The sequence below is a fragment of the Cololabis saira genome, chromosome 3 (genome assembly GCF_033807715.1).
Source record: "Cololabis saira isolate AMF1-May2022 chromosome 3, fColSai1.1, whole genome shotgun sequence".
Taxonomy (NCBI): domain Eukaryota; kingdom Metazoa; phylum Chordata; class Actinopteri; order Beloniformes; family Belonidae; genus Cololabis; species Cololabis saira.
This window is the reverse complement of record NC_084589.1, coordinates 22,167,110-22,311,288: the sequence shown is the minus strand read 5'-3', so window position 1 is coordinate 22,311,288 and position 144,179 is coordinate 22,167,110. Positions and strand designations below refer to the sequence as shown.

The window sequence follows — 144,179 nt, the reverse complement described above, 5'->3', positions numbered from 1 at the left end:
TGGTGGTCCCGGACGCACCTCCCCATGTTCCAGTGGTGGTCCCGGACGCACCTCCCCATGTTCCAGTGGTGGTCCCGGACGCATCAGCCCCTGCTCCGCAGCCAGCGCCCAGGCCCCCCCCGCCCGCCCGCCCTGGATGTGGACTGTGGGGACATCTGGGATCTGTCCCTTGAGGGGGGGCCAGCGCCTCGGACCCGGGTACTCCCGGAGCCCTGGACCCGGGTACCCCCGCAGCCGGCGCCCCGGATCCGGGTACCCCCGCAGCCGGCGCCTCGGACCCGGGTACCCCCGCAGCCATGTCAAGTTCCAGAGCCATGTCAAGTTCCAGAGCAACGTCAAGTTCCAGAGCAACGTCAAGTTCCAGAGCAACGTCAAGTTCCAGAGCAACGTCAAGTTCCAGAGCAGCGGCAAGTCCCCGAGCAGCGGCAAGTCCCCGAGCAGCGGCAAGTCCCCGAGCCGCGGCAAGTCCCCGAGCCGCGGCAAGTCCCCGAGCCGCGGCAAGTCCCCGAGCCGCGGCAAGTCCCCGAGCCGCGGCAAGTCCCCGAGCCGCGCCAAGCCCCCGAGCCACGCCAAGAGTCCCTGTCACGTCCCCCGCCAAGACCCACGCCAAGACCCAGGCCTAGGCCTCGGGGACCCCCCCCCGAGCTGTCTCGCCGGTCTGCCCAGTCCCCAGGACGGCCCCCAGAACATTGGCCATGTGTTGGCCTGGCTTTGTTTTTGCCTTTTTGTAAATAAACCCTTTTTTGTTGCAACTCATGGCTCCTGTTCTCCTGCACTTGGGTCCTCAGCAAACCGAACCATGACAGGAGGCTGCCAGAAAATCTGAAGACGTTACTAAAAAAGAAAGAGGCTATAGTTTGGCATTATAATACTGTCATATTACCTTATCTATACATTAAAGTGTTGTACGTTATGTGACTCACTTCAGGAGAGTCATGTCTGTTTTGGAGATCCTTGTATATGAATCAAGTGAGTCATACACACGGATCTCCTTTTCTTTGAAGTCAAACACCTACAAGGAAAAACATCTGTCATCACCGTATTACCAGAAGACAAAGCTTTGGCTAAGTATACTTTAAATGGGATTTGGATAATTCAGTTTCATTTCATGTAGGCTGTTCAACAAAACCACTTATATAAAAGATATTATACAGACCTAAAATGTCTCTATTCAATTCTATAGAAGTAAAAATATAACCATTACAAGCTTAAAATCTGTTGTGACTCACCCAAAGAATGAAATGGTTCCCTGTCTCTGGAGAAGAATGACCCACAATTCTGGGGAGAAATAGCTTCTCCACAACCTACAGCAAAGTCCATGTTAACATCTTTTTTCATTTGTTTTGGACAGTGTCCTACATTATACAAAAATAGTCAAAAAAGGACTTACAGGGATGCGTTTCACTACTTTCTCACTTACTCCTCCACAATTTTTCCATTCGCGATGCCACAAAATGAAATCAAAAGGTGCATAAAGATCCACCCTGTAACAGAAAATAGTATAATAGTATTCATGTTCTTTGTTCATGTTAAAGAAACATTCCTGAATTGTAAAGGATGACATTTAAATGTACAGTGGGGAGAACAAGTATTTGATACACTGCTGATTTTGCAGGTTTTCCCACTTGAAAAGCATGTAGCAGTCTGTAATTTTTATCATAGGTTCTCTTCAACTGTGAGTGATGGAATCTAAAAAAAATCTCGAGATAATCACATTGTCTGATTTTTAAGTAATTAATTTGCATTTTATTGCATGACATAAGTATTTGATCACCTGTCAACCAGTAAGACTTCCGGCTCTCACAGACCTGTTAGTTCTTCTTTAAGAAGCCCTCCTGTTCTCCACTCATTACCTGTATTAACTGCACCTGTTTGAACTCGTTAGAATGTAGCAGTCTTTGCCATTCATTTAACTGTGTAAATGATAAGTTTTGTTAAACTTACATCATCAGTCAGCCATGGCATGACCATAGAAGATTGATTCAGCAACTCGACTGGGCAAAGACTGACAATGTCCGTCACTGTGATGGGAAATCTTCTCGATAATACTCTCAATACTTCATTCTCATCACGCGACCCAGACACCAAGTCTTTCAGTTTTGCCTTGAGAAATATTTTTTCAACAACAATGTAATTATTTACACATTAATATTTTATTCAATTTAGATTACAGTCAAATGGTAATTTGTTAATTACCTTATCATTATAGAAAGAATAGAAATAGAATAGAAAGAATAGAAAGCCTTTATTATCATTATACTGGTACAATGAGATTAGGCAGCAGCTCCGTAAAAGTGCACACAGACTATGTAAACAAGTACTGTAAACAACAAAATGAAAAACAGGAAACATGAATACCAAAAAAAATAAAAACCAAATTAAACCAGGAAACCAGGAAATATATATATACACTATAAAAAAAGAGTGGATGGGAGGATAAAAATGTACATGAATGAGTGGAAGAATATTGCACTTGAATGGATTATCAGCAATAGCATATGATTTTGCTATGAATGAAGACTTGTTGTACGGTTCGATGTTTGCAGTCTCCTCTTACCGTTGCTTGCCATCTAATGAACAACAAAGAACAAAGTTATACTTTTCAGGAGAAAAAGAACATGTTTAGCTTTTTACAACAAATCTTTCAACTGCTTCTGCTTAATCATAACAATTACATTCAGTTCTATGTAATGGCATATTATTATATATGTGGCGTTATGAGGGGCTACTATTATTTTTATGAAGGGCAGAATCTACAAAATTGGAGGACCAACAACGCCACCCTGGGAGTTTCACCCAGGGAATTCTAAATAACTAAATTTAATAAGGACACACAGGTAAATTATACAAAGGAAATACTAGAGACGTGGTTCACCATTCAACAGGCCATAGACCATTTATTTGTATATAAAAACAGGTTAAAATTGTAACAAAAGGGCCAACAGAAATAACACCAGGTTGTATTAATAGCTGAGGCTTACCGATGGTGAGGGGGGAACAGGGGTGAGGAATCCAAAATTAAAAAGGAACACCCCACTCACACACACGCACAGCAAAAGGTGAGGTGCACAAAAAAACCAAACTCAGGACCACAGCACACGAAGGGAAACCACCACCGGGGATGCCACCACCACCACCGGCTCTCAGCAGCTGCACAACAAAAGAAAAACAGTTAGACACAATAATACACAACTCCTTCAAAAGAAAATATGAAATACTGTTAACACAATGAACAAAAGCCGTTGTAGGTACCAAAGAACTAAAGCAAAAGTAATGAGCAATTTATCCAAATGGTGTAAATGAAATAAAGAAAAGGGGTCTCTGGCCAGAGTTACCAACTCAACAAAATAAACCTGAAACAAATATCCAGCTTAATCTCAAAACAAACAAAACAGCCCTATACTAAACTCACTCACTCACTCTCATCCACACTGTTGCAGCAACTGCTACAAACTTCTGTCACAAACACCCACACACGCAGCCCAGACAGGGAGGCTACAGCCCGGGTCTGCGGCTCGGGGAAAGAAGCCCGGGACCAGGACTAGAACACCCAGCTCCCGCAAGCAATATGCTCACAGCGGCGTCGGACTTGAGCCGGGAGCGACAGGCAAAGCAAAAAAAAGGAAACGGAGCACAGCAAATAAAGTCCACAGCAAACAAATCACACAAATAAAAAGGGCATGCGAAGCAGCAGTGTCCCCTGTCCTTATCTTGAGTTCAGTCAGTGGCCACGGGTCTTTTTTAGTAGTTGTCCTCGGATTATGAGAACCAAGGAGGCTTTACACAGCTCCGTGTTATGGTGCGCTGGCGATGCGTTCAGGAACCACTATGAAAAACGGACAGGTGAGTTGTTTAACACCGGAGCAAGTAAACCACTCTAGGAGTGGCACAATAAATTTAAGTGTCCGTACCTTGTCTTTTCAAAGCTTGTGACACGCATAGAGAGGATCGCCACCATCCACTAGACCACAATGGACCACTAAAAACACAAAGCGGGCTATTACACCCAAAAGCTAAAAGATGCTGAAGCAACCTGCAGGCAGTACAGCCGTTTTACCTACCTGCACTGAACGCTGCGAAGGAAACGCCGGGAAACCGGAAGAGCTTGGAACCAGGAAGTGAGAGGGCGAGGGGAGGGAACACAACCGCCTTTTATTCCCTCACCCTCCGTGCTAATAGGCTGAGGCCTGAAATTGAGTGCAATTCTACCTGTGGTAGAATTGAGCACAGCAGGACATCATACTGCCACATATAATATTGGATAGGGACCAAAATTACCAGCTGACTGAATTCCCAGCATCCCACGTACACCAATGGACAATTGGGTGTTACATAGGGCCTCCATTTCAGCCTTGAAACTGCTGTTTATTTTTTCGTTGTGGAGGTCAATCATGATACGTACAGTCTGTTTGAAATGTGGCTCACTCATTTGACAGAGTGAGTACTTAACACCTGCACGTTCACGATTGAACTCGGTCCGTGGGATGGGATAGATGTTGAGGCTCCTTAATTTCTCCTCTGGACGTTTTTGGTTGGTTTGGTGAAATCTGTAATAGAGTGAAAATTGATGATTGGTGCCAGTAATTGGATGCTTGGCTGAAATCCGGTCACTCTCAGGTCCTTCCTGCAGTGGTATTGCTGACCTCAGGCACTTCACCCACTGTAGGTCAACCACAAGATCTTTATTAACTGCATGCTGTACATTTTCTGATGTTGGAACACAGAGTCTCCCCTCGTTTTCTTTAAAAAACATTTCTTTGGTCCAGTTGTTAGTGTGCCTCGCAACCTGTCCTACTACATCAGATATGTAACATGTTGGCAGCTATTTAAAGCTCAGCAGTCCATCCGTATGGTCTCTTGCAGACTCAGTCCAAAAGAGAAAGTTCAGATAGTATACAACACCGTGCACACAAGAGAAATGGAGGACACCACCTAAAAAATAGCACAAAAGATGTTATGGCCCAATCATGTTATTGGACATGAATAAATACTGCAAAAATCATATACTGAGCTAGGCCTCACCACCAGAAGGGTATTCAAGGAAGCGGGTTTAGTGAAAAGTCTGAGTTTGTTAAAAGGAACCCTGGCTATTAAGACATGTAGGTCTTAAAAGATAAATGTTGGTATCAATTATAACAATGTGATATAAAAAACCTTGTTGATGTCTTTGTTTTTATAAAATTTGAAAATATAATTTAACTCGTAGGTCGCCATTGTTGTTTACATTCTGGGTAGTGACGTCAGACGGTGGCTCCTGCTAGCCCCCGTACACTGTTTTGACACCCAGAAACAGATGAAAACACAGCTAAACAGGTGACGGCGCACCAGAAACACAGATCAAAACACAGCTAAACATTAAGGAGACGGTGCACCTACAAAAAAAAAAAAAAAAAGTACCGCACCATACAGCATGAACTATAAAAACACCATAAAACTCAGACAGACTAACAGACCACACGTTTCAACTAGCAGACAGCCGATGCTACAATAAAAACCCCAGCCAGATCTGGCGTCATTAAATTAAATAAAGATGTTCTTGCCTATTTCACGCGAAGTCTGCCCATAAAAAAACACATAAAAATAAGGACCCCCCGCCCCCCCCCGAATTTATCCGAATAGGCTGTGGCAAGTGAGTGGCAAGTCGGTAAATGCCATGGTAAGTGAGTGGCAAGTCGGTAAATGCAGTGGCAAGTGCCTCAGCTGCCGTGGCAAGCTGAGATGCCACCGGAAGTTGCCACAGTAAACTGAGGCAGATGCCGCGGCATCTCAGCTTGCCACCGGAAGTGCCACAACTAGATGCCGCTGCCACCATTTGCGCTTGCTCCTGCTGTGAATTGTTCATCACAGTTCTCAGACATAATCCATGGTGGCATGTAGGTGATGAAGCGTTTTGGCCGTTTGGCCCCCCTGCAGGGACATGGCTGCGCCTTGCGGAGCATTCCAGCAGCGGATGGCCCCTGCAGGGACACAGCGGCGCCTTGCGGATTGCTTTTGGCCTGTGCCCCCTTAAGACATAGACATGCGGGTTCCAGTTCCTGGGGACCCCTGCCGGGACATTGTCACGCAGGGTCCGGCGTCTTGCATCCCTGCCGAGACTTCCGGCCCCCCACAGGGACAGAGACCATGTACGGACTTCCTGATCCCTCAGGGGTGGTCCCAAAGCTAAAGATTCACGCCTCTGACTGTCACACTGACTTGTTTAATTCTGTTGTTTGTTCTTGTATAAAAAGCTTGTTGCAGGGCCACTCGATGTCAGCCCACCGACCGAGACACTACGTCTGTGTTGGTCCGCTGAACGCCGGCTGAATAAAATCTCTATACCACGAGCGGACTTCTGAACTGGTTTTTGATAAATTCCTCAACATAGGTTTATAAGAATCTTTTTGCCCAGAAGAAAAAGAACGACAACTACCCATAACTGTTCTTCTCTCAAAAAAACGCACCTGCACTGCGGCTTTAGAAGAAAAAGACACTACAGAGCGAGTCAGGATGCAGCAGCATCAGAAGAGCAGTGACATACGTACAAGTCACAATTTGTCCTACTGTACTTATTGTATTGTATTTTTTCATAATCATTTTTCATTTTCTCCCGTTCAAATCATGAACATACGGCCGAAGGTCAGATGAAACGACAACAAAGTCGATCATTGACCTCCGGCCTAGGGTGTCCTGGTGCCACGTGCACTGATGGACACCCTTATGCCTGAACATGGTGTTCAGTATGGACAAACTGTGACTAGCACAGAAGTCCAACAACAAAACACTGCTCGGGTTCAGATCGGGGAGGCCGTTCCTCCCAATCACGCCTCTCCAGGTATCACTGTCATTGCCCACGTGAGCGTTGAAGTCCCCCAGTAGAACAATCTACCCCAGTTGGAGTCCCCAGTTGGAGCACTATCCAGTACTCCTCCTAGGGACCCAAGAAGGCCGGGTACTCCACACTGCTGTTCGGCCCGTAGGCACAAACAACAGTGAGAGACGTTTTCCCGACCCGAAGGCGCAGGGAAGCAACCCTCTCGTTCACCGGGGTGAACTCCAACACATGGCGACTGAGCTGAGGGGCTATAACCAAGCCCACACCAGCCCGCCGCCTCTCACCCTGGGCAACTCCAGAGTAGTGGAGGGTCCAGCCCCTTTCAAGGAGCTGGGTTCCAGAGCCCAAGCTGCAGTGGGGAGAACAAGTATTTGATACACTGCCGATTTTGCAGGTTTTCCCACTTGCAAAGCATGTAGAAGTCTGTAATTTTTATCATAGGTTCTCTTCAACTGTGAGTGACAGAATCCGTCAGGATTTTAATCCATGACGGCGTAGTGTGTTACTAATGGTTTTCTTTGAGACTGTGGTCCCAGCTCTCTTCAGGTCATTGACCAGGTCCTGCCGTGTAGTTCTGGGTTGATCCCTTACCTTCCTCATGATCATTGATGCCCCACGAGGTGAGATTTTGCATGGAGCCCCAGACCGAGGGAGATTGACTGTCATCTTGAACTTCTTCCATTTTCTAATAATTGCGCCAACAGTTGTTGCCTTCAAACCAAGCTGCTTGCCTATTGTCCTGTAGCCCATCCCAGCCTTGTGCAGGTCTACAATTTTATCCCTGATGTCCTTACACAGCTCTCTGGTCTTGGCCATTGTGGAGAGGTTGGAGTTTGTTTGAGTGTGTGGACAGGTGTCTTTTATACAGGTAACGAGTTCAAACAGGTGCAGTTAATACAGGTAATGAGTGGAGAACAGGAGGGCTTCTTAAAGAAGAACTATCAGGTCTGTGAGAGCCGGAAGTCTGTTGTGTGGAGCTGCTGCAGCCACAACGCAGCAACGGGTTACCAGCTTCTCCTGATCTCTCGCTCCACGCCCCGCCCATTTTCGTCTCGACTGCGAATCGGGAAGGAGGGGGAAGTGACGTATGCCGTAAAGATTTATAGTTTTTTAGTGTGGCAGGGTTCCTACCATGCTCCTCAAAGTTACATAGTGCCAGTGAAGGCGATACAGACCCCCTCAGACCATGACAGAGGTGTCATTAAACCTGTTGGAAGTTGATGTACCATCACAATGACTCTGGAAATATGATATTAAGGTGGAAAAGTTACGTAGTGTCGCTTTAAATGAACTATGATTTAAATGAATAATGGTTATTGTTATTATTATTAGTACTTTACTTTATTCTTGATTTCAGACCCAGGGGGATCCATATCACAATAGAAACAACACAATTAAGTACAGCAGAGTGGAAATAAAATAAGTTATCATTAGTAGTAGTAGGTATTATTGTAAACGTACCTCTTGTCCACCTTGTAAGGCAACAGCCAGAATGTTAATATCAGGCAGTCGCAGGGGTGGAGCAGTGATTTTAAAAGTGGGGGTGTTCTAGGGGTGGCACATGAGCACCGCATCCTGGCTGCCAAAATATACATTATAGCACCATGCCCTTTATTCCAAGATATGTAGCTACTAATGTTTAACATAAATAATACAATGCTCCCAGACTGTATTTTATTTTTTATTTTATTTTTTTAACCTTTATTTAACCAGGCAAGCAATTTAAGAACACATTTCTTATTTACAATTGCAGCCTAGGGGGGTAAGGGGAGGGAGCTAAGATGAAAAAAAACAAAGTTATAAATACACAAAAAATACATTAAAACACAATACAAAAGATAAAACCATTAATCAAGTAAATGTAGATGAGCAGAAACCAGTGATGGAGCCGTCTGGTGTGAAGGGAGGTCCAATCTACCAGGTTATAGAGGTCGCAATGGTGAGTGGTGAAAGGAGCCCCAGTTGCAAAACGGATGGCGGAATGATGGAGTGGGTCCAGTTTACTGAGAGTAGAGTGAGGTGCGATTCTATAAATGGTGTCACCGTAGTCAAAAATGCAGAATGGTCATTTTGACGAGTGTGTGTTTGGCTGCACGGTTGAAGGAGGCCTTGTTCCGGTAGAGAACGCTCAGACGAGCTTTGACTTTTGACTGTAGGTGTTTGATGTGGGTGGAGAAAGAAAGGGACGAGTCCAACCAGAGGCCAAGGTATTTGTAACAGGATACGAACTCTAGTTCAGAGCTGTCGGCGCAGAACAATTTAGGAACAGTGGTGGGAGTGTGTTTCCGGTCAAAGACAATGCATTTAGTTTTTTTGGTGTTGAGGAGGAGCTGGAGACTGTGGAAGTGCTGTTCAACGGAAGTGAGGCTGTGTTGTAGTGTGGCTGCAGCGGACTGGACGGGCCCTCAGAGTAAAGGATGGTGTCATCGGCGTAAAGATGGATTTTTGAGTTGCCGGCTAACCTGGTTGTGTCGTTGATGTAGATGGAGAATAGTGTTGGGCCTAGAATAGAACCCTGAGGCACCCCTTTGGTGATGGTGAGAGGGGCTGACATGAGGTTTTCGGATTTGACTTGCTGGACTCTGTGGTGAAGATAGCTGGAGAACCAGTTGCAGGAGTGGGGTGAAAGACCAATGTTGGAGAGCCTCTGTAGGAGTATGGGATGGGTGACGGAGTCAAAGGCCTTGGAAAGATCAATGAAGGCAGCGATGCAGGTCTGCTTGGAGTCCAGAGAGGAGACAATGTCATCCAGGACCTTCAGCGTAGCAGTGGTACATCCATGACCTGGCCTGAATCCAGACTGTAAGGAGGACAAGATGTTGTTGGAGGTAAGGAAGTCGCTGAGTTGTTTATGGACCAGTTTCTCAAAGACCTTGGCCAGGCACGGCAGAATGGAGATAGGCCTATAGCAGTTGGGGTCAGAGCTGGAGCCCCCTTTGAAGAGGGGGAAAACGAGAGCAGATTTCCAATCTATGGGAAAGGTGGACTGATCCAGAGACATGTTGAAGAGCCGTGTGATGGGAACAGTAATGGCAGGAGCAGCTGCTTTTAAAAATCTGGGGTCGAGCCCATCAGAACCAGCTGACTTATTGGAGTCTAGTTTGGAGAGATTCTCTAAGACTTCAGAAGTCAAAATGGGTCTGAAGGAGAAAGTGCTAGAGCTGGTGGGTGAGGGTGGAGGAGGAGGAGAGTGAGCAGCAGTGGAGGGTTTAGTAGAGAAAACATGAGCTGAATTAACAAAGTGCTGATTGAAGAGGGAGGCCATAAGAGACTTGTCAGTAACAACAGTGTTATCAAAGGTCAAAACATTGGGAAGGTGGGGAGAAGTGAGCTTATTTTCCATGTATTTAACCGTTTTCCAAAACTTCTTGACGTCAGAGCCGCAGGATGCAAATTTATCTAGAAAATGAGTGACTTTGGCTTTTTTCTGACGGCCTGAGTGCATTTATTTCTGCATTGCCGAAAGGCGAGCCAATCAGCTGGAGACTGGGAAGAGCGGGCAATTCGCCACAAGGTGTTCTTCTGGCGGATTAAGGCAGCAAGATCACGGGAAAACCAGGGGCTGAAGCGATTCTTAATCCGTAATTTTATAAGAGGGGCGTGTTTATTAACAATCTGACTGAAGGTTGATTTGAAAAAGGACCAGGCCATCTCAACAGTAGGGAGAGAATTAATTTATCTCCCTCTGTATTCAGAGGCTCTTCCAACACAGAGTCAGTAATTATGAACTGAGAGGAACATGCGTTTTTATGAAAACAAAGACAAGGTGAAATTGGCAATAACACAACAGTTTTCACATTACAAAAAGCGTAGTGTCAGATATACAAAAGGTATCATTGCCCCTTAAAAAAACAATTATGGGGTGAAATCTGACAATGAACACAGAACTTTTTTTGTTAACGAGAAGCAAAAACTGCCTAAATTGCCTACCCAAAACATCCAAAAGTGGTCTTCCTACTTTCTTTACATAACACAAATTCTTTGGCAATTGCCTTCCTGTCCAACATGTCCAGCTTTTCCTCGTGAATATGACACACAGCCACACTGTTCAGACGTGTTTGTGTCATGGTACTCCTGAGCCATGTCTTGAGCCTCCGGAGCCCACTGAACCCTATCTCTGCCTCAGCTGATGACACTGGGACAACAATTAGCAGTCTCACTAGTGTCTCAACTTGATCAAAGAGGCCACGGACATCTGGCCACATCCTCTGCAAAATGCCAACAACATCACTGCTGGACTGGAAGTTATACTTGTTTCTGAACATTGCAAGCTGTATCTTCAGGCTTCCTGGATTTAGCTCTGGGTACTTTTGCACAGAATCATGTATCTCTCCAGTTAAGAGGACTTGCTCCAAATTTCTGATTGTTCTCATTCCTTCCTGCTCAAATCGTTCTCTAACCTGGACATCCACCACATCGAGGACTTTGTAGTACTCTGTTCTGTAGTACTCAGAGGGGGATGCATGCACATGTGCAGAAGCAGAGCCGGTAAAGAGGTGGCTTATGGTGACGTGGAGATGCAATTCGCGTTAGACCAAGCATTTCACACATCTGTGATGCTTTGCTGTGAACAGTTTGGAAACTGTCTGGGTTTCTTTTTTTTGCAAAGGTTTCTTTCACACAGGCAACAGCAGAAAGCATGCCATCTATAGTCTGTGTTCGGCGCTGGAGAGAAACATTGAGAGTATCCAACTCTTCTGTTGTCTCTAAGGCAAGCAAAAGACCAAGAACAACATTTCCCTGCTGAAATTTTTCATATAATCCCTGAGCCCTGCCTGCTGCATCTGAATGACCTGTTGCCATCTCACTCAAAGCATGCAATACATGCTCATATTGGTTCAACACAGCATATATGGCACTTGTGCGAACTTATAGCCTGCTGTGGCCCCTCTTCAGTTTTTGCGATTCCCTTGAAGATATCCTTAAGCTTGCCTGACTGGCCAAAAAAAACTCCCAACTCATGAACCCATTCCATGGAGTTACGAATAATATATAATAGCTGAGGTAGTTCAGGCTTGCTGGGTGATAAGGTTCACGCAATGTGCACCACAGTGCACATATGGAGCAAGCGGTTGCTCTCTCTGAATGATGGCCTGTGCCCCTGAATATTTACCAGCCATGTTTGCTGCTCCATCATAGGCTTGGCCACGTAAGCCTGTGATGGGAAAATTCAGGCGTAGCAACACATCCTTCGCAACCCTTGCCAGATTTTCTCCAGTGGTCAATGAAACCTCATACAGTCCAATAAATTCCTCATGCACAACCAAATCATGGTCAACATACCTTAAGCATAATGCCTGTTGCTCCTTTCCTGACTGATCTCTAGTGCCATCCATCATTATGGAGAACTGCAAGTGTGGAATTGATCGAATCTTGTCAGAAATCTCCCTGACAATGGAGGTGCTCATCAAGTTAAGGAACTCGTTTTGAATGGTTCCTGATGTGTAAACATCCTTTTTATTTGCCAACCACCTGAAAAGGCATGGATCTCCTTCCGCTTTAAACTTGAGTAGTTGATCAAGATTTCCCTCGCGTGAATCATGGCCCCTTAGAGCTAAACTCTGTCTTGCCAACAACTGAACAGCACCAATTATTTTTAGGAGGCATTCCCTTACTTCCTCTTGTTTTGATGCAGCCACACTAGCCAGCTGACACTGAACTGATCTGTCCTCATACAGATGGGTAGTTATTGCTGTCTTGTGACAATCAGACTGCTCATGTTTACTGAATCGCTCAATGGCCTTTCTCCAGTTTTTGAAGCCTGCTGAAATAAATGCAGGTTTTGCATTCTTTGCCAGTGGTGAGGTGTCTTTGTCAAATGCTTTTGAACAGTAAAAGCATAGCACACCCTCCAGACCAGGACTAAAATGGAGCCACGGGAATCTGGTGTACCACTGTGTTTGAAATGTAAGTACATGTTTTCCCACTGACTGTTTAATCATACATTTTGGATCTGGTTGATTTGGTTTGGATGCAGACATGTCCAACGCCATTCTTTCTTCATCTTCACCATTTCCCTCTTCTTCTCCTGTGTTCACACCCTCTCCCTCCTCTCCTTCTTCTCTTCTGTTCTCTCCCTCTTCTTCTCTCATGTTCTCTCCCTCTTCTTCTCTCATGTTCTCTCCCTCTTCTTCTCCATGCTCTCCTTTGTCCTTCTGACTCACTTCCTCATTAACATCCTACATAAAGAACTCAGTGTTAATATTCCTGAACATGGAAGTGTTGAAATCTTTTACGTAAACTTAGAAGCTGATTTCTTTTATCTGCTTTTTATGAATTATTTTACGTTATTGCTCTTACTGTTTTAACTAATCTCTTATCCTAGCTTTTATTTCACTCTATATTATTATTTTTATTTCTCTCTTATTATTGAAGATTTTAATATTTTTATTGCAAATAAAATATCCTTCACCCAGATTTTAAACAACCAACAACATAACATTTATCTTAATTGGATGGCCAAATTCTCAAATATATTTGAACCTAACAATAAGACTTCTTACTATAGCCAATATTTACAAAATATGACCGAGTTGACTGAACATATAATGTTATATTTTCCTTTTTCCCCTGTTGTTAATTATTAATTATCTCACACGTCGCTAAGACGAATTTTAATTAAACGTGTCAACTTGAAAATACATTCATTTGGTGGGCAATCTGTTAAAATATGCTTTCTCAACTTCTAGAATTTTGATTTGAGGGGGCAAAACATTTGTACATGGGCGTAGAGCTGGCTTCGTCTGCATTCACTTACATGACAACTTGACTTGAAAAAGTGGTCAATCCTCTGCTGCTGTCTCTTCCTTTTAGGCATCTCTGCCTCCTCTTTCTCTCTCTTGCTCTCTCAAAAAGAATATCTATACTGCTGTTCACTGTCAGCCAGCAGCGACTAACAGTAGCTCCGAGCAGCATGTTTACTTTCCCGGGCGGCAGCCGGGCTGGTTTTGGTTAAAGGGCTGTGATTGGCTGGATGGCCATTCAATCAATCTAATTTGACCAATCAGTTTTTCATGTAGCGTATGGGGAACTGAGGTACGCTCCATTTGGGTATGCTGATGCATCGCGAGGGTTTGGCACAAAACGGTTTTACCTTGGAAAAAAGTGGGGGGGATTAAATCATCTTTCTGTAAATGTGGGGGTGTCGCAACACCCCCATCCGCCACGGGTGCGACGCCCATGGGCAGTCGCTCCCCTCTGTGCCTTTTCCGTGATCGCAGCAACCTCCTTAGGATGATCTTTCCCAAACATGTAATACCGGTATGTAGGAACTATCAAATATGGACCAATCAGATGAAGGGGGGGCATGCTTTTTGGCATCCATCGTCGCCACGGTGACGCTTTTGAAAGAGAAAAGTAATGAGCGTCATCGCAGGTTGGAGACGAACATTTTGATGTATTACACACCTGGGTGAACGTTGCGGCTCGGGCCGTATTAACTGCCGAAGGAATGGCATAAATTGTGCCAAAATTTCACGATTAATTAAAAATGTTCAAAATGGCCAACTTCCTGTTTGGTTTCGGCCATGGCGCCAATAGACTTTTCTTTAAGTTGCGACATGATACAGGTGTGTACCGATTTTCGTGGATGTACGTTAAACCGTATTGTGGGGCTTGAGGCACAAAGTTTTTTAGGGGGCGCTATTGAGTCATTAGGCCACGCTCATTAATGCAAACCATTAAATATCAAATTTTTTGCTAGGCCTGGCTTGCATGCAAAATTTGGTGATTTTTGGGGCACGTTTAGGGGGCAAAAAGGCCCTAATTTCTTCAGAAAACTAAAAACGAGAAAACATTTTTTTTTAAATCCTACATATACAAATAGGGCTTTCGCACTTTAAGTGCTCGGGCCCTAATGATCAATCAACATTCATAATTGCTTATGTTTCTCAATGATTTCTCATTGATCAAAGCATTTTCTATTATTAATGTAATTCTCAAGAAGTAACGTTGCAATTTAAGTTTCTTTCTCTTAAAAAAAAATAAAAAATTGAATCCCCTATTTCTTCCCATTTTATCATCCAGTGCTCTACCTAAGTCAGTCCTGGGCATTGTGATCCTCTACCAACCCCGGGAGAGCCCTGCACTGAGCGCAGATCCTCCCCACCCCATCAGGCGCCCTGGCTGGCCAGAGGGAGCAGTGTATAGCCCCGGACTGCATAATTTGTTTCAACACACCCTACGTAGATCTGCTAGAATTAACTTTGTTTTTGCTTTTCTGCAAAGCCGAGAACTTGATAAGAACACTTTATAAATAACTGTTAAATGATCAGTGCAGATGTTTCCTTTGACACCTCCCATTGACATAAATAACACAGTTAAATGTAGTTCTCATTTCCAGGATGTACGGTTGTCAGCATCTGTGTGGGTGTGATGGATGATTGGGTGTTGAGTGTTGAGAGTTCTGCTTATCTGCTTCAACACTGAAGTGCTTAAAGCTACTGTAAGCTTTTAAATCTTTTATAATTAGCCTACTCCTAAATATATATTTTTTCATTAAAAGGACAGAATTTTGCTGTCTTTCTTTCTTTTCATATGCCTTTGTGCTTTTTGTAGCTTCTGATGCATATTTTTTTCTGTCTTTCATTTTATAAGTGCAATCCAAATATCTATAAAAATATCCCAATTGATCACATACTTTAATAGTTAGCTGAAATGTGCAATAGAATCTAGTCTGCTGTTTGAAAGAATGTTATACAAGCTGATTAAAGACGGTCAAATTTTCTGCATTATACGTATAAACCGGAACTGACTTGATTGTAACTTGAAACAACGAATGAGGTACCACATTATTGAATGTTTTTGTGTAAATATCAATTTAGGGTTAGCAGTTGTTTTCTATAGTTAGCTCTGGATAAATAATAAAATTGACGTACAGTGGCAAGAAAACATATGTGAACCCCTTGGGGTCGACTGATTTGTGATAGTACTATAAAATAAAATAAAATCAAATCAAGTCAAACTTTATTTATAAAAATGTGGTGTAATCTTTATTATATCAGACACAATTATTTACAAGCGCAATGTGTCCGAGTTGAAAACTCAAAAATACATTTTAACTTCTCAAGTCTTTATTGAATCATTGGATTGAATCGCTAGTTGTTGTTGTTTGGCATCAATCAAATATGTCTGGATCAAAGCTGCACATTTGAGAGGAATTTTTGATCATGCAACCGCTCACATGGTTGGCTAACTACGCCTGCAAAAACACCTTTGTTGTCATTTAAGCGTCTATACGTGTATTCGATAAATATTAGATAATCAGATATTACAGAATTGTGAGCAACTCTCCAGCACTCTCCAGCAGCTCTCTAAAAGTTGTAAGCCCTCTTCATTTCACTCTTTTGGCCTTATGGCCTTTGTCATCAGTCCTTTTAACGGCAATTTCTTAAGTATAGAAACGTTTTGCACACCGGTTCTGCAGAAAGGTGCGTCGGAGAACGAAAGCCGCAGCCAATTTTAAAAAAGAAAACTCCTGCACACGTTCTTCTCACCAAACTACAGTATTTTCGGTCATCGACCTTTCTCAAGGCATCAAACAGATCAGAACCACAGCTTGTCTATTATAGGCTGGTAGGCCTATGTGGTCCAATCAGGCGCCGCCACACCTATACCTGAGCACCTTCAAACAAGGTCACATACTGAAGTACAGTCAGTATGTACTGTATCTCCAAAACACAGGGAAAAAAAGAAAAGAAACACAACACCCACACTGTGCATGCACGAAATACAGCAGTCGAATCCAAAGGTATAATCATTAAAAAGGGAAGATGATTATACCTGTAAAGTGTCAATCAATTTAAAATATTTGCAATGAGGGAAGAGAGTCACACAGCAAAAATCCTATCTAAGTGTTCTGATCTCAGTATGACAAGTAGAAGAATGAATGTCCTGTAAAAACACAGAGTATATCAAAAATTATCATGAAGAGAACATCTTAGAATAAATAGGAGTCAGGCCCTGTCTCCTAATCGACCCAGTTCCTAGAGAAAGGAAGGGAAAGGAGAACTGGTCAAATTCAACTCACAAATTGTTTAAAGATTAAAAAAGGTGAAAGGTTTTTTTAAAACGGCAATTTCTTGAATTCATCCAATGCTGTTATTGGATGAAGAATACATCTCCAGAAATAAAAAATGTAGGGTTTATTGCTTGAACAAAGCATAAAGAGTAAATTTGAGTCGTTTAGTTTCCCCTTTTTTTACACCAGCTTCCTCTTTCATACACCACCTCCTCAGATAATACTGTTTCTAAAAATAAATCGACCATACTTGAACATTATGTCCCCTCTCTCTCTGCTATCTCTGTCTGTTGGCTTGTCTCTTGAACTCTAATAAACATTTGAAGCAGGCTTTGTTATTCTTTTCTTTACATGTTTCCCTGCTTTAACACACCCTGTGTCTAACAGATTGTGCAGACCTTAATGACAAGCTCACTATGATCCATTCATATGAATCAGGTGTATTGATTTAAGGAGACATCTTAAACATGCAGGACAGCGATCCTCATGGGGTCGGAGTTGCATTGTCATACCTTCAGTCAATATGAACCTTTCTGTTTTCCGCCATCACCACTAGGGGATGGTGTTCCGCAAAGTTTACTGTGCATGCATAAATATGTCTTTTCTCTCACAATTGGTTATATAGGAAACATTATCATGGACGTATCTCTCATGATTATTTTATTTGACATTTGACTATACAGGATAAATGATCATGAATTTTAGAATATGCAAGATAAATATAAGATTTTATGACAAGATGTAAGTACAGAGGGTCAGTGGACGGTTTTATGATGATATAAGCAGCAGGAAAAGTCGGCAAGAACAGGCTGAAGCAAAAGATTAGTTGAGGTAATGCCGTCTGGTAAAAGAAAAGAGCAGCGTCTCTAAAACCCAAATTCAAAACCACTCCCAGACCCACAGTTGAAAGCTACTTTTCATCCCTTGACTTCAAGTGATCAGTCAGGGAGATCTCCCAAAGAACATACAGTTATACTGTTGGTGTTTCTCTGTTCTCAGTTTTCTACATTGTCAAAGTAAAAGAACAAATTTGTACCCCGATGGCACTGATTTAATGGCCTAATGTAGCATCTCCAAAGTTGCTGGTGATATTTTATCTTCCAACCGCTTCTTTCATATACGTTTTTATTACATTTTTGATTCTGGGTCTGCATTTCTCTCACAAGCGGAGACTTGCAGAATCACATGTACTCATGAACGTTGAACGGATGTACGCCTTCGGTCAAACAAAAGAGAGCTACCTTCCCTTTAGTTATAGTGTTCCCAACAAAACTAAACTAATCTGACACATTTTTACAATATTTCTCTTTTTTTATATACATATTACCAGAAACATTAAGCTTCAAGCTTTTTCTGTGGTATGCGTTTGTTACTCTCTGAGTTTGATGAATGTCTGCATAAACCTGTCCACAGAAACCTTTACTTGACGGCTATTTGTGAAAATACTTAAGTGAAGGCTGACATGTGGTGACTTTCAGGGGTATCGGGACCATTCATAGCTAGAGTCTAGAGTCTCACATTGGATTTAAAGAAATTGAAAGCTGACCGTTTACCCTGTTGCACAAGGATGTCATATTTATTGATGAGGGTTTTTTTTTCTCTTGTATATTGGTGTGCGTTAGTGAGTGCATGCCTGCCTGCGCATGTGCTCCTACTTTGTTTTTGGGCAAATACCGTTTTCCAGAGTTATGGATCCAAACTTTACTCATACCACAGAGTATATATTTCAGGTTTAATTAATTCTTCTTGAGGGTGATTACACACAGCAGAAGATTCCCGGTCCATGCACGGCAGCTTACAACAGCAGCGACAACTACAGCCATACATAGCCATGATAAATGTCAGCATTTGAATGAGCACTCATGCAAAACGCATCTTTGACGTTATCTTTCATTCCAAGCTGAACTTCATGTCTGTGAAGTTTACTGACTGTACCCACTTGTGAGACTTTCGTTTTGAATAAAAATCTTTCCTACACATAGATTGTTCAAACACCTGCAAAGTACTCAAAATCACATTGTTCCAGATCGTTGTTCATGTGGTTTATCACACGCAAACATACCAGGCTAAAAACATAATTTGTAATTATTTTACAAATTATTTTTAATAATTATACAGAAAAAACAATTATATGGTGATTATTTTATTATCTGTAATAGGCAAGTTACTCTTGCAATAAATAAAAATTCAAGTACAAAATTATGCTTGCAGAGATTCAAAACTTTTTCTCAGACTTTCAAAACTTTTTCTTTCAGTTCCAGATTATGGCAGTATTATCACCTCATGCATTTGCTGACATTAAAGTAAACTCATAAGGGATTAAATATCCACATAGGATTTTCAATTCACATTAATTAAACTATGAATTAACAAATAAATAAATAAAATAAAAATTTGTACTCATGATCAAAGTTGAACATATAGCCTACCCTTTAAGCCTGATGTTATATAATACAGAATGTAGGCTATACGAAATTTGCCGAATCAGAATACCAAGATATGTTTAATTTAAGAAATATACTCATAAAGCTTAATAGTGACGGTTAATACAGATGCATGACTGTCTAATGTTGGATATCTATTTTAAGTGGACCATCTGTTCAAAAAAGAAGAACAGAAACTTTGCTGATGTTCCAAAACACTTAAGTGAAGGCATAGACTTTCATGTAAAAAGAAAAAAAAAAAGCCACAAAAATGCAAATTACAAAGAGGCCAAGTATTTGCTGGTCTTGCTGTGTCTTGCTGTTTATCAGAATGAGACCTTGAATGATACCTTGAAGTTTTATTGTTTAATTTGTGCAGCATCGTTTTAAAATTAGAAAAACAATTACATTTCTTTTAGATTTCTCATCTGTGAGACTTTGTTAATGTTGCATACTAAATATTAGAGAAAGTCCCATTACGATTATGACATTAAAAGAAATAACCTCGGTGCAGCACTGCCAACCAAGTCACTTTTACAATATTTTAGCTGCCATACTGTATTAGAAGCAGTGCATTTCATTATTAATTAATTAAAGAGTCCATATCATATAAACATTCAATATCTAAATTAATGAATGAATGAAGAGGGCACCGGGCATCTTATCAAACCAGCTAAGACTGCTGGTGAGAGCAAACCCGCATCCCTCGCAGTTTGCATGCAATCTGGCAATAGGGTGATCAACGCTGCCATCCATGAAGCAAGGCAAGTTTATTTATCACAATTTGACAACAACCTGATTCAAAGTGTGTTACAGAGACATTAACACATGACATAGAAGTAAAATGCATGAAGATCCGGCCTGCTCACTCCTCAGGTTAAGGAGGAGACCTGAGCTCAGTGCAGGGCCCTCCCGGGGTTGGTAGAGGATGGCAATGCCCAGGACTGTTAGTTAGGTAGGAGCACTGGGTGATAAAATGGGGGAAAAAAATGGGATACATTTTTTTTTTTTTAAATGCATGATTTAAAATCTAAAGGAAAAGAAAGATAGAAAAAAAACACAATAGATGACAACAGTAGTTATAATATCAGTTTTGAAACTCAAACAGTAAAGTAAAACTGTGGAACTTTACTCAAATGCATCTGAGAACAGGGGGGGTCTTCATCTTGGATTTAAATATACTGAGTGATTCAGTTAATCTGAGGCTTTCAAGGAGTTTATTCCAGACATGTGGAGCATAGAAGCTGAATGCAGCTTCTCCATGTCTGGTTCTGACTCTGGGAACTGATAAAAAACTTGATCCCCATAACCTGAGGGGTCTGGAAGGTTCATACTGGGTCAGGAGGTCACTGATGTATTTTGGTCCTCGACCATTCAGAGCTTTATAGACCAGCATCAAAATGTATCCTCTGGCAGATTTACAGCCAGTGTAAAGACCTTAGAGCTGGACTGCTGTCTCATTTATTTATTATAAGTATCTTATAACCATCATTGTTCTCCATCGTTCTTGTAGTTTGTTATGCTGGTCTGCCCCCTCCTTTTCTCTTCTGTGCATGTTTGCAGGCTAGAGCCTCAGGAGCTGCATACTGACCTGCAGTCCCACCCTTGCAGAAGCAAGATGGAGGCTGCTTGCTTCCACCTGTCTCTGTGGATGTCTAGTAGATGCCTGCTTACATTCTGGCCTGCAGCCAGCGGTGGTCCAAGAAAGACAACGCTACATAACTGTCAGACGACCAAAGATTGTACAGGAGTACAACGCAAAGATGGGTTGGTAGACCTATCAGACAGAATGATGAGCTACTACTGGATGAGTGTGCGAACAAAGAAATCCACAATACGCATGCTTATGCACTTTATAGATCTTGCTCTGGCCAACAGCTGGCTGCTGTATTGCAGAGATCCACAGGAACATGGTATCCCAAGAAAGGCTATCATGATGTTCCTCGCGTTCCGCATGGACGTGTCTCAGGTCTTCCTCAACAAGTGTGATGTCACACATGCAGCAGAAGAGAGCTGTCCACAACCTGGCCAAAGATCCCGCGTCACTCCAGTCCCCCACATCTCAGTGCGCACAACCTCTGCTCATCTCCCGGAAGTTGTCAATCTCAAGAACCCGATGCGTTGCAGACAACAAGGCTGCCCTGGGAAATGCTGTGTGCGCTACATGACATGCAATGTGTTCCTTTGCTTACAAAATGTGCGCAACTGCTATGAAGCATTTCACAGAGGCTAGTAGGACTATATGAACCACTCTTTGTTTGTTTGTTTGCTATGACACGTTCATAATGATGTTCATAAACTTTGCACTTTTCCATGCAAAGCCTTCCACAGAGGCCAGTAGCAGTATTTGAATGAACACTGAGTTCATTCTGACATGTTCATAATGACATTCACATTTCATTAATTTTTTCATACAAAAGCTGCACACTTTTATCTGCACTTTTGTGTTTTTGTTGACTGTATAAAATAAACTTTTGTACTTTGTTAATTAATGGTGTCTTCATTGTCTTATACAGAAAGTCGGGACAGAAAGAAACACAGGTGTAAATAATAACATTGATTGACTGGTCTTTATTGTCATACAGAAAGACAGACCCAATGTCCTCATATGAAGACATTGGTTTTTGAGATAACTAAACTCCTTCTGATCCCAAATAGCAAGGAAAAAATGTATATGCAAAGATTGTCCTCATGTGAGGACATTGGTTTTGACATAGTTCAACAGAACATAGAAAGCTAAAATTTAATTTAAACTAAAATTAGGTCCTACTGATCCCAAATAGTAAGGAGACATAAAAAATGCACATCAAACAAAAGCCCAGGTCTCAGGAGGTTAAAGATGTATTTGCCTGTTTTCCAGGTAGGTAATCATTCACAAACCACACAGAGATATCACTAGTTGTTTACGTCGCTTTTGGTAATGTTTGTGCATTGGTTTATGCTTTGATTTGTATTGACAGTACTGTATTACTGAAGGGAATGGTTAAAATCCATGATGCAGATCTGCACATGTAAATAGTGTTCATGGGTGATACAGCTACTGTTTTGTATTAAGTCCTAGTGCTAGTAACATCTTTAAAGTAAAAGTGCACATTAATATGTAATAATTAAATGACCAAAAATGGAATTTGGAAAAGGAGAAATGTTAAAGGGGAATTATAGAGATGACAGAAAGCATGTTATTATTGAAAAGTAATGATGACCAGTTGTTGTTTACTGTATTTTGCTTTCTATTGAATGTAATAGGATATGATATGAATATGGTTAAGTGATATTGAATATTGAATGTTCTATGGACATAAAAAGGTAAATGTCTGTAGAGACAAGACCAACCATAACTATATGGCAAGTAGTTTCAGATGAAGTTGATGAAAACATGTATAAAGTTTTTCTTTTTAGCTTACTTAAACTTGCACAAGCCCTTAATTTATTTTATTTTATTTTGTTGTGTTTTTGATTTGTCTTGTTTTGTTTAGAAAAACAAGCAGTCATGGGGCTTAAAGTTTTTTCACACTTGTCTTACAAACATGTAATATATATAATATTTTTCTCAACAGAGCTTCCAGCCGTAGTGGAGACATTGAAAGGCATTATTGAGAACCTTCCAATCCCAGGCAATGCATCCTGGTCATCCAGGTCCACCCAATCTATGGATTCACCAGTGTGTGCACCTGGCTCTCCACAGGTGGACTCTGATGACATGGTAAATACCTCACATAGAAAATGATTAGAATCCATGTGTGTAAATGCTGATTGTGAGAATTACAGCATTTGCCTTGTGTGGCAAAACTCTGACTATTTATCTATTTAAAGATTAATTAAATCCACAGTTAAAAAACAAAGCAAGAAAAAAAATCACCAGTTAATGAATAATCATGTTAAATAATCGCAATCTCAATATTGTCCAGAAATAATTGTGATTGTTTCATATTCGAGCAGTCCTATTTTCCAGCTTATCTGACTTATGTTACATGGTTCTGCTCTAAAGATTTAATTGCAAACACAACACATCAAACTAAAACAAATCCCTTAGACATTATCTTTTTAAAAGTGAACTTGGGATACAGAATAGGACACTTGACAAAAGAAGGTGATGATAAAAATCGATTATTAAAAGTGTTGGCGAAGAATTTCATTATCGATTCGTTGCTTATGCATCACTTGCCATGTCGCTAGGCCATTTACCTTCACCTGGAGAGTTAAAAAAATAAACAAAAAAACAACTTTCCTCTGCAGAGCTTTTTCAATGCTGCCTGACTGAAATAAGCCTGCATAGCGAGTTGAACGGAGCAAGGTGGAGGCGGTTTTTCAGTAAATTCTCAGACTGACTGACTGAGTGTGCGAGCACTTCATGCTTCACAAAACTGAAAGATGCATAACATGCAAGCTTTATAAAAGTGATCTGACATGGCGCGGGAGCACCACGGTGATGTAACAGCATCTGACAGAAACGGATGAAGGGAGCATATGAGTGAGTCCTACAAGATCCTGCGTTTGTTTTGGTTAAAAGTGAAGAAATGTAACGCTAGTGTCTTCGGTAGCTTGCCTGATCCTGCTTTAGATTGTTAGCTTGCTAATGGCAGTGATAAGAGTACGTGTGTTACTTTTTATTTCAGTTCAATTAGTTTGTTTGAATGTGGTTTATACATACATTTAACTTACACACAATAAAGATAATAATTTAATGATTAAGCTTGAAGAAAGGAGTGAGTGCATCAGTAAGTATGTACCTTTCTGGAAGGTCATGCTTACTCTACATTTATAGTAATACATTTTAGTAATACACAAGTGTTTTTATGTTGAAACAAATCTCCATTTCTTCGTCATTTATTTATTGTTCCCAGCCACAATACACAGTATACATGATTTTATTCAATATCATTTTACATATTGTATGAGATACCAGAGTAGATATAAAAACACTGTACAGGGGTCATGATTATGAGCGTTAATATGATCCATAATAGGTGAGCTGGCATTGTTTTCACCCACTGATTTGTTAGTGGAGCCACACTGAGCCATAGCAAAGTCATCTGATTACAAGGAATAATTGCGAGCGTGAATAATATAAATGTTTTTGCTTTTATAAAGTTTTCATACTGGAAAGATGTCCTTTTTTAGATGTTTCCATAGACATTGAGGTCTGCCGTGTTAATGTAGTCATCACCATCACCAAGGTCCTGAGAGAGATGAAACTCAGTGTCAAAGATAAGACCATAAGATCAGGATACTGAATGTGAATTCCATTTAAATCAGGAAATTAATCGTACCTGTTCATAATTGTAGGATTTTGGATGACTAAATCCCATTAACATCAACAGCAATAACAAAAAGAAAAACAACTTTATCAGACTTTGTTTCACAAATAATCAGCTAGACTGGTGCATTTTGAATTAAGTAAATACCTTTTAGGGGATGGGAAACGAGGCTTGGAGGTTTTGGAATTGACATTATTAAGACTGTGGATCAAAATGAATGAAAGTACAGTTTTGAAAACAACTGTGATCTATTTATTTAAAAAATATTTAAATATTTATCATATTTACCTATGACCATAATCCATGTTCCCTTTGGGTTGTCTGTCATAAAGAAAAATAAGGTATGACTGTGGGAAAGTTTGTGTACAATCATATAACTCCATACAACCAGTTTGTAGAAAACTTGAAAACAATTAAAAAAAGAAACAAATGAAACTTCTCATAAATGTTCCCGGTGCTACCAAAAAAGCCCTTTCTGTTTTATCTCGAAAACCTATTCTAAGTAGGTCTTAGGCACAAAAAAGAAAAACAGGAACCATGCAACTTGTTTAAGACACTCTAATGAAGAGAGTTTATCTGAAAAAAACATAATGGAAACAATGAGGCTGGGAAATTGCTAAAGGAAAGTAATGAATTAGTCACTAAAGTTAAATAGAATTTTGCGAATAAAAACTCTTAAAATGTCTCCTGCCTTTCCTCCGATCGAGATGGTCCCGGGCGATCGTGACGAAACCTGAAGATTTCACAGATAAAAAAGTAGGGTTTAGTGTTACCAAGAAAATCTGTGAAACTACCAAATTCAAAGAGTATGGAAGTAAAACAAAAAAAAAAAAGCCTTTTATTTTTACCTGCGAGACAATCTGGACATCCGGTTCCACATGCTAAATGTTGCAGAAAAAATTGATTATGAAAATGACATAAAAGAGAGAAATTATAGGCTGCTAACTTTATCTGCTCTAAAACATTTTTACCTGCCATCCTGTCTTTGAAGCTCAGAAATACGCGTCCTTGAGCAGAATACAAAACATTATTAAAAATAAAGATGTGGAAAATTTTTATTTTTGGTTGAAGTTGTCACTCATTTGATCTTCATTTATTTTTCATTTATTTTCTTCTTTTTTTTGGCTTTTCGTTAAAATCTACACCCTTTATTACTTACTTGTATTTTTTCACCATCAAGATGCAGAAGAGTCCAAAAACAATGGCGGTACCAACTACTGCTGCAACTGGAATGATGATGTGATTATAGTTTTCTGTGCCTGCAAATACAATAATATCTTTTTTTATCTTTTTTACGCTACACACATGCAGAAGCTCCAGGCCCATGTAATATGTCTTCAAAACAGAATGATTAAGCAAATAACACCCAAAAAATCTTACGTTTGACATATAGGGTGAGGCTTTTAGAAGATATCGCCCCTCCGTTGAACGTAGCTGTGCAGGTGAGTTCAGTGTAATCGTCCTTCTCAACAGGAATGAACGTGAGAATAGACTCTGTCTTCCATCGGCCAAGATTTTGAGATTCATGTTTCACAGCTATCTCATCTGCAGTTCCCAGCGTCCATGAGAGTGTAGGAGGATGTAAGGGACATGTATGGTGGACTGAGCAGGTGACCGTGTAAGGTTTTCCCTGAACGGCAGACTTCAACTGAGTAAGTTGAGGTTCTGGAGATGTATCTATTAATGAAAAACAAATATCAGTTACAAAGCAAATACATTTAATAGTAACGTGCCTTGGTGTTTGAAATCAAGAAAATTTTGTGACATACAGAGCATTTTAAATTCAACACATTGGTCAGCAAAGGAGAACTTCTCAGGAGTGGGTTCGTTCCTATCTGTCCGCACATATTCAAGCCGAAAGCAGAAAGGGCCGTTGTCATGATCTTTAATTGGAGTTATTTCCAACGTGCAGTTGTTTTCACCCAGATTTCCCTTCAGGTCTGTTCGATCCTTAAAGCTCTCCAAGATCTTGGTTTTATCTTCATGATAGATGATTTCATTTCGTTTGTCAGAAAGATGCCAGATGCCTCTGAGTCTGGAGTGTGGGAGGTGTCCTGCAGGATGGGTGAATGTACAGGGAATCACAATGCAGGAGGAAACCAGGGCGTCAAGGCTGCTGGGAATACTGGCCCCCCACTCACCATCACCGAACACAGTACTGCAAACAGCTGAAAGAGACATGATGGAGGTGAAAAGAAAGGATTTTTACCTAAGAAAAGCACGTCTAAAGAAATATCTAAATACTAACCTGCCAAAAGCAGAAAGAATATTGTGTTTTCTTTCACTTTATCCATCGTCCTCATGTGTTGTTGGTGTTGTAACCCTGAAATTATTTACATCAGGTTAAAAGACATAAATAAAATGTTAACCGCATCATTCGAATCATAACACATAACATGAGACCTCACTTTGTTCAACCAGCGGCATCTTCAAATGCAGAGATCATTAATTTACAGTAGAAAGTAAAGTTCAGCATTCATCTGGAGCTATAACTGGGGTGAAAGTCATCAGAAGCTACTTTAACTTTAAGTTGCTCCTGAGTCTTCCAACAATGACAATTAATTTTGTGCAAATCCATTGTTCAGGACTGCAAGAAATATCTGGGGATTCCACAGGAATACCCCATGGCATAGTAAAGTGGCCACAAGCCGCTGATATCAAAACAAGGAAACGTCTCATGGTGCATGGATGATTTAATCAAAAGTCCAACAGCATGAGACTCTACACGAAGAAGAAATTGGGAAGCCGCAGATTAGTGAGCGTCAAAGCTACCATCCAGGGTGAAACAAGAAAAGATTCAGGAATACCTCAAGAAGATGGTCCCTAAGGACAAGATGCTAAGTGAATTTCTCACACGCCAAAAATCCAGTTTTTGAAAAAAAAACAAAAAAAGTGGAGGAACATCATGGAAGGACAAGCCAATGCACAGTGTGCACCATCAGCAGAGTGAAGATGTGGCTGACATGGCGAAATCTTACTGGTGGCTGGAAAAGGCGTTGAGCACAAGACCGATAGAGGCCAGGGTCTACCATACCAGACAAGAACCCGGGTTCAGATTGTGTAAAGATGCCCTGGCCCTGCCCCTTCTCAACCTTTCCCCCGACCCTGCACCCCAACCTGGGAATTGCTGATTGGGCCGGAGCTTCGGGAGCTGCGTGCTGGCCTGCGGTCCCCACCCCTGGTCATCCCGTTGCTGCTACCACCTGCCTGCTGTGCTGTTGACGTCCCCGACCCCCAATCTGGCCCTCGGCAGGAGGGTCCCCCCTTATGAGCCTGGTCCTGCTCAAGGTTTCTTCCCGCCTAAAGGGGAGTTTTTCCTTGCCACTGTTTGGCTTAAGGTTTTTCTCCCACTAGGGGAGTTTTTACCTGCCATTGTTTATGTAATAACTGCTCGGGGGTCATGTTCTGGGTCTCTGGAAAGCATCTAGAGACAACTTTTGTTGTATTAGACGCTATATAAATAAAATTGAATTGAATTGAAAATTGATTTAAAGAAACAGTCCAGCACATAACAGCAAGATGCGAGATGCTGGCAGTAAAACATGCATGGAACCATGCAACCTGACAGCGGTTATAGTCTACAGAAACATCAGCGCTGACTATGGGTTGAAAGTCCGAACTGGTGATGGCTAACCAAACTCCAGAAGAGAGCGGTGGTGATTTACGTGGCAGGTCTGTTAATGACACAGCCCTGTCTATGAGGGGGTGTTGAAGCAGGGAAACATCTAAAATTTCGATCGATCTATCCATCTATCCATCTATCCATCCATCCATCCATATGTGAAATTTATGTAGACAACATTCTGCTCCCTTTCGTTACGTAACCAAAATGCAAACCACGCCCACAACTATAAAACTGTGTAACTGCACGCAAGCGTCTGACTATCGCCTCGAACTGCGTGACATCGGACGCTCTTTGTCCATCTCCCTCCAGCCAGCTGCCACTTTGAGGTTTTTGTAGTGAAATGAGGAGGTATCATAGAGATAACTTCTCATTTCAACTAACTGGATAAGTATTCGGATCCCTCATCCGTGACCGTTTCCTACAGCGCTTTCATCCGGCTTTCAACACGAGCGACAGGAAGAAAATAGAAGCAGGGCGTCCGACAAATGTTCAGCTCAAAACACCGGGCCGCGTCCCGCTGCCCAGCGCTGCGGCCAGTTAGGACAGTCCAATAGAAAATAAAGCAATGGAATTGATTTTGTCGCTGACGATCACTCGCATCGCATGCATAACACGGTGTAAAGGCTGATTTATGGTTCAGCGTTACACCAACGCAGAGCCTACGGCGTAGGGTCTGCGTCGATTTAACGCAGAACATAATTCAGGCTTAACTCCGCCGGCCGGAGCTTCCGCCATTTTTTCGTAGCAGTGTATCGCGTCATTGAGGAAGCCAATCAACACAGTGCCTCATTATCATAGCCTCCCCGCCCACTCAGAATCCCTCGTAGAGGAGGTTATAAACGGTAAAGATAACAGCTCAGAGGCTGAATTTCTAATTTATATAGAAAAAACAATCAAAATCTTGTTTTTAAGACATTCAAGGCCTGTTTAAAATAGACCATAATAGGTCCCCTTTTAATTTGAATAGATAAATTAGAACAGATGATTTAATCACACCAGCATCAAAATCCCTGTTACTTTATGACATATTACAGCCAAAGTATGAAAAAGTGATGATTAAATTATGAATTAAAAATACATAATAATATAATAATATAAATAAAAACAGCTGGCCACTCATTGCCCTCATCATTATAATGAGTATTTTTAACATTTTCTCCCTATTAGCTGCCCCTAACGTAAATTATCTCAATGCATTTTAACCCCTAAGGACACATAGTGATACAGGTGCCGCTCCATGTTGTTTGTGTTATGCACCCATATTTTTTCTTTAGGTAGAATGAAGATGTTTCACTAAAATCAAAATAAATAATGAATGACTGGAATGTCTTTACAAGGAGTATTGTAACAAACACCATGTGTGCCTATCAGATTCTTTCTTTCATAAGTCTAAAAGAAAAAATTGTAAGCATCAAATTCCAAAATGTTAACACTGATCACTGCTTCAACAAAACAGTCTGCCATGCCTCATGTTAAAATTATGAAAAGTGTTGTGCTCTGAGGAGTCATTGGTATTTGCAGATAATTCAATTGATTATCTTTGACTTGTACTGAGTGCTCATTGGTCAAACCACACCCATCTGATATTGGCATTGTTTTGGTTTTTAAAAGTAATTTCCATGAATCAAAGCATGTCCCCTTTTAAATGAAGCATTGTGTAAAAAGCTAATTGTTGTGCAATATCATATTTCAAAAGAACAATGCACACACTGATTTCTGCTGTAATTGGGTTTTAAGTCATGTTCTGTAACTAATCATTTCCCTCCTCTTTCTGTGCATTGTGTCTCAGTCATGTCATGGTCACGTCCATCATAGCTTGTAAAAAATGTGTTCACATTAGAACATTCTGAAAGGAGTAGTATTTGTATTTGGAGCATTCATTCTTGGCCAGTCATATCACACAAGCCTGAGAAAGAATTATGACAGAGGCCATCTCAGACAGGAAGGAGTGAATCAGTGACTTATACTTTCAAGTTCTGAAGAACAGTTACGTTCTTTAATATGATTTAAAACATTTCAACTGCAGCACAGCAGTGCCACACTCCAGTCTTCAGTTTTTGCTGCTTTGTTTACTGCAGGTTTGCATGTTCTCCCTGTGTTTGCGTGGGTTCCCTCCGGGTACTCCGGCTTCCTCCCATAGTCCAAAAGCATGCATGCTAGATTAATTGATGATTCCAAATTCCCTGTAGGTGTGAGTGTGAGTATGCCTGGTTGTCTGTCTCTATATGTGTCCCTGCAATAGACTGCTGAACTGTTCAGGGTGAACCCCTGCCTCTCGCCTGTAATGAGCTGGGATAGACTCTAGTCTAGCAGACCCCCGTGACCCTGCAAAGCATAAAACAGGTATGGAAAATGGATGAATGAATGTTTAACACAGCAGTAAGTGAAAGTGTAGTGTTTTTTCTTTAACTTTCTAATACTTAATTTATTTATCAATGTGCATAACACTTCAGATTGTAATGGATATGTTAAAACCCCAGGTCTGAAGGAAAAGTTTCCTTCTGTGAAAAAAGCTTCTGGGAATAAAAGTTAGTACATTTGGTCAAAATGTGGCTTTAGATACAAATTCAAAACCTCGAAACCCAGAAGACTATAGCGTTTTCGGCTTCTTTAAAACTACAATACAACATGTATTTTCAAGCCTCTGTTTTAAGTGTATATTTAATCTGCTGATCTTTATACAGCACATGAAATACTACATGATTTTTTTCATCGTAGCCTACTGTACGCACTGACATTTCTTAACTATTTATAAACCCTCTGCTCTTCATTTATATTTATTCTGAGATTTTAACTTTCACTTTAAAATTCAAGTGTAATTTTATTTAAAACACAAATTTCAAAGCTGAATATCCATAAATACTAAACCACCGTTGTCCTGTGCCCAAAAGCAAAATAGAAACTTTCAAAATAAAATATTTACAGAAACCATGGCTGCAGCATGTTTAAGTTGCATTTCGTTAGCCTCATATCATAATTGTTGTATTTGAATGCCTTAGAATTAGGCAATATGCTATGAGCCTAACGATTTCCAGAATCTTACCTCCTGAAACTGCTGATATGAGCTGCTGTATGTCTCGTCTTTATGAGAACCTCCTTGGAAATGGTTTCATTTGTGAAAGATCTTTGTTAATCAAAGTGAAAATGGGAAAGAGGAAGTAGTTAATGATGCATAAAACTGGGAGTGGTCTCCTCTGTAAACACTTTGCATGCAAATTTACTATTTTCAAATGCATGAGCTTTTTAGGAAATAAAAAATAATAATTGCGTGCAATTATAGCACCTCAGAAGTTGCTTAAATGCATTTTTTTAAACTGTTATATCAAAGTAATATTAAATTGGCGGGCCCATGTCGCCGTTTCAGGTTGAGCCCGGCCATTCAAAAGTTATTGCAGAAAATCGGAACTATCAGATGACCAATCAGAAGAACCACCAATGAAAGTGAAGGAGTCAAAACCGAGTCAGATGACACCACCAACGACTCTCTATGGCAGGGGGGTCGAACTCATTTTCACCGAGGGCCACATCAGCATAATGGTGTCCTCAAAGGGCCTGGTGTAACTTACAAATGTAACTAAATGTAATTGAATGTAATGTGAAATAAATGTAACTACTCCTTAATGTTAAATAACTCATTATTTATTATAACTTATTCAAGTGACAATTACAGTTGCATAGAAAACATATGTTTGCTTGTTGCTCTAACATAAATCTTTTTAGATTCTGTCAGCTTATGAAAACCCACATAACTCCATTAATAAAGTATCAAACTGTCCAAGTGAATAAAGAAAATAATAACAAAACTGAGCTGCAAAGAACATGTATGACATGTAACATTTTGCAAAAAATGGCTGAACACAGCCTCAACTAATGGTTTGATAACAATTTGGGTTTTTCGGTTAGTTTTTGATGAGGAGATGCTGCCTGTCCTTGAACACACCAAGTGGATTCTCTCTCTACTCTCGATTGATCATGTTCTGAAAATGATAAACACAAAACAAAATGCAAGCACAATCATTATATTGCACACAGTTTAACTGTTCTTCTTCTTGGTTGAATTACATTTTATTATATTTTAATTACTTTAAAAAAAAAATGCGTACCTGTGTGTTTTCGGACCGATGTCTGACACCATTTTCCCGTTACCAGTGTGTCAATGTCTGGTTTTAGGTCCTGTGCTGAGGCAATGCGTAGCACAGCATGGAGGTTTTCATCCGTGAGGCGTGATCTGTGCTTGTTTTTGTTCAGATTCATTATAGAAAAAAAAACTGTTAGCACAGATAGGTGCTCCCAAACATAGACAGACCACGGGCAGCATGAAGTCGCAGCTGTGGCATCAAACGGTAAAAGTCCTGGATTGCAGCATCCTGGAACTTTGCTCTCTGCCCACTGTCGCTTTGAAGCTCAATTAGCTCCATCTGAAGGTGTTGGTGTGCAGTGCAGACATCGGTTGTGAAAGGATTGGAAAAGATGGCAAAGCCAGACTGTTGTACAGAGAAGCGCCGATCAAACTCCGTCTTTAACCAGCTCAGTTTGGTAGCCAACTGAGCACATGAAAAAGTATTGGGAAATGAGGCTGACATGCTCTGACAAACAGGAAAGTGGACAAGATTGCCCTGTTTCACTTGCCACATCCATAAATCCAATTTACGCTGAAAAGCTGTGATCGTGTCGGACATCTGCGTGATTGTCACGGGTGTGGTTTGTTGAGGACCCAAACGCAGGAGAGCAGGAGTTCACAAAAACAGGGTTTATTTAACAAAACCAAAAACGCTGCAGAGCAGGATCACCAGGGCAGAATAAAAACAGGAATCCAAGAAACTACGGGAGAACATGGAGGGAGCAAACAGTACGGACCGACCTGGAGCAGGGAAAGACAAGACCAGATATATATATATATATATATATATATATATATATATATATATATATATATATATATATATATATATATATATATATATATATATATATATATATATATATATATATATATATATATATATTACATTACAGCTTCTTTAAAATCCATCACACAACAAATCCTGAAATCAGAGATAGATTGGTTAATAATATAAAAACTTATAATAATTAATGAGCATGGTGAATTAGGTGGACTTTTTTTTTTCTTTTGACCATTGTCTGATTAATCGGCCATTGATATCCCCTACAATTTGACTTTTGGCATTAAATGTTAAAGAAAAATCCACTACTGGTCAACCTCTGCCTGAAATGTCCACGAGAGCATTGTCCACAAGACCATGACAGCGAGTGGGAAGGAGCTGTGGTCGTGAACAAGGGCAGGAATGTCGGCGAAGGGAGATGGAAGCTCTTGGACTTCTTCACCAGAGGACATGTCTACGGCTGACAGGTCATTGACAGATGTGTCAATCTGGTAGGACTGGGCAGCAGAGGCTGATAGGGACTCCGTGGCATCTTGTGCCGTGACATTTCCTTTGCTGCTTGGTTTAACAACCCCAAACCGGGCCATCAGCCTTCCAAAGATGTACTTGAACTGGTTGGCGTTAGGGTTGTTATTCCAGCCCCCTAACACAAACATGTATGAGTATGTTAAACAGAAAAAAAGAAATTATAAATAGCCAGACCAAATTATCTTTCCACATAAATGAAGTTCTAGGACATTATCACAGTGGTGACAGTGGTGACAAATTAGGCAAACAGATAGAAAAGGACAGACAGATTTGTGACACTTCCACAGTGTTTCCCCTAGGTTTTTTTTCCAAGGGGTGGTGGTCGTCTATCTTGTCTGTCATTTGCCTGATGAAGACCTAGTTGAAACATTGCAAACCTATAATAAAAAGTATGTTTTTTGGAGCTAGTAAACAGTGTGTGGACCTTCCTCTTCTTTTTCTAAATATAATTTATGAACCATAGCAGATGATGGAGTTGAAGAGGAGCTCCAGGTGGTCCTGGCTGAACCTGTAGGCCACGACATATCGCTGTCCTTCATTACTATGATGATCCAGCTAAAACACAACACAAAAAATCAGAGATGCAAACACAACGCGCATTTGCAATAATAAACAATAAAGTTGCCATTTGTGAACATTCAGTGTTGTGATTTCTGTACAGTTAACTTGCATGCAAAATTTGGTGACTTTTGGGGCAAGAAAGAAAGAGTCCTACAGATACAATAGGGCCTTCGCACTGTAAGTGCTCGGGCCCTAATTACATCGAAGTGCACTGCCAACCACCTCCCTCTGGTGGAGAGGAGTTAAAACACCCTCTGGCTCCATCCCGTGGACAAAGGCTGTAACTGCAATTTATTGACAAATAAATTGACAAATGGTAAAAAAAAAAAAAAAAAAAAAAAAGGGGGCAGAAGCACACTTTAACTGGATACAATTAAGCTCTTCTTACAAACACACAAATGATTACGGTAATATCTGAAAAATAAGTAGGGGGGATGGTTGCAACACTTTTTGCATTTCTTTCAGTTTTCCAGAGACTGTTTATCTTTGAGACCCAAAATTCATAAATTTCAAAAAAATTCAAAAAGATAAATAAATCTCACACCTCCCAGCTTCTCATACACACTGCTTCAACAGTTGTAGATCTTACATTTTATGTATAATTTGTACTTAAACAGACAAAGTCAAATGTTGCAACTGACACCATAACAGGGGACGGTTGCATCATTGATTAAAACATTATAAAAAAATCAGTCTTTCACATTATTCTGCAGTATCTTTTTATTCTTTTTTATTATAAAGATAAATAATAATAAACGTATGAAAATAATGTTCAAGTAATACCCATGAAGAAGTAGCCTGAAGACTACAAACCCCCATTAACAATAAAACTTTTTTATTTTATTTTTTTCAAATCAAACAAGAAATTTCTTGTCTTGGTCTTGTCTCGGGTCTCGCCATGTCTTGAACTTGGCTAATTGAGATGCCATTGCACACACCAAGGTGACAGAATCAGTTTTTCCTCTTGTTAATGTACAGTTTTGTAAACTATTTGTATTTTGCATTTGATTTAATGAATGTTTTGGTGCATCTGCATGTGTGTCTGTATTTAATTACTGTATTGTGTTTATAATGGCCTTGTTTGAATAAATATATGGCATCATTGGTTTTTGAATAATATTTGGATATCATTGTGATTAAGCATTAGGTACTGATATAGAGTGTAATTTGGCTACTATAATGCTAAATAATGCCATTTCAAGTTGATAATTGTGTGTATCTTTAATATTAAAAATTGATTAAAACATTTATAAGGAGTTCACACATAAGACATCCACTGTCTGTTTTATTGCGCTGCAGTTGAATACAAGCTCATATGTAAAATAAGCAGCTGAACCCGGGATGGTGCTTATGTTCTACAACTCACACAAGATGACAAAATAACTGGGGTTTTTTTTGGTCTCGGTCTTGAGCTGAACTAGTCTTGGACTTTACAATTGTATCGTTTAAACTGCTTAGGCAGTATGACAAAAACTCTGATCATTAAAAAAAATGCTTTTTTACCTTGAAATCTGGTTTTCGATGAAAGAGAGGTGACACATGTCAGATTTGTCTCTGGACGAGGGAGGAGCTAACTGAGGGTGTGCAGTATTAACATCATAGCTGGATCTCATTCCTGATTGGAGGAATATGCAATGTTGCAACTGCCCCAAGTTGCAACCGTCCCCAGTCTCCCCTACATTTGTAGAATAAACGAACAAAGCAAAATATAATAACAAATAAATAAATAAACAAATAAATACATTTAAGCTTCAGCAATTAGTGATCCTTGGAACAGGAGGACAATAAACTCAGCAAGATGTGGCAGAAATGGCAGGATCAAGGATTGTGTGTCTTCTTTCTCATATCAACGAGCATGCAGATTTAAAATACCTAACATTTGCATGAAACGTCTACATCACCAGGAACTATAATGTTCCAGTTGAGAAGCTCTGTTCCAGTGGTCGTTCCAGTCTCACTTCTTGTGCTCCTCTTAATCATAGTTGCTACTGTGTCTGGAGTGTTCATCCACTGGAAAAGGTGGAGTAAATACATTTCTGTTAAAAATGTGTCAATAAATGCTGGAAAGTGTCAATATGGTGAAGGTGGAGATTTAAGGGTGCTTTCACACCTGTCTCGTTTGGAGCAGTTGTTCAGAAACAGGGAGCGTTTCCCCCTTAAGATCGGTTCGTTTGGTATGTCTGAAAACACAGCAATCGCACTCGGATGCGGGACAAAACAAGCGAGTCGAGATCGCCTAGGAGAGGTGGTCTTGGCCCGATTCCATTCCAGACCTGGAGCGGTTCGTTTGCAGTGAGAACATAATCGACACATCAACCGACAAAACTCACTCATAACTGTTATGTTGTCTTTGTTTTTCCCGGGGTACGGAAGACGAAACTCCTTCCGTGTTCATTTCTGACCAATGAGATGGCATTTGTTAACAGCTTTGAACCGCTACAGACGGTTGCCTTGTGAACACAAACGCCACAAACGAAAAACGAAACAACTGTATCGATTTAGCCCCTGAATCGGAACAAAACAAACGGGCCACAGGTCTGAAAGCACCCTAAAAGTGCCAGAACTGCATACCGGAGCATAATGGCCCACTTAAAGCACTGGTTGGAATGTACGGTAATCAAGAAAACAAAAACAAATTAAAGCTGCAAGCAGCGATGAACGGGCCCTCGCACTCACGGCCACCGCCCCCCATAAGCATATCAGAAATGACACTTACGACTTCCTATGTCAAACCATTCAAAAGTTATAGCAGTAAAAAGGGACAACCAATCAGAAGAAGGGGCGGGGCTAATTAAGGCCAAAGAAGCTCAAGGACTCATTACAGAGCCCCATGACACCACCCACGACTCTATGTCAAAACATTCAAAAGTTATAGCAGGAAATAGGGACAACCAATCAGAAGAAGGGGCGGGGCTAATTTTCACCAATTATGGTCAAGGACTCAATGCCGAGTCCCATGACACCACCCACAACTCTTTATGTCAAACCTTTCAAAAGTTATGGCAGAGAAAGGTTTTCTAGGGGGCGCTGTTGAGCCGTTAGGCCACGCCCATTAATGCAAACCATAAAAATCAAATTTATCGCCAGGCCTGGTGCAAAATTTGATGACTTTTTGGGCCGTTTAGGGGGGCAAAAAAGGACCTCCTTTCGTCAGAAGAAAAGAAAGAAAGAAAGAAAGAAAGAAAGAAAGAAAGAAAGACAGACAGACAGACAGACAGACAGACAGACAGACAGACAGACAGACAGACAGACAGACAGACAGACAGACAGACAGACAGACAGACAGACAGACAGACAGACAGACAGACAGACAGACAGAGAAAATCATGGCGGTACAGATGAGAGGATAGTAGTTAAAATCAGATCACTCAAATGAACGACGATCATACAGTACAGCTGTATCTCATGGTCCAGAATGTATGATATTATATTAATCTATTATACCATATTATATTACATGTTGTTATATCATATTAGCGTACCCAGTAATATAGCATATTGTATTATTATATTGTATGTTGCTTCATTTCATATATTTTTGACTGTATTATATTGTAAAATTATATATCATAGCGATTGCATTATTATATAATTTCATTTATAACACTAAAATACAATTCCTCACACACACACTCCTTCCAAATGTTTCTTTTTTTTGCTCCATTATGACAATTGTATGCTGTCATCCATTATGTTTTTTGTTTTTAAGTTTGTTATGTCTGTTATTCAAATATATTAATACATTCATTAATATGCTATACTGTATTTTGTTTTGTGTATATTGTGTGTGTGTTTGTGTATGTATATATATATATATATATATATATATATATATATATATATATATATATATATATGTGTGTGTGTGTGTGTGTGTGTGTGTGTGTGTGTGTGTGTGTGTGTGTGTGTGTGTATACCTGAATAGCATAACCAGTAGTGTGACTACCTGCAGAACGTAGTTTAGCATGAAAGCCTGCATATTTAACGTACATCAAGCATCCTGTATCGTAGCTACATGTCTGCCGTTTGTAACAAAGAAAACTGCGTGAAAATCGGTTGAAAATTAAGCAAGTTATAGTTATTTTACTTATGCAGACACCTCCTTCCACAATAGAAGTGAACGCACTGGAGTCAAAGCGATACCGATCCAAGGAATTTCTCGACTAACTTATGCTGCTATCTCACTACATTTAGATAATAAAATTAGTAAAACTGTTAACCAGATGCTTTTTAATTTCCTATGGAAAAATCGTATACATTACATTAGAAAAAGTATAGTCATGAATACTTATGAATCTGGAGGGCTTAATTTCCTGGATTTTAAAACTTTAAACAATACATTTAAAATTAATTGGGCGAAAAATTTTATGAAGAATCCCACCTCAATCTGGAATTTTATTCCCCACCATATTTTCTCTCGTTTTGGAGGCCTTCATTTCATACTGTCTTGTAATTATAATGTAGAAAAAATTCCAGTTAAGTTATCTGTATTTCATAAACAGGTCCTCCTTGCATGGACTCTTATCTATAAGCATAACTTTTCACCCCACCGTTATATTATTTGGAACAATAGAGATATCCTAGTTAGAAATAAATCCTTTTTTTTAAACCTGGTTTCAGAACCGGATCTGGCTGGTGAGTCCGCTGCTAAATGAGGAAGGAGTTGTGCTGTCTTACGGAGACTTTTCATCACGACATAGTCTTCAAATAACTCCTGAAGAATTCTCAGTTGTCGCCAATGCTATTCCATCAGGCACCTTAATGCTTTTTAAAAACAGTTGTACTTCCTCGTCTAGAAATGTGTCTGTCCCATTCTCAACTGACTCCCCAATAGGTAAAATATGTTTTTCACTGACCCAAAAGAATAATAATAAAAGGGTACGTGCCTTATTTCAAAAAGATATTGTTGCTACCCCTAATATTACTGTTTATTGGAATCGTTTCACAGATCATATTGATTGGAAAAAAACTTGGATGCTTCCTAACAAGTTTTTAATCACAAATAAGGTTAAGGAGGTCTCTTACAAAATCATACATAAATATGATCCTGCTAACCATTACATGCAGAAATTTAAAAAGGACATTAATACAAATTGTTCCTTCTGTAATTTACATCCAGAAACAGTTGTCCATTTATTTTGGCTTTGCTCTCATTCGAAAAAACTATGGGCAGATATTAGCAAATTTATTATTGACTCCTTTGGTATAGATTTTAATTTATATTGGGAAAATGTTGTTTTTGGTTTCCATTGTTTCTCTAAAAAAGAAGGAAAATGTTACTTTTTGATAAATCTGTTTTTATTTCTTGCCAAATTCCATATTCATAAGAGTAAATTTTCAAAGAAAACCCCTTGTTTTTTTGTTTTCCAGAAAGAAATGGAACTTTACTTGAAATTAATCCTAAAATCAACAAATGAAAAGGCTTTTAAAACCGTAGACTTGTGTTACGTTTAATCTTCTTGAATAACAAACATCACCCCTGGCACATGTTCTGTTTTTTATTTGTATACTGTTCGTGTATACTGTTTTGTGATAATTCTTTTAAATAAAGTAAAAAAAAAAAAAAAAAAAAAAAACCGATCCAAGATGGCGGCCACGCCCGATGTTCTCAGGCAGTCAATGCGGCGCCTTGACCAAGATGGCGGCCGCGCTGAACACCAGCCCCTCCCCCCGTGGGAGCTGCGCGCGCATTCCAAACTCCACCCCCCCAACCCCCTCCACCCACCCCCACCCCCCCGCCCCCGGGGGAGCTGCGCACGCATTCCAAACACCTTCGCCCGGCGGGAGCTCAGCCCCTCCCCTCTCCACTCTGCTGGAGCTGCTGGAGCTGAGAGACTGAGAGATCAACATGTCAGGCAGCCTGATCACACATAAATATTATTTAAAAATCACTCATGTATCTTTGACTTATGGAATTAACATGATATTTTTTCTCATTATAGTAAACAACATATCTATGAAGTCGGATGTCAATTTTGACATTTTGTGACAAAGACATAGCTTTTTATGTTATTAGTTCATTTTTTTTAATTTTTAGAGTGACGGAGTTCTTCAAAAATAATATGTTCCAGTGTATGATTTTTTAGTCCTGTTGTAAGCTATCTGAAACTGCCATTTAATCTTCCTTACACAAAATCTCTGATTTTTAATTAATATTTTACCAGAAATACAGAGTGACATAAAAATGCCAATTCCTTTCAAATTACGACCACGATACGCGACACGGTCAACAAGGGACCTACTGACAATCATATGTGTCGATTGGATTAAGATTGGATGAACGAAACAGCCATTACAGCACATAATTTGATGAAAAATGTATACCTGACCAAAAGGTGGCGCTATGGAGTTCATCCAAGATTGTCATATCCACTTGTTCAGAATGGAAGCCTGATTACATGAATTGATTTTGGGTTGATTCTGACCAATTATGTTTAAGTTACAACAACTTTTATGTTCATGGCGAGACCCCGAAATTTGACAACCTCTAACGGCCACGCCCTTTGACACAAACTTACAGTTTTCTCTGTCACTCATCGTCAATGCCTTACCTATTATCTGACCAACTTTGAGATCAATACACTCATCTCGTTTGGAGCACAGATGCAAACAAGAAGACATGACAATTCCTGGTGCCAACAGGTGGCGCTACAACCGATCCTGAATATTCCACCATAGATGGGTTCAGGCTCAGCCTACAATCATGCACATACGTTTTCGACCACATCAAATCATGTATTGCTGAGTTACAGCCAATTGATGTTTGATGGCGAAGCTTAAAAATGACCTCAAACTTCGCCGGATCACTACAATCACGCCCTCTGGCAGAAACTTAAAAGCTTCGCAATTTAGCGTCGGCCATGTGTCTAGATTGTACAAACCAAGTTGTGAGCCAATTCGATAAAATCTCTAGGAGGAGTTTGTTAAAGTACGAGGCCTAGAAATGATCAGAATTCATGAAAAATGACATTTTCTGTTCAAAATGCCGGACTTCCTGTGCAACTTAGACCATGGGTCCAAAAGACTTTTTTGTAGCTCTTTGTCTAATATAATACTCACATAAAGGTCCTTGCTGTAAGTCAAACCATATTGTGGGGCTCGTCAAAAAACATAAAATAGGTGGCGCTATAGAGCCCATTCTTGTGGACCCATGCCTGTCGCCCATAAAATACGTAATTTTACGCGACTCTGGAAGCGTGTGCAAAATTTGGTGAGTTTTCGAGCATTTTAAGGCCTCCAAAAAGGCAATTTATTTACGGCGAGAATAATAATAATAATAATTAAAGCTGCAAGCAGCGATGAACGGGCCCTCGCACTCACGGCCACCGCCCCCCAAAAGCATATCAAAAATGACACCACCCACGACTTCCTATGTCAAACCATTCAAAAGTTATAGCAGAAAAAAGGGACAACCAATCAGAAGAAGGGGCGGGGCTTATTCAGGCCAATGAAGGTTAAGGACTCCATACAGAATGTGATGACACCACCCACGACTCTCTATGTCAAACCATTCAAAAGTTACAGCAGAAAATCGGGACAACCAATCAGAAGAAGGGGCGGGGCTAATTTTCGCCAATTATGGTCAAGGACTCAATACCGAGTCCCATGATACCACCCACGACTCTTTATGTCAAACCTTTCAAAAGTTATGGCAGAGAAAAGTATTCTAGTGGGCGCTGTTGAGCCGTTAGGCCACGCCCATTAATGCAAACCATGAAAAATCTAATTTATCGCCAGGCCTGGCTTGCCCATAGGAAAAACAACACCAACCGCTGCTGAGTTTGTGTGCAGTTTCCCATTGAAACAATATCTCACACTACTGAGGTTAGATGAAAAACATTAATTAGATGAAGTTGGTAATTAAAGGAGCATGAGGCAGGATTGAGGCAGGATTTATGAAAAAAATTTGTATACGTTTTAAGTTTTCTAGTAATAATGTCAGATGAAGCGTTCCAAACCAAAAAGAATGAGCCCTCTAGCGTATCTGTCCTTTGCCTTGAACAGGCTGTGTGCTGCAAAATGTGCTGCAATTGTGCCCGGAATTTCCCGCGCTGCCCTGTGGATGTGACGTCACATGACGCTGCATGCACGTTCTCCCCGTTCTCCCGTGCCAGCTTCGCTGTTGGCTGCAGTACCCCCAACGGCCGTCGTGGTGAAGGGTGGCGCTAGAGAGTCTCATTTCTTAAAAGGAGCCTCAAGCTCCTTTAAAGATTACAATATTTAGATATCACTCATCACACCAGTAAACAGGAGAAACCACAATGGTCAATTCTCGCCAAATTGAGTAAATTCCAATTGTCCCTGAACGCACCAGTGGATGAAAGATGCAGTGGATGAAGAAATAATCATCAGTTTCCGAATTCCGACGGTGTATATTTTTATTTGCACCTTTTGCTATAAAAAAAAAACAAAAAACAGTCGATGAAAAATGGATAGGAATAGGAAGCCAAGAGGACTTATAATATTACAAAGTTCACTCTCACTCTCAAATAAATAAATAAATAAATATATATAAATAAATACAACAACACACCCCTCTCCCCTTCAAATAAATTCAAATGAACAATCAAACTTGTTTCTTTATACAATTAATTAATTTATACATTTATCAATATTCCATACCATGTCTTTGTAAAAGAGCATAATACAAAGTCTTTCAGCATAAAAGTACGTATTTTTAATGTGTGACAGCGTCCTGTTTCATAACTAAATCTCTGCCAGCCTCTCCAAGATGGCCGTCGGTACCTTATCCAAGATGGCGGCCGCGCTGAACGTCAGCTCCAATGCCCCGCCCCCCGCGGGAGATGCGCGCGCATAACAAGCCCCCCCCCACCCCTCCCTCCGTCCCCCGCGGGAGCACCCCTCCTTTCTCTCCTTTCCTCCTTTGCTGTCACCCGCTGCAGGCAGTCAGTCAGAGTTAAGAATCCAGTGAATTTAACATAAATATTAATCTAAAATCAACGGTCCCACTCAGGCTTATGAAATTCACAAGATATTTTCTCATTATAGTAAACAACATATCTATGAAGTCGGATGTCAATTTTGACATTTTGTGACAAAGACATAGCTTTTTATGTTATTAGTTCATTTTTTTAATTTTTAGAGTGACGGAGTTCTCAGAAAATAATATGTTCCAGTGTATGATTTTTTAGTCCTGTTGTAAGCTATCTGAAACTGCCATTTAATTTTCCTTACACAAAATCTCTGATTTTTTATTAATATTTTACCAGAAATACAGAGTGACATAAAAATGCCAATTCCTTTCAAATTACGGCCACGATACGCGACACGGTCAACAAGGGACCTACTGCCAATCAAATGTGTCAATTGCTTTAAGATTGGATAAACCAAACAGCAACTAAAGCACATAATTTGATGAAAAATGTATACCTGACCAAAAGGTGGCGCTATGGAGTTCATCCAAGATTGTCATATCCACTTGTTCAGAATGGAAGCCCGATTAAATGTATTGAATTTGGGTTCATTCTGACCAATTATGTTTAAGTTACAACAACTTTTATGTTCATGGCGAGATCCCGAAATTTGACAACCTCTGACAGCGACGCCCTTTGACACAAACTTACAGTTTTCTCTGTCACTCATCGTCAATGCCTTACCTATTATCTCACCAACTTTGAGATCAAGAAACTGATCTCGTTTGGAGCACAGATGCAAACTAGAAGACATGACAATTCCTGGTGCCAACAGGTGGCGCTACAACCGATCCTGAATATTCCACCATAGATGTCTTCAGGCTCAACCTACAATCATGCACATACGTTTTCAACAACATTAAATCATGTATTGCTGAATTACAGCCAATTGATGTTTGATGGCGAAGCTTAAAAATGACCTCAAACTTCGCCGGATCACTACGGTCACGCCCTCTGGCAGAAACTTAAAAGCTTCGCAATTTAGCGTCGGCCATGTGTCTAGATTGTACAAACCAAGTTGTGAGCCAATTCGATAAAATCTCTAGGAGGAGTTCGTTAAAGTACGAGGTCTAGAAATGATCAGAATTCATGAAAAATGACATTTTCTGTTCAAAATGCCGGACTTCCTGTGTAACTTAGACCATGGGTCCAAAAGACTTTTTTGTAGCTCTTTGTCTAATATAATACTCACATAAAGGTCATTGCTGTAAGTCAAACCATATTGTGGGGCTCGTCAAAAAACATAAAATAGGTGGCGCTATAGAGCCCATTCTTGTGGACCCATGCCTGTCGCCCATAAAATACGTAATTTTACGCGACTCTGGAAGCGTGTGCAAAATTTGGTGAGTTTTCGAGCATTTTAAGGCCTCCAAAAAGGCAATTTATTTACGGCGAGAATAATAATAATAATAATAATAAACATCACAGATACAATAGGGTCCTCGCACTTTCAGTGCTCGGGCCCTAATAATAATAAACATCACAGATACAATAGGGTCCTCGCACTTTCAGTGCTCGGGCCCTAATAAAACTTCTTCAATAAAATGTATTTTTTACTTGAAAATCCTTTCCATTAAGGTTGTAGGAACAAAAAAGAAGAACAGAATCCATGTAAATTGTTTAAGACGCAATTATAAATCAAGACAATAACATCAATGCCAGGAAATTGTAGTCTTCTCAAAATGTCTGTAAAAATGTATAACCAAATAAATCATGAGCTATGAACTAAATCTGCATTAAAACATTTTTACCTGCAGTCATATAACTTCAGAGATACAACTTCTTGTACATACATTATAGACATAGAAAGTGAGGATGCACCTTTACACCCTTAATTCGGTGGTCCCTGGGCAGAGATTTGAGCTAATTAGTTAGCAGAGCTCACAGTCGATTGGCATTTGTAAACCTATACGTGTTCTTATGATCAAATATTCGTTTTAAGCTGTGCTCATGAATCCGGAATACATTTTTAGTAAGGAGGTGATTTATGTGCAAATCTACTATATTTACAAGGATTTCATGAATGAGGCCAATTGTGAAGAGAAGTAGCATTTTATAAAAAAAACATTCATTATATTAAAAACATTTAAGAAACTGAGTGAAAATGTATTTTATTTTTATTTAATTTTATTAATTTTAATTGTATCGTCTTTTAATTGCAAAGGAAGAGCGAGTTGTTGCAACCTGTTACTTTCAGTAATCCATTTAACACAATTTTTGCTGTGACGCACTAAACCGTTTTGCGCCTCAAAGAGGGGGCCCCCAGAATGTTCAATAAGTTGGGAGGATTGTGACGTAAAATTCATTCTCTCAGTTGTTATCAATATATGTGAAATAAATTATGACACCAATTACCGGTAATTGGAGGGCCCAATTCATTTGAAATAATAACATTAAAAAAACAAAACAAAACAAAAAACAGGATTTTCATGGGCCCCTCTCACTACTCTGGCTCTGGGTAGCCAGGTCCACTAAACACTTTAAACTGCTTCACAGCCGCCCCTACAGCTGAGCCAAAGCCATACCCACCCACTCCCTCCCCACCGACCACACTACAAGTAACTACACTAACATAATTTGATTTTTACACAGCTGCCCCACCAGTATCCTCTTTCACATCAAGCAGAATATTTGCCTTCTTCATGGGTTGCAAATCACACCCTCCCCATTTGTTTCCGAGGGACCTTTTATAAAGTCGTGCATTTGAGGAAGTTGTATTAGACTGTTATACCCACAACTCCTCATGATCAGTACACATCAGTATCTGAAGGTAAGTCATAATCTTTAAGAAAAGTATGGGAACAACCTTTACATTATTCTGCATTTCAAAACATTACTTATTGGTTTGAAGTTAACTGATACTAATGACATAGAGATTAATATTTATGATCTAGCTTTGGCTGATGATAAGTGGTGCAATATTCAATTGGCCTCATCCTGGCAACGTGTTGAGTTTTTATAAAGTATTGTGACAAACTAAGTTAAGCAATTTCAACACTGCTTTGAGAAACAAGTTATACTTAATTCACTGATGTACTTGGCATTTCTTTTATTCAAAACGTCATAGAGTTTTTTGTCTACATCTTTCATTTTTGTTTCTTAGCTTAAGCAAAATAAATCAATCAATGAATACATGTTATCCATAATAACACAAAGTTGAATCTTTTTTGCAGTTTAACTTGGCAGACAGATATGTATGTTTTTTGTTTAAAATATAACATCTAAAGATATGTATTTTGTTTCTTGTTATGCTTTTCTTTCCTCTTTTTTTTGAATGCCATCAGGTTGAATCGTAATGTAAGTGTCATGTATCTTCATTTTCAGGGCTCAGTTAATACTTCACTTTTCAAACCGCAATGTCTGCAAACCTATTCAAGCTTGAACCCCAATGCAGAAGTGTTGCACCTGCTGGTTTCGACTGTTATTATTCACTGCAAATGAATAACATATGTAATAAAAGAAATGTTGTGATTCTTACATTTAATTCACAATTAATTTAATTGAAAAGCCTCTGAAACCAAGATAGTTCATATGTTGGCTTATCATCTTAATTTCATTTCCTTTAGTTAGATTTTCTTTTGTTTTTTTTTTCACAGTTAAGTTTGAAAGGTATATTATTATTATAATATAATTATCTATTTTTTTTCTGTTTCTTTTGTTAGTATTATTAATTTAGGTTGCGGGAATCGCAAGAGAGCAGCCTCATTGCTCTTAATTTTATTCTGGCTGTGAGACTTAAATACATAATGCAATTTAATTTATCTTTTATCTTTTACATGTGCCATAACCGTCACCACAGGATGTGTGGATTCCACCAGTATCTCCTGCGCTTCTGCGTTCTTGGTACTTTAGTTTTTGGAAGGCAAATGAACAGACTGAGTTCTGAATGTTATTTAATTTTTCTAATGTATGTTCTCTCTTGCAGGATACGTTTTCTGCAAATCTGATGCTTCTTGGCAGGTAAAGTTGCCAAGCCATATCGAAGGATTGTTGGGTTCCTGCCTCGTCATCCCGTGTAGTTTTGACTATTATCGTTATCCACCTAAGAGACCAGATCGTGTTGTTTGGTACCAGTACGTGAGCAACGGATATCCATTAGTTTATGACAACTGGTACCCAGGTAATGTCATTCCCATATTTCGAAGAAGAACGTATGCATTCACTTCTCGGTATGGCAGGACTTGCAGTCTGCAGGTCAGTCCAGTATCCTTGGCTCATCATAAACAGAAGATCTATCCCTGGGTAGATCCGGAAAATGTTGGGAGAAGCACATACCGATTCTTTGATACAACAGTAACAATCCAAGTAATGGGTATGTTTACAGCTTGAACTGTAAATACAACTTAAATATTTATTGTATATTTATCTAATCCTTTATATTTCCTTTATGAAGACAGGGCAAAGAAACCAAACATTATGATCACTGGTGACATGAGGGTTGGAAAGCCTGTAACAGTACAATGCTCTGTTGATCACACCTGTCGCACCAACCCCCCACTTCTGAGTCTCAACATCCCACTCAACAGCCACGATCTCACTCATACTGAGTCAGGTTATGGTACAAGAACTACACTGACAACAACTTTGCTCATACAGAGAGACCATCAAACGGTGGAGTGCTCTGTCCGGCACCCAGGTGGCCTCACAGCAAAAGCGTATATGGTATTAAATGCACAATGTATGTACTGCAGCGACTATGGAAGAATTATATTTCTATACTTCTTTTTTTTCATCCATCCCTGACCTTGAATTTGGTTGACCATTTATTTTATCTCTGTAACTCAGGCTCGTTTTCACCATTGACTATCAGCCCTACAGTAAATGAATTTCTAGAGGGACTTGCAAGCAAAGTCAGCTGCACTGCCACGTACACCTGCTCAAATCATATACCGACTCTTACCTGGAACTACGGTGGCATGTCGACCTCCACCGATACGAGTGCACTGGGTCCGACTTTGTGGAAGACTGTTTCCACACTGATGGTAACGCCATCAGCCAGTGACCACGGGAGATCTCTGACATGTACAGCACATTTTACTGGAGGACAGACGCAGCAAAGGAGCATCACGCTGCAGGTGAAAAGTGAGTGCAGTTTATTCATTTACTGTTAAACTAAAGCATGAACCAAAGACTGAACCGCCCACTGTATCACCAATACGTTCTGCATTGTCTTAAAACAAGTGTTCTGAGTATAATGTTTTATGGTTGAATTAAATGAAAATAAATAAAAATCTTGTAATACATCAAGTTTTAAAAAAACAAGTGTTTTGATAGAGCCAGCTGATTAAAACTCAAAGTTAGAATAGCTATGTAGCTTCAGACTCAATATGCTGTAATAGATTACCACTAATCATACTCAAGGGTATATTGGGTTGTAAGCTGTGCTCTCTTTAGCATGTTGAACTCATTAATTTAAGTTAAAAAAAAAATGTGCCACTGCAAAAGCAACATAAAACCAATTTTAAGTTGGTTCCCCCTCAAGTGGAGCAAAGGAACCACTGATGTTACGTACCAGGTTGACACATGTTCTGCAACAACAGAAACCTTGATAAAATCTTACTTACTTACCTTGAATGTTTCTTGTTTTACAGGAAATATGCACACTCTTGGTTGGACTTTCTCTACTCCTCGAAGCGTAACAGGATTGACAGGATCATGTGTTGTCATTCCTTGCAAGTTCACCTACAGTAACTCTCAGCCTGGGGGCCTGCAAGTGATATGGTACTTGTACGAGACCAATGGATACCGAGCTGTATTCAATGAAAGAGAGAGAAATCTTATTGGCAAATTTAATGGTAGAACCAGCTTGATTGGATCTGTGGCAGACTCCAATTGCAGTCTTAAGATAGAGAGACTGGAGAAGTCCCACAACCAGGACCGACTCTACCCTTGGATTGATAGGAATCCCATCACCTCCTACCACACTCATGGCTTCTCATTCAATGATAAAACCACACAGATTTTTGTATTAGGTAAGCATTAATTTCTACTTTTCAGTAAGAGCATGAATTTAACCAAAATATTTAACGAAGAAAAATGTCAGATTTTATTTTGTTTTGTTAACATGGGAGATTTGTTTCAGATTGACATTTTACATTTATTCCGCCTTTTTTTGGGGGGGAGGTTACATTTTCGTTAAAAATTACTTATATTATAGCCTTACTTAGTTCCAGTTTTCATTTCTGCTCTCTGCTTCTGCTCTGACTCCATAGAAAATGCAGAGGAACCACAACTGAGCATCATTGGTATCCCTAGGGTGGGAGAACAGAGCACAGTCTCCTGTAGTGCGCGCCATACCTGCCCCCCTGCTCCTCCCGTCCTAACTCTCAATGGTATACCTGGAAGCGACCACATCAGGGAGTCTCTGGTATCCGATGGGATTTGGGAAAGAACAATAGAACGGACTTGGGTTGTACAGGAAGAGCACAAGAAAGTGGAGTGCACCGTCAGCTACCCTAGTGGTCAGAGAGCCACGAAGGAGCTCCTGCTGAATGTTGAGTGTGAGTTCAAGGTAAAGTGTTGTGATTTTTCCTTTTTGAAGTTGCTTTTAAGGCTTAAAATCTCATTTTTGCTCAGGTCCACATGATGACATCAAAATGACTGAACCACCAAGACCAACTACAGAGGGTGTAGCGACAAGTGTCATTTGTTCTGTTACCTACAAGTGCAGTAATAATAAACCAACTATTGAGTGGAACTATGAAGTCATGCAGAGTTCAACAAAAACCAAAACGATCTCCCACAATACATACAGCACTCAGTCTAATTTAACATTCATTGGTTCTCTGGGTGATGATGGAAAATCTTTGACTTGTACTGCAGACTTTAAGACAGGGAAGACCTCGGACTCTGCAGTTCTTCAAATAATAAGTGGGTTGTTTTTTTCTCTTTCCATTTTTCTTAAATCATATTCACTTTACTACTCGACATTGCAAGAGATGCACAAATATTTAATAAGGAGATCTGGGAAAGCTGGGCTGGCCCCTCTCTCATACACCCGTGAAGCCAGCAGGTAGTTAGCTGAGCGCAAAGATGTGGACAAAGGGAAACCGTTTTATGGCTCTATCAAACAGTTCTGTAAGAAACTTACTATTAGCATGTCTTCCTCTGTATAGTATGGATAATATCAATTCCACCCAACACCAGCTTCACTGCATTTTCCTCTGGAGAAAATATTTAGATCTGAATGGACACCTGAGTGGACCAACATTTGTTTGTGTGGCCCAACAAGATGAGAATGGTCTGAAAAATGGGGCCTCCATGGTTTCAGTGTTGGCCCCATGTGGATGACTCACAATAGTTACACCCAGGTGCATGGGTCATGAACTAGCATGGGCTCAAAATTTGAGTGTTATTTGTGCCCCAGCCACAGAAACTGAATCTAAGAGGGCAATTCACAAAAGCCAATATGGAACCAGCAGACAATCCCACATGGGGCCTCATTTCAGCTCATATATGTCTCAACTGGGTGTCAAATACAAGTGTTTGCTGGCTTGTGAAGCTCTGGCGATAGAGGTAGGAGACACAACGTTTGTCTATGTGTCTGAGGCCGTAGATGTATATGCCCCATGTGGTCAGAGTTTGTATTGCTACATAGAGTTGCTTTAATTAACGGTTTGCTGTAATTTCTCTTCCCCAGAATATGAGAAACCAGTAGAGCCAAGTGAAAATGAAAGTGAGTTCACTTCTCTTTCTCATGATGCACATTTAATAGACTGATTCTACTGGCATCCTTAAAATGTTTTCTTTCTTCTCAATACAGCGCTTCACGTTCTTGCCGCAGATGTCCCTTTCAGATTCAATGCCCTGACACACTCTTGTGTGGTGATCCCCTGTAGTTTCCAAGACAAAGAAGATATACCCATGACCCGAGGCATTTGGTCCAAAAAAAAGGGGGGTATCATCTTCCACAACAGCCGGAGCCGTATAACAGACCATTTTAAGGATCGAACAAGAATTTTGGGAGATCTGAATTCAGGAGACTGCTCACTGGAGATTGATGACATCAAACCATTTGACAACGGGCCTTTCTGTTTCCATGCAGAGAAGAATGATAATGAATACAGATTCAACAACAGCTGTGTATTTGTTGTTATGAAAGGTTAACCTTCATTATTTTGATCTTTTGAATGTGCAATGCATTTCGTCTGTTCACTTCACTATAATAGTATGTGTTTCACATCTACAGTTTCCCCAGAAAAACCAGTGATGACCAGAGTTCCCACTGAAGTGGATGCAGGTTCAACAGTAACCGTCTCATGTTCTGTGAATCACACGTGTTCGTCACATCCTCCAGAGTTTTCATGGAGTGTCCCTGACATCACCAGTCAGGTTTCGGACACTTTGATGTCACAAGGTGTCTGGCAGAGGACGTCCACCATCACTTTCATGGTTCCAGGGGGAGACGGAGACAGAATCCTAACCTGTACTGCCATTTTCTGGCGTGAAAAGAAACAAGCTAGCACTGTCACTCTAGTCGTTAAGGGTTAGAGGACAAATTCATCTGCTCCATGTTTGTTGTGCAAGTATTTCATATGATCAGGTTGAGTTATGCGTTTACTATGTTTGCATGAAACGTCTACATCACCAGGAACTATGATGTTCCAGTTGAGAAGCTCTGTTCCAGTGGTCGTTCCAGTCTCACTTCTTGTGCTCCTCTTAATCATAGTCGCTTCTGTGTCTGGAGTGTTCATCCACCGGAAGAGGTAGAGTAAATACATTTCTGTTCAAAATGTGTCAATAAATTTGTCACATAAACTCATTTGGTGTTGGCAGCTTTATGATTAAGTCGTTAGTGTAACTTGTTTAGGCTCTTGTTTAAATGTATGTTTTAACAATGCTTTTTTTAACCAACAGAAAGCGCACTGATGAACTACTGACACTTCCTCCTCGTCCAGAAAAAAGGTACATAATTAAAAATAGATCTCAAAACTCTGACACAACTGCATTTAACAGAGAAGACTTCTTTAAATGTGTTCAAAAATGTTTTTTTCCTACGAGGAAACCTTGTTCGATTAATATGACTGCTCCTGTTCCACCTGGTTAGAAAAATAGAAACATTGTCTCTTGTGATACATATGGAGACAGATTTTAATGCCAGTTCTAAACAGTGGATGGCTCAGGATGGATTTTGACTCCAGGTGTAAACAGAGCCATAGAGGGAACTGCATCTGTGCTTCATACTAGCATAGACTGGATCTGGTGAATCAGCTGATATCCACTTATCTGGCATATGCTTTCATTTTGGTGAATTATGAATGAAAGTTAACACCACTCAGCTGTGCAAAAATGTTAAAACTTTGGTCTTAAACTCAAACTTTCACAGGAGGTCTCTGTGGGACAGGATTTCCAGGTAAGTGTCTTTAAAAAATGATGAATCAAGACTGCCTAACCGCTGCATATTGTTAGTATCACATTAATTGAAAGAAAGTTGAAAATATATCTTTATCAAACTGTCCAGGAGATATCCTGAGGCAGCCAGGGAGAAGCCTCCAAGGCCAGAGAAACGGTACGGTAGCGGACTTGGCTTTTTCCAGACCGGACAAATGTATTTGACTCAAATAATGCGTTTTTTTCTCCACACAGAAGATCAATTTGGAGCCGATTTTCTCGGTAAGAATTCCCAAAGTAAACGCTGACTCCATTTTAAAATACATCATTTTTGACTATTCACCATTTTCAGGAGAACAGAAGAAGATCGTGTTGGATGGCAAAATATGAGGTGGATGATTTTCATTGATATTGTTCATTTTTGCTGAATCATGATTTATCTATATTTCACTGTTTTTCTTAGAATATTTAATTGGCTTCATTTTTACAGGAAGTCCTTCTGGAGCAGATTTTCCAGGTGCAGTTTTCAAATATCCCTTTAAGCAACATACCAATAACTGACTGAAAACATCAAGTAACATAATTACATTGTTCATTTGTTCCCTGTCTGAATGAGATGTCTTTGTTTGTAGACACCAGGAAAACACTGCTAACCTCAGTGTCAGCTATTTGTAAGTGTTTCTCTGCAGTTTTACACTCCTGATACAAAAGTTAGCAAAAATATAAAAACTAATATTGAGCGATTTCTTTCTGCCCCTTTAGAAACCACACCAATACTGTAATCAGCAACGCGTTTGTCCCCAAACAGCCTTTTCCATCCCCCAAAAAGTGAGTAACATAGCTGTTCCTTTGCTCCCTAAAATAGAATGCAGTTCTGTTTCTTTTCATTTGATATGAATTATCCTTTTTTATATTCGGTTTGACCCAGTAAGCAGAGACGGCCTCCACCTGCCACACCGGAGGTCAGTAAAACCTTGTTGGGTGGAAATAAAACATGCTGAATGTTGTTTTGGGTTGTTTAGGGTGTGTTTGGATTGTTTAGTCATTCATATAGTTTTTGACATTGGATAAAGGCCTCTATTAATGCATATCAGAAACTATTTCAGTGCAGTTATGTTATAATATTATGTGCTGAAAATTTCAGTCATTCTCAGTTCATATGAACAACCACCTGCAGAATAGACACATCGCAAGTTTCAGGCGATGGACGCACAAATTTGTTGTTCTTAGATGAGAGGACGTCAAGGACAACGCTTCCCCACACTTACTTCAAACTTCTTAGTGCACCCCTACTATACAATAACAATTCATATGTGAATGATGAACACATTTTACACATTAAAAGGGACTGAAAAACAGTTTTGTAACTTCCATGCATATACGTATTTACAAAACTACTATTTGGCACCATACCCTACTGTTCAGACACTGCTCCAAGTTTCAGATATGGTTACATATTTTACTGGTATGTTTATCAAATGCTGTGGCCCAGTGCAAATTGAGACCAGACATTTCATAGCTGAACCGTTTATTATTATTATTATTATGCTTATCCAACACTTTTTACAGAAGCATGCTTTGGGCATCAGTCTTAGCTAGTTCAATAACAGCAGCCAGCTCCAACAACTGGGTTTTGAGCGCAAAGGGAAAATGTTGAGTCGACCATCACAAGTATTTCTCAGTTTTGCATCTGGAAGACGTTAATTTCCTGCACAATGCCCAAGTGCCCACACTGATTTTTCAGGGACAATGTAAAAGTGAACCAAGTTCACTCTTCCTTTGCAGAAACCTTTGTTTACCAATTGCAGGACATCACATCACTTTGTGATTCGCTGAAACTAACAGGAACAACTTGCTGTTAAAGAGACAAGATCGATCAGTTTTAGCTGTCTGCGAGCTAGCTGGGCACTTATCATTTGAGTGCATTGTGTAGCAAAATAAATGTTTAGTTTCAAAACACCTTCATCCATTTCTTTTTTTTTTGGTTTATAAAATATAACCTAATTAAGCTGCAGAGAAATTTATAAATAACCATGATTTTTTTCTCATGTATTACAGGATTGCCAAGTATATGGCAACATTTGAGAGCCTAAGAGACATTTTGCTGTCATCCTGGAAAGAGACCACAAGCATCCATGCCAATTTTTCTGCTATTTCATATTCATCCTTTTTGTTTGTTTATGTTCAATTATGCTTGTGCTTTGGGAAATAATTGATTAGGAGAAACTTGTATGAAAGATAAGACTTACTCCACGATGTTATTCCATGATGTGTTTGACTTTGATAACAGTTGCAGACAAGCGAGGAGTCATTGGAAATCATCTACAGGGATAGTGATGTCATAAGCTGGTGATGGATAGAGAGTGAAGGGTGATTTAGATCCATGTGGATGTGAAATCAAGCCAAACACACGAGGAAATGCTGGAAAGCCTAACGTTGGTCCTGATGAAAACTGGAGGGGAAAGCAGTAGAGGAGGGTTGCTCTGTTATGAAGTGGTGTGATGACGAAAATCTGATTAGTGCGCCAGAGAAACAATCAGCCAGCATATGTTATGAGCAAGAACCAGACCAGACACTGAATAAATAGCATAAATTCATAGTTAAAAAAAAAGATTTATTTACTCTGTGCACACAAAGATTGTGTAGTCATAAATATGCTTGTTTAACATCACATGTACTGTTTTGACATAAAATATCTACTTTTCTGCATTTCAGTGTGAGACTCCAAACGTATCCATCTATTTTATGTTTTCATTTTTATCTATCCCAGCTATCTTCAGGAAAAATATGGGACAGGTTCACTTATTTTGGTATAATGGTCACACTTATTTTAGGACACCCAATCAACTTCTGAAGGTTCTTGTAAAAAGCCAGGTACAGTATACACAGAGAAAAGGGAGAATATGGAGATCCACACAAAGAGGCCTCAGCCGTCAACTGACCCAGGAACCTCCTTGTGAGCTGACACCACTGACATCCACGCCACCATCCACAAATTGCATGTAAACACAAGGTCAAGGTCAATTTATTCATATAGCACATTTACAGACAGACAGTCTGCCCCAAAGGGCTGAACATATGATGAATGATAAAATAAAATACTGTCAAAAGTAAAAGTTAACAATACAAATAGTAAACAACTTAAAATATCTCACTCACCTTAACTTAAAAGCCAGAGTAAAAGATGGGTTTTAAGCTGCGACTTGAAACTCTCCACTGAAGCAGCTGCTCTAAAGGGAGGAAGATCCACACTTTAGGGCCAGAAGCTCTGCCCCCTATGGTTTTTAATCTAAATCTAGGGCAGTTTAACAGCAACTGGTCCGAAGGCCTTAGTTTTATTAGTGCTCTGCCTGGAGTGTACAAAATCAGCATTGCAGATAGGAAGCACAGTGTTAAATTGTTAAGAGATTTAAAAACATACAATAAAATCTAAGATTTAATTCTAAAAGGGCAGCACAGTGGCTTAGTGGTTAGCACTGTTGCCTCACAGCGAGAAGGTTCCTTGTTCAACTCCCGGGCCATGCAGGGGTCTCCTAAGTTCCTAAGTCACTTTTGTACAGACTCACCCGGCACTTTAAAACCTCATTTTGTACATTTCCGGTCTACATTTTATTTTATTGTTTATACTTTTTATTGTTTATACATAAAATTTTATTTTATCTCTTATATATTTGTTTTTATATTTGTATTGTGTTGCACCAATCCCCAAAACAAATTCCTCGTGTGAAAACTTGGCAATAAACCCTTTTCTGATTCTGATTCTGATTCCTGTGTGGAGTTTGCATGTTCTCCCTGTGCTTGCCTTGGTTCCCTCCGGGTATTCCGGCTTCCTCCCACAGTCCAAAGACATTAGGTTAATTGATGATGCTAAATTGCCCATAGTGTGACTGGTTGTCTGTGTATCTATGTGGCCCTGTGATAGACTGGCGACCTGTCCAGGGTGAACCCCTGCCTCTCACTTGAAATTAGCTGGGATAGGCTCCAGCAGACCCCCATGACCCTGTAAGGATTAAACGGTTATAGAAAATGGATGGATGAATGAATTCTAAAAGCTCGCAAATTGAGGACTGATCAAGACCATATTCAGGGCCGGTTCTAGAAAATGATGACTAGGCTGCATCTCAGATCAGAGGGGGTGCACATGCCTGGCACGTTATTCAACACTAAATTATGCATTTTCCCATAATTTCAAGCGGAATGATACTAGAAAAACAAGAATATTTAAAGTGTATTTCAAATGCTTTTTGCAGCAATATTGCTGCAGAAACAAAGAAAATGCTACATTTAGTCCGGGCTACCTCACCCATCAGACAATCTAGCAACAGAAAATAAAACAGAGAAAAATAAATAACAAAAATAAATATAACTATAAATATAAACTTGCTGATGTGGTAAGACGCACTGAATAAGTGCTTATTTGTGAGTGAGAAGCCTCGACCAATGGCGTGCGTCGCTGGCCTATTTAAGGGGAGGTGATGGGGAACCCGGAAACAAAGCGCGACTCTTCGCCCCCGCCCACTGCGGGTCCCGGTCGGTTCCTGTCTCGTTCCTCATCCACCTGTGGCTTTGGCCGGCTCGTGTCAGAAGCGGATCTTGCAGAAAGATTCCGTGCTTAATTGCAACTGGTACGTAGTCTGTTTTCAGCATTCTACAGGTGATGGCACCTTTTCTACTTTTAATTTACTGCCGACCTGCACCTGATCGCTTTTTCAGCACGTTCCGGCGTCCAGTTTCCTTCCAGTCTGCGCAGCGCGCATTCTGTGAGTTTTTGGGGCTCGCTCCGAGCGTCTGTTAATCGGGCGACTTGTGGAATTGGGCGAGCCTCACTAAGATTAATTAAGACGCCTGGCATCATCTGGTATGTGCTCTTTTAACGAATCTTACTTTCGGCAGTTATTATTTGTAGCATCAATTAAGTGTTTGTATGTATTTTAGGGGTTGCCGGATTTGGTCCCGCTGCCGTTCTTGTCAACTTGAAGTTACCAAGCAGTGTCCTGGTTGGACTGACGCTGTCGCCCGTGTGAAGAGTCTGCAAGACCACCAAGCATCAAAGCATTTTTATACTAAGTTTTAGCTATTGTGCGCGTGTGTGAGAGGGTGTGCGTGCGAGTGAGTGGTTGTGAGACTAGTTGGTGTGTGTGTGTGTGTCTGGAGTGTGGTGTGGGGATGCTCCTTTTGGGTTAATTTGGGGTAACTTGGGTTTTGTCGCCCTTGTTACCTTGTGTAACTGATATATTGTGCGTGGTCAGCAACCACAGTGGTCAATCTTTGGTTTTGTCCCCTCCCATTACTTTTGAGCTGTTTTATATTGGTTTCATATGTTTGTGTACTTATTTTGTTTTCCTCCTTAAACCCCTTTTTGTTTCTTTGCTTTTCAGGTGCTGAGCGTTTCACGGCAGGGTGGCAGCCAACCCTTTCGGTGGTGGTGTCCTACTTCTGTGTGTGTGTGTGCATTCCACGTATGCTCAGTTTTTGGTTTATTTAATCAAATGTTATGTTTTCCAGTTTTCAGCTGTTTTTTTTTCTGGTTTTCTGTAAAGCGACCTTGGGTTTCTTGAAAGGCGCTATATAAGTACAAGTCATTATTATTATTATTATTATTATTATTATTATTATTATTATTATTATTTAAGTTTAAGAAATTCAATGACAGCCAATGAATTTTTTTTTTTGTATTTTTCGAAAATGAATCCCAAGGGCATCAAATATAATGAATATAATATGATGTGGCTGAAGGGATAAGCTGTGCGACCAACAGTCAGACTCTAACGTTGGGGGGGCAAAATCGCAAGCTGGACGCGATTCTTGAACAGAATCGCAGGCTAACTGCGGTTTTAGACCTCATTGGCAGGATGGAAAAGACCTTGTAGAAGTTGGAAGCTTGGCCTGGTGGGAATTGACCACAAATTCGTCTCTTTGGACCCGCCATTGATAAACCAGAGACTTAAGGCAGATGGAAAATTACTGGAGCCTGCCTGACCCAAATGCAATTGTTGATTCTACAACCTGACCTTGACGGAGCAGGCCGCTCCAGTCACAATCTCCCTGGAGGAATGAAAACAAGACGCTCTGCTCCCACTAGCCTTCTATGGAGCTAGAACAGTCTCATAATTCACAAATGCACAGGACAAGTTTTACAAATGCACGGACCGATTTGCAAATACACACACCGTTTCACACGTGCACAGGACAAGTTTTACAAATGCACAGACCGATTTGCAAATACACACACCGTTTCACACGTGCACAGGACAAGTTTTACAAATGCACAGACCGATTTGCAAATACACACACAGTTTCACACGTGCACAGAACAATTCACACGTGCGTAGGACAAGATATACAAATGTATTTTTGATGCACACACAAATATAACCTGATTTACACGTTTTTTTGTCTGTGAGCTGCGCTGGATTTGTGTGTGAGTTTTGAGACTCTCCTGACGTGACAAGATCCACACGTAGGTTTTTTTTAACACGGAAGGATCTGCAACCAATCAGATTAAAGGGGCGGATACACCTGCTGTTTGAGCTGCGTTAGCGCTGGTTTGTCGGGCTGATCAACCAGAGCCGTCAGGAGACTGCACTCCAAGTCCTGCCGATGCAGCAGCTGATGAGAAACAGCGGAGATATATATATATTTGAACTACAGGTGTCTTTCAGGAGAACAAGCCTGTTGACGGGGGTGAATATTGCTGCAGTCTCGTTCTGGCTCTAGCCGTGGGTGGCGCTGGTCCCGGTCAGACCAGCTGACCAGGGACCAGACACGGAGGTCAGAAACAAGCAGCTGTTATCCTCACATTTATGATGTGACATCGCCACCACACAGAGACAAACGTGTGTCAAAACAGCGGTGGCAGATCAACACATTCCCGGTGCAGATAGAGTCATGCATGGGAAGATGCAGCCGTGATGATGCTGGTCGGGGTTTAGTCCACCGATCATCAAACATCTGAGCTGATACAGAGGTTCTTCGGTTATCAGTCGACTGATACCGACGTTACTCCAGATATTTGGGTAAATTAATCTCCTGACATGCGCTGCTGCTCCACCTGGCCGCTGCTCGTCCCCGCCAGGCAGCGCAGCAGCTCTCTGCTGTCTGTCTGGTTCTGAGATGAATCAGCGGGACAGTAATACTTCGTGAAACCAAACGGAGCAAATATATAAAAATCTCCGCTGTTTCTCATCAGTTGCTGCATCGGCAGGACTTGGAGTGCAGTCTCCTGACGGCTCTGGTTGATCAGCCCGACAAACCAGCGCTAACGCAGCTCAAACAGCAGGTGTATCCGCCCCTTTAATCTGATTGGTTGCAGATCCTTCCGTGTTAAAAAAAACCTACGTGTGGATCTTGTCACGTCAGGAGAGTCTCAAAACTCACACACAAATCCAGCGCAGCTCACAGACAAAAAAACATGTGTAAATCAGGTTATATTTGTGTGTGCATCAAAAATACATTTGTGTATCTTGTCCTACGCACGTGTGAATTGTTCTGTGCACGTGTGAAACTGTGTGTGTATTTGCAAATCGGTCTGTGCATTTGTAAAACTTGTCCTGTGCACGTGTGAAATGGTGTGTGTATTTGCAAATCGGTCCGTGCATTTGTAAAACTTGTCCTGTGCATTTGTGAATTATGAGACTGTTCTAGCTCCATAGCCTTCCCCTTCCCCTCAGGACACCTGTGGAACTGATTCAGAACTGTACCGAGCCGTCTGATAACAAGAACAATGGCTGAGGAGTAGATCTGGGGCAGAGTTCACAGACTTAACGCTCACACACACATGCTGATAAATACACCTTCCTCATTTTCAACGCCTTCCCCGGCTCCCCTCTTATCAGCCCCCCTAACACAGTCACCAGGTTGGAGCGCCACGAAGGCCGCGGCCCTCACTTGGATGTACCGTGCCGGTCACATACCCCGAGGCAAGAGACATATTAATTACGTTCAAAATAACTTGCCCAATGATGTCAAAGACCTATATAAAAATCCTAGCCGCAAGGCTTTTTGGTGGGCCAGCCGAGGATTTTACACTCTGAACAATGTTTGATGATTCAACAAGAGATACAGGCTCAAAAGCATCCAAAACAATCGAACACAAAGCTGGGATATTTGTAGGATACTTGTAGGTGCAAAACTTACAAAATGTATCACAAAATGCACCACGTGGAGAAACAGCATTGTGCTCAGATGGGTTAACAGTTCTGTATAAAAATGTTGACGAGACCCTGGGGTTTGTGATAACTGCGAGCCATGTGGGAGTGCTTGTTGGATATTCTGCTTAACCAGCAGAGGGTGCTGGTGAACCATCTGATTCGATTTATTCTCAGATATATAGCTTAGTTGTTACAGTAATGTGATTTTTACCGTTGTACATGCTCAGTCTATGTACCTTTTGTCTATGTGGTTTCATTATAAACATCGTGATGTTGAATTGTATTGTTTATTATTATTTCCAGAACTGTTACAACACTGAGTTTATAATAAAGCATCAAGGCACCCGAAGCCTGTTGAGATAAGATACCTCATATCTCTGTTGTTATTTCTATGCCCTGACTGGAACGGCATCTTGTTTCCTGCCTAAACTAAACGGACTGGCGCCAACCTTTTACCTCATTAACCCATACCACGAGAATGCTTTGTCTTAAAGAGGAAAAGGATGATTCTGGCCAGGTCAGGGGAAATACATCTAGTCTATATGCAAACCTATTTAAAGTGCAGGCTTAAACAATGCTTTTGTGTTGTTGGATTTTTTGTCTTGTTTTTTTTTATCTACTATCTTGCATTTGCATGTAATCAAATTTGATTTGTGCAAATGTGTGTTTGATCTAAGACATGAAGATCTTTGCAGCAAAACCAAGAGTTTGTTGGGACTGATGTCTCACAGGTAGGAAGTTTATATTTCACAGCATCAAAAGCTCACAAACATGTTCGGTTTATAGGTGACTTCAAACTGTCCACAAGTCTCCACAGACAAAGGTGAAAAAAAGACAAATCTAATCTTTGCTGTGGTCCCAATTTTCAAACATTTAAGAATACATTTCTCAATATTATCTCATCTGTTTGGGACTTAACTTATGCACACAGTTGGCTGAAAGTCTTACAGTATATGATCCCTGTAGCTGAAACACAGTTTGCATTGTGTGTTTTGACATGTCCAAAATTAGCACTTCTTAACAGTTTTAGAGTCCAAAGTAGCTCAAACCAAACAAACATAACTAAGAATAGAGATTTGCAAGTTATACTTCAACTATATTTCAAGACAATTTATCCATTCAACTTTGTCAAATGGCTTCAGATTTAGTTTTATGATAAACATAGTTTATCCTTAAAAAAAATTTAAATCTGAAGGTTAATCTTTTATACCTTTTGTATTTGAAATGTTAATGACTCATCAGTTTGTCCACCACCATGTGCATGTTCTCCATATTCCCTGGACAGGATTCTTTCCATCTGGCCTTGTTGTGGAGGAACACTGGATGACCAGAAAAGAAACCACTTAACCTTGGATATTATTAAACTTGGCAGGTGTGAGAGAGAAAGAGAGATAGAGTGAGAGTGAGAGTGAGAGTGAGAGTGACTAGAACAGCCACCTACGTGAGGATAGTACTCACTGGATGATCAGAAAAATGATGATGATCAGAAAAAAACCCACTTAACCTTGGATATTATTAAACTTGGCAGGTGTGCGTCACTGTGTATGAGACTAAAACAGCCACCTATGTGAGGATAGTACTCTGCTCCATCGTCGCTAGCAGAAGCTGCCGTCGTGACTCGCAGACGGAGTGGAAGGCTTCAGTATCTCAGCAGTTTGAAGAAACCTAACACGACAATAACATACATTTTTAACTCCTGCAACTAATATGTGAAGATCAGTTTGTTTTTTTAGAGAAGGCTTAGTCTTGTTAGTTCCCATTTGTGTTTTGTTCTTGTAATTACGGGCACATGTGCCTTAACTTGAGACCTGAGAAAGTGTTGATCTTTATTTGTTGATATAGCAAATATGTACCACACCCTGAAAATGGCCCCAGTTGGATTTTTAATACTCTAGTCAGGGCATGTCAATATAACAGTGACCTTTATTTTTTTTCAGGATTGCATTGCATGTTGTACTGAAAAGTGAGCACCAGACACCAGACAAATCAAACTTCTCATATATGACACTGATACTATGCAGTAGTTCAAGAGAAGTGGCTTAGTCTTGTTAGTGCCATTTGTGTTTTTTCTTGTAATTATAGAAACATGTGCGTTAACTTGTCCAATTCCCTGAGAACATGTGAATGTGAATATTTTCCTCAGTAAATTTGTACCACGCCCTGAAAACAGAAGCGGTTGGTATGTACTGGATTTTTAATAGTACAGTCAGGGCATGTGAATATAACAGTGATGTTTTGTTTGTTTGTCTACAGGATGGCATGCTACAAGATATAATACATGTACAGCAACCAAACAAATACATTTATTTAATATAGTTTGAAACAAGTCAAAGTGCTTTAATGAGTGGCCTCAGGCTTTTTTGAGCAAAACTCTGTAAAAAGAAACCACAGAATCAGTTCATGGCTCAAAGAATAGAGCGAACATGTACTTTGTTTCAAACATTCCCAACAATAGCAACATTGCTTATGAATGATGCCGTTTTTCCACTGAGCTGATTGTTCTCTTTCATTTGCTTGGACTTCCCACACAACCATGAGAACTGCAGCAGTAGTGGTCATTCTGGTTCCACTTCCAGTGTTCAGGGACATGATCTCTAGCCGCAATGTTTGGAATATTCATCCACAGGAAACACAGTAGATTTAATCAAATTTGCAATACGTTATAACTGTTTTAAACTACTGCACATTTATGTGAGGTTATTGCTGTATCTTGTGTTGTTGCTGTTGTGAAATATTTTTTCAGAGAATTACATTCTGGCTGACAGATGATCTGCTGTGAGCCTGAGCCTGGCCAGAGAAAAGACAGGGTATGATGATGACATACAAGTAACTGTAGTAAAGAATATGTCTCACTTTTAGACTGTTCCGGGAGAAAGTATGCCACTTGTGTACAACTTTGACACAGTTACGTTACATTGTACACATGCTTTTGGTTTTGTCTTTCAAGACACAGTTTCCTGTTTCCTTCTTTCCACTGCTTATGTCTTCACTTTGCTCTCATTTGCGAGCAGCTATGGTTAGAATTAAGATACAGTTAGGTTCAAATAAAATACTATCCAAGAATGGGGCAAGAAAAATACATGCTATTGGAGCCAATTCATTTTTACATCTTTGCCCTACACAAAATAGCTTACTTTGACAACCACAACATTTTGAACCAAGGATTGTGACATTTCCGTGTTTTGGAAATATTGAAACATGTACCTCTTTTCTTGCAATGCTTTGCTGATGCAAACAACTGTTACTGATTTCACATCTTAGAAGTATATCTATCCATGTTTCATTCTTTTTAGGGTCACTGGGGTCTGCTAAAGCCTATCCCAGCTCACTCATCTACAGAGGTGGACAGAGTACTCGACCCCAGTACTTGAGTAAGAGTACAAATACTACTGGTCAAAATTTACTCCGTTACAAGTAAAAGTAGCTCAGTCAAAATATTACTTGAGTAAGAGTAGAAAAGTACTTGCTTTTAAAGGTACTTAAGTATCCAAAAGTAAATGCTTTTAAATTTACTTTAAGTAAAAGTAAGAGTAAGAGTAAGAGTAAATTTCTTATTTTCCACATCAGTAAATTACTATATTTTTTCTAAATTAATTGTTGCAGGCTACTTTGGCGGTATCGTTTTGAGGAGGCTTGACGTATTTCCGCTTTACGTACATCCCAGTGGAGAGCGTGCACTGTGATAGGTCTCCTCCTTTGACAAAAACAGCTTGTGTCCAATAGGATTTTAGGGAAGAAGAAAAAAGAGCAGACCTGAAAGTAACGAGTACTTTTCAGCCTTCCTAGAAATTTACTCGAGTAAAAGTAAAAATATTTGTCTTGGAAATGTATTCAAGTAAGAGTAATAAGTACCAAAGAAATCTAATACTCAAGTAAAGTACAAATCCTCTGGATATGTACTTAAGTACAGTACTCAAGTAAATTTACTCCGTTACTCTTCACCACTGCTCATCTACAGTACACTAGTCCATGACAGGACCACATACAGACAACTATTTATCATATAAACTTAACTTAGAGATATATGTTTATAATAATCCTAATGGACAATATAAAAATACCAATAAGCCCCATAAATGCATACACTCACATCTAACCGTTTACATTTAATTTCATGTCAATCTTTCATAAAATTCAGTATTCTTTACTCTGAAAAATGCAAGAACACATAAAAGACAGGGTATTTTTATTTTATTTTAAACATTCAAAGTATGCAGATAACACAAGAGTGTACCTCTACATGGACAAGTATCAAAAATCCAAAATATGATTCAGTCAAATAAGAAAGGACACACATGCAAATTTGTTCATATGTAAATATCAAAACATTTTTAATAACTGCAATTTAAACAGAAATCCACTTTATTTTGGCACTGACTATTATATCATTTTTTTAATTTGAATGAGACAGCATGGATGAGGGAAACCCTGAGCACATCAGAAACTGCCCGAAGCGAAAAGTGGCATTTTAAAATGGCATTTTAAGCATGTTAAACTTTGTAATTGAAATTTAAAAAAATAACCTGATCTCACTTTTACAAAGCAAATATGAGATGATAAATACAAGGAAGCGATGCTGGCACCATCATCATCGTCCTCTATGAACACAGGACCAAAGAGATCAGCGGCACCACCAACAGCAGCAGGCCAGCTCTCACACTGCTGCCGCTGTTGCAGAAGTCTCCCTGGCAGCAGGTGAATTCTCCCATGCTTTGAGCCATCTGCTGTTTAATTTGACCTGAACACGCCATTTTGGAGGCGCAGCCCTTCAAGGTCACTTTCTCATTTCCTCCAGCCGCTGAGGGAATAAAAACATTGTTATTGTTAAAGTTTTATTGTTTTATATCTGCTTATTATTCTGAGCAGAGGAAGAAGCTGGAAATTGAAGTAGGAAGCGAGCGTCTTACTTGTTGCTTTAACACAGTGGTCCTCACTTCCCTCACAGCTTAGAGTACTGGTGCACGAATATCCGTCACAGGTGAAGCACTTTTTGCCATTTGGTTTAGATTTGACGAAGTCTGTGAAATAGAATATCAGACAGAGCAAATACTTTTAATGCTTAAATAAAGTTGTTGTTTTTTTAAATTCACGGCTGTAAAATACAAGAACATTTCCAACATGTCCTCACATTCACGGATCATCTGCGGCTCAACATCTCTAAAATATTACTGTGCTGGGACTTTGTAGTAAAGACTGTTTCTGGCTATCATAGATTTATTCTGTCTTCCTTTTCTTTGATTGAGTAGGGGTGTGCTTCTGTATATCGAGAACAAAGCTGCCATTTCTCAAGATTAAAAGCAAAAACTGCTCCACTGCTAATGGACATGGCATTTTTTATTAACCAAGAATTTCTGCATTTCACAATCATTTTGGTGAAAAGAAAATGAAACAGAATTATTATTTCCCGGTTTTGCACATGATATAGCCTACAGTAGGTTATAGGTTAAAATCAATGCACAACATTAAAACAAACTAAATTAACACCAATAGAAAGGTGCATGTCGACTTGGGCAAGCAAACATGTGAAAGCTACAGTAGCCAGCCTCGGTGTAAAACCGGACATAAACTGTACCTTTGATACACATATTGGTTCAAGTCCAGCTTTGTTCACCCGCGGCAACTTGCCAAGGTTAAGCATTTTCTACCCCCTCCTCCCTCTGAGATATGAATCCATGCTTTTATCACATCCTCCAGTTAGTTCCTCCACATCCACAGTTAGTTCGACGCGTTGCTGCCCGACTTTTAAACGGTGCAAGAAAACAAGAGCATATTGCTCCAATTTTAGGATCACTTCATTGACTGCCATTTCGTTTGATTTTTAAATGATTTTAAATGTTTGGTTTTTTTATGTCTTCATCGTCTCGCTACAAAGTATTTGTCTGACCTGCTTCGGCCGTAGACTCATCCACGCTCCCTCAGATCCGCAGATCAGCGAGGAACTAACGAGTTATTGGTTGTCGAGGAATCTGGGGGTGTCTGCGGTTTATCATCTATCAAACTAGACAAACAGATTTACCCACTCACTTCCCGTTTTTTTTGTTTTAGTTTTTTTATTTAAATATTTTAAATACGCCCTTAAAACATAATTTTTCGCATTTTTTTAATTAATTAATTAATTCCATTTTATTTATTTTTTTAATTTTATTTCGCTTTGGCTTTTTAATTCAGTTTGAGGTCTTGGTTTCAGTGTTTGTTTAATTTACTGTTTTATGCTTTCATGTTTTTTTTTCATGTTTTAAATTGTTCAATATTTTCCTTTGACTCCATTTTTGTGTTCAGCACTTTGGTCAACTGTGTTATTTTTTTAAACTGCTATATAAATAAAGCTGAGTGGAGGATGCAGGTTACCGGAGCCAGGCTTGTCGTTGCAGAGAGCGGTCGTGCAGCACTTGTTGGCCACCAGAGTCTTGGAAATTCCAAAGTTGACTGAAGCGTCAACACACTCTGGGCCCACGGCACACGTTTTCATGGTCATATCCATGACTTTTGAGGTACCTGCAACCAAACATTTGCCATTATAAGCCAGACATGACAGGGATCAATTAACCTGTTCAACCTATTCATCAACTTACCGGCATAGGTAACCATTTTGAGGGTACTGCACTTATCCGTAGGGCATTCTTTGGGAGTGTCAGTGCAAGATCCAGAGGGCGAAGGTAAACACTCATAACATTTCAGAGTGTTGACTGACAAAAAATAAATGAAGAGAGAATAATCATTCTTGAAATGAAAATTAAAAAAGCAAAAACAATCCAATGTGAAGGAAATTGAGCTGAAGGAAAACTACTGTAAGTAGCCTTAAGGTGTAAACAGAATTTCGATTAAAGAAAAAACAATCATGAAACTGCAGACGAAGCGGTTTGGTTAAACAGCTAAATCTAAAGTTAATTTTACATGAAAACATCGAAATAAATCATAATAGTTATTCAAGAAGATGACATTAAAACAATATCTTAAATAGAAGAAAAACTTGCCTTTTGGGAGAAGCCAAATGCCAAGGATCAGTGTACAGAGATGCATTTTCTTTTCTGGGTGCAACACAAAAAAAGTTATTTTGTTCCCATCAGGCTTTAAATATAGCTCTGCTGAGGGGGGCTTGTGCAAGCCACCAGACCACTCCTTCTTCCATGATTGACAGTTTGCATAATTTCAGTTTAGGGTGGGGTGGCATGGGGGTGGGTTGGTGCCTGAGACTTCATAGGCCTGAACTTGAATTTTATGAGCAATTTTGTGTCAATATCTTCTTATTGTGTTGGTTGAACTGCCCATTTTGTGATTCTGCTGTTTTGCAGGAACAATCTTTGTTTGATCTAACTTGACTTTTGCTTCTGGACACTGTCACGCCACACTCTTTAAAGCCAGAAGTGACCATATTTGGAAGAGTAATCACTAAAAGCTGTACAGAAGTGCATTCCTTTGAAGTTTTATGTCTATTTCATAAATATTTAGTTTTAAAAGGGACCCCCTGATCAGTGAGGATGAATCTAGCTAACAACACCCAACTGACTGCCTGGCAACATTTGCTTCTGACTCTGATTCTGAGCCAGTGCTGGTCTTCATCCGTGGGAGTTTACATAAGGAAGTTGCACACCAGCCTCCCTTCTGGGTTATATAATATGATTTGTGAAACTCCTTCAAAGCTGAACTATTTTATCGTGACTATCAGGAAGCAGTCATTAGGGCCAATGCCCAAACAGGCTCTGGGGAGCAGCGGGACAAATCCCGGTGGGCTGGGTTCTTAAGTGTCCTGACTGGCCCCCTTGTCGAAAGAAAAACACAGCAAACTACACTAGTGCAGCTGATTGGCCTGAAGAAAGTGGCACTGCCCACAAATAAAATGATTTGTGTTTGTTAGTTGTCACTAATTGTGGCGATTGGTCAAAATGATGAAGTCAAGTTTTATTTATAAACTGAGCAACTCGAAGGCGCGGAGGCAAAACGGAGGGGCAAAGGAATGTGGTCGTCATAAGTCAACGTTCAACCTACTGAGATCTTCTTTCTTGAATTCTTCCGCTGTTTTTTGATGATTAACTTGTTCCACTGGTTGAGCTATTGCAACCATTCAGATCTCTTATTACAGCTACAAAAACGTATGAGCACATCTCCTCTGTACTTGCTTCCCTTCACTGGCTTCCTGTTGAATTTAAAATTGATTTAAAAATCCTACTGATCACCTTCAAAACATTAGATGGTCTTGCTATTAACTAAGTTTTGTTGATGTGGTATGTTCCCTCCAGACCACCAAGCTCCACTTTTGGTGTCCTTACTATCCCCTGATCATAAAGCTCACAAAAGGAGATCAGGAACAGATGCACATCTCATGAATGCATCTCCATAAAACACACATTTTTTTAAAGGCCCTTTGGTATCATCTGGTGCATATATAACATACACGGTACTTTGCTGCTGGTTTCTGCAGCCTTGGCACCACTCTTTTGGGAAACCAACTTTTAAGTTGTAGGGATGGGCATTATGTAGAGTAGACCTTCTCTGAAGGGAATTTTACCCCGAATGTGGTGGCATCGGGGGGGGGCAAATGTGCGAGGGACCAATCAACGCTGCTTGCAGTTTTGATCATTATTGTCTCTGGGAAGGAAGTATATGGTTGGTTGTCTGTTAAAATATATACAGTGCAATAATTTTACTTGTCTGACCAGCAGTCAAATCCAACACGCCTTTTTCCAAGCCTTTGAGAGTCCACTATTAAAGACAACCTTGGAAAGTATCACGCAAGAAGCCAGTGCAAGCAAAGCTTGGGGGGGGGGGGGGGGGGATCCTTTAATCAGTTTTAAATTAATTAATTCATTATTTGTAACTTTTTAACTATAGCTCCAAGATTCAAATTGCAGTTCAAGGTCTGGTGCATGAAAATGTTGCAACATGCTAGTGTCACAGTTGGTTTGTTGCAGCTTCCGAACACAAGTTTTAATACTTTGGTTAGGCAAAACAAGTAGCTCAGGGCATAGAGGTAGCACATGAAAGCAAACGAATAGAAAAAGAAACTTTATAGGGAAATGAAACTTACTTGCTGCATTTGCTTAAGGCGTAATCTGAACATTTGCCCTGACACATCGAGAACTTGCCCACAATGTTAGAATAATAGATGACTTTTAAAGTGTCCACAGGAGTTTGCGTGTCTGTTGGTGTTTTTTTCCCCTTTCTTTTCTGTATCGCTGTTGCCCTGACTGCTGATCTGCACAAGTTGTATCCTGTTTTTGACAGACCGCAGCAACACCAACCCATTAAACGTTTTCTCCCCCATGAGTCCTTTTCTTTCTGTATGAATGACAAAATATCTTGCACGTTTAATGGCACACTGAAATCAAGAAATAACTAACTGAAAGCTCTTTATTATTTCACAGAATGTGCACCATCCGTCCACAAATGGCGTACAAATCTAAATGTTACATCTTTCTTAGGTGTTCAGAGAGCTGTTCTTCCTCTCTCTTTACAATTTCCTTGCTACTCTGTACAGGATGCAATCGTGACTGTAAACATTATTTCCTGAGGCCTGGGGCTGGAGTACGGAGTTGTAGTTTATAAGAATGTGCCATTAACATGACAGTTGGGAATGAACTTGAAGAAGCCTGTCCAGTGTGCTGTTAGCAACTGCCACAGCACATGCTGCCTCTCAGATAAACATAGTCTTTTATGAAACTTTATTTTCCACATTTACAGAGGCTACTGTGTATACAGCAGTTCAATCAAGGTGCTAACAGAGGAGGCGACTGTATTCAGAGAGGGCTGAGGACTTCTTTACACCATCCCAGATACGAGCTGCATAGTGAAACCTGCCAAGACATTGAAGAAATCAAGAAACAAAACCTAAGTGAAAGCATGAAAATAGGAAGAAAGTAAAGATACAAGTTATTACACAACATATTATAGTTACTAAATGAAATTTGAGGATATAAAAGGATTCATTTTTTTTCTGCTTCTGTATTGTTAAAGTCAAGTTTTTTCTTGTGTATGTGTTTAGGATTTTTGAATATTGTTTAGATGCCTTGGTTGAGAAAAAAATAAAAGGAGAGATTAACACGGTTCGTTGTGGTTCCATCTAAAATAAAACATGGTGTCTCCAACTCTCACAAATGCTATGGTGTGAGACTTTATTTCAGACTTAAGACTATGTCATAAGGTGGGGAATGTCTGGATGGTTCAGATAATACCACGGACTACGTAAACACCCTCCGCCATGATGCCGCTGACCCAGCAAACGGTAAATGATGTACCCAAGCTTGTATTAATATACTTAGTATAAGGACACCATGTTCATTTTATACATAAGAATTTTTCAACAGGGCACCAAGGAAGGCGTGATCAGCTTCTGCTTCGTACAGTGTTTTGCTTTTGTCTTGGAAGAAATGGGTTTTTGGATGTGACGATGCAATAAATTCCAGCTTTGCTGTTTTCTTTTCTGTAATAATAAAAAATGTCAATCTTTCCATTTGAAATCAGTTGATGTTTTGCATAACGTCTATTTTAAACATTAAAGTGTCAGTTTTTTCTGTTGATGAGTTTGTTGTATGTTGACGGTAATTCTCTTGTTTATTGTCTTGTTGTTAAGCCAACCGTGATGCCCACCCCACCCAGCTGGCATGACAGCTTGGAAATCGTGTGAAATTAGTTCTCTTTCATAATATTTCACTCGATGTCCCACTATGGGATGCACGCCCCGCTGCAGACCTAAGAAGCATTCATCTCATTACGCTAATCCTGATTGGCTGGTGAAACGTGTCCGTCCGCCGCAGGTAGTACCACCTATCCCATCCCCTGGCCTGCTGTCGTATCCGAGACCACCAGATCCTGCTACGAAGGGAAGAAAATCCCCATGGCCAAGAGCGTGACGAAGCAACTTCACCCCGTCTTCCCCGAGCTGCTGGATGAGGTGGTGTGCTCATGGAGAGACCGCCCTCTCAGCAGCAGGAGCCCGGTTCCCGGGGCCTCCTCCCTCGACTGCGAGGCGATGGAGAGCCTGGGTCTGCTCCGCATGCCTCCGATGGAGCCACTCGTTGCACCGCACCTTCAAGGCAGCCGGCTGTCAGCAGTGTCCTCCAGGAGCCCCAGCCTGCCGCCCAAGTCTGACCGTTTTCAGTCGACTCTGACTGAAAAGGCATAAAGGCGGCTGCGCTTTTGGCCAGAGCGCTCGATGTCCTCTCCCTGCTCACAGCCTATCAGGCTGACTTGTGTGAGGATTTTGCGCAGACTCTGGACCCAGCTACGTGGGAGGAGATTCTGGTCATCACCGACCTGTTTCTCTGTGCGGTCCAGGCCCCGGGAAAGGTGCTGGGGAACATGGTTCTGCAGGAACGTGCGCGGTGGCTCAACCTCGCCAGCCTGGCAGACAGGGAGAGGGACCATGTCATGGACATGCCCATTGTCCCGGAGGGGATTTTTGGCTAGTGATGCATTGGCTAGCTGAGATTCATCAGTGTCTGTGCGCTCAGCCCTGCCAGCTCCTGCTGCGCAGGGACCTGCTGTCACAGGGGGCAGGGACGGTCTTTGACCTGCACCCAGAGTGTCTGACGCTGTGGGCTTGGCCCCAGAGTGGCTAAATCTGTCAGCTGTGGGCCTTTCACAGCAGGTGATTAGCACAATACAAAGTGCTTGAGCCTCCTCCACTAGGTCCCTGTATGACTGTAAGTGTTTGAGGGATGGTGTCACAGAAATGGCCACATTCCTTTTCAGTGTCCAGTAGGAGTGATATTGTCATTCTTGCAGGACCTGATTGACAAACGGAAAGCTTTCTCCACCGTCAAGCTATTGCCGCCGGTCATGTGGGGTTTGGGAAGAAAACAGCACCCGCTGGTTTGCTGTTTAACGAAGGGAGCATGCAGGTTTTCTCCCCGTTTCCAGACCACTGGTACCACCATGGGATCTTGCTGTGGTTTTGGAGGGGCTTAAGGGCCCCCCCTTTGAGCCCCTGGAGGGGGCAGACTTGAAACATGTGTCTCTAAAGGCAGTGTTGTTGTTGGCACTGGCTTCGGCTAAGTGGGTTAGTGACATCCACGCGCTTGCGGTGGACCAGTCATGCGCTCAGCTTTTTCTGGGGGATGTGAGGATGATTTTGAAGCCCAACCCTGCATTTGTGGCTAAGGTGGTGGGTTCATGTTCTCCCATCGACATCGTGGTTTTTGCTGCCCCACCAGGTTAGCTGGGGTCGCATGTGTTATGTCTAGTCCGTGCGGTGCGCACTTACATGGATAGGACAAGGGCTTTCAGGAGGAGCGATCAGATGTTTGTCTCCTGAGCTAATCCTCATACTGGGAAACCTGTCACAAAGCAGCACCTTTCCCACTTAATTAAATAGCTTCTTTGATATTTCTTTCTTTCAATGAGTCTCAGTAGGAATCAAAGCATTTAGCAAATGTATGTCGTTGTGTATGTTTTTGCAGACGGTCTGACCTCAGATGTGCTGCAATGTTTGCAGCACATTCGAGGAAGTTTGCAGCGTGAGGCTTGTGGTGAGCTTTTTGGCTTGTGATTCTCTCTGTTGAAAAAAAACAGTTGTACCCCAACACCAGCGGTTATGTCATATACAATGAGGTGAGCGATATTTACCAGTTTTTCTCTGTGAGAATGGTATGAGACAGCTGATAGCGGGGCATGGCCAGTACTTGGCTGCGTAGCTTAGAAACCATTGTTGTGAAGGTGGGGTGTCCTCTGTATCCAGGTAGCAGAGAGAAAAGCGGGTACGTTCCTGATCCTAAACATCGTAGAAAGGTTAGTTTGAATCTTAAGCTCGATGCAAAAATTCCTGTTTATTGTTAAGATGAGTTTTCAACAACCTCCTTTGTTCAAATGATCCTCTCCATCATTTTCTTGCACAGGAAGCAAGAAGATGTTGACCTCTGTAGTCAAATAGTCTTGACCCAGTCCTGGGAAGATGTTGCAGTCTAGCATGGACAAAGTCCCTGTAAAAGAAACCACATATTACGGGCTGGTTGGATTCAACTCGACTTTTGAAGTTCCAGTATGCGGCTGAAGTGTTTTGCTAATAAAATAGCTTATGCAGCATACTCAAACTGTTTTTTGTGTATATTAGGCTGTCATTAAAGGTCATTTTTATCACAAGCACTCTCTCTTCTTATTGTCATTGACACCCAACATGAGGACATAACTGACTGCAAGTCTTCTATAATGTCTCTATGGTGCAAGTCTTAGAAAGGCTGAAATATTTGAGTGTTTCTATGATATAGGCCAGAGTAGCTCACATCGCAAGAAATAAATCAAAGTAGAGATTTTCTCAATCGTTCTGAAACAGGTTCAGGAGCAGTGCTGTGACTTCATAAATATACAACCACATTTCAAGACAAATTGCCACTGTATCACATCTATCCAACTGTATTAAATGGCTTCAGTTTTACATTACATTAAGCCTGTTTTATATAAAACACATTTTTCCCTTAAACACAGACTTAAATCTGAAGGTTAATCTTTTATAGCTGTCCACCTTTGTATTTGAGATGAGAATGGGTCATCAGTTTGTCCACCACCATGTGCATGTTCTTCAGATTTCTTGGACAGAAATCTTCCCGCCTGGCCTTGTTGTGGAGGAACACTGGATGACCAGAAAAAAAAACACTTAACCTGGGATACTATTAAACTTGGCAGGTGTGTGTCACTGTGTATGAGACTAGAACAGCCACCTATGTGAGGATAGTACTCTGCTCCATCGTCGCTAGCCGAAGAGCCGGTGCTGTCGTGACTCGCAGACGGAGTGGAAGGCTTCAGCATCTCAGCAGTTTGAAGAAACCTAACACGACAATAACATACATTTTTAACTCCTGCAACTTATGTGTAAAGATCAGTTTGTTTTTTAGAGAAGTGGCTTAGTCTTGTTAGTGCCCATTTGTGTTCTTGTATTTTCGGGCACACATGCCTTAACATGAGACCTGAGAAAGTGTTGATCTTTAATATAGCAAATATGTACCACACCCTGAAAATAGCACCAGTTGTACTGTATTTTTAATACTCTAGTCAGGGCATGTTAATATAACAGTGACCTTTATATTTTCAGGATTGACAAGTGAGCACCAGACAAATCAAACTCCTCATATATGACACTGATACTATGTGTTCATCGGTGTTCACTGATGTGTTGAACCACAAAGATCAGTAAGGTAAAGCCAAAGATCCATGAATAAACAGCTTTGAAAAATATGTTAACGTTTACCAATTCATAGTGTAAAACCTGATATTTTGACGTAGGCACCTGCCACCTTGGTGTTTGAAGGCTTTCAGTTCTAACCATCGCTATCTTTGTATTTTGGTTGGGTTCTCACTTTGTATCTTTCTACCACTTTTGTACCATGTTCCGCTTTCATGTTTTTAAAAACAGCTACAGCGTCCCCGAGAATTGATCTTCCAGCTGTGCCACTGTGTCCCCTTTGCTGTCATCTTTTTGACTTCAAATTCTGACCCTACCATCCGAATGTTGCAGCTACAGTATCTTCTGTTGTCCAATTTAGGTGAGCCTGTGTGAATTGTAGCATCAGCATTGAATATTAAAAAAGGAATGTCTATTCTTAACAAAGCCTGCCTGGTCTAGGGATATTACACTGGGTACGATGTTCTCCAAATGATGGGCAAGTACTTTGGCCTAAATGTTATCATCTGTGTTTAACAGAGAAATGGGTCTATAGGATCCACAGTCTAAGAGGTCCTTATTTTTATTTTTTGGAAGTTTTGCCTTCATGCCTGATTTAGGGTGATTCTGTGTACGTGGCTGTCAAAATGGAAGGTAACTGTGTGGATTTCCTGTTGTGTTATTGGTTCATCCATATTTGAAACTTGACCTGATGACAAAGATGTCCTCTGTTTTAACCATCACTAGTTTGACTAGTGGGCTGATATGGCGGGGGCTGAGAGTAGGGTTAAGGGCCCAGAATGGTTCATTTTGGTTGCCATCCCTTGAACCTGGGTCCTCCAGACCACCTCCGTAACTACTAGACTACCACTCCCCTTTTCCAGTTAAGTTTGATTTTTGATTTGATTTGATTTATTTTGTACATGTAAAAGACAACAAGAGAAGATACGAAAACAAAGAATTTCATACTTTAACACAATATCTTAATTACATGTGCAAAAAGGAGTAGGAGGAAGTGTAACTTATTTAATCCTACCCCCATTCACTAATCATTTATTAACACGTATTTATAATAACTAACTATAATTATACTCACACACAGTACTCACACAGTTACCTATACATACATACACATAGTTGAGTATTTCTATATATTTGTACACACATGCCCCTATAAATATACTTATTTACAGCATACTATCTCTATATTAACTCCATCTGCTCGCTCTCTTTCTCTCACACACACACACACACACACACACACACACACACACACACACACACACACACACACACACACACGCACACGCACATGCAAACGCACACGCACACACACACACACACACACACATCCATACACCCATACATACCTACATACACATAATCAGCTGCCCATTTCTGTGCATAAATATAAACAAATCTACCAATCACCCAACAGTGTTATATCAGGCCCCTGAAGGCCGCTAAACACCTTCCTCTTTGTACCTTGTGAAAATCATGTTTTTATATTTGTTTTAAAACTGGTTAATGTTTGGACATTGTTTTACATTGTTGTTCTTGTTCTGCACGTCTTAAAGTTTAGAGAACGCCTTAAATTATACCTCCCCTCTGTCATAAAACATTTCCTGTAAATGAGTTGGTAATAAGTTGATCCTTGCTTTATACATGAATTGTGTGGTTTGGAATTCTACTATGTCAAAAATGTGATTATTTTAGATTTGAAGAATATTGGTGTGTTCACGAAAACCAGCATTATGAATTATCCTTATGGCTCTTTTCTGCAGTATGAATAGTGGTTGCAGTGAACTTTTATATGTATTTCCCCAAACCTCTAAACAGTAACTTAAACCAGGAAACAGAACAGAATGCGGAGTGATTTATTATCCAGGAATTGCTTTGCTCTGCCCGGAACTGAGATGCCTCTAGATACTTTGTTGTGGATGTGTTTAATATGAGATTTCCAGCTAATCTTGTCATCTATAATTACCCCAAGAAATTTAGTTTCATGTACTCTTTCAATGTTTACACCCTCAATCTGTACCTGTGCTTGATTGTTTTTAATTGTTAACAAATACCATAATTTTTGTTTTGTTCAAGTTTAATGATAACTTGATACTTGTTACAGAAACATTCCTGCCTTCACACACTAATCCTTCAACTCACGTGTGACACAGTCGTTACGTGGGATGCAGCATTCAGGGGAGATAAATCCTATGTTCAGACAAGTTTGCCTTTGCAAATAAGGTTTTTGTTTTTCCTTGTACTATTCTGACAGTTTGCTTGTTTAAAATGTAAAACATGTATTTGCATCAGCGGTGTCAGATTCATTTTAGAAGGGTCAGAGAGAGAAAGAGATTGAAGTCCTTATAAGCTAAACTTCAGCATTATTTACTGCCAGGGAATAACATCGTACATTTTGTTGAGCTACTGTATAACTTTCATCAATGCAAAAAGTCAGTAAAACTCACTTTTCATGATTTGTTTGGTCTCTTGCAGACTCAATTACAGAATAGGGTTGTATCTTAGCTACTGAAGTTTGATTTCTCGTTTGTTAAAATTAAAACAAAACTTAGCAGATTCCTGGACAGCGTTAGCAGACTGAAGTAGATGAAAAAATATCAGCACATGTCAGACGGGCACGCTGCCAGTCTTTCCCAGCAAATCTGACTTTACTCCACATTTACTGTTTACAAGACCAACTGGATGGATAACATTACTGAGCTTATGAAAAAGTGAAAACAAATATCCTCTGAAGATATAAAAATGAAATGCTTAACATTCCTCGGGAAGTAAGAGACTTCAAAGTTACAGACGAGCTCTTCTGAGATGTGCTATTTTGTTTATAATGTGGAATTGGACAGAGGTCCCCACACAGATCCAACGCACACGCCTACCTGTAAACGTTTAAGTCTGTGAACCAGTCTTGAACCACGATCACAACATGGCAAACTGTAAACAGGAAGGCGGCGATCTGAAGAGACTGTTGGCAGATTACAAAGTTAAAATGACTTCACGTATGTGTTCACTTAAGAATTAAACTGCCATTCAACAAGATATTCATGGAACAAATAGGTTTGTAATGCACCACTGATCCGACTTATTACAGCCGCCCACAGGCCACAGATACCTGCATCTCGACATATGTGTGAGGAAGGTTGTACTCTGGAGGCAGCTTCCGGTCGTTATTGATGAGGTGATCCAGAATAGATGGACTGAGGATAGGCTGAAGAAACATGAAAGGTCTTTGAGTACCGCTCTAATACACTACTTAACAAGTGACTGATCTGCACTCTGACAAGTGAAAAAAGACTAAACAATGCTTCGTACCTGCGTGTCTAAGAAGATGACTCTCTCCTGTGTGATGAAGAGATCAATGCCTGTGCTCTGATTGCCACCTCTTTCCTTGATTTCTTGAGTCTGAGCTCTGAACACGTGACTCCTGTTCAAACATACATGAAATAATTCAACACAAAGGCCACAGCAAAGTCTTCCATACATTTCCTTCTGTTTTTTATGAAAAATAACAAGCAAAAAATAACTTAAGATCCCCCCCCAAATCTAAGATGCTAAACAAATACAGTAACCAGAATCTGAAATTTCCTGCTGGTAAGTTTGTCATGTTTTCTGGTGCCCAGAAATTTAAATGTCATATACTTATCCTGTTATGTTAGAAAAGCGGAAAGTCTCATTAGTGGAAATGTTTCCCTCGACAGAAGCTTTATATCACCCCCATGTGTTGAGATAGAGTATGTCACAGAATCAAGGAATAAATAGAATATACTGTAGTTCGGATGTAGAAAAATCACTAATAATTTGGAATAATTTGAAGTGTTTCGTTGACTCGAAAGACGAGAATGATCTGTATTTACTCTAGCTGAGCAATATGAGATTATAATCAAAAAGGAAGCATGCATCGATGCCCTCTTAAATTATCTGAAACACGTGTAAGCACAAAACTGAAGATATTTTAATTTCCTTAATTTTTCAACTTCCAGAAGTAGCTAGAAGCTGAAGTTTTTATTTACAGATTCTGTCAGTCTCATCACAGCATAAATAAATCTGCTGGTATAGTGCAGTGTCAATGATTGGGTACAAATCATATTAAATGCAACTGGAAAGGGGCTGGGAAAAGGCCTTTGCTGTCAAAAAATATAATTGGGCTAAAACTACAGTTTAGTGATGAATGAGGACTGGAGTCAGGACAGATGAATAAAAATAAATTAATTATCAGGAGGTTGTAGAAGTGGTCATGTTTGGTGCAGATAAAAGTCAGATTCAGGAGAAGATCCTCAGACAAACTGAAGCACAGTGGTGGAAATATCATAGTTTGGGTTTATTTGCCATCCCAGAAACATGGAAACTGGCAGTTATCTATTGACCAAGGTGATTGAGATTATCAAAAAGTGCTCAGAAACAACTAAAAAGGGATAAATAATAAGAAAAATATAATTTAAAAAAAATCAAATCTGAGAAGGTCCAGTGAGAGCAAACAACCAACCACTTCAATATTTGGTGTGATCACCCTTTGCGTACAAAGCAGCATCAGTTAATATCAGTACATTTGCACAAAGTTGGGATTTTGTAAGATCACAGTCATCAGTGTGATTAATCAATTATGCCAAAAGGATGTTAATAACTACTATTTTGATATGCATGTTGAAGCAGGCATTAAGTGAAACAGAAATCAGTCAAACAACTCATATATATATATATATATATATATATATATATATATATATATATATATATATATATATATATATATATATAAATAATGGCAGCACATCCTCTAGACTGATGAGTTTAATATCTAGTTGTAGAAATCTGTACAGCAATGAGTGAGTTTGGGATTTCAGTGAGGATTAGTGCTGCTCTCAATGCAGAGAAACACGACCAGATGCTTATCTATCATGCACTAGCAAGATGGATAATGATAGGTCCCAAATTTATTAAACAACAACCCAGAAAATAAAGCTGATGACATTAGAAATTAATTTGAGCATTCGAGATAACAAGGAGCCTTGGAGGTGACAATATGACCTCCACTGAATCCTGATCTCCACATCACTCAGTCTGTCTGCGATTACATGAAGAGAGTGAAGGAAGTGAGGCACCCTACATCCACAGAAGAGCTTTGATTAGTTCGCCAACACATTTTCAACAACTTCCTTCAAAAAGAAAACTGTGCTACTGTGTGCAAGAAGAACTGATACTGTTACGAAGGCAAAGGGCGGTCACACTAAATACTGATTTAGACTTTCCTGCTTTACTTTCACTGTTGTAAATTGATAAAAATAAACAATAGCATTCAGTATTTTTGAAAACAATCTTGTTTCAGAGCATTTATTCACACCTGCGTAAGACTTTTGCACATTACTGTACGTCATAGTAGAATGTTGTAATTAATTTTTTTCTAAAAAGCTTAATTCCTCTTTTCATGCAGCTCCACTAGCGGGATGTCACTTATAGCATGCAGTACAGAGCATAATTCCGAGTCTGTTGCTCCTGGTATTACCACCAACCTTACCTTTGATCCTCCTCAGGCGTGTTGGCAGATAACAGAGACATGATGGTGGATTTCCCTGTTCCCTGCAGGCCGATGACTCCCACCACTAACATGTCTGTCTGGTCCCTCAAATACTGTGAAACAAAGGCATCTTCTTATTTTTTTTTTCAGTTGTTCAGTTTAGTTCTAGTAAGTTTAACAAGCACATCAGTGGTTTTAGTTTAGTTTTAGCTTTTAAGGCATTGACTTACAGATAAACAAAAAAATGTTGGATGAAAGAATCTTATCAACATTGCCATACAGTACATATCTCCTTTATTTCTGTGTTTTGAGTACCGGTAATTAGAATTAGAAGAAATAATTAGTAATTAGAAAGGTGATGCCACAAACCTAAAAAAAAGAAGGCACGATATGAAAACCAAGTTAATTTTACCTGCATTCCTACAGTATTTCCTTTTGGTTAGTTTTGCATTGTTAATTTTAGTTTTATAAAAATTTTAAGTGTTTATTTTAATTTCAGTTAACTGGATCATTTTCTCACTGTTAATTTCAGATTTAGTCTTAGTTTTCATTAACTATAATGACCCTGGTGTGGATAAAGGTACATATACTAATAATTGAATCGTTTGATCTCTTGATAAACTTATCAACTCACCTCCATGGCGCTGTCACACCAATTCATCTGATCATCCACCAGCTTGATACTGTGCTTCATCTTCTCTGGAGGGAGGAGTTTGGACTGACCGACCATGGCTGGAATGTCATAAGGAAGGTTTTTGTTTTTTCTCTGCACCAATAATTTGGTTTTAATATATATAAGCTGTTCAAGCAATTTTTTTTGCGGGTAAAAAGTATATTTTGTAACATCTCACGGTCTACTGCGCTGCTTGAAGCAGAAGCACCCATTCCTCTGTTCTGGATCTGATACACAGGCTGGGTAGGTCGCTGCCCTTCTCGCTCCATCTTGGAGGGTCCAGGACCAGATGACTGAGCTGCTGCCTCTGGGGGCGTCCCAGGCTTCCCTCCATCATCCCTGGCTTTCATTAACATGATGGGCTTCTCCAGGACTGGAGCTCCACTGGCAGGTGCATTCTGCAATGATTTAGCCTGGGAAAAGATCACATGGGTCTAAATAGACTGAAGAGATGAACGACATTCAAGGCATCACCTAGGACGAAACAGACCCTTTAAATGAATTACTGGAAATTCAAATTCTCTCAAAGTGATTTTTTAAATTACTGGCACAAACAATGCTGTGAAAAAAGTAAATAAAAGACCAAAAACTGAACTTTTTGGAAAGTGTAAGTGACATCTAGTGTAAAAACAACTAACTTTGTTTTGCTAACACAGTGCCAAACATGATGGTGGTAGTGTGATAATCTGGGGATCATTAGCTTCATAACAGCCAGCCGATTCATGACTTTGAGCTAAAGCAAATTGAGTTATGCAGCAGTACAATGATCTGGCTCCACCTCTGAATTGGCCCCCCAAAAAACAGCGTCTTGGAGTGGCCTAGTCAAAGTCTGTTATCACAAAGGCTTGATTGCAAACAGCATGGTGCAACAACTATACAGTAATTCAATTACATAATTTGGAACTTGTTTTTTTCTTTTTTTTTTTAAAGATTTTTTTGGGCTCTAGTGGCCCTTTATTCAAGCTGCAGATAGGAAAGGGGTAGAGAGAGAGATCGGGGATGACATGCAGCAAAGGTGCACAGGCCGGGATTTGAACCTGCGACCGCTGCAGGAGGACTGTAGCCTCAGTATATGAGCCGCTGCTTAACCCACTGCGCCACCGAGCGGCCCATAATTCGGAACTTGTTGCCAAAGGTGTAACAACCAGTCATTAGATTAGGGGGCAATTACTTTTTTACATAGGGGGCAGGTTGTTTTGGAAAGCTTTGTTTGTCCTTAATAAAGTAAAGCATCACTTAAAAAACTGCATGTAATCTTTTATATTAAAATGTGTTTGATGATCTTAAACAAGCAAGTGGGGCAAAAAAAAGAGCCAAAAGCAGAAGAAACCTGGAAGTGGCAAGTACTTCTTCACAGCAATGTACTCGCGTTGTTGTCGACCTGGCTGTTTGTGTGATTGAAACGGATTTTGGTTTGTGTTCAATGTGAAGAGTTGCGGAGAAAAGCTAGTATACCCTTTCCCCTGGAGGTTTTGCGAGGATGATGGGCGTCTTTTGAATGAGAGGTCCTGGCGGATCCTCGCTGCCATCCTGTCCAGGAAAAAAAAACAACAAACATTTCAGTAAGTCAGTGTTTTCAGATAGAGGTTAGTTGGCTCATCGGTTAAGGTAAGCCAGCCCTCAAATCTTATTCCACATTGGGATAAGATTTTGTAAAAGTCAAGTGCTGACGATGATAATATAAATAAGGGTTAGGATTACATAAATCTACGACTTCCTCCTAATCCTTTTGAACATGTTTTGGTTGCCTGTGAGGCTTGTTGATTGGCTTTTGTTTTTTATTTATCACAATATTTCAATTTTCTGAGACAGTCCTGTATGGATAGATAGATAGATAGATAGATAGATAGATAGATAGATAGATAGATAGATAGATAGATAGATAGATAGATAGATAGATAGATAGATAGATAGATAGATAGATAGATGTGTGTGTATTTTTTAACCATGTTCAAAGAAAGAAAGAAAGAAAGAAAGAAAGAAAGAAAGAAAGAAAGAAAGAAAGAAAGAAAGAAAGAAAGAAAGAAAGAAAGAAAGAAAGCATTAAATATGTGTTATGGCTACCCTTCGCTCTCTCTGCTGGTACTCCCGGTCCCGGCTGGGGCCAGACAGGTTCTGTCCCGGCGGACCGATGTCTCTCTCTCCCCGGCGTCGCCTCCTCCGGCGTCCCTGCCCATACATGCCAGGTTGACTATGGCCGGACTCCGACATCGTGCGAAGATGATATTATGCTACCGGTGGGACCGTGGTTGCAGTAAAATGATACTATTACCTTGTCTATAAAATGTGTATGCAACTAGTCACTGCCAAGTGATGGTCCAGCAATGCCGCTACGCCTCTCACCGCTTGTAAACAACGGCGGCGCGACGCTCGTTTTGTAGCTCACGACCTGCCGTCCCACTCGCGGTAGCTGCGGTGCAGCCAAAACAAACGGAGAAAACTAACTCCGCCCGTCTGAAACGCTCTTTGTAATTCAAACAAACGTATGTCGTCCACCTGTCAAATAAGATCGCTTGAAACAATCTAGTGATGTGAGTCGTTCCCCCTTTCTGACATGAGCGCTCTTACAGGAAATTTCACTGGACATGATTTGTTATTTTATTTGTTTGTACAACCTAGGCCGGATTATCCATATACTGAACCGGGCTAGCGCTCAGGGCCACCAGCCAATGAGGGGGCACCAAATCAAATAACTAACTGGACCATATATGTCATATTTTCTTATTTTCTCTATATATTTGCGGGGAGAGGAGAAAACACGTATAGCAGTAATATAATAAAAATACATCACAATAATAATAATAATAATAATAATAATAATAATAATAATAATAATAATAATAATAATAATAAAAAGAATTGCGTTTGAGTGAGAGCCTTAACAACCTTAAATCTAACAGCCTACACATTGCTATTTTATTAATGTGCTGTTCCCTACCTTCACATCAGCTCATTCAGTAGGCCTGTTTGATTGTTTAGTCATACTGTAAGCTGTAATAGTTTTGCATGTAGTCCTCAAACAGGTCATATATGATGGAAATGATGATAGTTAACATGTGGTGTTACATTGGCATGTGAGTTTTATTCTGATTGGAGCATCAGTGTAGTATGGCATTTGTAGACTCATTTCTATCTGTGGTGTTACTCTTGGTTGGTTGCTTGTCTTACATTTATTTGTTGTATGAGTGTTGAGCATGTACTTCAGCAATACGTTCATGTAAATCTATGGTCTTTATAACCATAGTAAGATCCCTTTTTTTTTACCGTAAAATGTGGGAGGAGGGGGGCACTTCAAGTGTGGTCACCCTGAGGAACCAAACTGAGTTAATCGGGGTCTGTGTAGTATAGATATATATAAAGCCTTTATACTGTATATATCTATGCTGTGTACAACCACACCCTGTTATACAAATGTTAGCTTGTTATTATGATGATGAAATGTGTATCGATAATAAGACTTCCAGAAATGTCAAGATTCTTAAAGGTATTGTAGATAATGACCTTTGTTCAGCCAATGGCAATCATTTGTATAATTTACTTTTGATAAAATATTGAAGATTATATACAAATGATGTTAAAATTTTATATGAAATAATTTTAAGTTAGGTTCTCGTAAACATTTCATTAAATTTAACAAACTAAAAATGTCCCATTGGTTTGGAACGATAAATTGCCTGAGTCAATGGAGTGAGGAATTCTGGGAGATGTAGGCTTTGCTTTTCCGGTTTAAACCGGATGTGGTTGAGATCAGCCTTGAGACGCCATGATCAAAAATCCATGTGAGAACTAGAATTGTGTCCTTTTTTTTATACGTAATTTATTGATTCTTATAACACCAACTATACAATTATGAGCCTCACATATATATGCTAAATAGTTTGTGTTTATTCCTTTTCTCAGGAAAATATTTTTATCATTATTATTTATAATTTATTAAAGTAGCCAAGCAAGGTAAAAAAAAAAAATTCTTACATTAAATTGCTTGACAAATCCCTGGATTCTGCTGGTGCACGTGGACAGGGGTGAGTACAAGTTACCTGTGCAGGTAGTTTAGTATGTTGTCATTTGTATTCAGTAACATATTTAAGCATGTATTTTTAAACTAAAATGGTGACAACACCAATTACGGGAAGAATATAAATGTATCATATTTATTAGCATATTATTATATTATCAGGACACTTTTCACAGTTATTATACATGTATTGTTGTAGGTTAAATATGCTCCGATTATAAACTGGTTAACAGTAGTTAAAAAAAAAGAAAAGAAAAAACGGTTTATTTGTCACAGATCCTATCAACAACTGTGTGAGAAAAGGCAGATATGTTGGCATTCAGCATTCACAAGGATTATTAACATGTGCACATTCACAATGCTTTACAATCATTTGCCTGTGTAAAGTTAGTGTACCATGTCCTCTTTCAGTTTTAATCACAGCTTTTATTTTATATAGACAAACTAAACTATTATGCAAATGAGGAAAATGACTTGAGTGTATAACTATTAATGAAAATTAATCTCCTAAGGATTAATTACATTTCAGCAAAAAAATAAGGACAGTTTTTTATGATGCCTTCTCATAGCTGGTAACCACACACATTTAGAGAGTTGTGAGTGTTTCGATATGTGAATAAACTTATATCCAGGTGATAAAGAAAGAGCACCCTCTTTCCATCTTAAGATTTTACCTATTAGGACATAACTAAAAGAGATAGTAACGTCTTTCCAAGGTTTTAAAAAACAACAACAAAACCAGGCTTAAAAAAAATTGAAACAAAATGCACCCCATGATTTAATAACATGCAGAACCACGTTTAGCATCAAAAACCTAAAGTAATCATACTGTATGATTTTTTCCAGCATCTCACATGGTTGTGGAGCAATTTGCTTCACTCTTTTTTTGGGGCTTCAGTTTATTAAAGATATCTTACGTTTATGACATTCTTGTAGTCTAGGCATTAACTTTAGTTAGTTAGTTAATATTCATTTCGGTCAATCACAAACATAAAAAGCAACAAACAAGATAACACAGGTTTTTCCCTGGTCAACATTGTGATTATTTTGACCGAAAAGGTCTGGGGTTGTAGCATAAAGCTTATCTTGCCCACATTTTAACAGAATAGAATATACAAAAAGAACAAATGAAGTATCATAAGTCTACACAAAATAATAATAACAATAATGACGATGATGATAATAATAATAATAATAGTAATAATCATAATAATAATAATAGCTTAAATAACTGTAATAATAGTAATAATAATGATAATAATAATAATGATAGCTCTGAAAACAGAAACTTTCATTACACTTGAAGTTTCTCAGGGCCATTGCAATCCTTGGATTCTGTTCTTTTTCAACTTTTTTTTTCTTTTTTGTGTAAGATCATTCTCTTTTTTTGCCGGACCCCATTGCAGCTAGGATTTAGGTGTTTATTAGGTTAGCCCACACTTGCCTCTAGACTACTGTGGGATACAGAAAGGTCCATGGTAAACTCACTTTTGCAAGGTGCCCAGGTGTTAAAAACAAGTCCAAGTCATTACTTGTCCCTAACCGTGCTTGACAGTGGGTTTGAGGTGTTTGTGCAGACATGCTCTCTTTGGTTTTGCCAAACATGGTGCTGTCTATAATGCCCAAACACATCGATATAGGGCCTCGTTTGTCTAAAGGATGTTGTTCCAGAGGTCATGTAATTTGTTATGATGCAGCTTTGTTAAAGATTGAGACTTTATAATGGCAACTATTCCTAGTAAGTCATAATCTACCAGTCTTTTTGGAACTGTGCTGTTAAAGCCCGTGGAGTCCGGGATGTAGCTATTGGCTTTTTTCCAACTGAGCACTACATGGCCTGACCTTGAGCTGAAGAAATGTTTTCCGCTTGTGGATAATCTTTCTCACTGTAGATATATGGACTCCAAATATTTTGGAAAATATTTGTGATTTATTTTATGATTTAAATGTATCCATTTTTGTCATGTGAATGTTCATCTGCTCATTTGTTTTATAGTTTTTTTCAACTCTACCAGAGAAATATTTAACTACTACAGCTGGGCAACATTTTGATCTGAAGACAAAATAGTTGAAAACTGTGATAATAGTTTATCTGTAATATGTGTTTATCTTCAAACTTTAATTGTGATTCATTCATGTCTTTTTTAAACTACAGACTACGAGACGTTGCCTTGACTAGTTCCTTATGTCCGAAGACTCCAGCAGCGATGGGGAATGGTGTGAATCCTCAAAAAAGCCTGCATACAGCACACACCCAAAGGCCAAATGCTGGGAATGTGGAAAACAAATCAGCAACTTACAAAGGTTGATGTTGCACTATAAAAGCCACGATATCAAAGCGACCTGCCACATCTGTGGGGTTACTTTCCGTCGCCTGACATCACTCTCTGTGCACTTAGATAATGCACACTCGCCACCTATCTGCTTAGAGTGCCATCAGTCTTTCTGCAACGTGTGGGAGCTAAACAAGCATGCAGAGATAAACTGCAAAACCTCTTTGTCGTTTCAAGACAGTTCATCTTTAATAGGCGAGAGGCATAACGTTGGAACATTCTCTAACACGGGGACTGTGAAGCAAAGCACGGACTCACTGATTCCTGATTCGGCGTCATATTTAAAGCCTGAACAAAGAGCTGAGGTGACACCGAAGACACTCGAGACATCTGAAAACAGTGTGGAGTATGTTCTGGGTGAAGATGATAGCATGGAAAGTGACTGCGAGAAGGACGATGATTCAACAAGCACTGAGTCTGAAGATGAGACACAGTCAAGCTTAAGTTTACCTCATAATTCTAGCGACGCTTTGAAAAGTTCAGACTGTGGAACCAGGCCTGCCGCCCTCCCCAGTGCCGACACTGTAACATGCACTGAGTGTGGACAAGGACCGTTCATGTCAATGAAGCGCCATTTGCTGCAGTGCAGCAGTGTAAAGAATAAACCTGAGTGTGTTCTGTGCAAGAAGCGCTTTCTTACTGTGAAAGAGCTCCAGGAGCACCACAAGCCTTTACAATGCTGTGAAATGTGTTTCCAAGTTTTTCCTCACCAGTCCTCGTATTGCAATCAGTGTCCAAAGGGAGGGAAATCCTTTTTAGTGCTTTTTTGTTCAAAGTCGATGCCAAAATTATGTAAAATTTGCAAATCCCTTTTCATCTGCAACAAAACCTTGTCTGCTCATGTCCGTAAAGCTCACTCATTCGTAGTGACCAGCCAAGTCATTGTTCCATTAATGTCCAAAATATACCATACAACAAGTCCACCTGGTGACTGTAGTAGAACGGTCCAGTCAGCCGTCTCTGCTCCACATGTGGTAAACCAGGCCATTGATATGACACTTCCCTCTCCAATGAAATCTACTACTTCCTCTCCCTCGACCTCCTCACACTCAGGCACGCCTCCTTCCCGGACATACACGTTGTCCGCTGCTGCAACTGTTGATCAGCCTTCAAGCAATCTTTTCATCCCCATATCTGCATCCCCGGGTGCCAATGTCTCGGCTGCAGAGGCGGGAGCTTCTAACGCTGACTTTTCATCAATGCCCACTATTCTGGCTTCGTTTAAGAATGTCAGCCAGTCTGTGGCTTTGAAAGGCGTGAAGACAGGCTGGCGCTCCAAGACCTGTTGTCCCTGCAGGCAATGTGGCACCATCTTCCGGCAGCCGTCGCTCATCATCCCCCACCGGTACCACCACAGAGGCCGCCACTCACACCAGTGTGAATGTGGCCGAGCTTTTAAGCACCGCCTGCACCTTCTGCGCCACTGTGTTCAGCATGCAGAGGCCATTAGTTACATATGTGTCAGCTGTGGAGACACATTCACTGGAGCAAAACATTTAGCACAGCACCTGAGGGGAAAATCACAGAAAAAATCCAGTTCTGGATATGTAACCAAAACTAAAGTCAAGAAGAAATGTAGAATGCCTTTTACATGTGACTGTGGACAACTCTTTCTCAGGCCCTCAGCATACTTATGGCATTATCTTAAAAACAGGAAACGTAAATGAACAGCTGAATTTTTTTTCTCAACTATGAACCTCAGTCAAAAACAAAATGTTAAATCAGAATGTCACACAACTTCTTTTAGTTTTCTGTTTTGTTTAATTCATATGTTGGCAAAAGAAAAAAAAAAAGTAAAGTTAAAACCCAAACACATTCTTTAATAGGTTTGAATGCTTGTCCATGTGTGAACGGTTGTTAACATGTTTTCACTGTGTGCAAATCATACAAAGTAAACGGGGATAAAAGAAGTCCCTCAGAAGAACAATTGACAACATACCAGAATAAAAAATGATCCCACAAGAAACATTTTCCCATCTTTTTTTTTTCTTCTTCTAAGTATTGAAAGAAGTTAAAATGCATCAAAACTCCAGTTTATCCTCCAGACAGAAAGCTTTTCCAGTTACATTTTCTCACATGTATTCTTGGGAATGAGGATGGAAAATATTTGGTTTCCTTTTTTTTTTTTCCTTTTTAAAAAAAAATGTGTTTCAATGTTTACCCAGTTTAAATGCATCACTTTCGACACACTGGTATAGTGTTGATATTAAGGTAAAAACTAGAAAATTACCTTTTTTTTTTTTAAAGTGGTTATGACATAATTGTGATTGTTCATTAATTTGTTGTTCATTACTGACTCTTGTCCACTAGATGGAGCTGGTACGCTGCTCAACAACGCGCCTACAAAGCAGCTTGGATTCAGCAGGTGGAAACTGTTAGAGGCTTTTCTTGCATCAGACAGTTGCTGCCTTAATTGTAGACATTCATACTTTGGGTAAAAAAAAAATTAAATAAAATAGAAATTGGGTCCCAAAGATTTATAAGTGGAGATAGATAAAGTTTCTTCTCATTTGAAGCTTAGCTTTTCAATCGTCCATCAAATCACTTATTTACAATCACATTCCTTTGAATTTCAAAAAGAAAACAGAGTAATGAACACTAGTTTAACATTGTGTTATATTTGATAAGACTGTTTGCAAACTATATTCCGTTCGGTAACCATTAAATAGTTGACTAATGAGGAAAAATGTATTTGAGATTTTACTAAAATTGATTTAAAAAAAGTGTATATTAAAAGAAATTGCAATAAAATTAACATGAAAAATATGTCATTCCACAGGAATCAGGTAGTAATGTAGCTAATTATTAAAATAACACAATTAGCAGGTTAGACCTTTGACATTGTGGTCTGCAAGATTCCCACAGTCTTTGAGATAAATTTAGTTCTTTGTGCACCATTATAAATACATATGCTCAAAGCACAACAGACTTCTCAAAATGCTCTCTGATTCTCCCAGGGTGAATAGAGTTCTTGTATCTCTGTAATTTTACAACAAGAAGTCACTGTGCAGTGCACTGAAGCACCGGGCCAGAAGATCAGATCTTAGGTAGGTCTGTCAGCTGTCCGAACGGTTCAGCATGTCAAGAGTTGCAGCAGCTCTGGCTGGGAAGGATCCACGGATAGTGTTGAGGAAAACATCACAGGCAGTTTTTAAAACCACTGCTGTAGCCATGTCACCTGCAACAAAAAGATAGAAAAAGAATCCTTTTACTTATCAAAGCTGAGACAACCCAGTTCAGCTCATCTACCACATCCTGTAGTAAGGTCGCTGTCAGCAGATCTGCACGCATGACCGGCTGCCGCCATTTACCTGATTTCTGGGTTGCGGTGATGCAGAACCTTAGACAACAGGTCAGAGGTTTGCTGGAAACAGTGACTCAGTTCGTCCAGCTTCTGCTCCATGGAGAGGATGCGCTGCTCCAGCTCCCGATAAGAATTATTCCAGTTGGCACTGAGGTCACACATGATCATCTGCATCTGAGTAGATCCACCAAACAATGGAAATGTGAAGTTTGTTGGGGTTTTTTGTTATACTTTTTTGGTTGTTTTCTTTTTAGTAAAGTAAAGACGAGATATTTTATTCATTTATTTATTCAGTCTGGGGAGACTGTGGAATATTCAAAGAGAGCAGAGCATTCAGTTTATTGCACGCCTGTTAGACGGAAACTAATTGTGAAGTGACTGTAGCTTAGTTCACGTTTTAATCGACGGGCTACACTTGCAGCCTGGAAAAACTTCGCTTGTTTTCCATATAAATCAATTACATTGCATAAATTGCACATTAGTGCCTCTCATTTTGGATTTTATTAGCAATCACTTGAATCGTCTGAAAACTCAGAGATGAACAGCACTGTAAAAAAATAAATAAATGAATAAAATATCTCAACTTTAATGTGAAACTTTTTACAAAATATACCAGAGGCACCTTACCTTTGGGAGGTCAACCATCTCACTGACGTAATCTCTCAGTTTTCTTTGTTTGAGGCGTAAATGTCTAAATCTGTGTGGAATAAAAGAAGAAAAGCAAAATAAATGGTTTATAGGATAGATGGCCATTTTTTTCTGAATTAAAAGAAATAATCATATAAATCGACTAGTTTTATGTGTTACGATTTGAAAGCGCCAATATGAGTTGTGGAGTACCCGTCTACAGATGGAGAGTTTTATTTTTAGATTAATGCAGCAGTCCTGGCACCACGCAGAACCCCTGAACTGGGGAAGACTAGCCTGACGAGTATTCCACTGCTCAGCGCGGAGAGGTCATGCTGAGTTTGTTAAACTGCTATAAAACCTTAATTGCTAGAGGATTTTCTGACCTGTAGAGGTGGAAAAGGAATAAACTACGCACTACAAATGGATGAAAGCAGAGGCACCAAGATAAAAAATAATTATGGAAACCAATAATGCGATCAAGAATCCAGTCTCTGAGAACGAGGGCGATGGAGTCTCCCTGCTGTACACTACTACTGTTAATTCTAAGGTGTGGAGGGTCCTCCCGCTCATAGTTTCCACAGAGTGTTTATTTGTAATGGTTTGAGCCCGTTTACAGCAGGAAACACTACCCTCCATACAGGCTTGCATACACTCACACATGTAATCTCCTTGACAGGATAATGGACTACATAATCACACCACTGGGCTTCCTGTCTTCTGTAATCAACTTGTTCACTGTAGAAGAGTTTGGGCCTCAAGAAAAGGAAGGACACCATCAAATGGAAATAAAAAAAACATTGTTAAATGAAAAGAAAAAGTATTTTCTCAGTTACTCTGAGGTAACTAGAACTTGTCATTAGTCTGTCTCAACCAGGAATTGTGATTTGGATTGGGCGCAGCGCAGGGGTGGACCCTTGTTCACATTCTTATACGTTGTTCACACAAAAAGTGCAAACATAACTAGTCATTTAAATTAGCCGTTACAATCGGTGACTGTGTGGTTAGGCATGTTGAATCTAAGTTAATGACCCAAAAAAATACACACGAAAGGCACACAGGCTGCCACCCGCTTGAGTCTCTCCTGCCCGGAGGCATCGACTCACACTCTGATGGCTTCCAGAAGGCATCTCTGGTGTCTTCGGTGCTCGCCGCGGTTACCCTTTGACAGGTTCGCACGATGCAGAAGCCAGCACTCTCTCAGAACGTTAGCAGCAGCGTGACGAATCTGGCAAAAGAAACAGAAACATCCAAACGGACTGATGAGGCTCTGAATTTCCATGAGCACAGACGAAGCGATAAGACCATCAAGATAAAAGGCAGTCCAGCATGTGAACTTTAATCACTAATATCATACCCAGCTACTTTATGTCTTTTAGATTTTTCAGTACAGGATGTGAAAGCATGAGTCACTTAAGGCAACTGATTAAATCCAGATTAAGTTTATCTTTTTTTCATTTTGGTTTATGATGCTGATTTCAGCTAATAAAGCACTGTTAGTCCAAATTTTCACAGAAAACCTTAAACACCAGTCCAAACGGCCTAGACTCTGGTTTTTCTGCACTGTTCCTATTCGATTCTATTTAGGTCTGTTTGTTTTCCTGCGAAAATCCCAGCAAGTGCCCTGTGATGATGTCATCCTGGCCCTGTTGTGATGGTTATTAATAGAGGTTGTCAGTGTTTGCATCCAGATGTCTTCCCTTGTTCCCGTCAGTGTAAATCTGGACTGCCCCACAAAGCTCAGAATGATAAATGCACACACACATGCACACACACGAACCAAAACAACCACAAGCAAAGTGTAGAGATGCACCTAGAGACAGGATGCAGCCACCAGGAGAAAGGAAATGGTTGCATCCTCCGAAGCAGTGGAGCTACTACTGCCAGAGTTTGTTAGCACTGCATAAGAAACACAAGCTGAAACTATCCGTGGGACATCTGCAGGATTCATTCTACATTGATGTGTGCTCATGAAGCACGGGAGCTAACAGTCTTTTATTTAGAAGCTTTTATTTGTCAAAACACCAACTTCTTCCAATCAGCTACCAGTGATCTGAAACTCTATCCAGGCTTACAACAGCACCAACTTCTCTGCAAGTAGTTTCACACACAAACACGTGCATAAGCGCAGTTTCCTGCCTATCGCTGCTCCCACGTGAACCAACACACGCTTCTTTCCTGACAGAGATAAGATTATTTCCTCTGTTTGATGTCTTGAAAAGACTGTGAAGATGCTGGCAGGCCTCATCTCTCTCCTCTTTTCCAAAACCGTCCTGTTCTCATGTGTGTCTTATAAATGCAAACAAACGCTGGATCAAGACTTAAAACTTGACCGTAACATGGAAAGTGGTGACGCATCCACCCTGTCATCTTATCCAGTTTATTGTTTTTCTTGTTACTAAACTTAATATCTAAATCCTGCAAAAAGAAGAGCCAGCTTTTCAGACCCTTACAGAGTTCTTCCAAATGTAAGAATCCTTCTGGTAGCACCTAAATTCACCCCTCTCCTCTGCAGAAAACACTTGAATTCTGTCAATAAGTTCATATTAAATAAACAGAATTTTTCATGTTTTGGCTAATTCAATACAAACAAGCTACAGTCCTTTTCATAACTAGAACACATTTTCCAAGCCATACCACAATAAGTTAGTTTGTTCAGCTATTGCTGCTGGCCACTGCAGCACAGACGTTTTGAATCCCTTTGTACTTAACCCTAACCCTAACACAATATTTTAATGACTTTGGCAATATAAAGCACAGACACGGTATTGGTTTTGACAGATTATCTATCTTAAAAAAAGCTTCAAGTGTTCTGCATTTGCATGGCACTTTTTCAACCTTCTCCAGGTTCTTCAACATGAAATGTCTCATCAGTCGTCCGCATAAAACTCATGCGTTTTGTTCCTGCGAACACACTGATGAGGCTCATCTGTGGCAATATAAAGGTCACTGTTTCTCTCAAAGATCCTTTAATATTCGGTGGTGCTGAGGAACAAATGAACTCGCTGGTCGGTGACAAAGATCTACATTTCATGTAGAGCTGTCAAACACATGCATCAAAAAATACACGACTTGCTTTACAAGGTAAAAGTCTCGTGTGTCCCTGTGTCCCACAAAAACATTGTTAAAATGTTCACATTTGCTGAAAAGAGATGCCATGCTTACCCTTTTGGAAATCTGGATGTCCAGCATGAAGAAATGCACATGTTTCTCTCCTTTGTTCAACGCCAGCTTCTCTGTTACGATGGCCACCAGCATGGCGGTGCAGGCTACGCCCTAAAACACAACACACATGCACACACAGCATTTAGCATTGTTTATGTATATCTTGCCCACAGATCCAGATGATTATTTAAAGTTGATCCAGAACACTAAAACAAAACTGGTGGTAGCTTTTGCAGCTTGATTTTAAATCAGATTTTTCTAAATTCTCAACAGTGTTTCTTTATTACCCTCAAAGGAAAGGACGTATTCAGAAACATCAATGTTGATCTTCATATCTCAAATGGTTTCTTCTAATAAATCAAGTTATATTTATGCAAAAAGTTCAATGCTTACACAGGCCTCTATGGCACGATAATAGTGAGGGTTTCCTCTGAGAATAACTCTGCTATTGCTGGTCAGGGGACTGCACAGCCATGGTGATTATTCCACAGAGCGATCCTTACATACACACAGCACTGCACTGAGCTCATGCTGACCACGGATCATAACAAGTGTTTACTAGTTTTTACCTGTTTTTCCTCTTTTACGCTTGCAAGAGAGAGGGGAAGAAAGAAGAAGAGACAAAGACAAAACATGAGCTAAAGAAAGCTTGAGCAAAAGATTTGGAAGATATATTTATTCTGTAATCAGAAAGCCACAAAATATCTTTCAGTACATAGTGTGCAAAACCCAGGAGATACAGGCTCTTTCCGCACATCCATCCACACGCAGCAATGAGCTGAAAACAGTTTTGTCAGCCACTGAACACAGCTGGAATTATGACTGGACCGAAGCCAAAGTGCTGACCAGAGAAGCTTTCAGCTGTGTCACAGGTGTGAGCATCAATGAAGGCGCCGGCTCCCAGAGATGCCCCGATGGGTGTAGGACTTTTTTTTTTTTTCCAAACTATGAACGCAGGTTGGCGCGCCCTCCTGTTGTATCGGTGCCAACAGCAATAAACCACCTAAAAATGGATATGGTGGAAAGTTTTCCCTTAAAAAGGGGGAGGAGTCTTATAAAAACAAGGCAAATGGAGAAATCAAGAGGGAAAGATCAGGAAGTATGCTTTCTACTCTGTCACAGAGGTGTCTAAACCGGACTTGTGCCACATTCAGAACCTCCGCAGTGACTGTTATCTATCTACTTACACTGGAAACGGAGGTTGCCACTCCCCACTGACCTTACTGTAACTGTGTTTTATTACAGATATCTTCTCCTCCTTTTAACCTTCAACTTTATTTCTGACCCACCCATCCACCTGTTTCACTCTGAGCATTACAACATTCTTTTTGTGTGTGTGTGTGTGTGTGTGTGTGTGTGTGTGTGTGTGTGTGTGTGTGTGTGTGTGTTCTGTCTGTGTTCCACCCTCTCCAGCTGTGATGATTTCTAAAACACGAATTCAATAAAAGTCACTGAGAGGTCTGTTATCTGATGTTCCGAGTACCGCTTTTGTCCTGCAAAGGAACCGTCATGGAAATAAAAGGACACCTTTTTTCAGCCTTTATAGGTATCAGAATAAAAATAATAATTAAATAAAAGTGGTCCCGATCAAATGAGATAAATATAACCTCTGATGAATGATGGCATGTGACAAATAACAGTGTGTTATTATTTTGAATGAAAACTAAACCAAAATGCAGAAGTTGCGTATGTGAAAACCAAAGGTCAGTGTCCTGCTTTGAAGACACAGTTGCCGTTAAGAAAAAACCACCGATTAATGATAATAATATTTATAAAAGAAGTAATCATTTAAAAAAAAAAGGTATGACCGCCAAAATAATTGGCATTTTGTTGAGCTGGATTAATTCTGACATGTGTTAACACAAAATCCAAGAAGGGAAGACAATCAGTCTGGAAAGGGTTATAACACCATTTCCAAATAATCTGGAGTCCATCATTCAGCAATGAAATAAAGATTATTCACGAATGGAAAACATTCAACGCAGATGCCAGTCTTCCCATGAGTGAGTGTCCCTGTAGGTTTACTCTGGTGTCAGACGGTGCTCTGCTCTGTGAAACTGAAAAACCTAACATTGCAAGGATGAGCTAGTGTTTTAAACGTTAGAACTCATGACCATGTAATTATGAAATCACTGAACAAGTATGGCTTGTTTGGAAGAGTTTCACTCAAAAAGCATCTGTACTTTAAAAAGAGCATGGTTGCTAAGGCTGGTAAAGTTGCTTCTGATCAATCAACAATGTTTCTGGATCAATGTCCTGAAAACAATTGAGATCGAAGTGACCACTTCCAGCAAAAAACACATACGTCATCTAAACATAAACAGTTGCAGAGGAGGGATGACTATTTGGGCAACCCTACAGTCTTTAACCCTGTTCCGACTTTGTAGCACCTTTATTCTGGTCTGCTGCGCTGTGTGCAAAGCACAGGGGCAAAACAGCGCAACATTTCTTCCTATGGTGGATACATTTCTATTCTACCTTGAGGACATAGCGGACCTAATGAGTGCTGTGTGAACGGTCAATAGAGAAATGAGGCTGTGAGGATGTTACAAACATCGAACAGATGATGAAATCAACACATCCAGATGGTGAGAGACGATTAATGGCATTAGGGTTCACTGTCAGATCGCCGAACCAAGTGAGCTAAAGCTACAGTGGAAACAAAATACCACTGGATTCTCGACCTTAATGGTCAGAGAATCAGAGACTGGCTGAACTGACCGTATTACAATATGTGTCATGTGACTTGGCGACACTAGCTACTTGGTGAACCCTGTTGCTGTGTTTAGTAACCTGAAGGAGCCTCCACCAGCTTTAACTGGGCCGTCCTCGTCCGGCCATGATAGCACCCCAAGCACCAGTAGCAGCGAGGATTCAGGGTATGAAAGAAGATGACATCATGGGGATTTGTGCAGATTTTCTTTCACATTCTATGATTTCAACAATGGGCTCAGTGGAAACTGACACACTTCTGGAACCTTAGTGGCCATTTAAGAAACTGTTCTTTTCTGTACTTCGGGGTCGGTAAGTTTTTTTTTTCTTTTATATTTTTTCCCCTATTATATCACCCAGTGCTCCTACCTAAGTCAGTCCTGGGCATTGCTCCCTCTACCAACCCCAGGAGGGCCCTGCACTGAGCTCAGGTCTCCTCCTTAACCTGAGGAGTGAGCAGACCTCTTCTTTTCACCAGACAGGGTGGGGTTTCTCTGGCCGGACGTAGCGCGTGGAAGGATCATGTTATTCTGGCCGGATACTCCCCACCCCATCTGGCGACCCGGTTGGCCAGAGGGGGCATGTGTAGTCCAGGACTGTGTGCATGTTTTTGTGAGGGTAGCTCCCATTAGCTACCCAAGGGAACACGGGGAGAACATGCAAACTCCACACAGAAAGGCCCTTTCACCAACCCCACCCAGGGTGTGGACGCTGAAGTCATGGGGGAACCACAGCGTCCCCGGCAGGAATTGAACCCAGGACCTTCTTGCTGTGTGCAGCTGCACTACCAGCTGCGCCACCGTGCACCAGTTTTTAAACCATGTAGTAGCTCATTGAGTGTACTGCATTTTGTTTTACATTAAGGGATAGTCATTTTTAAATATTAACATGATGTAACACGTGGGGTTGTTTATCTGAGCTAGTGTTTAACTACTTTTAAAATCTGGAGCTGACGATTCTTTATCTGACGTATAAAACTTAAAATTTGAGAAAGGGTGTACTTTATTTTTGACATGAATAGGGGCAAAAAGGTTTATGTATCCAAGGAAATCACAGCAATCGTAACGGAATACACTGGATTGCAAAAGGCTCATAAAACGAATTAACCAAAGTGCACTGGCCCGAAATGAAATGGGAAAAAATGGATAGGGGAGAAAAAGGGAAGAGTTGCTGCTAAGGAGCAAAGTGAAACAAACCAGAGAGGACTCTGTGGAACAAAATAGAGCCAAACAATTTGAATCAGAGCAGAAAGCAATGAAACAGATTAAACCAGACCAATATATATTGAGGAGGAATTAAATGAGCATAAATTAAACACAGCCGAACAGAAGTACAACAAAATATAGCAGAGGGAAGTGGAATAAAGGGGCAAAACATTTAAACATAAATAGAAAACTAGATCTCATAAGGATGATGCCATATGGAGCAGAATGAAAGACAGAACAGAGACCAGATGGAAAAAAGTGGATATATGCAAATGTTACTTTCACAGAAAGAACACTTCATGGCAAAATAAAAACCGCCGTAACAGAACACCTTGTTTCTGTGCGTTATCTGGTTGGTTGTGCACGCACAGCATGTGAGCTGATTGGGGAGAATTTGAAAATAAAACCAAGATAAGGCTTCTCCGCTCCTTATCCACTCCTTATGCCAACTGCACCAAGCCTTAAATGTTTTTTTGTGGTAAAAAAGAGCTACTGCTCTTCTGAGTTCATAATTGTCTGATAAGAAACCAAAACATCTGCTCGATAAAAACACAATCCATGGACACAACTGCATGCAATTTATTTTAAAGAAAACATGTGTTTTTTCACAAGTTCAGGTTATTTCCTGAGGTCTCAATGAAATGTTTTGTGACAAATTGTTGTCAATGTGCCACAGAGATGAAGCAGCTGGATTTTCAGCCATGAATTTCTCTTTTCTGGGCAACTGGTTTTGGGGAAACGTGGGGACGGTGTGTCTCATGTCCTTTAACTTCCAGCATACCATGCAAATCAGTTTACAAAAACACACTATTATCTCATGGCAGAGGATAAAATTGTTACTGTGAGAGCTCACACAGCCACACACCTCACTGAAAAACATTTGACTGTATGTGTATGCGTATGTATGCTTATATATTAAATATAGTAATAATGCATATATATATGCCTTAGGTTTTTACTGGCATGGTATCAACCATTAATATGTGTGCAGACAAGGTAAAAAAAAACCAAAAAAAAAACCATTTGATTGGCAATTTTATTCTCAAACAGTTGGTCCTGATTCCTCTTTTAGGCACAATCTCAACATGAGTCATATGTCAAACAAGTAAAAAGTAACTCCTCTACCGAATATTGACTCAATAAACTCCTGGCTTCACGTTTGCTCCAGACATATGAATCAGGGTCACCAGCAGCTGTTGCGACTTTTTTGGTTTTGGTTTTAGTAGTGAAACAAAAAAGCAAAAGTCTTTCAGTTTTCCAGTTTTGAAGTACAATGAACATATTATAATCAGTGACAATCAGTCAGTCACATATCCCCTGCAACCATGAACAGGTCACTGAAAAACAGTCCTTTAAACCTCGACCAAAACAAAGAGCCAGGATCGCATCGTCTCAGTTTCTCACTTGATAGACTTCAAACAACTGAATGTATGCTCTCAAGCACAAAAGAAGTCATTTTTGTTTCACAATATACCCGTTTGAAAACATCTGTATTAGTTATGTACTGCATTTTCCTAAGAAGTAAATGAACATATTTACCATGACACCAGTGAAGAGACACACCGCCTTCCCACAGCTGGTCTGAGGTGCCACATCGCCATAGCCCACTGTGAGGAACGTAATGGCTATGAGCCACAGGGCAGTATCCATGTGCCGCGTGGATGCTTGAATCTGTCTGCAGGGGGGAGGAAAATAACCTTCGATCAAATTCTAGAAATACAATAATATAATAATAATGTAATTGAAACTTTCCTTGAAGAAATTCAATGTGAATTACAATCAGAAAGCACTCAGACATCACAGCATGTGATTTTACCAGCACCCACTCATTTCTATTTCTTTTCAATCAAAGAACAGCTCTTTTATTTTTTTATTTATTTATTTTCAAGACAATAAGATACTAGACCTCAGTATTATTATATAGAAAAGGTTGACACAAATCCAATTTTCCATACAGAACTTCATATGTCAACATCAGTACTCCATATGTGTTGAGAAGACTTTCTGAAGAAAAAAACTGTGTGACTGAACAACTTCTGTGAACAGTATATGGCTATAGTATGCATGCCCCCAGCCTGTGGTTAATTCTGAATATTTGAAACTTCAATCAAACACGTCAAAGGGACTTTTTTAATTGATGCAAAAATCCACGTGGCTACGGCACAGTTTACTTGCTTATCAACTTGTAAAATCTTTCAGATTCCAAATAATGTAACGAACCTCTTACAGCTGGATAGCACTGCTGCACATTTACAGTTTTATTATATTTCAGATGGAAAATTTGATTTATAACACGATTGTCTCTATTTGAAATTAAATGGGATATTCTGCTGTGACCTGGACTGAACCAATCTGTTGTGGCGAAGAGAAAGCTGAGCCAAAGGAAGGACTCTGTTTACCGGTTGATCCTTAGTTCTGCCCTCCCCTACAGTCACAAACTGTTGGTAGTGACCAAAAGAATACGTTCGTCAACAAAAGCGTCTGAAATGAGTTTCCTCTGCAGGGTAGCTGGGCCTCTCCCTTAGAGATAAGGTAGGAAATTCGATCATAGAGTGGAGTTGCTGCTCCTCCACATCGAGAGGAGCCAGCTGAGGTTGTACAGGCATCTGGTTGGGATGGGGCCTTGACGGCCCCCGGGGAGGTGTTTCAGGCATGTCCAACTAGGAGCAGGCCCTGGTGTAGACCCAGGATGCACCAAAGAGATGATATAGTATCTCTGGGCTGGCCTGGGAATGCCTCAGCTCCGTGTCCCCCTGGAAAAGCTGGAGGAGGTGGCCAGGGGAAAGAAAGCTCTGGGACTCTCTGTTTAGGCTGCAACCCCCGACCCAGATAAGCAGATGATGAAGATGGTGGATGGATGGATGTTTCTATTTGAGTTTTATAGCAATTGAGGAACGTTTTTAAAAATGCAGCTACGTGACATTGTGGGGAACTATAGTGGTGTGTACAATGTTGTGCTAGTCTTTTACCTAATCTGATGTATTTGTCTGTCAAATTGCCCCCAACTCTTAAGAAATCTACGGAGCCCCTCTGGTGACATTTGAAAAAAATAAAATAATGCGTGGCCACGAGTTAATTTCTCGTGGCCACGCATTGATTATCTTTTGGCCACGAGTTATATTTGGCCACTATGTAACTTTTCCACCTTAATATATTTCCAGAGTCATTGTGATGGTACATCAACTTCCAACAGGTTTAATGACACCTCTGTCATGGTCTGAGGGGTCTGTATCACCTTCACTGGCACTATGTAACTTTGAGGAGCATGGTAGGAACCCTGCCACACTAAAAAACTACACATTTTTACGGCTTTGACTGCTTTACGGCATATGTCACTTCCCCCTCCTTCCCGATTCGTAGTCGAGATGAAAATGGGCGGGGCTTGGAGCGCAGCTCCGCAGAAGCTGGTAACCCGTTGCTGCGTTGTGGCTGCAGCAGCTCCACACAACAGACGTGGGGAAAAGATTGCTCATGGTTTAACTTTTCACCGGTTTCCTGCTCGGAGGCAGAACCACGGAGGCCGGCCAATTATCTGATAACAAAGTAAAAGAGTCGTCGGCTCGGTTGGATCGCGGCTGTAACGAGTCCGACCAAACATAAGTTCCTCAGTAAACAAACAAACACGCACACAGACGGGCGTCGGATCAAAACACGGGTTTATTAAACCACAAACAAACACTCACAGACCGGGGTCGGATCATTCAAACGGGTTTTATTCCCCACTACTCCAGCTAAACGCAGTTGCTGGCCAGCTCTCTGCGGTGCGATTAATTTTGTTGAGGAAAAAATATTAACTATTTGATTTGTAGCTGCAGAGGAAAAAAATAATCTCACGAGGAAAACAAAAATATTGCTCATGCCTCGGAGCCTCTTCAACATAATATAGCAGTCAAAAAAAAGAAAAGAAAAGTAAGAGTAATACAAAACATGAACTGTATGTTGTACTATTATACTAATTTATTGAAACACATGGCGAGTCGAACATTTACCAAAGCAGCTGCCAAACACTCCTAAACAAGGTAGTAAGACGGTGGTTCTGCAGAACTGCGGCAGTAAATCCCTTATAAAGAGTGGCGCTCCGACGAGGAGCTCCATTCTTTAGTAGGGATTTCATATGGATCCAGACCGTTAATAATCATTATTTTCTCCATATACGGTTCCCTGGCTTCCTTGTTTAAGGTATCCCGGTAAATTCCAGTTCCTTTCCAGCAGTTTAACATCTTTTTTTTTGCGTTCCGTCTGTTCACTTGGTGAAACAGAAAAGCGACCCGTCTTCTCTCAAAACAAATGCACGCGGCGGGACAGGAGTTTTCCGGCATTATTCGCTGTTGCTCATGGGAAACGTAGTGTTCTTTCTGGTAAAGCATTACCGCTTTTGTCCAAAAGATGCCGCCAAACTCAACAAAAGCTGAAAGTTCCGTTGTGCTGCTTTAATGTGTGACCACGAGATATTAACTCGTGGCCACGAGTTATTAATGCGTGGCCAAGCATTATTTTATTTTTTTCAAAATAATGCGTGGCCACAAGTTATTTTTTTCAAATGTCACCAAAGGGGCTCCGTAGAAATCCATCCGTCTTTTGTGTTAATACAGGTGTGTTTGACCAATCAAACAGTACTATCAGTGCTAGATGTAAAAAAGTCCACACCAGTGTCAACATGTAAAACATTAAGTCCAATATGGACTCCGTAGACGCCTTAAAAACTCGCCATGTCAGTTAATGGTTTTCTGTATGAGTATCTCCCACATGTGTTGAGGAAGTCATGTGGCCAACGACTGATGTAACGGCTCAGTGTTAAATGTTTTGGCAATCTTATCACCTATCAATCAGGAGCTCTTTTATTACTTTTGATAAATCTAAACACACAAGACAGAAAGGGGCAAAACCTCCCATTAAGTTTCAAGTGATCAGATGACCTCACAGTGTTCAAACAGCTGAAACAGACTGTACAGCATCACACTGGCAGTTAGCTGGCTCACACTGAGGGGAAGTCTATTAGAGTAACAAAACATTAGATGTGGGCTAGGAAACCAGTCACTGGAGGGTTCACTTTGAATGAGGAGGTCAAATTAAGCATCCGTATGAAAGGAGGCATGTTAATCAACTATGGATTTATGTTGTTTAGTGACTGTTATAGTGAAATGAAGTTATAAGAAGATAGCAGCAAACAGTGCTGCTGTGTGTGTTTGATTCACATATTGTGATATTTCTATATCAATGAAAGATAGTGAAGTCTTTGACTGAAAGAGAAATAAAATACAGATTAATTTTTCAGTCTTATTGGAAACATGGTTTGTTTATATTACTTGAGGCACTTACATATTTATGCAATCGACGATGAGTGACTCTAGGTACAGTTGGCTTCCATAGGGGACACAGAAAATGTGATCGCTAGACTAACGGCCCCAGTGATGACTGCGGAAAGCAAGTCTTCGTTGTTACTGAGCGCTCACACGGGATTATTGCTTCAAAGCTTGGCAGAGGGTGTTTGTCATAACAATAAAAAAGCAGATCAAATTTCTTCCTGTTTAGTACCCATGGAAGCCTGGCGCTTTGACACAATCCCACCTACCGAAAGGAGTTTCTCGCTTGGTGCTTTCTTAGAGACATGAAAAATTTAGCTTTTACCCACTTCTGGCAGGACTAGTGCTTCTGACACGATGCAACAGACCCACAATTATTGTCAACTAATGGTTGGCAGATTTTGAGCTGTTCCACACGCTCTGAAGAAGGACGGGAGGTACAAATGTGCTTGCTATGATTATGTCAGCCACATTATTGAACCAAAGGGGAATCTTGTTTTGCTATAAAGCTGAGTGGCATGTGAAAAAAACTCTCCTTGCTAAATCTGATTTCACACCAGGATCAGAATTTTACTGGATAATCTTGAGGTCTTCACAATTATTTTCATTTTCATTGTGTGCTCTGTGAGCCTCCAATGGAGTGTATCACATTCTCAGTTTGTGTTAAATTATTGACAGCATACCACAGTTTGCATACCTAGTAGTTTTAATTCCAAGTGTTGTTCAAGCATATTTCAGCTACATATTTGTGATAGCTTCATCTTGAGCTTTTAATTGTAAAATGTTGGCAATATTGGCATGAGATTTGACAATAAGGCCAGTCGGTTTCAAGTGCCAGGGTGGCTTTTTGATCTTAAAGAATACGGCCTCATTATCGTATTGATTATTATTATTATTATAATTTTTTTTTTTTTTTTTTTTTTTTAATTATTTTATTATTTTTATTTTATTTTTTTTATTTATTTATTTTATTTTTTTCGAGGAATCTTGAACCGTCACTGAAATAACTTGTTCAAGTGAAATGACTCATAGATTAAGCTAAAATAAGCCATTTAACGTTTTGGTCTTAAATCTTGAAATACGTATGTGCTTGGGAAAATAAAATATTTTTCCTTCTTATTCCTTAAAGGCTCCCAAGTCTAACTCGGTATGCTGATTTACACCTGTGAAAATTTCCTGACAGTTTTCAAAAGATTGAAAGTCAAACAATTTGTTGATCCAATTCTCCCCAAACTTGGTGTAAATGATCTACAAACAAATATCTGCTGTTAAAAAAACCACACCTCCTTTTATGGATTTTTGATTTGCATAATTCCAACGGGAGGAAGCTTTACAGTTGCTAAATGTCAATGTCTCAAGAGCCGCTGTGTAGAACTTATTTGTTGCACAGATAGAACAACTTTTATTTTTTCCCTCTAACTTCTTGGACGATGCCAGACCCAATACATCCACTACCGTCCAATTCTGTCATTAAAAAAGATTTCAGCGTGTTTAAAAAAGCTAAAAGTGAAAATAAAAAAACCCAATCTGAGGCCATTTAACAGATTCTTACAGCATTTAGAGCAATAAATCTCAGAACTTCGAGACTGGGCTGACAAAGTAATGCACCAATCTAACTGTTGGAGTGGCCCGAAGTTTGTTTTTCAGCTATAAGCTATTAGGTGTTACCAATATCCAAATGTACAAAAACTTTGTAAAACTTGGAGAGGACCATAACTAAATGCATTTTTTTAATTTGTTTGTTTGTAAACATGAAAATAAAGTAAGCTTCATGCAGCTACAACTTTCATTTATCAATATCTCAAGAAACAACTGAAAAAAAATCACAATTCTGCATATTTATATCATGCTTCAGTTGTAGGCTAGCCAAGAAATCTGAAATTACTGCTGACAAATTTAAATTTGCTTTGCAGGTATGTCTAGGTACAACCATTGGATGTCATCAAATATGCCCAAAAGTCTTGGCTAGCCAATCACATCAGTCTATGTCTCTGGGCGGGTTTAACACAATGACGACAGAGCAGCGACGTAACCTGGATTTAAACAGTGTAGATGCATCTGAGGATAAACCACCGTCTGAATCGGCATTGGCATAGACAGTTAAAGATTTTGACTTTTTCCTAGAAAATTAAACAGAAGATGGCACTCAAGTCATTCATTTGCAGGGTAAATGTATTTGCTGCTTTTCTATAGTAAAAGTTTAAGTTAGTAATCTACACAGCATACTCTCCCACGGTCTCGTTTCAGTCCCTGAGTACAACGTCCTGCTCTGAGTGCTAACCAACTGCGTGGAAAGGCAGTTTAATAAGCAACCATTGGTGCTGCCCCTTGGATCGTAAGGCTTTACAGATCGTTTTCCAACAGTGATTTTGTTCCTTGTAATTTGAAAATAATCAAAATTGAGTATGTGTCTCGATCATACTCATGAAAGTGTCCTCCTACCTTTCACACAGAGTAAGCATCCAGGACACAGTGAGCCAGAAGAGCAGGATGAAGACGAGCAGTGTACGTGCCGGATGTTTGTTCATCAGAACCTTGAGAACAAAGCGAAATGTGAAGTTGATATTGTTGAGAGAGCCGATGCTTCTGTAGGAGGCGCTCAGTAGCACTTTGCTGTGCAGCAGTATGGCTCTGTGCACCAAGTAGAGACGGAGGAACATCAGCATTGACGACAGCAGCTCCATGTCCAACAGGGCTTTGCCGCGGTTAATGGAGACACAGAGTGGAGCGGTGGAGGAGGTGTTGACATGTGTGGTTAGGTTCAGGCCCACTTCCCAGTACGACCCCACAGGATGGATGACACAGACCAGCAGCTCCAGAATGATCACAAGAACCCTGTGGCTGGTCATGGCAATATGCCAGTCCACCTGGTTGTGATCAATGATGAAAAGCTAAAAGAAAGAGGGACAATAAATACAGAAAGAGAGATGAGAAAGAAATATAGCAGTGCTCTTGGGGTAGGAATCTAATGAACTAATGCTGCCGTTCAGTTAATCTTGCTTCTTAAACAAGCCTTTTGTATGGCATTTAACCTGTAAATTTGAGATGTTTCCTCTCATCTGCTTTTAAAACCTCAGGTTCTACCTGTGGCAGCACCTGGTGTTTATGTACTGAGTGTAATACATGGAGCCGCTTTAGTATCTGAAGATGATAAGATGTTGGGATAAATGCAAATGAATAAATACATGCAAAAGATCAATTTTGCTCAATTAGTCTTGCTGTATAAAGGGGCTGTTTTGTTGGGCGGGTAGGGAACAAAAGAAATCCTCGAGCGCTAGCATGGCAGCACCTGTGTCCAACTGGACTCAGAATAATAAGAATAAAAATCCTAGTAACAATGATGATAAGAGCACAATTTAGGTTTCTGACCTCAGTTTTTGAAACTTTGGTGAGGTCTGATATGAACAATCCAGATATTATGTATATGCCAGACTTGTCATGATTTCACCTTTTTGTCTTAGTGTCAGTTCATGTTTGCATTTTGTTTGATAATAGTATTTGTATGTCTTTTTAGTTACTTTTTTGAACGTGTCCTCTGTCCTCCCTGACTTTGTCATCTTATGTTTGCTTAATTTGTATTCTGTCATTTATTTAATTTCACTTCCTGTTTTATTTCTTTTGTTGTTGCTTTACTTCGCTTTGATTTCTTTCATCATCCACTTGTTATCCTTAATGAATTTGAGTCGTGTTTCTTTTTGTATTTTATCGGTCTGCGTGTGTTCCTTATGTTCTCCAGGTACGCCTGGACGTTGGATCTCCACCAAAGCCAGAGCCAAAGTAGAGATACATGACCGTTGCCTTTTCTTTGACTGATTAGTAGTGGGATTACAACAAAAGGATGAGACACATATCATAAAAACCTGTGGATAGTTTGGTAAGGAGAAGAGCATTAACATTTTCTGACACAAGGCTTCAACAAGCAGCGACTCTGTTAGCTTCTCCACCCACAACCTGTGCCTTATCTCGTATACGCACACATGGAGAGAGCCCGTCTCGTATCAGATGCGTGACTTAAACAGTATGAGCGGGACTGAAAACCCAGTATGCTAAAAAACAGTCCTGGAAAGTAGTTCAGTCCTTATTATTACTTTGCAGACACACAGAATGTTAACATGCTGCGAGTGTTTGAGGGCAAATCAAAGAATGTTTACTCGGTTTAACTCCAGCCAAATCCCTTCATGTATATTGACTCCACACACTACAACAGTGAGCCAATGTGTACTGGAAAAACATTACAGTTGCATTTTTGTGTTTGCCTGTGTGTGTTCTCAGGTTTTCATCAAGCTGCTTTTTTAAAATCTTTTTGTTCTACACAAGACAGTTATAAGATATTAATAATTAGTGTTGAGGGTATCCTTAACAATTGAGAGTTACTTCTAAATCAGTTGCATAATGTCACATATTTCTATCCAATCATTGATCTGACCATGATGGTTTGGAATTAAAGCTGCTAGTCTCAAATATTTATACCATATTCGATAAAGGGGAGGAAAGCAAACTTACCCTGATGTCCTTATAATGGAAAGCTATAATAAAGACCAGAAGACACCCAGTGGACAGGCTTATGGAACAATTGATGATCAGGGAGACTTTTGAGCCCTGAAAAGAGAAAAATAGAAACAAGGGATATGAAGATATAAGGTAGGTTCTCTATCAACAGTAAAGATATAACATGTCTAATGTGTTTTCTTGAAAGCTTGTCACTTAAACTGTGTTTTCAACCCACTGTGGTTCTAAAATTGGTGAAAACTTTTGCAACTTATACAAATCAAAGAGAAATGGCCATCATATTTTGCTTTCAAAGATACTTTAATGAATGTAAGAAAGTGAAAGAGAGCGTACACCACCTTACAGCATCTCTTGAGCTACAAGGCGATCAGATTGTTTGCAAACTCCAGAGAAACTTGCAATAAAGTGTGCATGTCCCGAGGGCAGATCACTGCAGTGAATATTTATTAACTATATATATTACCTGCTCCATCAAACAGTAGAGCACCTTTAGTATTGTTAAAACAAGTGCAACAGACTTGGCAAAACTCACAGTCCGGAGTGACCTTTTCTACAACAATGATGCTGCCAGCTATAAACTGAGTGGGTGACAAGGGCCTTCTCCTGTGTAACACAACAGTAATACCACCAGTACATCCACCCAGTGTTTTATACCCACTTTGTCTAGTTCAGAGCCGTCAGATGAGAGGCGGGGCACAACCTGGACAGGTCTCTGGTTTGTCAAAGGAACACAAAAACACAAACAACCATTTCCACTCAAACCTGCAGAAAAAATTGCGAATCCCCAATCAAGCTGACAAAAAGGTTTTGAACCACGAGTCCAAAAACTTTTTGAGTAAAACCCACACAAGCAACTTTTTTGGTGTTTCCCTTTTGAGTGGTCGACACAGTAAATCAGTGTGTTCTGCATGTCTTGCAAAGGTTTTTTGATCAGATGCCCTTCCTGACACCACCCTCCCGGAGGGAGCACTACTGATACTCAGTGACTTGGTCTCTGCACTGGGGGTCATTTGTGTCCTGCATCTCCCCTTGGGCAAAAGCACTCAAGGACACTTCAGCATTGCTCCAGATAATTCTCATTTATAACTATTAAGAGTTTTGGAATAGACTCATCGCTAATCATTTCGTCTTTTCTTTTCAAATAAGCTTAATTCCTCCGTACATGTTGTGACATACACTCACCAGCCACTTTATTGGCCACACCTGTTGTATACACCTAATAAAGTGGTGAATGTATGGATGTGAGCATATTATGGGCTACAGTTCATTAAAAAACAAAATTAAAAAAGTTACAAGATTAAGGACAGCACCCATATAGAGCATCAGATTGCATATGTCTAAGATTTGTTTTATCCAGGTTACCATGGTGAAGTATACTCTTAATATTTTCTTTATAATGGTTTGTCAGAGATCCCTTTTCCATTAAAATAAAAATGACCAGGAATACAAATCATGGATTATGCTTTAAATTGTGTTATAAGAGCTTACATGCAGGCCAACCTATGATTCTTGTCTTTCCATAGGGATCTTTGCTAGAAATTTACAGTAATTAGGTCTAATGGATAGGAATGAATGATTCCATAATTAACTCAAAAAAGTACATAAATAGCCCCTCAATTGCTGAAATGAGTTTGCTTGTAATTAAATACTTTCCATTCTAGGGAACTGACAGCTGCAGGCACAGATGCACACACTGAGATTGGTTCACAAACTGAGCGAATAACTAATCGGAGTGTGCCATTGTATGCGACCTCACTTCAGCAGGTTAAAGAGCACCCTCACTTATGATCCATGCATCCCAGAGCAAGTGATGCAACGTCAGTGGAAGATTTGAACAGGAAGTGGTTTACGCTTAAAAAGATAATTGCAAACGTTCGAACTCAAGGAAACTTGAGCGTGTAGGTGGTATGGTGTGACGTCCGTTGGCAAGGTACATTGTTTTCCAGAGTTTCTGCCATAGCATCCACATCATGTCTGTGTTTCATCCAGGACTAATTAGAAGATCCCACAAAAGCTCAACATTTCACCAAGCACAATAACAGAGACTTTGACGCAGTGTTTCTTGCTGAGTTTCTAAAATTGTTTTTGTCAAATTTTCCTGTTGGAAACAGCCATTTCAAGCCTAGTGAATCTAATTCGGGTTAACCGTAACACGGATTGTTTCTCATACTCTTGGACAGACGGCAAACTTCCGTCGATATAGGTCAGGCCACCCAAGACACAACAAACAGACTGAAAATAAAGCACGAATCCACTGCAAAAGAATTTGATATTTTTAACATGTTATATAATAATAAATTATAATTATCATTCCAAACCAACATTAATTAAATCTGGCTGTATTTTTTGAATGTAGTTCTAGCCAGTGTGCTTTCACGAATTCTCACATAGCTTTTAGTAATTAACATGCAAATAGGTTGGGAATTATTAACAGAGTGATGCAGGGGAAGAGTCAAAGGAAAGGATGCAGTTGGGGTAAGATGAACCAAAAAGTGCAAAACGAGAATCTGAAACTCTAAGTATACATACAAGCAACCTCTGCTGGGTGCTACAGAGACCTCCAGCTCACATTTAGACATCTGAAAGAATCCCACGGTGACAGCCCCTCAACAGCAACACCAGATCAGACAGAGCCTGATTGTTGCTTGAGAATCATTTCTACAAATCGGCACCAGCTCATTTTTCGTCATTTCTGTTCTCCACTCTGCTGTGTTCAGATGTTTCAAACTATTTTCAACACATGACAAAATAATCCAAATCTATTATTTATATGTCTGATGACACATTGTAACAATACTGCGGTGGCTCGAGTCCTGCCGTCGGAACGCTTTTACGTTTGACACTGAAAGTGAGGATTTACCAAAGTCAATGATGAGCAAAAAAGATAATTGATCACAAAGAGAACACGTGAAAACGATCTTGCTGTGCCAGGGCTGTACTGATGTGACTTTATACCCACAGAACAAGTTACATGTAAAATTAATGGAATAAAGGTTTAAAAAAAAAGAGAAGCTGGTAATGTGCCGAGTCAGAACAGTCATGAATAGACATGTTGAGATGTGTTAAGATGTTGGCTTGCAAACCATTAAAAATAATCAACTTATGATGTATTACTCATCATATTAAAAAGGAGAAAAGTGAGACCATCAGCACAGCGATGGGACGGCACGGACAGAAACAAAATTATCATTGAGTCAGTGGGTGATGGTATGTCTTCACTTGGTTTGAAATTTAATGAGAGAACATTCTAAAAAGGGGAGATGCATCAACCCATTGGTTGGTATCAGCCAGTATTGGTTGTTGAAAATGTCAAAAACTGGTTTATATATCCCTTTTTTCAGTGCAAGACCAGGATTGAACATTTCTATATTGCTTATTTGTGTATTTACTTGGAGGGGTGAGGAGCAGGCAGTAAATTGATCATCTTAGAAGCTTTGAATCCTCGTGTTGTATATTTAGTTTTTCCTCCATCAGTAAGATGATGCAGTCGATGGCAAGCATGTTATTAAGGATTTTATACAGCCTTCAAGGCAAAAGAAAAACAAATAACAACCAAAATATTTGTGACAATAGATTTAACCCAACTTTTAATGCAGCATGACCCTACAGAGCATGTGCAATATACAAAGCTAACAAAGGTTAAGCGCTAAAAACAAAGGCAGTAGAGCACACAGCTGGCAGCCTTTTCTATATTTAATTGTTGATTGGGTTTATATATGCAGATGATTATAGTTAGAGGAAAGAAAATCAGGATTGGCTGGTCAGACCTTTAAGAAAATAAAAATTGGTATTGCTAAAGAAAACTGCAATCAGATCATCTCTACTATTGTTAATTATGCCCACGTAATGTTCAATGCATCTGAAGTAATCTCTGTCGCTATGAAGTGAGTGTTTCAAGTAGTTAAAAAGCATTTGGTGCAGGATTTGCCATTGTTGTTCTACCAAAGTCACCACGACCTGCATGTCCATAGCGATTCTTCAAAGAATACTGCTGTAGGATCATATTTTTAAGATGACAGATATTTCTAACACCTAGAGTAGAAAACTTGGGTTTTCATCACATCATGCTCAAGTTTTCTATTTTGCTCTGGATTTATACATGGCCGAGTCCACAGAGCTCATCAAAATTATCCACTATGCCCTAAATCCGTCGGCGGCGCTTGGCCATGCAGTCTAAATGGGGATGTTGTTGTGATTTATAAAGTCATTCCAGGAAAGTTGAAGAAAAAGATGACACGAGGTCACATCCAGTGCACGCACGGAAGCATACGCACCTGGCACAAGCGCAGCCAAAGTCAGGACATGGAGACTCTTTAGACTGGTCATGCAAACACCATAATTATACACTAAATGATGTGGAAAGATAGCCTGGAGTACTGTTAACAATCTCGCTACAGGGGAAGAGGTGAAATGTGGAAAAACCCTCCATAAATAGCCCTGTTTTCATGCATAACCATGTAAAGGTATGCTTGAATATAATTTTGCAGACTGATGATAATTTTGACTGAGCAGCCCCAAAATAAGCTGCTGCATACTTTTTTTTTTTTTTAAAGCTTTAAAAACACAAAATGTAATCATGCTGTCCTCCACCTCCTGCTACTGCCGTCGTGCTCTATTTTGAGACAATATTTATTGACAAGAAGTCAAGTTAGTCCTGATTTTTACTCATCATGTGAAGAGGTAGTTCAGTTCTGGTTGTATCAATAGTAGCTGCTCCAAGATTACATTTTTTTCACATCATCACAGAACACATTTCCAGTGCATCAGCTTTTCCATGGTACCAAAGCTGATGTCTGTTATTTAGGGATGATCAGATAACACCTGCTCTGTGCTCATATTTGTAAACAGAAAAAAAGCCACATTTCTACAAAAACCACTAATTTTACACTGCCTCTGGCTTGAACTCTCCAAACGCATCAGGTTAATTTCAGAAATCAGATCTGTTCCCCAAAGTGCAGTGGAAATTGGAGGGGGGGTGGGTTGGGGGGTGCTACTGTAATCAATCACTGACTTCACGGGAGGTGGTCTGGTGTTTTACAGCATGCATGACATATTTTTTCTTCCACATGTTGTGTGCTGTATGGAAGTCAGAGGGACTTAATAATTTGTTGATTGTGTGGCCTGGCATTGTTATCCACTGAGATATGTTAATGTCATGAGGCTGAGCTACTAAACATCATATCTGAAAATAAATGTACTAATCAAGGGGTTGGAGGGGGTTCAAAGCCCAGGTGTACAATCTGTTGCTGAACTGCATGGGTTTTATACTGTCTGCTATCATGGAGGTTGTCATGACCCCAAATATGGTCAATTTATTTACAGAAATATACCATGAACAACAGATAATGCAAGTTAAAATAAGTTAAAGACCTAGATCAAATGTTAAAAGGTTTTAGTTCATTGGTGCTGAAAGCAGACTCTTATTTTGTTGATTATTCTATCAATTAATGATGAGTAACACACAAAAATGCCTTGACCGGGAGAGTATAATATTATATTATAGAAGTTTCTCCCGTGTTGTTCATGTTCTGTTTGCGTCCTCTAGTTTGAGAAAAAAAAAGTTAAATGATAAATAACACAAAATGAGAACAAAGTAGAAACATGAGTAAGACTGTGCCTAGAATAGATGCAGCCAAGTGATTGAGTGCCTCATAACATTTTCAGTGTAAAGTATTCTAATCCAACCATCGTGAACTCTGAAACAAGACAAGACATGATTGAGGTTATTTTGTTAAACCTACCGGTCCATAGAAATGGTAACATATTTCTGCGTGGATGATCATGAGCAGTATCCCCAGCAGCGCGGTGCTCAGAGCCAGCGCGCAGATGCGCTTTCTGTCCTCTACCAGGAACTTTCTCTCCCGGAGTCTGTACAGGTCGTCTCCCTCCATGTGAGTCGCCCGTTTCCCGGGAAAAGTCAGCGGCACTGAAACTTCTGCCAACTGCCCGCAATTCCGACTGATCATCAGACCATCGCAGTTGACGCAGTCCACTTTGGAGTCATGCATGCTGCAGTTGGTTATCTCCATCTCCAGAGCGCACACGACGCGTCCTCCTTCCTCCGTCCCGCCGCGGGGACTCCTGTCCGCGTCTCTGTCGTCCTGCCGTCCGCTGCTCCCTGTCATGTCCTCCCGAGCTGGGGAAGGCATAGTCCGGGGGGAGAGTTGCGCACAGGCCCTTCTCTCCCCGCCTGCTGCTCATCGAAAAGTTTACAGAAACACCGTGACGCCCTGTCTGTCTGTCAGCTGCGGCGTGGTTCCGCGCACTGCTGCCATCCACGCAGCGCTGCGACGTTAAGGCTACGGCGGAAGCTCTGCGTTGGTGTAACGCGGAACCATAAATCAGCCTTTAGGAAACCCATTACCGACTCTGCACTGAAGGCTGATTTATGGTTCCGCGTTACACCAACGTAGACGCTACGCCGTAGGCTCTGCGTCTTTCTTTCTTTCTTCTTTTATGTATTTTCTGTCTGTCTTTCTTTCATCTTTTCTTGCTTTCTCTCATCCTTTCTTTCTTTTTTCTTTCATTCTTTCTTTATTTTATTTATTTTCTTTCTTTCTTCTGTTTATTATTCCTAATAAGCATTATTAAATTATTTTCTTTCATCCTTTCTTTACTTTGTCTTTTCTTTCTTTTTTTCATCCTTTCTTATTTTATGTTCTTTCTCATTGTATGTACTTTTTTCTTTTCATCCTTTCTCATTTCATGTCTTCTTTCTTTCATCCTTTCTTTCTTATTTATTTTTCTTCCATCCTTTCTTCCTTATTTTATGTTTTTTTTCTCATTTTATGTACTTTCATCCTTTCTACTGCGTAGGCTCTGCGTCTTTCTTTCTTTCTTTCTTGTTTTCTTTCTTTTATGTATTTTCTGTCCGTCTTTCTTTCATCTTTTCTTGCTTTCTCTCATCCTTTCTTTCTTTCTTTTTTAATTCATACTTTCTTCTGTTTATTATTCCTAATAAGCATTATTAAATTATTTTCTTTCATCCATTCTTTATTTTGTCTTTTCTTTCTTTCTTTCTTATTTTATGTTCTCTCATTTTATGTACTTTTTCTTTCTTTTCATCCTTTCTCATTTCATGTCTTCTTTCTTATTTATTTTTCTTTCATCCTTTCTTCCTTATTTTATGTTTTTTTTTCTCATTTTATGTACTTTCATCCTTTCTACTGCGTAGGGTCTGCGTTGGTGTAACGCGGAACCATAAATCAGCCTTGAGGCGCAGTGTGCTGCAGGTTCACTCAGTTGTGTTAGTTTAACATTTCTTTGCATAGGGCTGATCAGACAAGATGCCTGTTGGTGGAAAGTTTAAATGGAACAAAAAGTGTGATTGACAGCTGACTAACGTGCGACAAAGAAGCGTGGGAAATTGTTTTGAAATTGACCAGTTGTGATTTATCTTCTTCATTGTTGACTGCCAAGATCCAATACGTATTACTTTCATTTCCTTTGGAGCCTTTCTAAGTAAAGTCCTCCATGCGCCAAATACAGAGGAACAGCGTCACGGCCTTGGATTAAATGGTGGTCAGAGCACACAGGAGTATTTCCCCTGGAGCATCCTGCAAATGATGACAAAACCTGGGACAGGATGAGGGTAAATTGTTTTAAACTTTCAGGCTGACAGGTGCTCTTGCAAAAGAGAAAATGGACACTCAGATTTCAGGTAAAAGTTCGGTTTAATCTGGAGTAAAAAGAAAAGTATATTTCTACTGAAAAAAGGTGAGAGGAAAAAAACAATAAAAAGACAAAATCTTAAAAGTGGCAAGAAAACCGAATAAATATGCATTCAAATGATCACATAATTGAGTGGAGCATGCATTTGCATTCAATGTATAAAGCTCTAGCAGGTTCTTGTAAGGAATGATTTTACAATAAATAGTTGTTTTTCTTTAAAAAAAAACAGCCTTGGGAAAGCAGCTTTAAAAAAAGAAAATGTGCTTGTATTTTCTCAAGCAGGAATTGTACTGTACAGCAGTTCATTAAAAGGTGTTACTTGAGCACCATCTAGTGGTGCCCAAATAAATTACATAAAAGTAAAGAGAAACGTGCATTATACTATGGTACCCATGTTCACGACTTTTTACAAGTCATTTAGTGAAAAATAATCTAAATACAGATATTGTGACTAGTTACAAAAATATTAAAACCCTGAATCATATTCTACAAAGATTGATTTGTACACAGTGGACATATTTAGTAAACTAACTGGCAAAGATCATGACAGACAACACAGAAAGTCAATTATTTGGCTTAAAACATAAAAGTCCCTGAGTTAGTCTACCCACCCAGTGACTCAAGTCATTCATAAAGAGTACAGTACGCAAGAAAATTAATTTTGGAGATACAGCAGATTACAATGTGTTCAGGTTCAGTGGCAGTCACATTATCAAAGTTATAAAATGTTAAAAATTTTTAAAAAGGAAAAAAAAATACATACAATAAATCTGTTTTTGGCCCAAGTCATAGAACTTTCATGCCATGGCTCAGTTAAAAGAGCATGCAAAGCTCTAGCTGCCCTCCAGCCAGCAGTCTCTGGACAGTCTAACCCTTCACCGCCCCCCACGGCTGCAGGGCGGCCTGAGGCAGGATGAACTGGGGCGATGGCTGCGGCACAAAGTAGTAGCCAAAAACGTGTTGCGGTGGAGGTGGTGGCACTGTAGGTGCACACACTGTGGTCAGGAACACCGGCGCAGCCTTCTGAGGCCACACTGGTGTCGGGTGGTAGAAGTACTGGAGGCTAGCAGGGATCTGAGGGCAAAAAAATAAGATAAAACGGAAAGAGCGTGAGAGATGAACAAATCAGACGACACAGATGTACCAACTCTTCCAGAAAAAACTAATCTGAACTATTATGACATGGCAATGAGTTAATTGCCAATAAAAACATAAAAACAAACACACTGTATTTTGCATTGACGGGGTGACGATGACGGTGTGTCTACAACAGGCTGTGAATGAAATACATACATTCATGGTTTTATATATTGCAAGATATAAGAGAGACTTCATTGTATTTTCTAACTGACTAGACCAGGGGCCGGCAACCTAAAATGTTGAAAGAGCCATATTGGACCAAAAACACAAAAAACTAATATGTCTGGAGCCGCAAAAAATGAAGTCTTTTATAAGCCTTAGAATGAAGGCAAATGGCGAAAGGCGAAATGTCGAGGAAAGTGTCAAAATTTCAAGAAGAAAGTCGAAATGTCGAGAAAAAAGTGGAAATGTTGAGACAGAAGTTGAAATGTTGAGATAAAAGTCAAAAGGTCGAGAAAAAAGTCGAAAGGTCGAGATTAAAAAAGGAAAAAGGAAGAAAAAAATAGAAAAAAGCAAAAAGAAGAAAAAAAGAAAAAAAAAGAAAAAAGAAAAAAAAGAAGAAAAAGAGAAAAAAAGGATAAAAAGAGAAAAAAAGAAGAAAAAAAGATCCAACATTTTTGAAAAAGCTCCAAGGAGCCACTAGGGCGCCACAGGCTCTAGAGCCGCGGGTTGCCGACCCCTTGACTAGACAAACCAGTAGTCCTACCTGTCAGCAGCTGCAAGCTCATAAATATTTAAAGACAGGTTGCAAATAATGTAACATGGTAGGAGAAGTCAAATATTTGTGCAGTAGGGTTTGTGGCGACCCTTGCGGGGTGTGGCGGCTGGGATAGACTCCTCTAACAAGCCTGAACAGAAGGAAACCGTTGTAGCTTTCTACTTGAACATTTATCTATTTAATCTATAAAACTTTTTTTTTTCTTTGCAGTACAAGTTTATATTTAGATATTTTAAGGGGGTTGATGTTTTTGTCCTAATACATTGTTATAGTATATGTGTGGATGTGTTCAGGAACATGCCGTTCTCAACAGTGTTGCGTGTTATCAGCGTGTTTTCAGACGACAAAGAAACTCCATGACACAGACTCATAACAATCCTGTAAATAACAGAGAGAAATACCTTATTTCTGAGGTATTTTCCCTTATTCAGCCCATCTTCGTGCCACTTCCGAACCCTGGGCACCATCTTTATTGAGCAGGTGTTGCTTTCTGCTCCCTCCTTCACAGCCTGCTTCTGTTTTTCTTGCTTTCCCTCCAGCTCGCCGTCCTTTTCTTCCGTGTCGCTCGACGCAGCGGAACCACAATCTGATGAGGTAGCCGAGTGGTAATCTGATGTGTCCAGGTTCACAGAGCCGTCCTCCCGGTTTCCCTTCAAGCTCTCCTCATCTTCCTCTTTTTCGTTGAAACTGGCTATTGTGAAGGGCCTGCTGTTCTCCCCGGATCTGTGAGGGTGAGGAGGAGGGGGGGTATTCTTTTAAAAATGTGCATCAGCCATGTTTCATTTAGCTGGCGCCTTTATTCCTACATATTCACAGAATGCGTCATGATGACGACCCCCTCGTCATTTTTTTGGCGAGACGGTGCAAGCTTGTTGTTAAAACATGGCCGTAGGGTCTTTGTCTCAGCAGAACAGCTGGTGACTCAGTGACTCACCTTGCACACACTTCCAACGGGTCAATCCATAGTGTGAGCTCATGGGGAAGCCCCAGCTCGCTGGGGGCGAGCTCACACTCCTCGCAGGCCTTACGGACAACTTCATCACAGGGTTCTCCTTTATTTATCCGTATGCATCTGTGAAGGTTCAAATCCAATAATTAGGATACACGTCCGTCATCTTTGTGTGGAACAAATTACACCACGGCTGGGACAACCGCGTACAGATTTTATATTGATCCGTACCTGTACGCCTGGCCTTTGCTGGGACACTCAGGGTACCAGTGGTCGTCGTATTTGTCACATAAAAGTTTCTTTAGCTTCACTGCAAACAGCTCGGCTTTGGCTTCGTCAAGCTTGCCTCGTGCTACAGCCATACGTTTGAGAAAGTTGGCTCCAGCCTTCACCTCCCTTTTCATGGTGTCTCTATGAAGAAGGAAAGAAGAAAAAGAAATCAGGATCTTTATGTTGCCAGCTTATTTATCTCAGTGTTTGTGTGTGTAGGTTTTGCAATATGCAACGACTTCCCCACCATTAGAAGAGGAGGGACAGGAACTTTGGTCATGGCAAAAACACTTCCCTGTGCAACAGACCCTGAGCCATCTATTTTTATGACCTTCAGGGTAGCTGTGTGTGAAGAGCATTTTGTAGAAGTTGACTTGGTTTCCCGCTCGTAAATGGCCAGTTTATACTCATGCAAACAACATGCAAACATGCGCTGCTGTATCGATGTGTGAATGCAAATCCAATTTGCTCTCTGTGCTGTTTATCCTCTGATAGCACGCCTGCCTGGCTTGAGAGCCAATGTCACGCTGACCACAGAGCGGAGTGTGTTTAGTGAAGGCCAAGGCTGTTCAAACCGTGGAGCTGAGCTAGCGTACGCTTCACATCCTGCTGCTGTCCCTGACAAGAACTGCGCCTTGAACTTTGAGGTGCAGACAGCTGCTTGTTATTGTGGCTTTCAACACACCACTATTGCTTCAATATGCGTAATGTGTTGTGAAGACAAATTATTGTTGTGCTCTGGCATATGTACCCACAGCTCTCCCTTAAGAGTAGTTCTGACTGACACAACAAGTTAAGTGTAGCAGCTACTGTAAAACCTCATCGAATGTTTTGTTATTACATGAGAGCGTACACATGTTAGAGGCCTTGTGCTTAGAAATTCAGACAGCACCTTTGGCACCAGTCAATTATCAGTCTCAAGGAAAATTGCATGTTTTTTCTTAAGCTGCAGCGGTTGTCAGTCTGTTTTGCATTTCACTCTCACTGACTGAAAAAACCTCTCTGCAACGTGCAAACTGCAGCACGTTACAGTCACTGACAAATATGTGCCATCACAGGCTTATCCTGTGGACTATCCAGTTTTAAACGTATGCTGAGACTGTAAAGAATGTTTGAACACGGCCTGCTCCAATTTCAGTCGAAACTTTGTTCAGGGTGTCACTTGGTATGCAGGGTTTAAATCACAATTTGCTTTGGGAGTGATTACAGTAGAACTACAGAAGTGTTCAACAACAATTAATCTGATGTTCATTATAACTCTTGATTTTCATTATTCAGCGTTAGTGTCATTAAAAACAGAAACGTCAAAATAACTAAATGATGAACACTTTTTGGGACAAAAATAGCAAGATCACGCGGAATCTGCTCAATATTGCAAACCCAACAATGTTGCAGCCTCAACTATCGGTCATAGATGAGTTTGTCTGTACCCATAACTATAACTCAAAGTAAGAAAATCTGAATCAGACAAAATCAGTATCGGCAGGTCAGCCTTTTAAGAGAGTCAGAGATCAGAATCTGGAAAGAAAACTTCAATCAGTGCATCTCTAAATTTCACCTTTGTTTTTGTTATTTTTTCCTCCATCAAAATGGTGATGACTTTTTTTGTTGTTAAATCAACCGAAGGAATCAAGTAGGCTATTAATTATTAGATAAAAGTAACAAGCATCTTACTCTGCAGAAGCCTTCATTATCATTTTCAGACAACAATCTCAAACACAAATACATGTTCATTTTTCAAAAGCTAGGACCCCTGTCTCTTGTAAAATTGTATTTTAAATCCTTCAAGGGGCCTCTGCCTTCTGTCATCGGCTGTGTGAGGTAAACATATTCCAGTCAGACAAACTGGTTAGAGCAAAGAATCACGGGACTCTAAAGCCTAAACTGTATATTTGTGATGCAGACATGTTTGTTATGTCTGGTCTTTGATTGTTTTGTTTTTATCGTTGGAACGACAGAGAACATTCACCAAATTTAACAAATTATGGCCAAATGTGATGGTGCCTGGCATGCAAGTATGTTTTGAAAGTAATTTGGACAACAACAACAACCGGACCATCTGACCAACGTTATTTACCTGCAACCAAGAGGATCTTAGCGGTGGTGATGTACAAAAATAACATTATCAGCATCTGCTGTGTGTTAGCTTCCTAAAGACGAAGTCTTCGTTCTTCTGTTATCTAAGACACAACTTGATACAACAACTAAAGCAGCACTGAATCCATATCTTTACTGCTGTCTGGTAAACGCCATAACATCATTTAATTGGTAACTGTTTAGCCCAACCCTTTACGGCACCATTGACCTTACATTCGTTTGATGTTTGAGTCTGACAGCATGTAACAATCCACACATCACTGCTGATTCAGTACAATCTTCTCCCAACTATAATTTCAGCTGACTTTAATCCCAACGTTAAATAATATATAGATCTTTAAATGGCCTAAACAATTTTCACCTCACTGGTGGGAGCCCGTTTTCACTGATCACTTCAAAAGTCTACACTGTTTGACCTAATCAGCAGGCATCCATGGCTTAAACAGCTCTCCGGAGAGGAAAACAGGCTTCTGGAGCTGCAGCATGTTTGTTGTGTGTTTACTGAACAGTGACGAGCCGCCTTGATCAGGAACTGTGTTTGTCTTGTCACACAACATGACCCATTTTCAGCTTGGCTTTGATTGTTTACCCTCAGCATGTAAACTGTGGTGCATGTTGGTCAGACTGAACCCAGTCCTTTATGTAGCATTTGGCACTTTTATTTGGTATTTATTTATTTATTTATTTGTATTTGCAATAAAACAAGTCAACCCAACAAAGCAGCCAAACACACACACACACACACACACACACACACACACACACACACACACACACACACACACACACACACACACACAAGGCTGCACGTGCTGTTCTCCATTACAAACAGGAAAAACTTAACCAAACTGTTCTTTGCAACCTTTTTTCCTGTTTCTTTGTACTTTCACAGAGGAAACATAATGGTTTCTGTTGATAGTACACTGGAAACAACACATTTGGGGGTTTTCTCTATTGCGGAAACTCCCCCGGTGGAAACACAGAAAGTTATCAGAAACCAGAGTGCGGATGTGTGTGTTTTTTGCCGAGGAGCGACACTGCGACTCTAAACGGCTGTTAGACGTCTTTAGATAAAATAAAATAAAGTTTTGTAAATAGAAATTAATTTCTACATAGCAGTTTCTACGTAATTGGGGTAAAATCGTAAAAGTAACATACGAAACTATGAAAACAAAACTATTACAGTGTAATAAATAACCAACTGTGTTCCTACATCCACATAATAGTAAATGTAAACGACGTGAAATAATACTCACGTGTAATTATACCGCGCTGCGTCCTGCGTGCTGCCGTCGCTCGTCTGCTCTGTTGTTGAACTTATCAATCAGATCAGCACATGTTGCTTCCTTGTTCTCACTTGTGAGCGCGATGCTGCAACGTCCACGCAGATTACCGTCAGCGTGACTCACTTCCGGCAGACAGCGGTGAGTAATGAGTGACTGGCCGCTCCACGCCTGGCCACACCTGCCCTGCCCAAATATGGGCATTAGATGGAAACAGCTGGTACAGTCGACGCACTATAAAGCATGAATTATGGTTCCGCGTTAAATCGACGCAGAACCTACGGCGTGGGGTACGCGGCGACGCACGCCGTACGGTGCGCGTCGCCGCGGTACTCTACGCCGTAGGCTCTGCGTTGGTGTAACGTGGAACCATAAATCAGCCTTTATTACAGTCGACGCACTATTACACATTTGGTGTAATCTGTGTTTTCACTGCGTGTTTTGAGAGTACGAATAAAATGACTGTTAACTGTTATTGGAAGTCACTCGAGCACTGACATAATGTAGGAGCGAGGGTGTAAATACACTTTAAATACTTTGTTTAAGTACCTTTTATTTTTTAGGCATTTCTTCTTTTTTTTTAGTATTTTCATATTTTTAATAAATAGTCTCATTTGATTTTGCCAGTTATTTTCAATGAGTCAAGAATTTCGCGTCACACATTACAATGAGGGATACACATTTGCTGTGTTACATTAAACTTAACGACTAACAAGTCAGAGACTAAAATGCTAATTAACCCCTACCAAATAATTAACTCGTGATCAAAATGTATTAAAGGGTTACTGGCTCAGTAGTTATAAGTGTAATACTACTAATAAAAATGCTAACAACAACAACAACAACAACAACAATAATACTACTACTACTACTACTAATAATAATAATAATAATAATAATAATAATAATAATAATAACAATAATAATAATGATAATAATAATAATAATAGTAAAAAAAAAATAATGATAATATTAATAACGAAAATATAAAAACCACACCGCTAGCATTGTTCTTCTTCTTTCTAGTTTTAAAGTTAGGTAGAAACGTTACGTGGATTGCCACAATATTATTTGAATTTACCGTCACTCAACATTTTTTGGCTCCAATTGAGATATTCTTTATTTCCAACTCACATGAGATACTTTATTTGCTCTGTTGCTATGACTCAGCGACATATAGAAATTAGACAAAAGGGAAACTCAGCACTGCAGATAGGAACCCAAACTGGCACTTAGTGTCTGGTGGTGTAATTACAGAGGGACACAATTGACAACCATAGACAATCGACAAAGTATTTGGTCACATGATGAGCCATTGGTTACTGAAGACCAATTTTATTCACACATGGCGTTGGTTTGTTGCTCAGCAAGCCAACGGGAACACACCCACCACAAGTAAATCAGAGTTAGTATTGCTCCCAGTTCCTTTAGTCGAACCAAAGGAGCTGAATAGGTGCAGAGCTGCCCTGAGCCCTTTACAGCGGGATATACCGTTTAACATGTTGATGCAATAGCGAAATCAAAAATGGCCATTGTTTTTCACCGATGGCTGGTTTTAAAAAAAAATGCATAGTAGCATGACAACCGATGAGGATGTGATAATGGCTAGCCATTGGCTGAGCTGACTGTCATCAATCATATTAGAAATAAATGTATTGCTTGGTTTAAACACTCCTGGTGGGTTAACCCCCCCCCCCCCCCAAAAAAAAATAATTACATCATATTTCCCCACTTTTAAGCTGCTATCAGCAATAACTAGCCAAAGTAACTTTGGACTCCCATCCTGGTCATTTCTTGAGACAGTTGCATATTGTTTTAAAGCGCTATATCACACACCGACAATGAAGCTAGCTCACATACAGTGAAGATCATCAGAGAGGTGGCTAAGATTTAAGAAATGATTACCGAGAGTGGTAGAGCAAGCTAAAGAGACTAAGACAAAGTAACTCTTGGACAGTGTTATAAAAGCAACTTAACCTCCGCACCTTAAGTGGGACCAGGTGAGCTAAAACCTGAAAACGTTGCTTTGTCCTGCTTCAAATGAGAAACAAGTGAGGAATGACTAAAGAATGACGTCATCATTGGTGATTTATAAATAATGACTTCTCTAACAATTCTCAATAATGTGCCATATAGTAAATAATCAAGTCAAGTCAAGTCAAATCTATATATATATACAGGATAGAAATTGTCCCCCTCAAAGGCCTTACGTGCAGCAGCTAAACAAGAAGAGACACAATGTGCAAATCTTAAAGAATGTAAATATAAATATAAAGAAGAAAAAACATATTTTTAAAAGAAATGTGTTCTTAATGTACAGTATAAGACAGGAATGGGTGGAATGGATGAATATCTACATATACACACACAGAACGACCGTTTTGTTGAAGGGGGGGTAGCACGGTGAGGGGAGGCAGAGCAGGTAGAGAGTTCAGTTTCCAGACGGCCTGATGGATCAGGCCGTCCCTCAGTCTGCTGGTCCTGGCTCGCAGACTCCGCAGTCTCCTCCCTGATGGCAGCAGACAGAGGAAGCTGTGTGAGCGGTGAGTTGCATCACCTGCAATGCAGAGGGCTTTGCTCGTGACTCGAGTGTTGTAGATGTCCTGAAGGGATAGAAGAGAGGCACCGATTATCCTTTCAGCTGCTCTCACTGTTCGCTGGAGTGTCTTGCTGATGCGTTTCTAGTGAACAAGTCAAAGTATCCTATTCTAATAACTTACTGGGCAATGATTGGTTCATGAATGTTTGTGGATCTGTTGTGCTGACTGATCCCCTAGTTCTACAGATTGACTATAAAAAAGAAAAGTCTTATCAAATCATAATACCTACTGATGCATTTGAGTATATCCTTTTGATTTTAGGCACATTAATATGCTATTATATTCACCAGTGTTTTCTAAGATGATCATATGTTTAGATTATAAAGACTGTCTGTATACAATCTGTATTTAACAGTTAAATCAATTAATTCTGTTCTGGGTCTCTGGAAAGCGCCTAGAGACAACTTCTGTTGTAAATAAATAAAATTGAATTGAATTGAATTAGAGTAAAAAGTTCAAAACCTAAGTCTAAGACACTTATCAGAGGGATCATACAAACAGAAGATACTTAGTTTATCAAAAGGACATTTTTAGTACATGATTATCTGTTCATTATCTAAATGTGACTCATATCTTTGTCTGCTGCTGGCTGTTAAAATGATAACATCAGAAAAGAAAGAAAAAGCATTGAAAGTTACTCATTTGGAGTGTTCTCCCGATGTTATTTTGGATCAATGAAGGTATTTTGTTTCACAAGATGATGACAGTATTTTTTCTTCATTTAGATTTATCTGGGGTTGTCTTCACAGTGCAGTTAACTGTGAGTCGTACTTCTGTCATACACACCCGGCGCAGCTCCAGCCATAACACAGTGTGAGTGTATTTGTTTCAGATCAATAAAGTCGTCATAACACCTGTATTTCACAGCAAGCCATGTAGAGTGAGAGGCTGCAGCTCTCACAGGATCATCATATCATATTGACGACATATTCAGTTGGAGGCTTTGTTCTTTTCCTTTTCTCTGTCATTTCATTTACACAGAATTGGTATGCATGTGCTAAAAGGTTTTATGTGTATATCTGTTTTTTTTGTTTATTTATTATTATTATTTTTGTCAGAATTACTCTTGATGGCAGAAATTCATAGTGCAGCGTCTCCCTCCAACATCAGTGGTTAAGCAGGTTAAGCGGTGGAGGCTTTATTAAGAATCCCACAAAACCACAAAAATACTCAATTTCAAGTAAAAGCCTGGCAGTCAAAGATTTTATGAACAAATATCAGTGAAGATAATAATGAAACTGCATTTAAATAGAGTTTTATGTTCAATATATATATATTTTTTTTACTCACGGATGACATTAATGTATTTGTATACATGTAATGTAATTCCAAGCAGTGGAAGGGGCCAATGATACAATACTTCTAATAAAATTATTTTCATTATTAATGAATCCACTCATGAATTTTTCTATTTACAGTAATTGATTTTACAATTTATAAATTGAGAAAGTAGTCTCAAAGGTTACATTTTTTATGAAATTATTGAAGAGAAAAGCATCCAGTTAATATATTTAATATGATCAAAGCATAAATGTTTGGATGTATGAATCAGACGTTATTCAAACGATTATGAATTGATTTCAATTAATTGTGTTTCATCAATAAAGCTTTTTTGGCATTTCAGTATTTCATGTGATACAGTTAATCTTAATTTATAGAGAAACAACTTACTAAAGCTGTCAGACGAATGCAGTGAAAAGTACAGTCTAAGTATTCAGACAAGAGCAGCTTATCTGTCTTAGTTCTCACAGATGTTTCACAATATACCCAGGTTTAGTCCACACGTCCAGTTCCCTGGAGATCTTTTGTTCTTAATGAAATGATGATGGCAAGCTTTGGTCAAAACAGCACTGGATTACAGCTCCAGTTCACTTGTCTTAACTCTGTCCTCTCAGTTATGTTCACAGCAGCCAGTCTCAGCGGATGCAGTGAGCCGCTCCATCATACCACCTGAAAGAGTGCACAGTACCTTTACTGCAAGCTCACATCTGCACACACCAAAAAATTTAAAAAAAGCCCACGCTGTTGCAACCTCAGATATCTCAGATACTCATATTTCCCTCATCTCCCTTTTGGCTGAGGACAGCTGGTAATGGTAAATCTTTACGACACATTTTTGCTGTGAATCATGTGCTGAAATGGCCCATGTCGGACCAATTCAGCACAGGACATCCAGAGAAATGCTAAAATAACTTCAATGAACCCGCCAGAGATCTCTTCAGTTCATTCTCCTGTGTAAGGTTTTCTGGCTGACATCAGGGGCTGCTTTTTTGTTGATAAATGTCTTATTGATTCTCCATTTGATTCTCCATCAAGGGGGAATCAAAGAAAACTGCAACAACAGTTTGGATTTCCTTGTCAGGGACTCGGTAAGGTTACTGACTAGACTTCCACATTTTAAATAATTCATCAGAAAAGTAGCTTACTGAGGAAATGTAGAATCTTTCACTTGTTATTTTTGGTCGGAAAAACCTTGCTCATGGTACTGGTGAAGTAATGTTGGCTCTTTTGCTCCTTTTAGCAAAGCAAAAAAAAAAACAGAAGGAAAGAGTTCCAACTTTCTGAACGTAGCTTCTTATCTTATAAAGATAAGAAGACTCAGTGGTTCTGCTTTGAGCTCCAACTGTGACGGTAACTCTCTGACGTCACATGTTTTCATGACCTATAGACAAGTCTAAACAAAAGGGATATGGTTTTGTTATGCCACTTTGTTTGCTGCCATCTTAGTCTTTTCATTCACATACAGTCTTGTATCTCATTTGCCTTTTAACTCCCTTTTTATCAAAAATCTTTCGAGAAAGAAATTAGGCATAAAATATTTTCATCTGAACGATAAAACTGAAAATCCATAAAACACATACGTCCCCCCAACATTGGAAAGGTGTGTACATTGTAAATAAAAACAGAATTAAATATTTTGAAAATCTCATGAACCCGTATTTTATTTCCAAGAGAATCTAAACAACACATCAGATGATGAAACTGAGACATTTTTCCATTTCTTTTAAAATATATCATTCTGAATGTGATGGAACTAACACATCTAGAAAAGGTTAGAAGGGAGAGAGGTTTTGCCTTGTTGCTATGCTTTCTTCTTTTAACATACATCTGTGAACACGTGGGAACTGAGCAGGCCAGTTGTTGGAGTCTTAGGGGAGGAACGTTGTCCCCTTCTTGTCTGATGCAGGATTCTAGCTGCCCATTAGCCCTGGGACTTAGTTGCAGGATTTTTCATTTCATGAAAGGTCTGGATTTCAGGTATTTTTACACCTTTCAGATTCATCTGCTGCGAAGCCACACTGTTGTGATAGATGCAGGGTGTGATTTAGCGTTGTGTTGCTGAAATAAGCAAGACCTTCTTTGAAAGATATGTTGTATGAGTGAGAGCGTTTATGTTGCTTTAAAACCTCTATGTATTTTTCAACATTGGTGCCTGTACAGATGTGTAAGCTGCCAACAACATAGGCACTAGCTCAACCTCATACCATCAGAGATGCAGGATTTTGAATTAAGTGCTGATCATAAACTGGATGATCCCTGATTCCCTGTTCCCTGTCCAAAGGACACGGTTTCCAAAAATGATTTCAAATTTAGATTCATCTAACCCCCAGAACAGTTTTCCATTTTGCCTCAGACGTTTTTAAGTCAGCTTTGTCCCAGAGAGGGTTCTGGATTGGGTTCCTTCCCCCCGATTCTCTGAATTTTGTAGTGATATTATACACTACATAATTTTTCTGGAACTGTTCCAATTTTTGGAGGCAGTTTGTCACAGATTGGTGAACACCTCTGCCCATCATTAGATCTGAATAGCCTCGCTTGATTCTTCTGTATATTCCCATTTTCATGACTGACCTGTTGCAAAACACCCCTGTTAGTCGACAAATGCTCCTCCAGTATTTTTGATATGTGCCAGTTACTTTTCCTTTTGTTGCCCTGTTCCAACGTTTCTAGATGTCTTGCTGCCATCAATTTAAAAATGAGCAAATATTCTCCATGAAATTGCAAAATATCTTAGTTTTGACATCTGATATGTTCTTTATGTTCAACTGCAAATAAAATGGGTTCACAAGATACACAGCGTACCAAATGTTTAGGAATTGATGATGGAGTAAGGTAATTCACTTGAGTAAAAACATCATCGCCTGCCACTGCTCGAGTGAATGCTGAGGTTATGATGATGTTGGGTGTTTCATGAATTACGTATTAGACTTACTTAAAAGAACACACTGTATTTAAAACAGCCCTAAGTCAATTGTTAGTAAGTTGTGTGCAAACCAAAACAACGTGAATTAACACAGTTTTTAGTGAAAATTAAATATTTGCTTGAGGCAAAATGGCACTTAAATGTTAGCACTTGGGGTGATCAGCCTACATATAAAAAAATCACAATTTTAAGCCTCCGACAAAACTCAAAAATGCCATTTCCACTTTTAGGAATATCCTGGAGTCAATCTACATGATAATGAATGTAAGCTTTTGTTAGGGGGCAAAAGTGTTGAGGTAAAACTGAATATACATCTGCAGCACAGTGACTACTAATGTTAACCCAGAAGGCCAGTAGCGATTGCCAGAGTAAATAGCTATTTTAAGCCTCTGACTAGACTCAAAAATGTCTTTCCATCTTAAGTGGTGGTGTGGATGGGGTCCCTACAGACAAATCTAGGTAATTTTAACCTTGTACCGACATGTCCTTCCAGTTTGCTGCTACGTTGTCAAAAGTCTATATAAGTCGATTACTGATAAATGCAAACAGAGGAGAGAGTTCATGGCCTCTGCTTCCATAGAGCTGGATCGGTGCTTATAGAGTTATGAGAAAATAAAGAAGTGTTAGATGCGGATGGCTTGGACTATCCTCCTCTAACCTGTATTGACTGTGGTTTTTGCAAGATTAGGTATTTGACTGTATAGACTTATAACAAGATGACCAACCTTTAACTCTGGAATGTGCCTTTGTATATATACAGGAATCTACTTTTTAAATTTGACTAAATTGCAAGCGAAAATCTTAATTTATCATGTACAAAAATACACGAGCATCACTGGATAAATGTGGGCTACCCAAAGTAACAAAACAAGAAAGTAGACTAGTAATCATCCCTTTCAAAGTAAAATGTTATCTCCCTATAGAGCCTTGATTTAACTGTTGCAGCTTATGGTGGTCTGAGATTTATAACTAACAATGATCAGAGCCATGAGTACCATTGGAAAGCAATATTCAGAGATAATATAATAGGCTACCTCAAGACTGGACTGAAGTGCAGCGCTGTCTCCTTTCATAATTGTGTTGGCAGTGGCTTCAGTCAGTGGTTATCTTTGTGACCACTTGAGGGCACTGTGGTGTCTTTTCTCACATTTTATTGTGTGTGGTGTTTGAGGGTCTTTAACATTAGATACCTCACTGTTATCGCTTATTTTCCTTCCTCCACGACACCTTATAGTCACACATCCTCGAAATGTATCTCCATATTTGTTTTTTATCATCAAGAGCCAGCTACTGCGGTTTCTGAACACAGTCAGGTACAGGTCACGATCATGCCACCGGCTGATTATCTCTCTGTTCCTTCATAGGTGCATACAGGAACACACTTCTATTTATACATTTTTCTCCCTCTCTGCTCTGTAAATTTGTCTGCCCTCCTTCCCTTTCTTATTCCATTAATTCACCCATTAATCTCCAGCACCTTTAATTTGTCGTGCTTGTGTCAGCGGTTGAGGGCAGTGTGCTCGATCTGTGTGAGCTTTTCTTCTTCACCCCTGACTCCATTGGATCACACTCACTGCCCTAGATGCCAACTCAAGAGTAAATTATCGCTGAGAGTGTGCCTGGAAGAGACAGAAATAGAAAGAGAAGTAAGACAGAGATGAGGGTGCTGGAGAGCATTGAGGAGTGGGTGTCTTTTGTATTGATTAGCATTGTTTGTAAAAATGGTGGGAATTAAATTGTCTTTTCTGTCTTCATTTCCCTTCTTTCTCTGTTTTTCACTCTGCACTTGTTGACCTTCTTCCCACTCCCTATCCCTGTGATGAATCTGTGTAGGCAATTTAATTTATCACTTGTAAAATTGATTACATTAAAAAGTCTTTAAGCAAACAAGTTTTTTTTTCCAATAGTCACAAGTTGTCCAAGCTGCCTCTCTCTTTCCTTTGTCCTAATCCTGCATGACGCAATCCCACCGACCTCACCTGCGGCTGCCTAACTTTCCCCATCTGTAAGCTATTGATTTCCCCTCTTTGTGTGTCATTTGTAGCTACTCCTCAGAAACCGGCTAATATTCTGCTGCGATAATGTGAACCCAAACTGGGACGCTTCATACACACACACACACAGACATACACACACACAGACATACACACACACACACATACACACACATACACACACGCATATTTCTCACACGTGTCAGGATTTTTCCTTTAAGTACTGGAAATGAAACCACTTGATCTTGAAATGCGATAGCTCTTTTTAAGAAACAGCTTCCCTCTGAACACGTCTGGCCATATCAATGAAGCCCACACGCGTACACCACAAGCAGCCCGCTTCGCCTTTAAAAACATATTGATTTCTCTCCTTTGCAGGGAGCTTAAAGTGATCGATTTCAGGGGGCCCTTTCAGGATCAGCGCCAGTATAAGCATCTCTTCCCCTAACACACACGCTGGCTGTTTCCCCCTCAGGTAATGATTGTCCTTGGGGTGGGAGAATGGTTTGTCTGCATTTAGAGGGAGAAGTGTTTCTCTTGGCATCCAGTTGATCCCCTTCCTCTTTGCTCCCCAACACTGGTTAAGAAAGAACCATATATTTGCCTCTTTAAAAAAAAAAAAAAAAGAATGTGTGGAAAATGCAACCAACCCCCCCTTCTTTGACCTTTGGCAACCCACCAACACCATCTCCTATCTCCACCTGTCAGTGGGTCGATACCTTTTTTTAATTGCAATGCATTACACTGGAGCCCTGTTTTTGGAGAAGAAAAAGAAAAGTAAAAAAAGCAGGCAAAAATAACCAACAAGGAACATTTGTTTTTATTTTTTTTATTTTCAGCTTTGTTCGTCATGTAATGACTTGGCGGTATTAAATTAATTTGTCTGCTTTATCCCTGTGAGGTGATGACAAACGCCTGCTCCCTCCCATTGTAACTGTTCAATATGTTTATTGCAGAATTTTAGCAAGTACAGGGAATCAATGGATCCTAAATTGCTGTCTGAAAATACTGCTGCCATATCAGTCCATTGAAAAATAACACTGGTTAATTCATTCAGAAGAGGGCAGTGCAAAAGAACATTAAATACAAAACTGTCACTCTCTGTAAAGTTCATAGATGTTGGCAAATGCCTGGTTACCAATTGAACAAATATTAGGCCTGGGAGCAGTATAAAAGCTTTTTCTTTTTTTTATGTTGACACATCCATTAAAATAATTTGGAGGAATATTTTTTTTGCTTTAGGAGTTTATCCAGCTCTTGTTGTCTCCCATGCAAGTAACTTTGCACTCCCGCCCGTTTTGTCTTTTCCAACAGCTGTGTATCCGTTTACGGTACTATGTCACACAGTAACAACGACGTGTCAACGAGACTCAAGAACATTACGACGGAGGTGAAAACAAGAGTGTGACCAAGAAGTAGTAGATGTATATATGTATATGTGTATCTGCCCTCCTTGGCATGTGTCACCAACTGCCCATGGTAGCCCATCCAATGCAAAGTACCATTTCTGAATTTTGAATACCTGCAACAAAACATGTCAGTTTCAAGAAAAGTCTCAAAACTGTTTTCCACTTTTTTCATGCACAAAAAAGCAATTGTAGAGAAGTACTGTAGAATGTTATGGCTATTAGTACTATCTCCTGGACTTTCATACAAAAAAGTACTTGGCTAAGCTTTTTTGTTTGTTTGTTTCATTTTTTTATGATTTGCATAATATTGATTTTGTTATATGAATAACTAGATGATAACAAATTTGATCGAACTGGATTTCCAATTCTCACAAATCAACCTTTGAATTGACACTAGTTCTGGCACTGCCGATTAATGATTCACATCTTTGTGAGACTGGGTAGTTCAATCATAATCAACACCTAATCCCACCCAGACTCAACAGTAAAACCAAATCACATCACAGTGGGTGGGATTAAATGTGGGATTCAGTTACTCCTCACAGCTGCAACACTTCAAGAATGATCATTAATGTGCAGTTATCATTGTCAAAAGTCCATTCCAATTTAGATCCTTTTCAACTCTGTTTTTTTTTTTATTTATGTTGGCCAACCTTGGCGAAATTTTGAGCCTTTAAAGAGACAAGTACCCAGTTTGTTCATCATCTACTATACAATAATTGCTATGTCTGTCTACTGTCTGAGTCGATAGTGCATGGTGAATTTTTCTACTTTTAAATAAATATGTGCAAACAGCTGCCTGCTGTGGCCAAACACCCCACTGATGAAAGGAGTGGGAGTATAACGGCAATGCTGCCGGGCACTAAATCAACACAGAACGCTAAAAGCTTCCTGGAGCTGAGAGAGACTGCAGAGTCAGATTATCTATGAATGACATCTTTCACCCAAAAGTAATCATTTATATGCATTACTATACATTAGTACATTTATATATATATATATATATATATATATAATATTATATAATCTATAATGTGCACATTTGAACACCTGTAACATGGTTATAACACTAATGTTTTGCTATTGATGTATTTAGACTTGATCTTGTTAAAAATGCAATCATTTACTTTTATTATGCAACCTAGAAAAGGTTAATCCCTGCGTGGTTTTCACAAAGCTCAGGGATACTATATTCAACTTAGTCTAAAGGGGGTGGTTGTTGGAATAAGTCAGAAACCCATGAGCTGTAATGAAAGAAAGCCAGTTCTCAATAATTACGTTAATTGACTCAATGATTTTTCTAAGTGATTAATTTAATGTAAACAGCATTTTTTCCTTAAGTAAACTAATTAATTACGACAAACAGTTCCAATGTTTGGGGGGAAAAGCCTCCCAGTCCTTCTGTTCTGCAGGAAGCCCCTCAGCACTCTGCAAGTCATGTTGATGTTTTTGCTCCGCTAATGTTTTCTCTGTAGATAAGATGGCCTAACATCAACCCTTATATTTTGTTGATCTAAGCTTTAGCCTGTGTGGAATCAGTGAGAAAGTAATTTCCCACTAGATTACTTGGTGACTTTTTAATTACCTTTAAGTCCATGTCCATGCTTCACATGGCTGCAGTCTCAAAGCATTATTACAGCTCTAGCAATCTTCAAAGTACAATACGAGTAATCAAAGGCAATAAATAATAAGGCGATCATTTAAGAGAAGAATAAATCAATACATGACCGACCAACCTTCCATTTGTATCAAACTTTTATCCAAGAAGTTTACAAATTACATTTCCTCCTTCCATTTATTATATTTACATCCTCTTTACCCTACTTAAAATCACAGGAGTGCTGGTGAAATATCCCAGCAATCATTCAATGAATCTACATAAAACAATAGATGAAGCATTAGGTCAAGTGACCCATTGATTTCTGAAGACTGATTGGCGAGCCTGTTTTTCATATGGGGCGCCACCATGTTGCTCAACAAGGTGACAGCAACACAGTTGGAAACTACCACATTGGAAGGAGCTGACACCATCTAAAGGCTCGTTCATGCTCAAAGTTTGAAACATTTTAAAAAACAGACGATGACTTCTGTCCATACCCCGTATAGATTTTGTCTTTTTTATTTTCTTTGAGGTCGTCTATTTGCATACGAATACGACTGAAGCAAATGCTAGGGGCGCAGTATTAAGTCATCTGTTACATTAAACACTAGACAACATCCAAGACGAAAACTGGCAAACTTCAAAAAGTATTTAAAAATAGGTTCATTATCAAATTCAGCTTAAAGCAGCACAACGTAACTTTCAGCTTTTCTGAGTTTGGCGGCATCTTTTGGACAAAAGCGGTAGTGTTTTACCAGAAAGAACACTACGTTTCCCATGAGCACCAGCGCGTACTGACGGAAAACTCCTGTCCCGTCGCTGCATTTGTTTTGATGAGAGGAGACAGGACGCTTTTCTGTTTCACCAAGTGAACAGACGGAACGCAAAAAAAAAGATGTTAAACTGCTGGAAAGGAACTGGAATTTACCGGGATACCTTAAACAAGGTAGCCAGGGAGCAGTATATGGAGAAAATAATGATTATTAACGGTCTGGATCCATATGAAATCTCTACTGAAGAGCCATATGTTTCAATAAATTTGTATAATACAACATACAGTACGTTTTGTATCCCTCTTCTCTTTTCTTTTTTTTTTTTGACCGCTGTATTATGCTGAAGAGGCTCCTCGTGAGATTATTATTTTCCTCTGCAGCTACAAATAAGAGTTAATATTTTTTCCTCAACAAACTAGTTTTATCTGAAGATTGGGGTTAATTGCACTGCAGAGAGCTGGCCAGCAACTGCGTTTAGCTGGCGAAGTGGGGAATAAAACCCGTGTTTTGATCCGACGCCCGTCTGTGTGAGTGTTTGTGGTTTAAGGCTGTTTATGGTTCTGCGTTAAATCGACGCAGGGCCTACGGCGTAGGATACGCGGCGACACGCACCGTACGTTGCGCGTCGCCACGTACCCTACGCCGTAGGTGTGCGTCGATTTAACGCAGAACCATAATTCAGGCTTTACTGTGTGTTTGGTTGTTACAGCCGCGATCCAAAGCGAGCCGACGACTCTTTCACTCTTTTACTCCGTTATATCAGATACTTGGCCTGCGTGGTTCTGCCTCCGAGCAGGAAACCGTTGAAAAGTTAAACCATTAGGATCTTTTCCCTGGTCTGTTACGTGGAGCTGCTGCTGCTGCTGCTGCAGCAACAGGTTACCAGCTTCTGCGGAGCTCTGCGCTCCAAGCCCCGCCCATTTTCGTCTCGACTGCGAATCGGGAAGGAGGGGGAAGTGACGTATGTGCCGTAAAGCAGTCAAAGCCGTAAAATGTGTAGTTTTTTAGGGTGGCAGGGTTCCTACCATGCTCCTCAAAGTTACATAGTGCCAGTGAAGGCGATACAGACTCCCTCAGATCATGAAAGAGGTGTCATTAAACCTGTTGGAAGTTGATGTACCATCACAATGACTCTGGAAATATGATATTAAGGTGGAAAAGTTACGTAGTGTCGCTTTAAATTAGAGAAAATAACTCTCCATTTAATGATGTAGCCTTATTTGTTCAGTGGTTGGTTTAATTCCTCCAGCTGAGAATCAGTACAAATCAAACAATCTCCTCTACAGACACCAAGTTTGTCGTCACTTCCCCCTGGTGGATGTGTTACTTAACGACCACACGAACACTAATGGCGCACAAAGGTATGTGGGGTAGTGATGGAAAGAACACGGAACTGACTAATGTACAAATATGTGAAAACGGAGTATAAATTAGGCTTAACCCCAGTTAATCAAAAATAATAATAATTGGCAAATGACTGTAACGAGTTAGCCTGGAGGCTTTCTGGAACAGGCCCACCATATCTCATTTCCTACAAGTGAGCTATTTGGTCTTGGCATATGCCTCAGCCTGAGCAGGATCCTTGACAAGCCTACACTTAATGACGGAAAGTGCAAGGCTGCGGTCATATGTTCTTTTGTAATGAAAAATTATTTTTCATTAAAGTATCTTACATCCCTGAAATGTCCTGCTGGCTCGCTGCTGATGTTTTGAAACTTTTCCGTAAATTTGAAACTCCAATCACGGAGTTTCAGATTTAAGGAGGCATGTGTAAATGTTGAGATTTTCCTGCACAAGCACAATATAAAGTACATTTCCGTTACATTATCATAAGAAGTCTTAAATATCTGAATAGTTTTCTGATTTGGAGTTATATTTGGGTTAAATCTGACTTCCCGGTCTTAGTTCAAGTTGAAGCAAGTATTCATTTTAGTACTGAAGACTCTTTAATGTGTATATCTTACTTGGTACGTTAATGCTTTGTCTCTTTCAAGATTTGTTTTCAGTTGTCTAGATGTTTCCTAGACACATATCAGAAAACCCAGAAACATTTGAAACTATTTCCCTTTTAAAGTTTTTATTCCTTATTTTTTTGTTAGTTAGTCTTTTAGCGCATTTTCTTAAGCGGATGCCCCGCAGCCACATGAAACTTTAATATTGGATGCATTTTGAACCTGCACTCCACTAAACATTCTCTGCCTCTGCACTTATAAACCTTCAGGCACTGCTTGCACAATGAAAAACAATTAAGTCTGTGCCGTGAGAGGCATCGTGTGGTTCAGTTTACCGTTTGCCCCCGCTGGCCTACTATCGAACCAACCCCACCCCCCATCCCTGCCCCTGTCTCAACAATTAAATCAGTTAAGGTGAGTGGACTACCCACTTCTTTTTATTAGAAAACTGCTAATGAAGAAAAGCAAGCAACATGTTTGTGAGTCCATTATATGACCTGTACAAAACAAATGAGTTGTTTTATTATGAAACATATTACCTGTGTGGTAACAGTTGCCGTGGAGATTTAGTACAGAAATGTGAAGCTGCGATGAATGGTTTGACCTTAACTTTCTTGACAGTGCGCTTTCATAATGTTTCCAACACAAAAGCTGTACTCTACCCTGGACATCAATGTTCCCAAAGCAGTTCAATTGCCTTTCCTTTAAAAAATAAATGCAGCCCTCGTAAATAATAAGTTAGGTTTTCACTGTTATTAAAATGTATTTGGTATGTTTTTATGTTTTACATCATGTGTAGGCTATTTCTTGAATGGATCGTCCAAAGCCTTGAAGCCCCATTTACAATCCTTTCCCCTCCCCCATCTGCATTTCTCTTTCTGCCCCTTTTTGCCCCTGTCGTGCTCTGTCTCTCCTGCGAGCTGCGTCTCTTTCCTGTATACTGGGGGGCCAGCGGAGGGGAAGTACACTGAGAAAGAAAAGCACTCTCCGAGTTCAAGTGCACAGGCTTAAAGACACAGCTGGCTTCAACAAAGGGCTGTATAATGAGGAGAAAACAGTCGTGGAAAGGCTGAACGATAACCCATTGACAATGTAGTTGTGCACAAGAAGGGAGCATGGGGATCATTTCACAAAAAGGGAGAAATTTAAAAGAAAAAATGCATACAGGAAAACTGAGGAGAAATGTCTCCTCCCCTTTTCCTGTCTCCACGTATACTCCCTCCCACCTTCCTTTCTTTCAATCCGTCCCTCCCTCTCTCCTCTCTTTCATTGCTATCCTACATGCATACACACACACACACACACACACACACACACACACGCATGATGACTGATGCCTTTTGCCTCCTCCTCTTGCTCTGTTTTCTCAGAACCATATCTGCACCACTGAGACTTGATTGTTTCTCTTTTTGGTGAGGCGTACTTTGGACTGGGTTCTGCACAGCTCCAGAACACGCTGTCCCAGCCACAAACTGAGCAGCAGCAGCAGCAGCAGCAGGAGCGGATCAGCCTGCTTCTCACTTTACTGCTTGTGACTTTATCCACTGCCTTTTCCCCTTCGGCGCTCCCCCTCACGGTATCGACTTCTTTTGTCCGTAAGGCATGCTTCAAAGTCCCAATCATGGAAGGATGAAGAAATAAGAAATGGTGCTTGAGGAAAAAGAGATGAGGCAGCGGTGGATGAAATGTGACAAGGCTGGAGTGACATGGAGATGCAAGGCTGCAAGTCAAGAGGGAAACCTCCAACTCGGGACCGAGGATGAGGAGACAGAGAGGAAGAATCAGTGAAGAAACACTGAGAAAAGGTAAAATAATACAACATTTATCATTGGTATACTTAGTTGTCGTGTTGTTCCTTTTACGAAAAGAGTAACCATCTCCATAGCTCTTGCTGTAGGTTTTCTGATTCGGTTTCTGTTGGTTTGTAAAGTCATTTTCCTTCCCCACTCCCACTGGAACATTTTCCCTGGCTCCACGCTTCAACCATAATCCAGCCATGCCTTTATACCCTGTATTTGCTTGTCAGAGTAGCTACGTTTGTGTAAAGAGCGATCGGCTGAAAGCAAGTTCAGTTCTAGCTCAGGGCTGGTTTTGGGGCCCAGATGGGAGGATGAACAGGAAGAAAGAATGAGGTTGGGACACTCAGTTTTTTGTGGGGGTTTTTTGCTATTAATATGTCTGTCACTTTAAATCTGATCATCTAATGTTTTATCACTGTGTTCTAAGAGTGTGTCTAATTTATGTTTTTATTTTCACATGGTGTTAGTTCCTAATTTCAGCAAACGCAAAACTAAAGTGTGAGATAAAGAATTTGAATTATTCGGCCGTCATCCACCCCTCTCCGGAATCGACACGTCCCACCCTTTACTTCCCACCACTGTTTGTTTGTGGTCTCAGTATGCATCCCTGTTATGCTGCTGACAACCAAACCTAATCTGTGATGTCTTTAAGGGTCCACTAACACTTGCTTCTCTGCTTAATACCTTGATGCCGTCTTACCGTCCACATGCACATGCTCACCGCCCTGCTTGTTCGCAGCCCTGCTTCCATTGTTTAATATCGACAAGCCATCGCTCGCATGTTGAGGGTCTGGTAAATCTCCCCGTCCTCATCTATGGTCTTAACAAGCCAGTGCATCTCCATGGGGATGAGAACAGGCTCTCAGCCCTAATACCCCAGCATGCAAGCCCACAAAGATACCCCAGTTGTCTTTCTGACACAGAGCGCCATTTGGCAGAGGGCAGAAATGGAGTTTCCCTGGCTGGTGAATCAGAGGGTGACTGTGGGGATTGTGGTAGTTTAGAGCACCGATAGCCATGCGAAACTTGCTTCCCCAACCACAACTCCAATTGGACGACCTTGATGGGTGCTTCTCGCTGGGTTTAGCAAAGGCTGGCGAGAGAGGGGGAAACAGAAATATATCCGTTTTTTTTCGAGCTAAACAAACAAGGAGTTCATGTCTTCCATTTGTACAAATTTAAGTTTATGTTGTGTTAAAGATTATGTATGAATTTAACTCCAATTTGATTTGGTATCACCTTTGGATTTCCAACGGGGAAATAAAAAATGCAGATACATGGAAAACACACGGACAGAATAAGACAACCGAGACCACAAATTGTTCTAAGAGTTGCATGGGACACGCTGTTAGATGGGGGACCTCTGGGAGCTAGTTCAGGCAGCCGTCTCAAGCCACGTTGTAAAATAGCTTGCACCCACCTCTATGGTTTATTCATATTACCACCTCCTTCATAGGTCTGTTTAAGGAGCAAGAGGTGCTCGTCTCTCTGTCTTTTGATGTGTGTTGTCTGTCAAGCTCGCTGCTGCTCTTAAAATCCCACTTCTTCTCCAGCTTCCACCTGTTGGCTCCTTTTCCATCCTTCTATTCAATGTCGTATGCTTACTAGTCAGGGATTGAGATGAGATGCATAAACTCAAGTGTTTATCATTAAAAAAAGCAATTCAAGGCTTTATTGTGATAGCTGACAGACTGAAATACTCGTGGATGCCTATATAAGCAAGGCAAGAAAAGTTTATTTGCATTGGACATTTTATATACAAAGGCAACTTAAAGTGCTTTACAAGATGAAAAGAACAGATAAAATAAACAGTACGTTTATGGAAACAGCATAAGATAAACAGATTAAAACAGAAAAAACACAGACATATACAGTGAACACGCAGATGTTGAGACTTTATGCTGTTTGATCGTTTAATCACGGTCTTTTTAAAGCATATTTATTTGAGATCATTAGTGCAAATCCAAGTTTGTTTCCTGCTCAGTCTAGCACTTTAGGTTAAAAGACACAAAACTCCATGACAAGTACTACCATCCACACATGGACTCCAGCTTGCCCTTGGCTGAATTTCCTCAACTCGGTGACAAGACTGGACGCCGGTCGAGCCTCAGACCTTGCCAACTTGCATAAAACACTGCAGTGATTATATAGATGAACCATCGTCACTTTTATAATGTGTTTGTTGTTTTCCAGATAAACTGCTTCAAATATAAACACACGATGGAAATGTTTGGTAAAGAATAGGCCACTGCCTTCAAACTGCCAGACAACACACTATTTCCCTCAGTTTGTTGCCATAGAAAGCAAATGAAGACATTGATTTACTAATAAATTCAGCTCTGAAACATAAACAGTCATGATGACGTACATGACGGTAACCTTAATGCCTGAACTAGAACGTGGTGTGACGTTATCCAGCAGTGAGAGCAAAAGGTGGCATGACAGCCGCCACAGGGATGATTCGCACTGCTTTTCCACTCCAGCTGTTTGTCTTCTGACCTTAATACACCTGATAGTTGACAGATTGTTTTAAATCTCAACTTTAAAATGAAATTCAGTTTTTTGGTTGTTTGTTTTTGTTTTTTATCCCTTCTGTGGGTTCTGCCATTGTCACTATTTTTTAAGAAATGCTTCAGGATTATTTAAATATTCATTAATGCGATTAACCACACGAAATCTGCTTTTGCTTCTTTTCGTGAATCAAAATGTGTATTTTTACAAACTTACAAGATGAAAAAGAGCAAGATAATTGTCATAAAAAAGAGGAAATCAATACGTTTATTGATATCTTATAAGCGGTTGAAACATTCAGAGCCTCTCCACAGGAATGCTCCAGTGTAACAAAACTGAAGACAATGGCAGAAATAATGGATTGCCATGGATTATTGTACAAACAATGAATCTATCAAGTTTTCAATGTGACGCTGCCACCAACAATTCTCAGCACATCTAAACATTAGAGTGGCATGGAAGCCATAAATGCATTTCACTTTATACAACATAACTCAGCCTTTCCTATCAATTATGTAGCTCTGACGTGAAAGAGATGGGAAAGAGGCCACACACACCAGGCCCAGAGGTCCGGCGTGGAGAGAAGGCGCTGCACCATGTGACCGCTGTACATGTACTCGCTCTCTCACGGCCTGAGTGAGAGCTATTCCCCCCGGAGTCAGTGTTCCAGTTGCATCAGTGTTTGTCTGGCTTCTGTAGGACATGGGGGCTGAAATGGGGCTGGAGCTGAGAGAGCTCCATCTGGATACCCATAGGGCTTTTCTACAATATTAGCACAAAGCTGATAACGTTTCTGTCTGTCGCGTAGGACACAAACTGCTGTACCAGTTTAAATTACAAACTGGTCTTGTCTTTTGTTCCAACAGCGAATGGGGGGTGGGGGGTTGCTACTATTTCAAGCTCTTGAATCATGTCCGTGATGTTTTGAGTGTTGACTTAGTTTTGAAGTGTTCAGCTTCACAATTATTTGACACTGATGTTAATTTGTTTCTAATTAAACGTTGTTGTCAAGTGAAATAAGAGGAAGTTCTTTACCAGTTTCATAATAATTCCTAATGATGTCAACTCTGAATTATTTGTATGACATGTTTATTTTATGTTTGTATATAAATACAACTATTACTCCAGAATTATAACATTTCTGGCCTACTACCATTTTATAGGCACTAACATAATTTTGTTTGTCTTTCCATGCCAGACAGATACGTTTTTGAGGGATATTACAACTTTTAAACACTTGAATTCCTCTTCTATGGATTATATCTGCTAATCTTATAACATATAAAACAACACGTTATTTCTTTATGAGCCGATTGTGAATTTCCTCTAAGTTCTCGCTCCATGTTGTGATCTTTTGTTAACGCTAGCTAAAAATGTTATCACCAATTACTGCCTGTACCTCAATTGATCAGATTTCTCTAGTTAAGGTTCGGAGGGAATTTGCAGTCATTTAGAATAACATTTTTATTTTTATGTAACTTCACCTTGAACTTTACCCAACTGAGAGCCATAATTATTCATGCAATTTGTGCACTTAATATGGTTGTACTGTCATGGAGCGCTCTCACTCATAGAGCAATAAATCATGTTTGATCAACTTTATTCCAGATATTTTCCACCTAGACTAAACAGTACGGACTATAACAAAAAAAACAATACTAGTAAACAAACACACTTCCTAGTGAATAATGGGAAACTGCACTAAACACGATTACATACTTTTTTTTAAGAAATTTGTCGTTTAGACCAACAGTTGTGGTAATTCTGGCAAGAAATTCAATATACTTTCACCCCTTTTAAATACATGACCTTTTTCACTGTTACCTTGAACACTTCAGCCCAATATTACTGGAATTACAGCAGTCAGGCAAAAGATTAAAGGGGATTACATGATGAAACACCATGGAGGTGTTTTGGTGAGCATTGTTCCCTCGCAGCAAAGGGATTCCTGGTTTGCATCTCAGGTATCTGTGTGGAGGTTACACTCTTACTCCGAGCCTTCCTCTGACAATTTACAGCCATGCAGGCTTGGCTGAGTCTAGATTGACCAGAGGCGTTAGTTTTGTAGATGCGTGGTGCTTTGTCTCTACATGGCTCCGCAATACCATGTAGTTTTGGCACCCAAACCAAACAGCCGGTTTAAACTATAGTAGAAAACTAGCCCTTTTCATGCAAAGTGTGGGCTTTTATGGTTGAAGAGAAGACATCCCCATCAGTATTTCACCGACCAAACAAAGGCAGCTCAACATTGCAGCATTGCTTCCACAGAACAAGCAGGTATAGCAGAGTCAGCTGAGCAAGAGTAGCATCGCTGCGAAGAGCAGTTTGTCTTGCTGTGCCGGCTCAGCCTTATTTACACGTATCAGTTCGGCCCTGTGGCTACCTCTCTCTCTGGCTCAGAGGCGTATCAGAGATTGATCAACTCTGACCTCCATTCAGACTCACACAGGGCACAGATGTGCAATGAAAACGCCTTAGTCCCGCTTCGAAAAGACTAGATGAAAAGGGCTAGTGAGTGATAAGTAAACAGAAATCAGAAAAATGAGTGAAAACTTTCTTAAAATGAATGACTTAATCCCTCATAACCTTGCAGCATATTCATATCTGCTGGTTATTCATATCCATAGTTACCAGCTGGGAATTCACAGTATAAATGTTTTAAACCTCTTTCAGCTGACGGGTATAAAACCTGTCACTTGAAAATGATAAAACATTGATACGTTTTAAAATATTTCTCGTATAATACTGGAAGGCTAAATCTGATCTACACAAACACAATTTCAAACTATTTAATGTTTAATATAAATATGAAAATATGTATGAAGGCGGCTGCAGAGAACATATCCATTTATGCAAATAAGAAACTGCTCTTACTGCCATAATGCACGTAATTCACAAGAACATTGTGCATAATGACAGGCTGGCTGTACTATGTGGCGGATTTATCTTGCAGATTGAGCTGGTATCGGATAACTCCCGGGTTATAATTTGTGCACTTTGTTTCCTTACTGCCAATCTCGGTGAAAGATAGGCCATATTTATGAGCAATCAATCAACATCTTCAAATAATCATATTGCCATGTCAGGTCCCTGGCAGTGCCTGTGCAGAAGGACACTTTGTGTATATATCTGAGATACTTGGCTTTGACAAAACAACAGGATTTGTCATCCTGGAATCAAGTGGGCAGACTAAGTCATGATCT

General features: G+C 39.9%; 8 protein-coding genes across 12 annotated transcripts in view; 2 read left to right on the top strand and 6 right to left on the bottom strand.

Annotated features, from left to right (window-relative positions):
- LOC133428433 (uncharacterized) overlaps positions 1-4,142 on the bottom strand; it is a 12,606-nt gene extending 8,464 nt beyond the window's left edge. The window contains exons 1-7 of the mRNA XM_061716553.1: positions 4,062-4,142; positions 3,912-3,979; positions 2,982-3,826; positions 1,775-2,570; positions 1,230-1,484; positions 924-1,012; positions 1-850 (exon numbers count right to left, since the gene is read on the bottom strand). The exon at positions 1-850 is cut by the window's left edge and continues 1,739 nt beyond it. The gene's annotated coding sequence lies outside the window, so the exon portion shown is untranslated. The remainder of the gene's footprint in view (positions 851-923; positions 1,013-1,229; positions 1,485-1,774; positions 2,571-2,981; positions 3,827-3,911; positions 3,980-4,061) is intronic.
- Positions 4,143-24,078: 19,936 nt separating this feature from the next.
- Positions 24,079-31,231, bottom strand: LOC133428802 (myelin-associated glycoprotein). 2 transcript variants are annotated; one of them, XM_061716583.1, is made up of 10 exons: positions 31,182-31,231; positions 26,762-26,836; positions 26,283-26,681; positions 25,894-26,190; positions 25,673-25,772; positions 25,485-25,520; positions 25,362-25,394; positions 24,661-24,714; positions 24,526-24,553; positions 24,079-24,435 (listed from the first exon to the last, which is right to left on the bottom strand). In XM_061716583.1, the coding sequence occupies exons 2-10, from the start codon at positions 26,814-26,816 to the stop codon at positions 24,373-24,375; spliced, it is 1,065 nt and encodes a 354-aa protein (XP_061572567.1). In that variant the 5' UTR covers positions 26,817-26,836; positions 31,182-31,231; the 3' UTR covers positions 24,079-24,372. The 2 variants fall into 2 exon arrangements, with proteins under 2 accessions (XP_061572567.1, XP_061572565.1); XM_061716581.1 differs by lacking the exons at positions 24,079-24,435; positions 24,526-24,553; positions 24,661-24,714 and adding an exon at positions 24,971-25,246.
- Positions 31,232-45,795: 14,564 nt separating this feature from the next.
- LOC133428310 (uncharacterized) lies at positions 45,796-56,096 on the top strand. Of its 3 annotated transcripts, XM_061716544.1 has the most exons (22): positions 45,796-45,834; positions 46,864-46,907; positions 46,990-47,376; positions 47,458-47,742; positions 47,850-48,146; positions 48,656-49,036; positions 49,277-49,564; positions 49,641-49,934; positions 50,704-50,739; positions 50,827-51,165; positions 51,253-51,549; positions 51,655-51,769; positions 51,921-51,968; positions 52,390-52,416; positions 52,525-52,572; positions 52,650-52,676; positions 52,747-52,785; positions 52,885-52,911; positions 53,027-53,065; positions 53,157-53,222; positions 53,323-53,356; positions 54,453-56,096. In XM_061716544.1, the coding sequence occupies exons 2-22, from the start codon at positions 46,865-46,867 to the stop codon at positions 54,477-54,479; spliced, it is 3,144 nt and encodes a 1,047-aa protein (XP_061572528.1). In that variant the 5' UTR covers positions 45,796-45,834; position 46,864; the 3' UTR covers positions 54,480-56,096. The 3 variants fall into 3 exon arrangements, with proteins under 3 accessions (XP_061572528.1, XP_061572527.1, XP_061572526.1); XM_061716543.1 differs by lacking the exon at positions 45,796-45,834 and having other exon boundaries at positions 46,800-46,907; positions 52,528-52,572; XM_061716542.1 differs by lacking the exon at positions 45,796-45,834 and having other exon boundaries at positions 46,800-46,907.
- An 8,617-nt stretch (positions 56,097-64,713) lies between these two features.
- Positions 64,714-67,644, bottom strand: LOC133428983 (urokinase plasminogen activator surface receptor-like). Its single transcript, XM_061716595.1, has 5 exons — positions 67,519-67,644; positions 67,117-67,230; positions 66,893-67,039; positions 65,452-65,562; positions 64,714-65,342 (listed from the first exon to the last, which is right to left on the bottom strand). The coding sequence occupies exons 1-5, from the start codon at positions 67,562-67,564 to the stop codon at positions 65,143-65,145; spliced, it is 618 nt and encodes a 205-aa protein (XP_061572579.1). The 5' UTR covers positions 67,565-67,644; the 3' UTR covers positions 64,714-65,142.
- A 135-nt stretch (positions 67,645-67,779) lies between these two features.
- smg9 (SMG9 nonsense mediated mRNA decay factor) lies at positions 67,780-88,276 on the bottom strand. 2 transcript variants are annotated; one of them, XM_061716569.1, is made up of 13 exons: positions 87,892-88,276; positions 82,289-82,363; positions 81,012-81,246; positions 80,795-80,892; positions 80,161-80,273; positions 77,961-78,072; positions 77,761-77,856; positions 77,528-77,613; positions 74,194-74,300; positions 73,998-74,105; positions 73,333-73,458; positions 73,106-73,250; positions 67,780-70,335 (listed from the first exon to the last, which is right to left on the bottom strand). In XM_061716569.1, exons 3-13 carry the CDS (start codon positions 81,187-81,189, stop codon positions 70,257-70,259), a joined length of 1,248 nt encoding a protein of 415 aa, XP_061572553.1. In that variant the 5' UTR covers positions 81,190-81,246; positions 82,289-82,363; positions 87,892-88,276; the 3' UTR covers positions 67,780-70,256. The 2 variants fall into 2 exon arrangements, with proteins under 2 accessions (XP_061572553.1, XP_061572552.1); XM_061716568.1 differs by lacking the exon at positions 87,892-88,276 and adding an exon at positions 82,898-83,185.
- On the top strand, positions 84,593-89,136 carry si:dkey-79d12.4 (zinc finger protein 729). The gene is made up of 2 exons (XM_061716563.1): positions 84,593-84,855; positions 87,004-89,136. Exon 2 carries the CDS (start codon positions 87,034-87,036, stop codon positions 88,846-88,848), a length of 1,815 nt encoding a protein of 604 aa, XP_061572547.1. The 5' UTR covers positions 84,593-84,855; positions 87,004-87,033; the 3' UTR covers positions 88,849-89,136.
- Positions 88,934-114,493, bottom strand: kcnn4 (potassium intermediate/small conductance calcium-activated channel, subfamily N, member 4). Its single transcript, XM_061716566.1, has 9 exons — positions 113,748-114,493; positions 108,001-108,096; positions 105,940-106,388; positions 99,734-99,869; positions 94,278-94,388; positions 92,219-92,340; positions 91,113-91,182; positions 90,493-90,659; positions 88,934-90,359 (listed from the first exon to the last, which is right to left on the bottom strand). The coding sequence occupies exons 1-9, from the start codon at positions 114,153-114,155 to the stop codon at positions 90,356-90,358; spliced, it is 1,563 nt and encodes a 520-aa protein (XP_061572550.1). The 5' UTR covers positions 114,156-114,493; the 3' UTR covers positions 88,934-90,355.
- Positions 114,494-115,649: 1,156 nt separating this feature from the next.
- si:dkey-79d12.5 (maternal B9.15 protein) lies at positions 115,650-122,246 on the bottom strand. Its single transcript, XM_061716587.1, has 5 exons — positions 122,108-122,246; positions 118,716-118,895; positions 118,470-118,607; positions 117,937-118,258; positions 115,650-116,751 (listed from the first exon to the last, which is right to left on the bottom strand). Exons 2-5 carry the CDS (start codon positions 118,886-118,888, stop codon positions 116,545-116,547), a joined length of 840 nt encoding a protein of 279 aa, XP_061572571.1. The 5' UTR covers positions 118,889-118,895; positions 122,108-122,246; the 3' UTR covers positions 115,650-116,544.
- Between the last annotated feature and the right edge of the window lie 21,933 nt (positions 122,247-144,179).

Coding starts and splice junctions, on each gene's coding strand:
- si:dkey-79d12.4 (XM_061716563.1), top strand. CDS start 87,034: ATGTCCGAAGACTCCAGCAGCGATGGGGAATGGTGTGAATCCTCAAAA.
- LOC133428802 (XM_061716583.1), bottom strand. CDS start 26,816: ATGAGGACGATGGATAAAGTGAAAGAAAACACAATATTCTTTCTGCTT. Junction 24,715..25,361: donor ATGTCCAGATTGTCTCGCAG/GTAAAAATAAAA, acceptor TTTGATCCACAG/TCTTAATAATGTCAATTCCA. Junction 24,436..24,525: donor AATCCTACAATTATGAACAG/GTACGATTAATT, acceptor CATCTCTCTCAG/GACCTTGGTGATGGTGATGA.
- kcnn4 (XM_061716566.1), bottom strand. CDS start 114,155: ATGCCTTCCCCAGCTCGGGAGGACATGACAGGGAGCAGCGGACGGCAG. Junction 108,097..113,747: donor GTTACCATTTCTATGGACCG/GTAGGTTTAACA, acceptor TTCTCTTTTCAG/GGCTCAAAAGTCTCCCTGAT. Junction 99,870..105,939: donor ATGCTTACTCTGTGTGAAAG/GTAGGAGGACAC, acceptor TCCCCCCTGCAG/ACAGATTCAAGCATCCACGC.
- LOC133428310 (XM_061716542.1), top strand. CDS start 46,811: ATGCAATTTAATTTATCTTTTATCTTTTACATGTGCCATAACCGTCAC. Junction 48,147..48,655: donor CATCACGCTGCAGGTGAAAA/GTGAGTGCAGTT, acceptor CTTGTTTTACAG/GAAATATGCACACTCTTGGT. Junction 51,166..51,252: donor TGTATTTGTTGTTATGAAAG/GTTAACCTTCAT, acceptor TCACATCTACAG/TTTCCCCAGAAAAACCAGTG.
- LOC133428983 (XM_061716595.1), bottom strand. CDS start 67,564: ATGCATCTCTGTACACTGATCCTTGGCATTTGGCTTCTCCCAAAAG. Junction 67,231..67,518: donor CATTTGGCTTCTCCCAAAAG/GCAAGTTTTTCT, acceptor ATTTTTTGTCAG/TCAACACTCTGAAATGTTAT. Junction 65,343..65,451: donor CCACTGTGTTAAAGCAACAA/GTAAGACGCTCG, acceptor TTATTCCCTCAG/CGGCTGGAGGAAATGAGAAA.
- smg9 (XM_061716568.1), bottom strand. CDS start 83,044: ATGTCGGAGTCCGGCCATAGTCAACCTGGCATGTATGGGCAGGGACGC. Junction 81,247..82,288: donor CAAAACCTCCAGGGGAAAGG/GTATACTAGCTT, acceptor ATCTTTTCCCAG/GCTAAATCATTGCAGAATGC. Junction 77,614..77,760: donor ACACATATGTCGAGATGCAG/GTATCTGTGGCC, acceptor ATCTGCCAACAG/TCTCTTCAGATCGCCGCCTT.
- si:dkey-79d12.5 (XM_061716587.1), bottom strand. CDS start 118,888: ATGAAAAGGGAGGTGAAGGCTGGAGCCAACTTTCTCAAACGTATGGCT. Junction 118,259..118,469: donor CCGTTGGAAGTGTGTGCAAG/GTGAGTCACTGA, acceptor TCACCCTCACAG/ATCCGGGGAGAACAGCAGGC. Junction 116,752..117,936: donor GAAAATACCTCAGAAATAAG/GTATTTCTCTCT, acceptor TTTTGCCCTCAG/ATCCCTGCTAGCCTCCAGTA.